Here is a 142,818-nt window from a genome sequence, read left to right on the forward strand (position 1 = left end):
ATCCCAGGACGCTTAAGGTGGACGCTTAACAGCTGAGCCACCCAGGCGCCCCTATAGGTTCTTTACATATTCTGGATACTATTTCCTCATCAAGATAGATCCTTTACAAATATTTCCTCACAATCTGTAGGTTGTCCTTTTCTTTTTTAGTAAGATTTTACTTATTTGAAAGGGAGAGGTCATTTGCTGAGCAAGAAGCACAACGTGGGGCTCAATCCCAGGACTCCAGGATCATGACCTGAGCCAAAGGCAGACTGAGCCACACTACCTTTTTTTTTTTTTTTTTTTCCAAGTAATCTCTATATACAACATGGGGCTTGAATTTACCACCCTTCGATCAAGAGTCATATGCTCTTCTGACTGAGCCAGCCAGGCACTCCTCCATACTTTGCTGCCTATGCTTCTGGTATCACATAAATCATTGGAAAATCAAAAGCATGAAGCTTTTCTCCTGTTTTCTTCTTAGAGTTTTATGGTTTTAGGTCTTACATTCTTTTGTAGTTAATTTCTATATTTGGTATCCAGTAAGAATCCAACTTCATTCTATTCCATGTGGATATCCAGTCTTCCCAGCACCATCTGTTGCAAAGACTAGGTTTCTTTTTTATAGAACCAAATTGACAACTGTGTCATTCATGAGCTGTGTTAACCAGGAAAACACAAAGGAAAATTTTGACAAGGCAGACAGATAATGGAAGTAATTTTGTGTTTCTTGAAAAAAGATCAAACAAATTTAAGAGAAACCAAAGGGATGTTAAGGAGACTAAAGGACAAATGTGACTATGCATGAATGCTCACTGGTGTTATCAACTAGGTAACTTGAGAGCCATTTCGTGGAAAGCCACACTACTGTGGTCTGGAAAGAGAATGAACAGAGCTACCTCTATCATAGATAAATCATGAGAACAAAGTTGGAGTGAAAAGAAATTTGCAGGATGATACATAGTATACAGTTTTGCTTAAAGTTTTCCAAGTCTGTAGATCACTAAATGCTTTGGGTACATAAATATGTATTGAGAGAATATCAACTTACATACAGAAATTATGAAACACTAGTTCATGACAGTGGTATCTCTGAGGGAGGGAATTGGTCTGAGGAAGGATATAAAGGGGTCTCTGTACCTATCTGTATGGTTTAATTTCTAAAAAATAAAACAGCTGAATGACAGGTACACATACAGTTCTTACCTGCATGTCTGAAGTTTACTTCCCAAATAAAAAATCTGCTAATGGAGAAACATGGAGAGACAGAGGGGCTAACTAAATTGGCCTACTGTTTTCTTTCCCCTTTAGAAATCAGAATGGTCATTCAGTAAATAACCAGTGCCAGTTTTGCAGATTCTTAGCAAAATGCTTCTAACAGACCTATATGTTTTGGGGTTATCACTTTTTTTTTTTTTTTAAAGATTTTATTTATTTATTTGATAGATCACAAGTAGGCAAGAGAGGCAGACAGAGAAAGGAGGAAGCAGGCTCCCTGCTGAGCAGAGAGCCAGATGTGGGACTTGATCCCAGGACCCTGGGATCACAGCCTGAGCTTAAGGCAGAGGCATTAGCCCACTGAGCCACCCAGGTGCCCCCACTTTTTTTTAACAGATGAGGTCAGAGATTACTTAAAATATCATTGTTAAATAGTCTCTTTAGGGGTGCCTGGGTGGCTCAGTTGGTTTAGCATCTGCCTATGGCTTAGGTCATGATCTTGGGCTCCTGGGATCAAGGCTCCCTGCTCAGCACCAAGTCTGCTTCTCCCTCTCCCTCTGACCCTCCCCTCCACTGGTCCTCTCTTTGCCTCTGCTCTCAAATAAATAAAATCTTTCAAAAAAAAAAAAAAAAAGTCTATTGAGTATTTGAATAGAGACTTAATCATTTTAAGAACCAGGAAAGTAATTCAAAAATTTTGCTCATCCCATACATTCCCTAATTTGAGAACCAAGATTTTTATCATTCTGTGACAGAGAAAGTTAGTTGTACATTCCTTTTTTAAAAAAACTTTTTAAGTATTTTGTCAGAGAAAGCGAGCGAGCGAGAGAGCATGCACAAGCAGGGGGAGCAGCAGGCAGAGAAGCAAGTTTCCTGTTGAGCAAGGAGCCTGACATGTAAGTTGACTCCAGGACCCTGGGATCATGACCTGTGCTGAAGGCAGATGCCTAACCAACCGAGCCACCCAGGAATCCCAGCCTTGAGAAGTTCTGTTCATCAACTGAACTGTTCTACCCTGGTAAAATGGAAGCAGGTGATCAATCTCAGCTAGATGTCAACTTGTGGTTCTCCAGGTAGTCTACCACTTCTTACTAATACAGCTTACCACAATGAAAAGACCCTACTTAGAGAGTAGCTGTCTTTGGAGGAAGTCATTTAATTTTTTTGGTCCTCAACTTTCACTCACATCTGTTAAAACACTATTCAAGGGCACCTGGCTGGCTCAGTCAGAACAGCGTATCACTGTTGACCTAGGGGTTTTGAGTTTGAGCCTCATGTTGGGTGAAGAGATTAAATAAACCTAAAAAAAACTCAATTCAGTAATAGAAATGGATAAACTACTTTGGTCTCCAATGCCTTCTACCATGTTAGTCTGATCCATTCCCATCTTAACATTCCTTCCAGGTGTATTAACACTTATTTGTTTTAGGATTCTTACCTCTATGTTTACTTTTAGCCTTCCCATTTTTTTTTTTCAAGGACTGTAGGCCAGAAAAGAGGCTGATGATTATTAAATACAGAAGACAATTTGCTAACAGTTAACATGTGGGAAAGAATATGGAAAGGAGAAACTTTACATGTAAGTTGTATTCTCTTAAGACAAGCAAGTTCTAACAGACGGCCTAGTATAGTATCTTTAAGAGATGAAAGACTGACATCTTAAGTGAGGAATCTGCGGCACTAAACCTTCTCAAATTCAAGCTGAGGCCTTAAGGTAAATTACATGTTTTCATTTCTAGAGACTTCTTTTTTTTTGGGGGGGAGGGGGCAGGTGGGTGGAAGGAGGGAAAAGAGACAAGCACCCACTGAGTTCATCCAACAAGAAGCCATAACTTTATTAATGATAGAAACAGTACAAATTTCAAACCAAGCTGCAGTTATTCTTTTGAAACACCAAAAAAAGGTCCTCGTTTTCAGATGGTTACATTGTTAATTCCTGTAAGAAAAGAGATCATTAGAAGTAGTTAAAGGCAAATTGGAATTCAGGTCCCTAAATATGAGGTAATTCAGAATAGGCTTTGGAATGAAGCTTCCTAAACTGGCTGATCTTAAGTACAGAAAATAAAGTCACCCCGAACTGGTCAGGGCTGAAGAAGTCAAGGAATAAAGGCTTTGACACTTACCATAATAGCATTTACAATATCATTACTGTTGTTCTTCAGGGCTCGGACTGCCTTTGCTCTTGACACATTTGCTTGTGACATGACCAATTCTATGTCCTTAACCTCTACACCGGTTTCATCAACCTAAGAGAAGGAAGAAAAACACAATAACCCAAAGGCCAAGAAAAATTATGGTAGTTCTTTGGAGACAGGAGTCTCTTAAATCTAGTTCTTAATATAACTCAGAAACTATTTAAGTCAACTGAGTTCGAGAGCCTAAAGCAATGTAGAATGCACTCATCAATACAAGATAATACTGGGTGCCTGGGTGGCTCAGTCGGTTAAGCATCTGCCTTTGGCTCAGGTCATGATCCTGGGGTCCTAGGATTGAACCCCAAGCAGCCCCAAGCTGCTTCTCCCTCTGCCTCTCTCTCATGGATAAATAACAAAATTTGTATTACAAATAATAATGTATTATATGTACTATTATAAATAAAATCTTAAACACAAAATACTATCTGGAGAGGATTAAAAGTATAAAAGATTTCCCTATATACCTCTTCCTCTTCACTCTCCTCTTGTACAGTTGGAGTCTGTGTGTTTTCTTGAATGTTTGAGACCGCTTCACCTTGAACTTTGAATTTCTCAGCAGCTGCCAGTTGTGCTTGCTGAGATAAATCCTCGATCTGCAGGGCAGAAAATACAGATTTATGTGACAAGATCAATCTGCAGTAAGTGGAATAAATCATTTATATCTCTTCCAAACTCTCACTCTAAAGCTACTTCAGGTTAACTTACTATATAGCTTTATATTATTTGCCCTAAGATTATGTTATCACTGTACAGAGAGAACTAGTTTAGGTCTAAAGCAATGATTCTCAACTGGGAGGTAATTTTGTCATCCAGGGACATCTACCAAATGTCTGGAGATTTTTTTGATTATCGCATCTGGGTAGGATGCTGCTAAACATCTCTAACACTCAGGAAAGCAGCTCCCACAACAAGGAATTAACTGACCTCAAATTACACACCAAAGAATTATCTAACTCTTGACTATCAATAGTGCTGAGGTTGAGAAACCCTGGTCTAGAGTGCGCCCAAGAAAACTTTACCTTGGCTTCCCCAAAAACTATGTAGGTATCTGAAGCTGGGCTCTTGTAGACATCTGGTTTTGTGATGACAAAGAGGATATTCTTAGATTTCCTGATAGTGACTCTTGTAACTCCTGTAACCTGTCGAAGACCCAGTTTGGACATAGCCTAAGGAATAGAAAAGAACATGAGGTTTTCAACTTCTCTAGAAGCAGCTTCACAGGGGAACTTAGGTGGCTCAGTCGGTTGAATGTCCAACTCTTGATTTCGGCTCTTATCTCAGGGTTGTGAGATTGAGCCCTACACATCAGGCTCTGCACTTAGCAGGGATTCTGCTTCTCCCTTTACCTCTTCCCCTGCTCCTGCACATATTCTCTCACCCCAATAAATAATATCTTAAAAAAAGAAGTAGCTTTAGGAAGTAAAGGACATAGTAATAACTATATCCAAAGTAAAGCCTTAACTGAGGGTTAAGGGAAGGGGGTAGGGAGATGGGGTAACTGGGTTGACATTAAGGAGGGTACATGATGTAATGAGCACTGGGTATTAGAGAAGACTGATGAATTGGGGCGCCTGGGTGGCTTAGTTGGTTGGACGTCTGCCTTTGGCTCAGGTTGCGATCCTAGGATAGGATCAGGCCCCATATCGGGCTCTCTGAGTCTGCTTTTCCCTCTCCCTCTGACCCTTCTCCCGGCTTGTGCGGTCTCAAATAGATTAAAAAAAAAAAAAAAAAAAAAAAAGACTGATGAATCACTGACCTCTACTTCTGACACCAGTAATACATTAAATGTTAATTAAATTTATTTTTTTTTAAAGATTTTATTTATTAAATGTTAATTAAATTTAAATGAAAAAAAGTAACAAAACAAATGAAAACAAAGCAAAGCCTTTTCCTAGGCTAACTTGATATTACAGAATTGGCTTCCAGGACTCCTGATTTTTTTTTTTTTGCCATAGTAATTTCTAATTTTTTTTTTTTTTTAAAGATTTTATTTATTTATTTGACAGAGAGAGATCACAAGCAGGCAGAGAGGCAGGCAGAGAGAGAGAGAAGGAAGCAGGCTCCTGGCTGAGCAGAGAGACTGATGCGGGCCTCGATCCCAGGACCCTGGGATCATGACCTGAGCTGAAGGCAGCGGCTTAACCCACTGAGCCACCCAGGCGCCCGAAAGGATTCTTTTTTTTTTTTTTAATTTATTTGATAGACAGGGATCACAAGCAGGCAGAGAGAGGAAGGGAAGCAGGCTCCTCACTGAGCACAGAGCCAGATGTGGGGCTTGATCCCAGGACCCTGGGATCATGACCTGAGCCAAAGGCAGAGGCTTTAAACCACTGAGCCACCCAGGCACCCCTTGCCATAGTAATTTCTATCACTATAAATATGATTCTACCATTACAGTTCCCCCTCTCTAAAGCTGCTTCATCAGAACCTTTAATCCTTGTTCATAACTTAAAAACTTACCTTCCGTGCCTTCTTTTCACTCCGGCTCTGTTTTGCTTTACTGACTGGTTCTTCGTCAATTTCAGCGGCTGCTGCCAGCTGAAGAAAAAAAAACAGCTATGAGTAAACTGGAATATAAGGCCCAGATACCACAATACCCATGAGGTTTTCCCTTTATGAAGGTTCACAGTTCCAAATACTCAAGTCAGCTTCTCTGATCAACGCTTGTTCTTCAATGCTTCTTTGACTCAAGTACTCTAACCAGCAAGTAGGAGAACACCCACCTGGGCTTGTTGTGTGGTTGCCTGTGTGGAATCCTGTTCCTCAAGCTCTGGTACTGATTCATCACTGTCAGATTCTGTTCCAGACCCTGAGATGAAAAATTTAACTTTTACTATTTTACAGTAGATTATAAGGAAAAGATACCTCACCACAGCCTATGTGGAATAGAGGTCACTGGCTTATGCTAGACCTCACGAAGTCAAATGTAAACCAACTGACTTGTATGAAGTCAGCTTGACAGCCTCCAACTCAGCCATAAACTAGTGTGTACACATCCATTAAAGACCCAGCCCCAGAAATAAGACGTAATTACTAGTTATAGCCAAACAGTTTATAAAGAGTAACTGTTTCCTTTCTCTTAAGGTCTTCACTTGGCACAGGCCAACACCAAGGACCTACGTAACTCCAAATTCTACCCGATAGCCCAACCATCTCCACAAGGTTATGGCAGACAAGGTTATCTCCAGATACATTTAAATGAAAAAAACAGTAAGATCACACTGTGGAGGCAGACCAAGGAGGACACTTTCCCCTCATCCTTACACTGAGTTGGGGAAGGCCAGAAGCAGTTGTGTACACACATATAGCCTTGTTTTCAAACCACTTACCCTAGCAATTTGGTTTCATCAATATAGCCTGAAGATTCTCAAAGACTGCCAACCTATAGTTCTAATAGTCACCTCTGTTAGAGCCTGTCCTGTGACCTCTCCCCTTTCTTCCAAATATAATTCACATATTTTAAGTTCACCTCAATCAAAAGGCCAAGCATCAATAAAGACTACTGAGAGAAAAAAGCAGACACCTGCACCATTCTCAGGCTAGGAAAAAGTCTTGAAAAGGGAGTCCCCTGGGCACTGGTCATTACTGAATCTAAATCATGAAAAGAAATTAAAATACTTCTGTATTTCCCAACATTTTAGCAAATCCCAGGCCCAGGGACAAGGTTAGTTATGTGGTAGAGATTAGAGCAAATTAAAAGGTCTAACAGGTCTTGGTTTTCAATGTCAGATTATTCAGGTAAAAAGATGGCAGATCCAGGGTTAGCTTGCACCATATTATACAAGATGATACAAAACAGACTATCTGAGGTGATGAAAACCAAGACTGATTCACATTCCTAGAGCTTTTGCATTTAAAACTATTGTTCTATGTTCTATGTCCAAACACAAGCAGATACACTGGAGAAAGCGGCGCATCCTAGGGTTAGTACGGTGGGTAGCCCCAGGAGGGGTGTGGGCGACACACCATGCACACAGCAAACCAAGGCAAATACCCTTGTTGTTCTTCAGAACAGGCTGCTTGGCAGAGGGGGTTGGGGCAGGGATCCCAGCAGGTTTGGGGGTGGGCATGTTGACGAGGACCGACTGGAAAGGCAGTCCCCCCGAGATTGGTTCCGGGGGAATCAGAGGCGGCAGCTCATCCTCATCAGCAGGGGCTGAGGGCTTACAGGGTGATTCCAGCACCAGCCCAGGTGAGGACGGCAGAAATTGCTGTTTAGGAAGCAGAGGGGGAACTGGGGAGGGAGCGAGAGGCAGAGAGACTGATGGGGTGGGTGCTGGAGGGATAGATGCTGATCCAGCTTTAGGAAGGACCTTCTCAGAGCAAACTGTTGCTAGAGGAGTAGATGTCACAGACCCAAGAGGAAGAGTCAAAGGGCTCTTTGGGGAATGGGGAGAATCTTTGCTTTTTAATGGAGAAACAGGGAGGGTTTTGGGAGCCTTTGAAGAGACTTTCTGAGCAGAGACTGTCAGGGGGGCTGGAGCCATTGTAGGAAGGGGTCCTTTAGTACCATTCTTAGCTGAAGGATCTGGGCACACAGGAGGTGAAGTAGCAGAACCCTTCTTGGCCAGTGGACCTTTCTCAGAGGGAGATGTGACAGCTGGTATACTTTCTGGAGCTGGGGCAACAAGTCCTGCTTTGAGAGCTGTGGAGCCTTTCTTTACTGGTAGGCCTTTAGAAGCCAGAGGGGCAATGGACCCCAGGGGACATGTGACTGAAACTGGAGAGGTAGGGGCCTCTCTGGGGGAGGGAGGACTCTCAGATGAGGGAGTGGGGGCGCCTTTGGATGGGGTAGCCTGGGCTCTCTTGGGGGATGGAGTTCCTCCTGGGATTCTTTTGGAGGATGAAGTTGCTGAGGTCCCTTTCGGGGCTGGAGCTGCCGGAGACTCTTTGGAGGAAGGAGTCACAGCCGGGGGAGTGGATGGCCCCTTGGGAGATGGGGTTCCTGGAGCCCCTTTGGGGGTTGGAGTTTCCAGAGACTCTTTGGGGGAAGGAGTCACAGCTGAGGGAGTAAGGGACCCTTTGAGAGATGGGGCACCTGGGGCTTTTTTTGAGGAAGGAGCAACAACGGGGGGAGCGGAAGTCTCTTTAGGGGATAGGGTTGCTGGGCCCCCTTTGGGGGAGGGAGGAGCCACAGGTGGGGCAGTGGGAGGCCCTTTGGGAGGTGGAGTAGCTGGGGCTCTTTTGGGGGCTGGAGTTGCTTGAGACTCTTTAGGGGAGGGAGGAGCTACAGTGAGGGTCCCTTTTGGAGGCTGGGTAGCTGGGGACTCTCTGGGGGAGGAAGGGGCCCTGGTTGGGGGAGTGGAAGTCTCTTTAGGGGATGGGGTTGCTTGGCCCCCTTTAGGAGATGGAGTTGCTGGAGCTCTTTTGGGGCCTGAAGCTGCCTGGGACTTTTTGGGAGAGGGAGGAGCCACAGCTGGGGGATTGGAGGCCCCTCTGGGAGGTGGGGTAGCTGGAACTCTTTTGGGGACTGAAATTGCTTCAGACTCTTTGGGGGAGGAAGGAGCCACAGCTGGGGGAGTGGAAGTCTCTTTAGGGGATGGGGTTGCTTGGCCCCCTTTGGGAGATGGAGTTGCTTGGGACTCTTTGAAAGAGGAAGGAGCTGTAACTTGGGGGGTGGAGGCCCCTCTGGGAGGTTGGGTAGCTAGGGAGTCTCTGGGGGAGGAGGGAGTCATACCTGGGGGAATGGAGGTCTCTTTAGCAGATGGGGTTGCTGGGCCCCCTTTGGGGGAGGGAGGAGCCATAGATGGGGCAGTGGGGGGCCCTTTGGGAGAGGAAGGAGTCACAGCTGGGGGAATGGTCTCTTTAGCAGATAGGGTAGCTGGGCCTCCTTTGGGGGAGGGAGGAGCCGCAGATAGGGCAGTGGGGGCCCCTTTGGGAGATGGAGTAGTTGGGGCTCTTTTGGGAGATTGGGTAGCTGGGCACACTTTGGGGGAGGAAGGAGCCACAGCTGGGGGAGTGCAGTTCTCTTTAGGAGATGGGGTTCCTGGGTCCCCCTTGGGAGATGGAGTAGTTGGGGCTCTTTTGGGAGATTGGGTAGGTGGGCACTCTTTGCGGGAGGAAGGAGCCACAGCTGGGGGAGTGGAGTTCTCTTTAGGGGATGGGGTTGTTGGGCCCCCTTTGGGGGATGGAGTAGTTGAGGCTCTTTTGGGAGACTGGGTAGCTGGGCACTCTATGGGAGTTGCCTGAGGCCCTTTGAGGGAGGAAGGAGCCACAGCTGGGGGAGTGGAGATCTCTTTAGGGGATGGGGTTGCTGGGCTCCCTTTGGGGGAAGGAGGAGCTACTGGTGGGGCAGTGGGGGCCCCTTTGGGAGCTGGAGTAGTTGGGGCTCTTTTGGGAGATTGGGTAGCTGGGCACTCTTTCTGGGAAGAAGGAGCCACAGCTGGGGGAGTGGAGGTCTCTTTAGGGGATGGGGTTGCTGGGCCCCCTTTGGGAGTGGGAGGAGCCACAGCTGGGGCAGTGGGGGTCCCTTTGGGGGCTGGAGTTGCTTGAGACTCCTTGGGAGCTTGGGAGGTGGGGGCCTCTCTGGGAGGTTGGGTAGGTGGGGACTTTTTGGGAGAGGAAGGAGTCTTAGCTGGGGGAGTGGAAGCCTCTTTAGGGGATGGGGTTGCTGTGTCCCCTTTGGGAGGTGGAGTCATTGGGGTTCTTTTGGGGGCTGGAGTTGCCTGAGACCCTTTGGGGGAGGGAGGAGTCACAGCTGGGGGAGTGGAGGTCTCTTTAGGGAATGGGGTTGCTTGGCCCCCTTTGGGGGAGGGAGGAGCCACAGGTGGGGCAGTGGGGGGCCCTTTGGGAGATGGAGCAGCTGGGGCTCTTTTGGGGGCTGGAGTTGCTTGGGACTCTTTGGGAGAGGGAGGGGCCACAGCTTGGGGGTTGGGGGTCCCTCTGGGGGAGGAAGGAGTCACTGCTGGAGTGGAGGACTCTTTAGGAGATGGAACTGCTGGGTCCCCTTTGGGGGATGAAGGAGCCACAGCTGAGGCAGTGGGGATCCCTTTGGGAGATGGAGTAGCTGGGGCTCTTTTGGGGGCTGGAGCTGCTTGTGACTTTTTGGAGGATGAAGTTCCTGGGGTTCCTTTGGGGGAGGAAGGAACTATAGCTGGGAGAGTGAAGGCCTCTTTGGGAGGTGGGGTATCTGGGGTCTCTTTGGGGGAAAGAGTGGGGGAATGCTTCTTGGCCAGTGACCCTTTAGGGACTTGAGAAGAAAGATTGGCCTCTGGAAGAAAGGACACTTCAACTGGAGAAATAGGGGAGGAGTGATTTCCAGCAGAAATATCAGGGATAGCAGGAACACTTTTTGAAAGAGGAGAAAGAGTTAAGGTAGTAGGAGGAGCTGAACCCTTCTTGGTTGGACGTCTTTTAGTCTGAGGAGACACACTAGTCCCTAAAGGAGATGGAGAGTCAGCTAAGTAAGTCCCTTTCGAAGATGCATTAACAGAAGCACAAGCACCAGAGTCCTTGGTTGGGTGCCCTTCAGGAGAGGAAGCCACAGGTGCCAATGCTGAGGTATGAGAAATACCGTGAACTTTCTTTGCACCTTGAGGATGTAGAGAGGGAAAGGACTCAGACTTGGGAATTCCTGGGGCTAGTGCTATGGCAGCTGGAAAAGCAGAAACATTCTGGGGGGATAAAGTCACAGCTGGAGCCACAGGGCAACTTTCAGAGACTGGAGGAACCACAGGTAAAGTAAGAGTGGAACTACCCTTCTTACCTGGATGGCTTTTATGAGATAAAGAGACATCTAGAAAAGGACTGGCTGTAGTGGAGGTAACTTTGGTAACTGCAGGAGCCACTTCTGCAGCAGCAACACGTTCCAGAGGAAATGTAGCTATGCTTGGGGTGGTGAGAGAACTTTTGAGAGGCAGACTACTGGGGTCTGTCTTGATTATAGAGGCTGGGGAGTTAACAACCAGAGGAGAGGGAGCAGTACTTGCTGACGTAACTACAGGGAGAGGCTCTACAAGGCTTACCTTTGCTAAGGAGGCTTCAGGAGAAAGAGCTATCTCCAGAGATGATGATATACTTTGGGGAGAGGGGGGATTTTTGGGAGTTGCCAGTACTAATGGTATTAGAGTCGAGTCTTTCTTGGTAGGGAGTCCTGCCTGTTCTGGTGACACAGGGACTCCAAGAGGAGAGGGAAGTTCAGTTTGGATATTTCCTTGTTTTGGTAACTTTACCAATGCTGATGTAGGGAGACCTTTGGGATTCTCAGAGACTGAGAGAGGAGGGGGGACTGGTATTCCCAAAGGGGTTACTTGAGGAGTAGAAAGCTCTTTGGGAGCCCCAGGAGCCATAACCGAGGCAGTGCGGGAAGCTGAGTCCTTACTACTTGGATCTGATGAAACTGGAGGAGACATGCAAGTAGCTACCTTAAGGGTAGTAGGTGTCGCAGAAATTGTGGAGGGGTTAGTCATAACGAATGGGATGGTTCCAACAGAAGAAACAGGAGCTTCTTTTAAGCTCAGACTCCCTGGAGGAGGAGGAATTTGGGTCACCAAAGGCTGACAAGGAGTGGCATTAGGAGAGCCTTTCAGAATGAGACCAGCTGTAGGAGATAACGGAGAAGAGGTGGCTACATTTGATGAGCCAGAAGGACTGAAGGAAGCTATGCCAGTGACAGCAGGGGGGTCTTTCTCAATATAAAGAGCCAGAGGGGAAGCTGGAGCCCCTGAAGTAGGGGCCACCTCATTTCTGGAAGAAAGTAGAGGAATTACAGATCTCTGAGAAGGGTAAGAGGCCCCAACGGGAGAATGAGCTGCAGAAATGGCATCCACTTTAGGATTTGACAGAACATTAGGACATGTTTGACCTAAGGGTTGAACAGGAGAATCAAGAGAACCCTGATGTAAAGGTGCTAGATGAGAGCCCAGAGAAGTGAGGAAAACTGGAGTGACACTGGGAGCCACAGATATAGACTGGGTTGAAAGAGGTAATGTAGCAGGTGAATTAAGGGGCCCCTTTATGCTGAGGCTTTCAGGGTTTTGTGGAGAAGTCAGAGCTGAGGAAACAGGGATGCCTTTGAACTGAGGGGGAGTGATGGCTGGGGGAGTGGTGGGTGGCATTTGAGGACATGTGGCTGCTCCAGACTGAATAGAGGCCAAGGGAGTTCCAAGATGGGAAGGAACAGCACTGACTATACCTGGAGGGATAGGGGTGCCTTTTAGATTAGGGCCTACTTGCATGGGAGTTTGAATAGAGGAGGTCTTTGGTTCTGAGGAAACAATGGGAGTTGACAGAGATGTTACTGACCCTGACTCAGCCCCAGCAATCAAAGGAGGTGAATTAAGAGGGTTAAGTGGATAAGCAGAGCTCTTTTGAACTGAGTGGGGAGCCAAGGCCACCAGAGCCAAGGGAGCTGAAGAGGAATGGGCATCTTTCACAGCTGGAGTTATCATGGGAGAGGCCAGAGCTAAGGCAGCTGGAGAGATGGGAGGCCCTATTAGGTTTGGTAGGAAAACTGGGGTGTCAGTGGGGGAAGGGGCAACTCCCAAAGGAAGGATTGTTCCAGAAGGTGATTGAGGAAAAGGAGCTTCAAAGGGGGTTGAGACAACACTAGAGGGAGGAAGGAATGGGGAAGCCTGGTTAGGGGTTGCCAGAGGGCATTGCTGGGGGGCCATGGAGCAAGGAGGGGGTAGGGTAGATTCAGGCTGCCTTAAGGCAGCAGTGACACTCAAGGCTGAAGACACAGGAAGCACAGCTGGAGGAGAAAAGCAAAAAAGGGGATAAAGAAGGAAAGGGAAGGAAAAAAACAAAGGTGAGTTATGCAGCCCAAGTTTGTACAACATGCCTCACAGGAACACGGAATTTTTAATCCGAGGATGAAAGTCACCGCACAGGATTAGACAAAGGTGACAGGCAACAGCAACCTTCCCCAAATATACTTCAGTGGTCGATTAAGAATACATCCCTCTCCCCATCTCCCACATTTCCCAAGTTCTACCCCCCCCACAAGCAAACTATTTTAAGGTGGAGATAATAGTCTAAGCAGCCTATTAGTCTCTAAATGGGGAGCACAGGCCTAGGAGTGGGTTGGGAACAGCATGCTTCCACCCTTTCCCAGATGTGCCCTCCCTTCCCTCCTTGAATGAACCCAAAGTCTTTCTTACAGGCCACAGAATACCAGTAGAATAGATGTTCTACTGTCAAGGATCACGAACTAACTGAAACAGATACTGAAAATTGGAACAAGGCAGGCAGTGAGTGGTGATAATGATGGGGAGCTGGAACTGAATGAAAAACAGAAACAAGGGGCGCCTGGGTGGCTCAGTGGGTTAGGCCGCTGCCTTCGGCTCAGGTCATGATCTCAGGGTCCTGGGATCGAGTCCCGCATCGGGCTGTCTGCTCAGTGGGGAGCCTGCTTCCCTCTCTCTCTGCCTGCCTCTCTGTCTACTGTGACCTCTCTCTGTCAAATAAATAAATAAAATCTTAAAAAACAAACAAACAAACAAAAAACAACCCTCCCCTCACCATTGCAACAAACCAAGTCTTTATATGCTCAGGCTTTCACTAGGTCAAGAAAAATCTGACTCTTAGAATAAAGTTTTAGGGGGCACTTGGGTGGCTCAGTGGGTTAAAGCCTCTGCCTTTAGCTCAGGTAATGATCCCAGGGTCCTGGGATCGAGCCCCACATTGGGCTCTCTGCTCAGCAGGGAGCCTGTTTCCCCGGCTCACTCTCTGCCTACTTGTGATCTCTGTTAAATAAATAAATAAAATCTTTAAAAAAAAAAGAATAAAGTTTTAGGAAGGTGGTGTTGACATACAATTCTGAGTGAAGTATTAAATAATAAGTCACTTTGCCTCCCTATGCCTCAGTTTACCTACTGACCCCAAACAAACTAAAAACCAACCACAAATGGGTTGTACTTCATAATGTCCACACACCTTCCTAGGTATTGTTAGCTCTTCAGACATCAATTTAAGATGAATTACACTGCTAGGGAGAGAGCTTAGTCACAAGGGTAGGGGCTGTATTATGAAACCGTAGACCAACTTGTTAAACCAGACTGTGGTTCTATTTTGGAAGTAGGGAATTGGAGTGGAGAATACACTGGCTTTCCACCCCTTAATCTGGATAAGTATGTCATTCTGCCAAAATAGACCAATGTTCAGCACTACAGTAAAGCTCAGTAAGATTTCCTGAATGATAAAGATTCACAATTTAGGGGCGCCTGGGTGGGTCAGTGGGTTAAAGCCTCTGCCTTTGGCTCAGGTGATGATTCCAGGGTTCTGGGATCGAGCCCTGCATTGGGCTCTCTGCTCAGCAGGGAGCCTGCTTCCCCATCTCTCTCTGCCTGCCTCTTGGCCTACTTGTGATCTCTTTCTGTCAAATAAATAAATAAAATCTTAAAAAAAAAAAATTCACAATTTATTCAACCACTAATTCTAGTTAGAGTATCCAACTCCAGAAAGGACAGGTGGCTCAAACAGGTTTTCCTGTTGAGTTGCTAGGTCAAAATCTCACGATTAAAGGGCAAATACCAGGGGCGCCTGGGTGGCTCAGTGGGTTAAAGCCTCTGCCTTCAGCTCAGGTCATGATCTCAGAGTCCTGGGATCGAGCCCCACATCCGGCTCTCTGCTCAGCGGGGAGCCTGCTTCCTCCTCTCTCTCTCTGTCTGCCTCTCTGCCTACTTGTGATCTCTGTCTGTCAAATAAATAAATAAAATCTTAAAAAAAAAAAAAAAAAAAAAAAAAGGGCAAATACCTCCAAACATATGAATCAGAATTTGAAACTCAGAATGTTTTCCTCTGACTGGACTTCCAAGATGGTTAGTTAAAGCCCAATTTACATGCTTTAGACACCATAACCAACTCCTTGGGCTTGTTTTCGCATTCGTTATAACAACTACCTAATTAAGAAAAAATTCAGCGTTTTACCACTGGTCCTCCCTTAATATTACTAAACCTACTGTGCAAGCTCTAACTATTCAGAAATAAGCTTAACAGCACTAAGGATGACTTCAGAAGCAAATGGCATGAGGCTTGAAACAAATTCATCTAAATTTCAGTCTCCACATTTGTAAAATCAAGTTGTTCAATAAGGTTTTGATTAGTATTGAATTATAGGATCTTTTAGAGATCAGTCCTTTATTTCCTCTTTCCATTAAGTCCCCTGTAACTCAAGGATTTCATATAGCTTGTTCACTAGCTTAGAGGCCCCTTCCTTTTTCTTTTCTAGCAGCTGTATTAATCCCCTCAGCTGCTAAAATCAGACAGGTGGGGGAGAGAGAATCTCAATGCTTTCAACTATAAACAACTCTATTTTAAGTCCAGAAGGGGAAAGGAATTGCTTAAATGACAGGTGGGGTTTAAAAAAAAAAAAAAGTTTGTAGTAAGAAAAAGTGAGGATGGAAATTACAGCCTGAAGATTCTCTTCATTTATTTAAGCACAACTGACACAGCAAGAACATCATTAAATATTTTTTCACTACACCCTCTCAAGTTTTCTAGAGAAGTATTTTAATGAGAATTTGAAACCTGCCCTTATACTATGTTTATGTCCATTAATTTCAAAGCTGAAGAGCAGTCAAAGGAAAACTTTGTTTCAATCTTCGGTTCGGGCAAGCTGTTGAGTCCAGCACACTATAAACATCTTAGTACCAACTGATAAAATAAGTGAACCAACCCAGCAGGGCCCTGCGGCCCAGTAGGACACATTTACCACCAGCACACATCTCATCCAGACATGTGACGAAGGCACAATGCCAAGCTCTGTCATCTAAAACCTTGATGCAACTTGCTGGCTGCATCTTCACAAAGCTCAGGTCTCCTTGGCCTGCAAGTGTGTCACCCAGTTCCAATAGGTAAGAATCACCAAGCCCCCTCCCTGCTCAGTTTTACTGTGAGTTGAGGGCTCTCCAGTATGACCTATGAGGTAGTTGCCATAACCTACAATGCAGGCCTGGGAGCTTTTTATGCTCTTGGATCTTAAATATACTCTTTATAGTCCATTCCTTAATGAAGTCCCTCCAGGACGGCAGTTAGTATCACGGATTCTCCTCCCTGGTAAAGCTACAGCCATCTTTAATGAGTTAACTCTGAAAAAACCAAGGGTATTCCATGTGCCATTTTACCCACCAAATGGTCTTAGGGTCAGTCTTAAAATTTTAATGAACAGTAAGGGGACTAGGGGAACCTACCTGTCTCAGCCTGGGGCTGTGGCAACTCCTGCTCTGTAGCAGGGACGGTTTCTGTGGCTTCACCAGGCATTTCTGAAGGGAATAAAAAGGAGGCCTGAATTGACTGGGATCCGTTCTGCTGCCCAACCCAGAGTCAAATATTCTTAAAAACTCTGCGAAGGGCTGTTAAGGAAAAAAAAAATAAAAAAAATAAAAAAAAAATTACGAGGCTGTTTCAGGGCAATCCTCCCCAAAGCAACTGGGAATAGGTAAGAAGTAAGACGTGACTCTCAGATCTCGCATCAAGCGAATCACCTTCTACCTCTCTTTACTCCGCAGAGAACGAACCTTCAGTGGCCAACGGGTTCCCTTTATTCTACACTCCAAATCCCACAGAGGCAACACTCAGCACTGCGTTCTCAACCCCAGGGAGAGGATCCCGGTTTGGCTCCCGACCGCGGGTGACTTCAGACGGTAGCCTGCACCACCTCCTACACTCACGCCGCCTGCGCTAGGACCACCAGGTCTCCCGTTTGCCGGACTTTCGGGAACCAGGAGGGGAAAGAGAGTGCCTAAAGTCTCAACACTCGCTTGTCACAATTAAGAACGGCGTGTGTGTGTGTGCGCGCGCGGGGGTGGGGGGTGTTCCAAGGCTGTGACCCCCTTAACCTCCTTTGGGTTCTCGTGAAGCCGTTCCCAACACCACACACACTCCGCTTCCGCCCCCCACACCGCAACGGCTCTATGTCGCCAGCCTTGTCCTCCAGGCGCGGCAGGCGGCCCTTCTGCCCTGCTTTTGCCAGGACATCAACCGCAGACCCCATTTTGTCCGGAGGCCCCAAGGCCACACTTCCCGGGGCCAAGTAGGAACCCAGCAGCCCCATAAAGCCTCCAACTCCCCTTAGCTCCTAGTCTCTGGGGCGGCTTAGTCCGCAAGAAAGGAGGATGGCTGCGGATAGAGAGTTGCGGCGAAGACAGGACTTACTGTGCGGGGGACGCGGAACCAAGATGGCGGCAGAAAGAGAGCGAGCGAGAGCGTGACCCACGCCTGTTGCAGAAGGAAGCCTGGCGGAGGGGGCGGGACCAGAATCCGATTCCGGGTCAGGAGCTGCCGACAGTCACTTCCTTTGAGTGACCCGTCCTACTGTTCCCGGCCGGGGGTGGTGACGAGGTCTAAATAAGGGTAAGAATTCGGAACAGGACGCGCTGGCTTGGCAGGAACCTCAACCTCGAGCCGTGCACTCCTTAGATAGCCGACCCCTTCCCGTCCCCTGAGTCAAGGCATTTTGATACCCGAAAGGAAAGTGTAGTGAGAGAAGCAACCTCTGCCCTCTGGTCAGTAAAGTAGGCACAGCGGTATTATGGTGACTATTTGATTTCCCTTTTTCAACTAATGCAGGGAAATAGGAGATACTAAATAATATTGAACGCCACAGATTGTAGTCACATATTTGTAAGATAGCAGTGACTGAGGTTAACCCTCAATTATTTTATTTTTGGAATACACAATTTAGATCGATGTTGAAACTATTAGATTACACTCCTCAGAGAAAAGCACATAGGCGTATATACAATTCTTTTTGTCTGCTGTTTTGGGCAAATAGATATCCTGAAACTCATCCATGCTAGTAGTCCCAGACTCCAAGTTAAGAACTCTTGCTTTACACTGTAATATTCCTGAGAGTAGTACGTAAATTCAGTGGTTTGTTAATGAAAAGGCCATGGGTCCTGATCCCCTTGCCCTCTCAGCCCTACAAAAAGACTCAACAAATACATTGCCTAAACCAGCAAAACTATTTGAACTAAAGGCTTTAGGACAATTGTGGCTGCCTTTTAAGGGAAGCAGTGACGTTATGCTCTAAAAACTATTTTGAAGTGAGGATTAGTGAATTAGGATTAAATGAAATAGTAGAGTTTACCAGGAATGAGAAATTCTGAAATTTTTTTCAGATAGGGGAGGCAATATTGTGGAATGATTAAGAACATGAACTCTGGGGGCGCCTGGGTGGCTCAGTGGGTTAAAGCCTCTTCCTTCAGCTCAGGTCAGGTTCACGGGGTCCTGGGATCGAGCCCCACATCGGCCTCTCTGCTCAGCAGGGAGCCTGCTTCCTCCTCTCCGTCTCTGCCTGCCTCTCTTCTACTTGCGATCTCTGTCTGTCAAATAAATAAATAAAATCTTAAAAAAAAAAAAAAAAGAACATGAACTCTGTAAGGGTGCCTGGCTTGCTCAGTTGGAAGTACATGCAACTCTTGATCTCACGTTCATGAGTTCAAGCCCTATGCTGGGTGTAGAGATCACTTAAATAAACTTAAAACACATACACACACACAGAACCTGGACTCTAGCTATACTTGTCTGAATCACAGCTTTGTCACCTCATAGTGACCTTGGGCAATTTAATTAACCAGTTTGTGCCTCAGTTTCCCCATCTAAAAATGGGGATATAGTAGCTACTTCATAGGATTGTTAGGAAGATTGGTAATATATGTACATTACTTGGAAAGTGCTTATATTATTTTTTCTAAGTAAATGTGTGATCTGGAAGATTTGTCAGCACAGTCCATTTATTTATTTATTTATTTATTTATTTATTTTTAAAGATTTTATTTTATTTATTTTTTGAGAGAGAGAGACAGTGAGAGAGAGCATGAGCGAGGAGAAGGTCAGAGAGCGAAGCAGACTCCCCATGGAGCTGGGAGCCTGATGCGGGACTCGATCCCGGGACTCCAGGATCACACCCTGAGCCGGAGGCAGTCGTCCAACCAACTGCGCCACCCAGGCGTCCCAGCACAGTCCATTTAACTTCAGAAAAAAAGAGCCAGCAATAGCCAATCATCTTCATAGACAAGTAAAGCTATTTTGACCATTTCACTTTCTTTTCCATCAAGCGCACTGACTCTTCTCTCTGTTGTTAATGACTAAGGAAGGATGTATTTTCTTTCTTTGGATTTTTTTTATAAATTGGGCAAGTTTGGAGATGGAAGTCAGTTCTGTGACCTTTGTTTCTACAATTCTCACAAATGGATGAGTTGCTAAAATCAGAGAATAGGGAAGTCAATGGTCTTTGAGCATGTTTCTGCTGTCTTCAAGAACAAAATATTTATTTTGGAAAAAAAAACAGACTTAATTTTTTTAAAATTAAGTTTTTATTTAAATTCCAGTTAGCGTACAGAGTAAAAACATTTATTTATTTATATTTTAAAAATATATTATTTATTTATTTGACAGATAAGACAAGCAGGGAGACAGGCAGGCGGTTGGGAGGGGGGGAAGCAAGTTCCCTGCTGAGCAGAGAGCCCAATGGGGGCTCGATCCCAGGACCCCGGGATCATGACCTGAGCCAAAGGCAGAGGCTTTAACCCACCGAGCCACCCGGGCGCCCCAATTTATTTATTTATTTAATTTTTAGTTTTTTATTTTTTAAAAGATTTTATTTATTTATTTGAGAGAGCATGAGAAGGGGAAGAGTCAACGAGAGAAGTAGACTCCCTGCTGAGCGGGGAGCCTGATGTGGGACTTGATCCTGGGACTCCAGGATCATGACCTGAGCCGAAGGCAGTCGCTTAACCAACTGAGCCACGTAGGCGTCCCCATTTATTTATTTTTTTAAAAATATTTTATTTATTTTACAGAGAGACAGCGAGAGAGGGAACATAAGCAGGCATAGTGGGAGAGGGAGAAGCAGGCTTTCCACTGAGCAAGGAGCCCGACTAGGGGCTCAATCCCAGAACCCTAGGATCATGACCAGATCTGAAGGCAGACACTCAATGACTGAGCCACCCGGTGCCCCAAAACATTTATACTTTTACATGAGTACAATATGTTACGCTTTATCCAAGAGCTTTAATATTAAAGCATTAAAATACTTTAATGGTAGGCATATTGGAAGCTTGAAACATCTCTTTTTGAAAGCATAATACCAGTCTTTATATTCTGGTTTTGGGTTCTTAAGGTAGACTGAGTCTTTAGTAATTTTGTATTCAGGAATTTTAACTGACCCACTATTTTCCAAACCTAAAAGCTGAACGATACACAGTAAATAGAGACTCAAATGAGCAATTTTGCACAATGGTCTTTAATATTTTTTCTTAAACAATTAGAAAAGAGAAGGAAATGCAAGGTATTGCCGTGTGTTGACTGCATTGTAAAGTGTTTTATATATATAAACCAAAAGATTAAAAAAAAAAAGAAAAGACTGTATGGCTAAAGGGAAAACAATGTTAAAAGAAACGCAAAGGAAAGAAAATAAAATCATAGAAAACACCAACCTGATAGCTTGACTTCTCAGTGTTTCTCAGAAGATGGACTCTATTCCAGAATGACTGTTTTGTTTAGACTGGTTGTAAAACCAGGCAAAAGAAATCTGACACTTTCAGAAAAAACAAAAACTAAAACCAACCTATGGAAGAAACAAAACCTTTAAAATTAAGTATCTGGATATGTAGAAAGGGAAGTGTTTTGACAAATAAAACAGGTTTTATGTTGGTGAAATTGGTTATTCTAAGCTGCTGCTTTATGGTGCAGACTAACCCAATTGTTCTCTGAGGAAAAAAGTCAGGAGCTACAAATGCAACACTTGTTAAAAAGTACTCTACTGGTGGGGTGCCTGGGTGGCTCAGTGGGTTAAGCCTCTTCCTTCAGCTCAGGTCATGATCTCAGGGTTCTGGGATCGAGTCCCTCATCGGGCTCTCTGCTCGGCAGGGACCCTGCTTCCTCATTTCTCTCTTTCTCTCTCTGCTTGCCTCTCTGCCTACTTGTGATCTCTCTTTGTCAAATAATTAAAAAAAAAAAAAAAGTACTCTACTGGGGCTCCTGGGTGGCTCAGTGGGTTAAAGCCTCTGCCTTCAGCTCAGGTCATGATCCCAGGGTCCTGGGATAGAGCCCTACATCGGGCTCTCTGCTCCACAGAGAGCCTGCTTCCCCCTCTCTGCCTGCCTCTCTGCCTACTTGTGATCTCTGTCAAATAAATAAAATCATAAAAAAAAAAAAAAAGTTAAAACACCATTAAAAAAAAAAAAAAGTACTCTACTATCCCCTATTGTAATCTAGTAACTCATATGTTTTGAATTGAAGTTTGGTATGTTTAGAGGCCCAGTTGAAAATGATTTTTAGGGGGCGCCTGGGTGGCTCAGTGGGTTAAGCCGCTGCCTTCGGCTCAGGTCATGATCTCAGGGTCCTGGGATCGAGTCCCCCATCGGGCTCTCTGCTCAGCAGGGAGCCTGCTTCCTCCTCTCTCTCTCTGCCTGCCTCTCTGCCTGCTTGTGATTTCTCTCTGTCAAATAAATAAATAAAATCTAAAAAAAAAAAAAAAAAAGAAAAAATGATTTTTAAAGGGCGCCTGGGTGGGTGGCTCAGTGGGTTAAGCCTCTGCCTTCGGCTCAGGTCATGCATGATCCCAGGGTCCTGGGATGGAGCACCGCATTGGGCTCTCTGCTAAGCAGGGAGCCTGTTTGCCCCTTTCTCTCTGCCTGGTTGTGATCTCTCTCTCTGTTAAATGAATAAATAAAATATTAAAAAAATATTTTTAAGGGGTGCTTGGGTGGCTCAGTGGGTTAAAGCCTCTGCCTTCAGCTCAGGTCATGATCCCAGGGTCTTGGGATTGAGCCCTGCATCAGGCTCTCTGCTCAGTGGGAAGCCTTTTTCCTTCCCCCTACCCCCTTATCCCCCCTGCCTCTTTGCCTACTTGTGAACTCTGTCAAAAAAAAAAAAAAAAAAAAAAAAAAACTTAAAAAAAAAAAAAAGATTTTTAAGAGACAGGCAGTGGGATGTGGCCTGACCAATAAAAATATCAGTAAGTAAAATTAGAAGTGTCAGAATACACACTCCAGGTATAAATGTCTAAGACTTAAGGACAAAGCTCTCACGTACCTACAATATTCAGTCCAGAAATAAGAAGGCTATATCCAGTGAGCTGAGATTAAAGTTTTGAGCATATTATGATTGCTCACTTGCCTCTACATATGGCAACTGGTAGAAGTATACCAAAATATATATGGCAACTGGTAAAAGGTGTATCAAAAAATTTAGAATTATCTTTGAATAATTAGTTTTTTTAATTTTTTCATTATTTTTAAAATTTTTTAAAGATTTTATTTATTTATTTGACAGAGAGAGAGAGAGAGAGATCACAAGTATGCAGAGAGGTAGGCAGAGAAAGAGGGGGAAGCAGGGTCCCTACTGGGCAGAGAGCCTGACGCGGGGCTTGATCCTAGGACCCTGAGATCATGACCTGAGCTGAAGGCAGAGGCTTAACCCACTGAGCCACCCAGGCGCCCCTATTAGTTTTTTTTTTTTTTAAGATTTTACTTATTTTTTTTTTTTTAAAGATTTTATTTATTTATTTGACGGAGAGAAATCACAAGTAGGCAGAGAGGCAGGCAGAGAGAGAGAGAGGGAAGCAGGCTCCCTGCTGAGCAGAGAGCCCAATGCGGGACTCGATCCCAGGACTCTGAGATCATGACCTGAGCCGAAGGCAGCGGCTTAACCCACTGAGCCACCCAGGCGCCCCTAGATTTTACTTATTTTTGACAGAGAGCTCCCACAAGTAGGGGAGCAGCAGGCAGAGAGCGAGAAACAGGCTCTCCACTGAGCAGCGAACCCAGGACCCTGGGATTATGACCTGAACTGATAGCAGCAGCTAAACTGACTGAGCCACCCAGGAGCCCATATAATATTAACTTTTACAAAATATATCTGCAATTCACTTATTCCTCCCATTATTGCTGCTTCCAGAAACCTGGACATTCTCCTTTGGTGGCCTCAGGAATCTTTTCAACATAATAATTTTTCAAGTAAAGGAAATTTTGGGGGCACCTGGGTAGCTCAGTCTGTTGAGCGTCAGCCTTTGGCTCAGGTCATGATCCCAGAGTCCTGGGATTGAGCCCCTCATGGGGCTCCCTGCTCAGCAAGGAGCCTGCTTCTCCCTCTCCCTCTGCCCACTGCTCTGGCTACTTGTGCTCTCTCTGTCAAGTAAAAAAAAGAAAGAAAAGGAAAGGAAAGGAAATTTTGCTTTCAGTATTAAGACACATTATGGTTCTGTAATATATATTAAATTGCTCTTGATGTATTTGGTTTTTAAAAGATTTTATTTTTATTTATTTATTTGAAAGAGAGAGAGAGAGAGAGAGCGCGCGCGCAAGCATGAGTTGGGGGGAGGGGCAGAGGGAGAGGGAGATGCAGACTCCCCACTGAGTAGGGAGCCTGACCTGGGACTTGATCTCAGGACCCTGGGATCATGACCCTAGCCGAATGTAGACACCCAGCCGACTAAGCGACCCAGGCGCCTGAAGTATTTGATTCTTGAAGCTAGAAGATATCTACATAGGTTTGAGGAGAGCTGTTATCTTCAGAAGTCTTTCTGTAAATCTGGAATAGAATAGATTGTTGTCAAAGGGATAGTAAAGGAAGACAAGACAAATCCCATTTATTTCACATTCTGATTTGCTTAATGCTTCTATTAAATTCACATCATGCATAAAGATTTGCTTTCACTTTTGCTGAAGCCCACATTATAGGGTGAGCTAGTACAGAACAAAAGTACAAAGGACTTAATATAGCCAGTTGGAATGGCAGGTTCATTGAGGCTTTCCAAGTTCAGAGTCATCATTGTTCATTCAATAAGCACATATTTGAGTGTCTACTATGAGTTCAGCATTATCTTGGGCACTACTGTTTAACCATCATGCGCATTATTAAAAAATAAAGTGGGAAGGAAGTTTGTATTTCTATAACACTACTACAGTTTTCTATGGTATTGATCGATCTCCTGAATAATATTCACTGCTGATTTCTTTCATTTTGGCTTACACATATGTTTGGGTCTCTTATTCAGAGACACTGCTGTCCTCTCAGTATCTCCCTTTAGTCCCAATATGCAACATGATTTTATCAGTTCTCTACTGCATTTGACACTTGATAATCTCCTTGAACATTTCCTTTCCCTGGCTTCTGTGACACTTTTAATTTCCTTTTTCATCTCTCCACTTCCAAATCATTACCAACTCTCAAGGATGGCTCTAGTATTTGCTCCTTTTGGAGATATCCAGTACCAGTGTCCTAATGGTAATAGGCCGACTGGCCTCTTGGTCTTTTTTGTCCCTAACCTCTCCCCAGACACATTGTTGCTAGTTTTATTTTGCTAGATAAAACCATAAATCATGGTACTCCATTCCTCAAAACCCTTTACTAGATTATTTGTCCCTACTGAATTAAGCCCAGATTCTCAAGACTGGACTTCAAAGGCCATCTATACCCTGAATTCAGTCTGCTTCTTCAGATTTCTATCCCATCAATTTCTGCTGCATCTTTTTAAAAATAATTTTTATATATTTTTTATTAACATATAATGTATTATTAGCCCTAGGGGTACAGATCTGTGAATCGCCAGGTTTACAACCTCACAGCACTCACCATAGCACATACCCTCCCCTATGTCCATAACCCTACCACCCTCTCCCTCCACCCTACCCCTGGGCAACCCTCAGTTTGTTTTGTGAGATTAAGAGTCTCTTATAGTTTGTCTCCCTCCTGATCCCATCTTGTTTCATTTATTCTTTTCCTATCCCCACACCCCTCATGTTGCATCTCCACTTCCTCATAACAGGGAGATCATATGATAGTTGTCTTTCTCCAATTGACTTATTTCGCTAAGCATAATACCCTCTAGTTCCATCCACGCTTGACACATCTTTTTCCAGATTAGCTGTATTACTTGACGGCCTCTGGAGTGACCTGATGCTTTCCTATCTAATGCCTTTGCCATTCCTTCAAGAATGAACAACCTATCCCCTTTTCCCATTCCTGTACCCTTATCAAATCTCTGCTTGTAGAAATCCTATGCATACCTCAAGGCATGGTATATTGGCGTTGGGAACTAGAATCTGTATAGCCCCTCATTGTAAAGAGTTCAAATACCACTCTTTTCATACGAAATCTTCTCAGGTTCTCTCAGTCAGATGAGATCTCTTTCTTTAGCATTTTATACTTCTTTGTTTTGTATCAGTAGTACTTCCTAAGGGCGGGGGGCATGGTGTGGAATTCATCTTTGTATAATTAATCTTTGTTTCCCTCATAGTACCTGATACACAGAAGGTGTCTAATGAGTATCTGCTGAATTGAATTAAGGGAGCTCAATTTTTAAAACACTAAGGATAGTAAGCTAAATCAATAACTTGTTTTAGGAGGGCAAAAGCTAGAGCTCTAAAATTTCTCATGTACTAGATGATTAAACTTCCTACACTAAGATCTAAATAGCTAAAAAGGAAAGGCATAGAGTCTTACCACTCTTCTTGAGAAGTTCTCCTTTTCGGGATTTATCCAGGTTTTCAAGAAATTGTTCAAAAACTTTTATATAAGGAGCTAGACTGGTCTTCTTATAATCTAAATTATGAAGGCCATGCATTGTAATTAGCATTTTGGAAGCAGAATAACATGAGAGTATAACTTTAAGTTTTTTTAAAAAAAATTCTCTAAACAACAATAAGAAAAAGAATTCTCTAGAACAGTGCTGTCCAGTATAATGAGAAATATATAGTTTAAATATTCTACTAGTGGGGCGCCTGTGTGGCTTAGTTGGTTAAGCATCTGCCCTCCACTCAGGTCATGATCCCAAAGTCCTGGGATGGAGCCCCACATTGGGCTCCCCACTGTGCAGGAAGCCTGCTTTTTCTTCTCCCTCTGCCTGCCACTCCCTCTGCTTGTGTGCTCTCTCTCTCTCTGTCAAATAAATATATAAAAATCTTAAAATAAATAAATACTCTAGTAGCTACATTAAAAAGGTAAGACTAATTTTAATATTTTATTTAATTCAGTGTATCTAAAATATTAATACATAATAAAAATTGAAATATTTTATTTTTTTCATACTGTTTGAAATCTAGCATTTTGTACTTAAAATACATCTCAATTTAGATGATACATTATCATGAGAAATACTTGATCTATATTTAGATTTGAATTATAGGCAGTGTAAAAGTAGGCTCACATATCCAAATTTCCTAAACATACTTAAATGTTTTCTAATAATCGAATCAAATATCAGTTTTAAAATTTATCTATTGGGGCGCCTGGGTGGCTCAGTGGGTTGAGCCTCTGCCTTTGGCTCGGGTCATGATCTCAGGGTCCTGGAATCGAGTCCTACATCAGACTCTCTGCTCAGCAGGGAGCCTGCTTCCCTTCTCTCTGCCTACTTGTGATCTCTCTCTCTGTCAAATAAATAAAAATCTTAAAAAAAAAAAAAAAACCCCAAACATTAAAAAATTATTTATTTAAAAATATTTTAAAAATTTAAAAAATATTTGTTTTAGAGAGACATCCCTTAAGATTTTATTTTTAAGTAATTGCCATACCCAACATGGGACTTGAGCTCACAACCCTGAGGTCAAGAGTTGCATGTTCTACCGACTAAGCCAGGCACCCCAATCAGTTTTAAAATTTAAATTAATTAAAATTAAATTTAAAAAGTCAGTTCCTTGTTTATACTAGCCACATTCCAAGTGCTTAACAGCCATATGTGGCTGCTGTATTAAGACAGTGCTGCCTGAAAATATCCAAACCACACGTACATATCTACTTCAGTAGTCAGGCTTTCTGGTATTAGACCAGCATAATCTATTGCTCTATGTTAAATCCCATACAATATTCTTTTTTTTTTTTTTTAAACAAACTGTGGTTTCATTAATAAATAGTTTTACCAACAGAGCAAACATTAAAAGTGTCAGGGGCATTCTACCTGGAGACAACTAGAAGTTTATAGTCATAGTGCCTTAAGTATAGGTATTTTTTGATTTATATAAAATTTAAAAAATGTACACAACAAAAAAAGTTTTTAATCTTTCCCCCCAAGATTTTATTTATTTATTTCAGAGAGAGAGAGAGAGAGAGGGAGAGGGAGAGCACAAGCAGGGGGAGAGGCAGAGGGAGGAACAGACTCCCCACTGAGCAGGGAGCCTGATCCCAGGACCCTGAGATCATGACTTGAATGACTGAGCCACCCCCACAACAAAATTTTGAATACAGAATCTTAATCATCTATTTAATTACACAATCTATAATACCCAATGGGGAGAAAATCTGAGAACAAGATGAGATCTGGATTTCAGTAGTATGCTGTATCTGGATGGAATAGTCCTCATAATAGTTCATTCAAAAGAGTAAAAAAATTTTTACTTTAAAAAAAAAATTTTTTTTTTTTAAAGATTTTATTTATTTATTTGACAGACAGAGATCACAAGCAGGCAGACAGGCAGGCAGAAGAGGGAGAGGAGGAAGCAGGCTCCCCGCAGAGCAGAGAGCCCGATGCAGGACTCGATCTCAGGACCCTGAGATCATGACCTGAGCCGAAGGCAGCGGCCCAACCCACCGAGCCACCCAGGGGTATCTGGGTGGCTTAGTCAGTTTAATGTCTGCTTTTGGCTCAGGTCATGATCCTGAGATCCTAGGATGGAGTGTGTTGGGCTCCCTGCTCAGTGGGAAGTCTGCTTCTCCTTCTCCCTCTGCCATTTCTCCCCTGTTTATGTTCTCTCTCTCTCTCAAATAAATAAATAAATAAATACAATCTTTAATAAACATTATCTGATATACTTGGGACTAAAAAAGGAATTTTGAGGGGCGCCTGGGTGGCTCAGTGGGTTAAAGCCTCTGCTTTCGGCTCAGGTCATGATCCCAAGGTCCTGGGATCGAGCCCCACATCAGGCTCTCTGCTCAGCAGGGAGCCTGCTTCCTCCTCTCTGCCTGCCTCTCTGCCTACTTGTGATCTCTGTCTGTCAAATAAATAAATAAAATCTTAAAAAAATAAAAAAATAAATAAAAAAGGAATTTTGATGAGGATATTCAGATGAATATCTGAACTGTGGCAATCATGAAAGTACCGTGTATTTTTTTTTTTTTTTTTAGATTTTATTTATTTATTTGACAGACAGAGATCACAAGTAGGTGGGAGAGGCAGGCAGAGAGAGGAGAAAGCAGGCTCCCTGCGGAGCAGAGAGCCTGATGTGGGGCTCGATCCCAGGACCCTGGGATCATGACCTGAGCCGAAGGCAGAGGCTTTAACCCACTGAGCCACCCAGGTGCCCCAGTACCGTGTATTTTGTCCTAAACTTTTATATATGAATTTTCTTCTTTTTTTTTTTTTTTAAAGATTTTATTTATTTACTTGACAGAGAGAGATCACAAGTAGGCAGAGAGGCAGGCAGACAGAGAGAGGAGGAAGCAGGCTCCCTGCTGAGCAGACAGCCTGATGCGGGACTCGATCCCAGGACCCTGAGATCAGGACCTGAGCTGAAGGCAGCGCCTTAACCCACTGAGCCACCCAGGCGCCCCTATATATGAATTTTCTTATAATAATATAAAATATACACCAAGGAAACAGTTTAGTTTGGGATCAGCCCCATAGTACTTAGAACCTTTAATTCAAGATTCTAAGCTCCTTGCTTGTAAGTCTTTTTTTTTTTTTTTTAAAGATTTTATTTATTTATTTGACAGACAGAGATCACAAGTAGACAGAGAGAGAGAGAGATAGGGGGGGAAGCAGGCTCCCCACTGAGCAGACAGCCCGATGCGTGGCTCGATCCCAGGACCCTGGAATCATGACCTGAGCCGAAGGCAGAGGCTTTAACCCACTGAGCCACCCAGGTGCCCCTCCTTGCTTGTAAGTCTATATGTTTATTTCACCATTGTGGAATATGTAACAGGCATTCAATAATCACTTAAATATTTACTAACTACCTATTATATATTAAGTACTCTGCTAAATTCTAAAAAAAGTATAAGCCAAACTCTTTGGTTTTAAGAAGTTTTTAAATGAACTGGTAAAACAAGTCCTATATGTAGTAATAGAAAACAATATATAATTAAAAGACCAAAGAGGCACATGGATAATTATAAGGCCAAAGGATCCACCTGTCAGTGTTGAGTGAGGTGGCTGTGAGGTGAGTCTTAGAAAAAAGATATAATTACGGGTGCCTGGGTGGCTCAGTAAGTTAAACATCTGACTCTTGGTTTCCACTCAGGTCATGACCTCAGGGTAGTGAGACTGAGCCCTGCACTGGGCACCATGCTCTGTGTGGTCTGCTTGAGATTCTCTGCCTTTCCCTCTTCTGCCCCTCTCCCTGCTCATGCTTGCACTCTCTCTCTCAAATAAGTAAATAAAATCTTTAAAAAAGAAAAAGAAAAAAGATATTAGTGGATAGAACATTCCAGGATTCGTTAAGAAGTGTGGGAACAGGGGTTCCTGGGTGGCTTAGTGGGTAAAGCCTCTGCCTTCGGCTCAGGTTGTGATCTCAGTGTCCTGGGATCAAGCCCCACATCGGGCTCTCTGCTCATCGGGGAGCCTGTTTCCCCACCCCCACTCTCTTTGCCTGCCTCTCTCCCTACTTGTGATCTCTGTCAAATAAATAAATAAATAAATAAATAAAGAAAGAAAGAAAGAAAGAAAGAAAGAAGAAAGGGGGGGAACATGGTACTAGTATGATAAAGGACAAAGGCTTAAAATTACAGAAACTAAAGCGATAGTAGGGAACTTACACATCACTCATTCCAACCCCCCACCATCTCTAAAGCACCCCTGACTGATGGTTATTAGGCTATTTATGAATACTTGAAATGACAGGTAGTTTAGTTTATTTTTGAATAGTTATATTAGAAAATTTCTCTTTAAAATCTTTGAACAGGGGCAACCGGGTGGTTCAGTTGTTTAAGTGACTGCCTTTGGCTCAGGTCCTGGGATAGAGCCCTGCTCAGTGGGGAGCCTGCTTCTCTCTCTCCAGCTCCCCCTGCTTGTGCTTTATCAAATAAATAAAATCTTTAAAAAATAAAAAAAAAATCCCTGAACAAAAGGAAAAGATGTTCATCAAGAGAAAATATTTTTTAAAAATTGTGAAGTAAGGTATACATGTTGTTAAAAAGAATAAAATAGTACTAACAGGTTGGAAAAAATAGCTTTCTGCCCTAATTCTGACCTCTCCATCCTCTTCAATGGCAACCACTTTTTATTTCTAGCACCTCCTTTTAACAGATGAACACTTCCAATGTTTAGAAATCCAAAGCCATTCTTCCTAGGACTGTGGCTTTTTTGGGGGGAGGAGAAGTAGGAAAGGGTCAGAAGACTAAGATTTTTCTTAATTCTCAGTGTGTTGAAATTTCAAAATGATGTGCCTTGGTGCCAGTCTGTTTTCCTATTATGCTGAGCCTTTTCAATAAAGGGCTCATTTCTCCAATGGCTTCCTATATAATTTTGATATATATATTTTTTACCTCTCTGTTTGTTGTTTTTCTGAAACTCCCATAGTTAGGTATTAGATCTCCTGAACAATTCATTCATTCATTCATTTATTTATTTATTTATTTATTTATTTGTCAGAGACAGAGAGAATGAGCACAGATGGGGGAATGGCAGGCAGAGGGAGAATCAGTTTCCTGGCTGAGCAAGGAGCCAATGTGGACTCGATCCCAGGTCCCTGGGATCATCACCTGAGCCAAAGGCAGACGCTTAACTGACTGAGCCACCCAGGCATCCCCTGAACCATTCTTCTAATTTTATCTTTTTCCTCCTTAAAATAAAAACAGGGCGCCTGGGTGGCTCAGTGGGTTAAAGCCTCTGCCTTCAGCTCAGGTCGTGTTCCCAGTGTCCTGGGATCAAGCCCCGCATTGGGCTCTCTGCTCGGCGGGGAACCTGCTTCCCGCTCTCTCTCTGCCTACTTGTGATCTCTGTCTGTCAAATAAATAAATAAAATCTTTAAAAAAAAATAAAAACAAAAAATTTATCTTTTTTTGTAGTACTTTCTGGAAAATCTTAACTTTTCTAGCCTTTCCACTGAATTTTGTATTCTAATGATTATGTTTCTAATTTCTAAGACCTCTTTCTTATTCTGAATGTTTCTTTTCATAGCATTCTGCTATTGCTTCATGGCTACACTATCTTCTCATATTCTCTGAGGATAATTTTTTAAAAAAAGGTCTTCAGGGTTCCTGGCTGGCTCGGTTAGTAGCACATGTGACTTTTCTTCTCTGGTATGTGAGTTTGAGTCCCAAGCTGGGCAGAGATTGCTTAAGAAAAAAAGAGGGAAAAAAAAAAGGGTTTTCTTTGTTCCTTGCATTATCTGTTTTTTCTGAGTTCCTTTTTCCAGTTTATTCTGATTTTTCATGTTGGAGATGTTCTTCAAATTATTTATTTATTTATTTTAGATTTTATTCATTTATTTGACAGAGGGGGGGATCACGAGTAGGCAGAGAGGCAGGCAGAGAGAGAGGGAGAAGCAGGCTCCCCGCTGAGCAGAGAGCCTGATGCAAGGCTTGATCCCAGGACTGTGAGATCATGACCTGAGCCAATGGCAGAGGCTTAACCCACTGAGCCACGCAGGTACCCCCAATACTTTATTTATTTATTTTTAAAAGATTTTATTTATTTATTTGACAGACAGAGATCACAAGTAGGCAGAGAGGCAGGCAGAGAGAAGGGGGACGCAGGCTCCCTGCTGAGCAGAGAGCCTGATGTGGGGCTCGATCCCAGAACCCTGGGATCATGTCCTGAGCCGAAGGCAGAGGCTTAACCCACTGAGCCACCCAGGTGCCCCCCAATACTTTATTATTTTTTTTTCCAATACTTTATTTTTAAAAAATATTTTATTTACTTATTTGTTTGTGAGAGATGGGGGGGGAGGGGCAGAGAGAGAGGGACAAGCAGACACCATGCTGAGCACAGAGCCAGATGGAGGGCTCGATCTCATGACTCTGAGATCATGACCTTCGCCAAAACCAAGAATCAGATGCCCAACTGACTGAGTGACCCAGAAGCCCCTCAAATACCTTAGGCAGAGAGCTTGTAATCACTATAATCATTAATAGTGGAATATACTATGGTTAGGTATTATGTTAGAGCTGGAACAGATGAAGTGATTTTGTTTGTTTTGTTTTTGTTTTATGGAGTGATATTTGAACTTAGGTTTTGAAAGAAGGTGGCAACATTTGACCGAGAAAGGTCAGTTAGATAGCACAGATCTGCACTGTGTTACAACAGTCACTAGCCACAGGTGGCTACTTAAAATTAAATGAAACTGAAAATCAGGTCTCTCACAATTCAAGTGGAATGTGCCGCATGTGGCTAGTGAGTACCACACTGGGCAGAGCCTTACATTTCTACCACACAAGAAGTTCTATTGGTTCTGTAGCTATAGAGTGTCTTTTGGGTGTTAGTATATGAAGATTTGGCTTCTATTAGCAGGAAGATTTATAAGTTTCCCAGCTTCATCAAATTCTTGAATATACAATTCAACCACAGTTTAGATACATATTTACCATAACATTCTCTGGATACATCAAGAACAAAGAACAAAAGCATGCATATATAGTAGTTGTTAAGTAAGTAGGCGTTGAATCTAAAATTGTGAGAGTCAAACAACTATCAACACAAAATGACAATTTAATCTTATAGTATAAATCCTAGCATTTATTTATTTATTTTTTTAAAAAGAGATTTATTTATTTATTTGATAGACAGAGATCACAGGTAGGCAGAAAGGTAGGCAGAGGGAGAGGAGGAAGCAGCCTCCCTCCTGAGCAGAGAGCCTGATGTGGGGCTCGATCCCAGGACCCCAGGACCATGACCTGAGCCAAAGGCAGAGGCTTTAACCGACTGAGCCACCCAGGCGCCCCATAAATCCTAGCATTTAGATGTTGCTTTAGTAAATATCTGTTGACTCAGATTGGATTCAACAGCACCATTTGGGGAACTGATGAAGAAAGGACAGAAGCATTGCTATGATATTATTTGTAACTGAGCTGGTTTCATGATAAACATTGATCCATTCTGGGCTGAATCCAAGGAGAATTAATTATTGGACTGACAGAGGATTTCTTGTAAGAAACTTATATTAAAGTGAGACTTCAACATATTAACATACCTCTGGTTCTACGTTTGGTATCAGATTCGGCTTCATTTCCTTCTTTTCCCTCATCATTAATGGAAATGGCATCCAATTCACGGCAGAGAGAGCTACAAATAATAGAATAAGAGAATTTTTTTTTTTAATTTTTTAACTCTATACTTGATGTCGGGCTCAAACTCATGACCCCAAAATCAAGAGTCACAGGCCCTACCAACTGAACCAGCCACGTGCTCCAGAATAAGAGAATTTTATTCTGTTTTTTAAAAGTTGTCTCTGTGCCCAGTGTGGAGCCCAATTCAGGGCATAAACTTATGGCCCACAGATCAAGACCTGAGCTGAGATAAAGAGTTGGACGCTTAACCAACTGAGTCACCCAAGCACCCCAGAATAAGAATTTTAAGATTTTATTTATTTGATAGAGGGAGAGATCACAAGTAGGCAGAGAAGCAGCAGAGAGAGAGGGGGAAGCAGGCTCCCTGCTGAGCAGAGAGCCCAATGGGGGGCTCGATCCCAGGACCCTGAGATCATGACCTGAGCTGAAGGCAGAGGCTTAACCCACTGAGCCACTCAGGCATCCCCAGAGTAAGAATTTTAAAGTTGGTTCTTGGTCAACATTACCCAATGTATGATAGCACAAGAATCCCCCAAAATTTTCCGTGAAAACACTGTGTGACCAACTGAATTTGGGATATTCTAAAAGTCACAATTGCATCTTGGGAGTTTTCCATGCATAAGAGCATAATAAAAACTGGGAAATCTTGCAGTAAAGAACATTTTATCTGTTAAAATCGTTATTTCTCAAACTTATTTGAACTTACAATTTTTTTTTATAAGAGAATAGCAGCTTGTGTTCTGTAGAACTCACTAGGAAATGTTGCTGTACAAAGGCATTGTCATATAGCCTCAGAGCAGCTGCCTCTCTGAAAGGGCTCTAATTCAACCTACTTCAAATTCAGAGTAAAAATCACAAACAAAAAATGAATGATCAATGATCTGGAACATACCTTATGGTTGGAACAGTAAATGGATCAAACTGTTCCACTTTCTGTAAATCAATAGGCACAGAAATACGACCTGTAAGAACCAAAAGTTATAAACTGATGATTGTAAAATACAATCCTGTTTGTTATTTTGGCCAAATTTTAATCTAAGGCTTAGAAAAAGGGTTAGACTTATCTTTTTTTTTTAAGATTTTATTTATTCATTTGACAGAGATCACAAGTAGGCAGAGAGGCAGGCAGAGAAAGTGAGAGGGAAGCAGTCTCCCTGCCGAGCAGAAAGCCCGATGTGGGACTCGATCTCAGGATCCTGAGTTCATGACCCGAGCCAAAGGCAGCGGCCTAACCCACTGAGCCACCCAGGCGCCCCTTATCTGTTAAAAACAATAGCTAGAAATTACTTCCACATTAGCTGTTTTTAATTTCTCCTAAAAACAACAACAAAAAAAATAGGTATGAAAGAATGTTGAGCTATAATCTAGTGATCTTATTTCCACTTTTATTTCTATCTCCTTCTTCCTACTATCCTTATACATAAGGACAGAATGATATCAAATTTAGTGAGTCCTGAAAAATGAAATAACATAGATATAATTCATTTCATTAACTTGGTTTATTTGCTGAGATTAGAACAGACACCTATATGTTGGGCATCCTTAGAAAGCATTTTGGAAATAAAATAGACAGCATTATACTTCCCCTTTCACAATATCCACACATGGGATACCTCATAAAATTCATTACATCTCAAAAATGAGATAATCAATCTAAAGGATGCCAGGTAAATAACAAGTAAAATAATCAAGAGAATTGTTGTTTGGAGTTGTTGTTTGAAGACAGAGTAAAAAGACTACAGCTACTTACGGGAAAAGAATATAATCAAATGTGTATACTTATGAACATAATTATTTACCCAAACTCTGAGTATTAGAATAAGGGGATACCCACTATAGCTTTAGAGTTAGGTTTAAAAAATAATAAGAAATATATAATGCACACTGCATCAAAAACTAATGATGTGGGGCAACTGGGTGGCTCAGTGGGTTAAGCCTCTGCCTTCAGCTCAGGTTATGATCTCAGGGTCCTGGGACTGAGCCCCGAATCGGGCTCTCTGCTCTGCAAGGAGATTGCTTCCCCCTCTCTCTTTGCCTGCCTCTCTGCCTACTTGTGACCTTTCTCTCTGTCAAATAAATAAATAAAATCTTAAAAAAAACCCCAAAAAGCAACCAATGATGTATTTTATGGTGATAAATAAATAAAATAAATAAATAAACCCAAAACTTTTCAGCCACTGGCTATCTGAACAGAATTTTAAAATAATAATCAAATCAAATTAAAAAAAATTAAAAATTAATTCAAAAACTTAAAAAAGAAATATATAATGAGCACTGGATATGATATGGAACTGATGAATCACTGAACTCTACCTCTGAAACTAATAAGACAAATTAAAAAAAGAAATACTAAGCTTATTATGAAAAAAAGCTAAAAACACATAGTTGATAGGTTTAGAAAGGGGCTATTCAAATATATGCACTAGAGAATCATCACAGATTATTAAAGGAAACTAGGCAACTTAGGAGAACTGAATGTGTGACAGATCCTTTTCTAAGTACTTTACATCTAATTATTATTATTTATTTATTTTTTTAAAGATTTATTCATTTGAGAGAGACAGAGACAGAGCGAGCACAAGCAGGGGATGAAGCAGAGGAAGAGGGAGAAGCAGACTCCCTGCTGAGCCTGGAGTCCGACTTGGGGCTTGATCCAGGATCTCGAGACCACGACCTGAGCCAAACACAGACACCCAAACATCTGAGCCACCAAGGCACCCCAGCACTTTACATTTTAGATCTTCACAATAACCCTGTGAGGTAAGTACTATATCATTTCCATTTACAGATGAGGAAACCAAGACACAGAGAATAATTAGCCTAACATCCCACAGTGAGTGGTAGAATTAGACGAAAAAGGACAACTACATACAACTGTGTATGTCTCCTGGTTGGATGAAGCAAAGTTTATGTCAATATAGCAACCATTATATTTATTTTAAAGTCAGTTTCAGTCCATCAAAACATATATCTAAGAGAAATGTGAAGGAGGAAAGCTAAAACTATGGAAAAAGAACTGAGGGAGGAGGCATAGTGGGAAAACCACAGAACTTTCAAGTTTTAAGAACTGAATTCTCTTCCTAGCTCTGACACAATTTGTTTTAAGACTGTGAACAAGGGCGCCTGGGTGGCTCAGTGGGTTAGGCCGCTGCCTTCGGCTCAGGTTATGATCTCAGGGTCCTGGGATCGAGTCCCGCATCGGGCTCTCTGCTCAGCAGGGAGCCTGCTTCCCTCTCTCTCTCTCTGCTTGCCTCTCTGTCTACTTGTGATTTCTCTCTGTCAAATAAATAAATAAAATCTTAAAAAAAAAAAAAAAAAAAAAGACTGTGAACAAGTCACTTCAATCTCTTGGACCACGGTTTTCTCATCTGTACAATGAGAGCTGTTGTCCTTGGATTTCTAAGTTCCTCTATAGTTCCAACGCTAAACCTCAGAAACCCAGAGGAAAATTATTTATGTAGTGGAAACTGATCTGGTAGCTACTAGTCGACAATTAAAAAATAACTCAGTTATCATACGTATTCATACCCAGTGACATGCTTACTCAAACAAAAAATAACTCATTTTTCTTCTAGTTTTGCTTTCTCTATATTGTACCTGTTTTAGGATGAACACTAAAGGGGCTCTTCAGCAAATGATTGATTCCTTTGCTAACATTGATGTCCAGCCGTGGGAAACAGTACTGGAGCATGATCTCCCATTCCAGGCAGGGTCCACATTTGTCATTTTTGGTACTATCCTAAAAGGAGATAAAACTCTAGCATGAGGATCAGTAGGAACTTTTGAGGATTTCTTTAAGAGGTTAAAAAATGGCTTTCAGTGATCTTTAAGTTACTAAGCAAAAAAATTAGAATTTAACTAAGAATGACATTATATTTATAATAGAGATTTCAATGGAATATACCTGCAAGCTGATGGCTTTCATCAAATATTCCCAACGCTGAAGTGAATTGTGATACTTCGGGAAGTTTTGCTGAAGTGTCTCATGAATTGGTGATGAGTCATTAAGGAACACAGTCATTTAGAGCCACTGACAAACAACTTATTTTCAGTATGTATTACTCACAAGGATACCAAAAGTTTACTAGAAAGTAATTATTGTTTTAAAAAATGCAAATATTAATTAAATACATTTCCTTAAAAAAGTCCCCTGTAAAAATATATACAGAAATGACAGAAAGAATGCCAAAATAACCATATAGGTTTTTTGTTTTTTTTTTAAAAGATTTCACTTATTTATTTGGGAGAGAGAGAAAGCACGAGAGTTGGGAGGGTGAGAGGGGGAAGCAGACTCCCCTGCTGAGCAGGGAGCCTGAGGTGGGACTCGATCCTGAAACTCCAAGATCATAACCTGAGCCAAAGGCAGTCCCTTAACCAACTGAACCATCCAGGCGTCCCTTCTATATAGTTTAATGTAAAACCTTTCCCTGGTCTGTATATATTTTGACAAAATGATTCAGCATTCTTTAAGTATCCATTAATTCTATGAGGATCAACTTCCAAAATAAGGACATTTATTTCCAAAATGGTCTCATTTCTTACTGTATTCCAGACTAGATATACTAAAATGCAGAAAAACAGGAGATGTTTTTGTATAAAAAGATTAAACTTATAAGAGTAAGTATATGACAATATGTAGGCAGAACACATTTATAATATAGATCAATACATCATATAGCTCACATAGAAATGGCCTTGGGAAAGGATATTTTCAGGAACAAGGGCTAAAATCTTATCCCAGCTTTCTTTATTTTCAAGAATATCTTGATCAACTAAGGCATATTCTTGGAAGTATTTTTTTATTATGTTTATAGATTTGCTGTAGGAACAACAATAGCACAGTCCTAATACTATTAGCAACACATACATGCCAAGAAGGGAGGCTAGTGCTTGCTTCTATTGATATTTTTTTTTTAGTGAGCATACATTAGTCTAATAAGAAGACAAACTGAATTAGCTAACAAACAAATTAGCTATGTAAAATGGGAATAATATGCCTTCACAGGGTTATGAGAATTAACTAAGACATTCTAAGGGGGAAGAACCTAGTATAGCACCTGGCTTAGAATAGCTATTCAAGAAATGTTTACTTCTTAAATTCCATAACTTACAGATGAATAGCATCATAAATATGTAACAAGGGTAGAAACAGGCCAGGACAACATAATAATACATCAGTAGTAGTGTGGGATAGAGTCTACAGTTTCTACTCCGAAGTACTTGCATTAATGTCTCAACAATTACATAGTGCTTAGCAATTTGCAAACAGACTTCACATCTATCGTTTCATTTAATCTTTGCCACAACTCTGAGATAGATGGAGCAGATGTCGTTTTCCCCATCTTATACTTACAATGAGATAGAGGCTCTAATATTTTATCAGGGTTTTAGAAAGCCACAGAATAGAAACTCTTACTCTTAATGCAATGCTCTTTACATCTAGAGAAGTAGTGAATTTAGTGGAAAGAGTCTGAGTTTTGAAATTAGGCAGACTATGACATGCTTCCTAAATTTAACAATTACTTTTGTGGTACCAAAGAAATTAGACTATCTAAGTTCTACTTCAACTATAAATGGAGATACCATCATGTCCCTCATGAAGTTACTATTAAGACCAATAAGAACATCTGTAAAGCACCTATCATGAATACTGTAGCATAAGACAGTCATTCAATTAACTCTAGCCTTATTATCAGTAAAATGGTACCCCAATAGAGAAATTGGTAACAATGTAATTCTAAAAGCACATGTATGTAAATCAGACACAGCTTAAACCACATGGAATCTTTTCCAACAGACCTGACAAAAGGGTGAATTTTTTCACTTAGATGGACTTTCTTTTTAACATCTTGACCACCCTGAAAAATAAACCATCAAAAAAGAACTTCATGTATAAGACATAAGTGAAATAATTAAAAATTTTTTTAATGTACTCTAAATATAGATTAAATTCCTGTCAAAATATAGAATTTAATTCTTCTAATTATGTCAGTATTAACCGACATAATTGAACCAGAAAAGTCATTTTCCTCTTGCTACAAGGAGGATACTTACAGCAAAATATGAAAGATCTTAAAAAATGTAGCTACTGTGATTATTTGATCTGCTAGTAAGGTCATCTACTCTGGAATACGGATGCTATAAAAGATAGTTTCATTTTTTTCACTAAACATTTCAGGCTTGGTAACATCTAACAAACAAAGAAATGTAAAGTATTACTCAGATCTTACCTTTACAAGACTCAAATACTCAACTATCCCAGAACGTACTGCAGAGGACAGTTTTCTAACCGATTCATCACAGACCCAACAATGAACACCTCTCCTTCCAGAATATACCCAGAGACGATGCTTAAATCCAAAGTCCTCTGAGGAGGGAAGAAATAGTATGTTTTAAAATCTATAAGTAAATTTATAAACTCTTGGTTCTTGCTTACTTCCTTGGCTTCATTTTTACCTCTTATCCACATGTACTCACCTTAACTATACTAAATTATGTGTAGTTTCCTGTCTCCCATGGTCTTGCCTTCATGTCTATACCTATCCTGTTCTCTCTGCCAAGAATTTCTTCATGCCCTTTTTTCCCTCTCAAGCTTTTTTTTTTTCCTTTCAAGATTTTATTTGTTTATTTGTCAGAGAGTGAGAGAGCACAACCAAGGAGAGCAGCAGGCAGAGGGAGAAGCAGAGTCCCAGCTAAGCAGGGAGCCTGATGTGGAACTCGATCCCAGGAACCTGGGATCATGACCTGAGCTAAAGGCCGATGTTTAACTGTCTGAGCCACCCAGGCGTCCCCCAGAAAGAGCTCTTTTTAGTATATGCATTGCTGAAGCGAGGACAACAGTTAGCTATTTTTTTAAATTTTTTGATACAGTGAGTGAGCGTGCATGCATTGGGACAAGGAGTGGCAGAAGGTGGCAGAAGGAGAGAGAATCCCAAGCAGGCTCCTTGCCCAGGAGCACGATGTGGGCCTGTATCCCAGGACTCTGGGGTCATGAGCTGAGCTAAAATCAGGAGTTAGAGGCTTAACCAAATGAGCTACCCAGGCATCCCAAGAGTTAGCTTTTCTTTTTTTTTTTTCAAGGTATTTATTTTATTTATTTACTTATTTTAGAGGAGAGAGAGAGAGAGCACAAGGCATGGGGAAAGTCAGAGACAGAGGGAGAAGCAAGCTCCCCACTGCACAGGGAGCCCGATGTGGGGCTCGATCCCAAGACCCCTGGGATAATGACCTGAACTGAAGGCAGATAATCAACTGACTGAGCCACCCAGGTGCCCCTCTTTTTAATATCATTGTCATCCTTATCATCACCTTTTCTGATCTAATTTCTTTCTATTCCAATATGTACTCCTTCTGTTCTCTATCTCCATGGTACCTCGTGTATATTACTAAACTAAATGTAATCCTCTTATTTGTCACTTTCTTAGACTATAACCTACTTGAGGCAATCATTATCTTTCATATTTCCCTCATCTAGGACAGCTTTTAGCACACAGAGGTGCTCTGGGTAGCACACAGACTGAAGTGGATAAAAACTCACTGGTTTGTTCAACAGCTTTATTAGTGTTTCAACTACAACTTTATTCTAATCTCCTTTTATTTTCCAGATATATGTTTCAAGGAAACATGTTAGAAATCTATGAGATTTGATTATAAAATGGTATACATAGACAAATATTCAGAGGAAAACAGATTCTTACATTTGACCCCACTCAGACACTGCCAATACTTGCCCTTTAGTGCTCGGTCGATTATGCGTATGGCCATCGTCATGAGGGTCCAGCACTTAGAACATATGTCTGCAGAACTGGAGTAGAGGCATCATTACTCACTGTCAGTGATATTATCCACCCTACCAGCAAGGCATGCAGTGCTTACCTACAACATCTCCTCACATCGTCATAGTCTGTCATATCAATGTCAAACACCAGTTCTTTTTCTTGAGCCTGGAAAGCTCCCAGCTTCACTGTATTGTGCTGATTGGGCTACAAGGAGAAAATATTAATCAGCTTCTGTAAGAGCTGTCGTGCTGCCAATTTTGCTATTTTCTAACCACACAAAGAAAGTGGCCAAAGAGAAAAAAACCAAAAAAATCATAATATAATGCCAACTCTACTCAGTTAAAGTTCACTAGTTTGGATTTTATACATCCAGAATGGATGACAATATAAAGTTCATCTACTTTAAAAGGTTTTGGTAAATACATATTATCATAGATATTTGTTTTTTACCAGTTCTACTGAGATATAATTGATATGTAACATTGAATAATAAATATTTGTTAACTGGGGCGCTCGGGTGGCTCAGTTCGTTAAGAGTCTGCCTTCGGTTCAGGTCATGATCCCAGTGTCCTAGGATTCAGCCCCACATTGGGCTTCCTGCTCTGCCTGTTTCCCCCTCTCTCACTACCCCTGCTTGTGTTCCCTCTCTCACTGTGTCTCTTTGTCAAATAAATAAAGAAAATCTTTTTAAAAATTTGTTAATCAACAGAAATCCCAGTAAGGCTTTTTTAGGTTTCTTATAAAGAAAAGTACATACAAATAATTAATGCCCTATTGCAAACTGTTTTAAAGACTTTTAATTATTACTGGACATATAAGTAACAAAAAGGTATTTAAAATTGTTCAATAATTCAAAATATCTCAATTTAGTTTGAACTGAGCCTTTGGCTCAAGCTGTAAGTAGCCTCTTTTTTTTTTTTTTTTTTTTTAAAGAAAGATTTTATTTATTTATTTGACAGAGAGAAATCACAAGTAGGCAGAGCAGCAGGCAGAGAGAGGAAGCAGGCTTCCTGCTGAGCAGAGAGCCCGATGCGGGGCTCGATCCCAGGACCCTGAGATCATGACCTGAGTGGAAGGCAGAGGCTTTAACCCACTGAGCCACCCACGCGCCCCAATACCACTAAAATTTTTATAAGGAAAACCAAAAGGGCTGAATTTTAAACTCTCTGTAAGGAAAGATAAGCAATCCAATTTACACCTCAGCATCTCCCAAACTCAGGCGATAATGGGTATCCCTAGAGTGAGAGAGAGAGTGTGTGTGGTAGTGGTGAAGCTAAGATTAAAAACAGGAGAATCAGTTAAAAATCTATTTATGAAGCAGTTAATTCCCCAGATTCTTCCATTTACTCTGCAGAGCTAGGTGACTGCACTTTCATTTCCCTGGCAAAGACACCTGAATTATTATCTGGAGAACCTCAAATAGTGGGTCTCTCTGGACTGGGATGGGGGGCAGGAACAATAGGCACAGTTGAAGAAAGTGTATTGTACTGATATATAGCGGATTAAGTGGACAAACATTTACATGTGGAAAGTTGAGACCCAGCCCTCTCCCCAACTTTTATACCCTATTACTGCCATCCTATGCAGGAAACCAGAAGATTCCTCACTGAAGAATCTGATCAGGAGTGTCAGGCACTATTATAGGCTTTAGGAATAGAAGATTTGTGATCAAAACAAAGATCCCTGTGCAAGTGAAGTTTCTATTCAAGCAAAGATCTAGAGAAACTGACATCAGAGCTTCCTCCCCCAAAAATGGCCTAGCCAGATCACCCTGTAATAAAGAAATCCCAGCCATGTATACACAACTTCCAATCAGCTTTTTTAGTGCTTTATTTTAAAATATAAACAACATGCAAGAAATTATCAGACTTACGAGGAAAGCCTCTAATATGAAAGAGGAGAAAAAAACAGGGAAAAAAAGGGAGAAAACAGATTGTATAGCAGAACACATAAACTATCACTGATACTCTCAAAAAGATAAGACATATCAATGAAAAAAGTACAGGATGCTCTAAAAAAAAATTCTTGTAAATTATAATAGCAGAAATGAAAACCTCTGAGGAAATTCCCCAGAAAGTAGAGCAAAATAAAAATAAGAGGGAAAAAAAATTAGTGGATCAGTCCAAGACACGTAACATCTGACTTTAGGATTTGTAGAGACCAGAGAAAAATTATAGATAGAAAAAATTATATTTAAGGAAAAAAGGGGTGCCTGGCTGGTTCAGTCAGTAGAGCATGAGATACTGGATCTCTGGGTTTTAAGTTCAAGCCCCATGTTGGGGATAGAGATTACTTAAAAATAAAATCTTTTTTTTTTTTAAACTTCAAAATAAAATCTTAAAAAATAAAAGGAAAATTTCCCAGAATTGAAGGACACGAGTTCATGATCACAAGAGCCCATCATGTATCTAGCACAATAGGTGCAAAAAAGATGGACACCAAGGCACATCACTGTGAAACTTTAGTACATTAGGGACAGAGGGGCTAGGTAGAAAATCTTAAGAGCTTTCAGTTCCAACACAGTGAAATAAGAAACAGAATGGCATTAGTCTTCTTAACAGCAACACTGGAAGCTAGCAGATAATGCAAAATTCTAAGGGAAACTGATTTACAAACAACCACTAGTTAAGTACAAAGGTAGAATGAAGTCATTTTCCAGATACAGAAAGTGTCCAATATTTTCTTTTCCATGCACCTTTTCTCAGGAAGCTCATAGAGGACATGCTCTACGTAAAGAAAAGTAAACCAAAAAGAGAACAAAGGATTCAGGGAACACAGGATCCAAAATAGGAGGTGAAAGGAAATCAGGGTGATTACAAGATTATATTTATCCATGAGGCTTAGAGAGAGCAATTAGTCTAGCTTGGAGGTCAGGAAGCTGCAAGTGAAATTTCTTCAGGATGAAACTGACCAGATAAATAAATAAAATCTTTTTTTTTTTTTTTGAGATTTTATTTACTTATTTGACAGAGAGAGATAGATCACAAGTTGGCAGAGCAGCAGGCATAGAGAGGGAGGGGGAAACAGGCTCTCTGCTGAGCAGAGAGCCCGATGTAGGGCTCCATCCCAGGACCCTGAGATCATGACCTAAGCCAAAGGCAGAGGCTTAACCAACTGAGCCACCGAGGCACCCTAATAAATAAAATCTAAAAAAAAAAAAAACCACCAAAAACCCCCATGGGCACCTGGGTGGTTCAGTCAGTTAAGTGTCTGACTTCTGATTGTGGCTTAGGTCATGATCTCAGGGTTACAGGATTGAGCCTGGCCTTGGGCTCCATGTCTGCAGAGTCTCCTTGAGATTCTTTCCCTCTGCCTCTTGCCCTGCTGGGCGCTTGCTCTCTCTCTAAAATAAATATATAAATCTTGGGGGAAAAAAAAAGAAAAAGAAATAGTTCCATAAAAAAGCTATCATCCCATGAATGTGTTTCTCCCCCCATGTATGTATTTTTTTTTTTTTTTTTTTTTATTAAAAAGAGAGCACAAGCCGATGAGATGGTCAGAGGGAGAGAGAGAAGCAGACTCCCTACCGAGCATGGAGCCTGACACCAGGCCTGATCTCAGGACCCTGGGACCATGACCCAAGCTGAAGAAAGAAGGCAGATGCTTAACTGACTAGCCACCCAGGTGACCCTCCCCATGTGTGTATTTTTAAGGAAAGAAAGGCAATTTTGGTATGTTCATTCATTCAACAAATACGATATACTCTCTTGGGCAGGCACTAATCTAGACATTTAGACTGTATCAGTGGCAATGGATAGGAGGAGTGGCAGGTTCCAGAAGGCCTCAAAATGAAGACTTGAGGTGAGGGAAGGAACCAAGGAGATATCTGGGGAAATGGGTTCTGGGCAGCGGAAACTGCTTGAGCAGGGGCAGTGTGGCACGAGTGGAATGAGTGAGGGGGAGAGAGGGGCTTTTACTTTGAGCAAAATAGGGAGCCACTAGAGAACAGTTTTGAGCAGAGGAATCACAGAATCTAACTTGTTTTAAAAGGATTGCTCTGGCAACTGTTTTGAGAATACACTCTAGAGTCTATAGGAGCAAACTGTTAGGAAGTTTTTACAGTAGTTCAGATGAAAGATGATAAGGATGGTAGTAGTACTGGTACCAGTGGCTGGATTTCAGATAATATTCTGGTAGAGCTGAAGAGATTTCCTAATGGAATAGATATATGAGTGTGAGAGAAATAAAGGAATCAAGCATATCTCGAAGGGGTCCTGGTCTGGCTCAGTCCATAGAGCACGTGACTCTAAATATTGGGGTCACATTGGATATAGAGATTACTTAAAAACAAATAGACAAAACACCTCCAATGCTGGAAGACAATGTAATTGTTTTAAAATACCTTCCTTTAAACCACACTGACTTCCTTGTTTACTCTTTTGGCCAGATACTCAATTTTTCTGTCCTAGTAAGAATACAACCAATTCACTTCCAAATGATTTCCAATCAGTAATGTGGAGTATGAAAGAACAACAAAATATTACAATCTACTTGCAAAAAAGTTAAAGTGGGACTCAACTAGAATCAATTATAAAAATTTAACCTCAAAACAATGAGAACACCAATCCATTCTTGGTTTAAAAAACAAAACTACAAATACATTAAAAAACCGATTTCTTACTCTGTGGGAATATACCGCGCCTATATCAATCTTGTATGGATTCATTTTCTGCATCTCCTTTTCCAGCTCACTCTGGTTGTTGAAGGATTGGTAGCGAATGTAAATATCATCTTTCAATGTGAATGAAAATTCACGGTGTTGAAAGTAATTCTTTATTACTGCAAAATAAATATACCATTTTAAAGTTAATTTGGCACTTGATTCAGCTCAGGGCATTAAAACATTAATCAATGATAAGATATTTTTAATGAGCCCTCTGTGCTCAACGCTGTGCTACATGTTTAAAAACAAACAAACAAACACAAAACTAGTTCCTACTCTGAAGGTGCATACCATCCTGCCTCTGATAGGAAAAAGTAAAAATGAGGAAAAAGATGCAGACATATTCTAAAGATGTAATGTCAGCTGTCTCTCCTCGGTGAGCATACTAAGTTCAGCTGCGAAGAGCTCAGTACCTCTCATCTTCCGGGAGATGCCCGGCTGTCCCCGATACAGAACACGCCTCTGCTCCTTCCGGCTACGACCCAGTAATGTCCTGGGCTCAGGCGCGCGGCAAGTAAATGAGGAGCTGAATGGGGAGTCCCACCACGTGATGGAAGGAGCAGCGGGTCTTTCCTCCTCTGTGTGCCTGCTTACCGTAACCTCTCTCGGCCCCTTTACATCTCTCAGCTGGTGGGAAGGGCTCGAGATAATACGCGAAGGCGCTGGCACAATGCCTGGCGCACAGGAGGTACTTCATATTGTCGTTCCGAGGAACGCTCCCAGTACCTCCTCACCCTCCCCACCGAACCACTACCCACTCCGCTCCCGGCTTCCATCACCTCCGCCATAGTTGAGCCAACGGTAGTACTGGGCGTAGGGAAAAAGCCTCCGGTAATAAAGCTTAAGCAGTTCGGGCAGCTCGGCAGGGTCAAACGTCTCCATGAAAGGCTCGACTCACTGTCGTAGTACCGCAAAAATTGGCGGGAATCACACAGCAGGATCCCCGGACATTGCGCAGGCGCGCTGTGGCCGCAACCGGACGTCTCGACGGGCCGCTGGGAATTGTAGTTCCCACTTAGAGGTTGAACTGGGCGCCGCTTGGTCTCGGCTTATCAGCGTTCTCACTAAGACCTCTGCTCTGGTGGGTAGAAGAAAGCCGCTCCTGTTTCAGGAAGGAAGGTGTCGTACAGAGAGGTGAGCCCTTGAGCGTGTTGACTTAGTAAGATGATGTAAAAAATGATGTTCCCCGTTAACTTTATGAATGTTTTGGAAACGCATTTAAACAATGCAAGCCATTAAAAAAAAAGATTTTATTTCAGAGAGATTGAGAGCGCGAGCACAAGCAGGCAGAGCTGTAGGCAGAGGGAAAGGGAGAGGGAGAAGCAGGTTCACCGCTGGGCAAGGAGCCTGATGCTGTGCTCTATCTTAGGACGCTGGGATCATGAACCAAGCCCGAGGCACTTAAAAGAGTGAGCCACCCAAGCGCCAGTGTCTTTTTAAGAGGGTCTGAAAATTAATTCTTCATAGAATTACTAGGTCCACTATGTGGAAATAAACGAAGACCAACCAAATAAGGTCAAAGGCTTTTTATTCAGAGCTTGCTATATAGCAAGGGGGTCAGCTGCAGACACTTGGGTTCTAGCAGAGAGTCAAAGGCAGGCAGAGGAATCGGGAAGCTTTATATACTGGGTGAACAGAAGGTTTCAGGTGTACCTAGATTCAAGGCTGTTTACATGGGAAAGCTGTAGCTGGGCTAACTGGCATAGGGGCATTCTGTGTGATTGGTTAGGAGCGCTAATTTGGCTTTCTCTGATTGGTCCTAAATTGGAAGTAACTACAAAATCTAGGGAAGCTGATATTTATTAATCAAGTCCTGGCCATTTGGGGTTATGGTCTGGCTTCCTGAAATATCACTAGAGACAATGATCTGACTTTTGCAAGTCTGACCTATAGCAGGCTGGCTTCCTGAGCTGTTTATTATGGATAAGGGTATTGGTTTCCTGCGTTGGCTTCTAAAGGTTGTAGGTTGGAGTTCTGTTTTATTTTTGTTTGTAAGTAAACTCTACACCCAACATTGGGCTGAACTCACAACCCTGAGTTGCATGCCCTGTGAGCTGAGTCTGCCAGAAGCCCTCAGAGTTCTGTTTTTATATATGGTCTGGCCACGGTTTGTATATTCAGTCTCTCAAATAGAACACCCAGGAATGCTAAAATCTGAATTATAGAAATCTTGCAGAATCACGGAGAGATTTATGAGTATAAAAGGAGGCTGTTTGCTGCTAATGTGCAGATCTGCCCATCACTCTAACCTGATAAAGATAAACCTCATTGCAAATGTGGACTGGGGTGGAGAGTCTATAATCACAAAGATATCATGTCACTCGAAAAACCATCATTTTCATGAATTTTATGTTTGCAGTAACAGTAAGAGAGCAGGGAGAGAACAGAGTCTCTAGGAAGTTATTATTAGCTTAATCTCAAAAATGGTTAGGGTCTCTCAGCTCCTCTGGGCAAACTGGTCAAAATTGGGCTCTGGGCAGATCATGCTTATTTGAATATTCCTTGAAATCTGGTTTCCTGCACAGATCTTAGTTGATTTTCACAATCCATAGGCATCTTGTGTTGGGTAGCATGAATTTCATAACTGAGAATGTCTTCACTCTAATAATGATAACAAGAGTGCCCTAGAGAGTGCTCTTTTGCAGAACCATATCCCTCTGGACTGTTTAATGGAGGTTTCTCAGTTTTCTCATTGCTGTGTTTAGGAACTGCCTTTTTTTTTTTTTTAAGATTTTATTTATTTCAGACAGAGAGAGAGAGTGAGAGAGAGCATGAGCGTGGGTGGGGAGGGGCAGAAGGAGAGGGAGAAGCAGACTTCCCGATGAGCAGGGAGTCCAACATGGGGCTTGATTCCAGGACTGTGGGATCATGACCTGAGCTGACGTCAGATGCTCAACTGACTGAGGCACCCAGATGCCCCAGAACTGACTTCTTTGGGATATTTGGGAATCCATTTTGAATTTCAGGACCACTAAGGAGGGCAACTCCTGAAGGAACGAAGATGAAAGGGGAGAAAGCAAAGGAAGTTATATTTTTTGAGTTCCTACTGTGTGCTCGATTTATTTAACATTAGTTTTCTCACCAGGAAAAAGGGAATAATAATAGCTAATGTTTATATAGCATTTGCTGTGCTGTCAAGTACCCTTTTGAGAATTTATTCTTCCACTTTCTACCTGTCAGAATGGCTAAAATAAAAACAAACAAACAAACCAAGAAATAACAGGTATTGGTGAGGATGTAGAGAAAAAAGAACCCTCATGGAGGGAAATGTAAATTGGTGCAGCTACTGTGGAAAATAGTATGGAGTTTCCTCAAAAAATTAAAAATAAAAATATCATATGATTCAGTAATTCCACTACTGGCTATTTACCCAAGGAAGATGAAAGCCCTGGGGTGCCTGGGTGACTCAGTTGGTTAGGTATCTGCCTTTGTCTTGGGTCATGATCTGAGGGTCTTGGGATCAAGCCCCACATTGGGCACCCTGCTCAGTGGGGTGTCTGCTTTTCTCTCTCCTTATGTGCTCTCTCCCTCTGCGTTCTCTCTCTCTCAAATAAATAAAATCTTTATAAAAATTTAAAAAAAAGAAAATGGAAGCACTAATTAAAAAAGATATGTGCACCCTTGTGTTTATTGTAGCATTATTTACAGTAGCAAAGATATGTAGACAACCCACATATCCACCAATTGATGAATGGGCAACGACATGATGTATAAATATATATATTTATATAAATATATATATGTATATATAAATAAAAACACACTATGGAATATTACTCAGCCATAACAGAGAATGAGATCTGGCCATTTCCAACAACATGAATGGACTTAGAGAGTATTATGCTAGGTGAAGTAAGTGAGACAGAGAAAAACAGATAGATATCTTACAATTTCACTCATATGTGGAATCTAAGAAACAAAGACAAACAAAAAACCCAGACTCTTAAATACAGAGAACAAAATGGTGGCTGTTGGAGGTGACATGAAATGTAAATGAAAAGTAAATGAAAATTAAAAAAAGTAGGGGCGCCTGGGTAGCTCAGTGGGTTAAAGCCTCTGCATCCAGCTCGGGTCATGATCTCAGGGTCCAGGGATCGAGCCCCGCATCGGGCTCTCTGCTCAGCAGGGAGCCTGCTCCCCTTCTCTCTCTGCCTGCCTCTCTGCCTACTTGTGATCTCTATCTGTCAAATAAATAAATAAATAAATCTTAAAAAAAAAAGTAAATGAAAAGTACAGCATAGGGAATATACTCAATAAGATTGTAATAACACTGGTGACAGATGGTGACAAGACTTACCATGGTAAACACTGAGTAATGTATAGAATTGTTAAAAAAAAAAGAATTTTGGGGGACACATGGGTGGCTCAGTCCATTGAGCATCCGACTGTTGATCTCAGCTCGGGTCTTGATCTCAGGGTTGTGAGTTCAGGCCCCATGTTGGGCTCTGTGGTAGGCGTGGAGCCTACTTAAAAAACATTTATCCCTTTAAGAACCCTATATGGTAGATACTAATATTATCCTATTTTATAGATTGGGAAATATGTGGAGAATTTAAATACTTTGTCCAAGGTCACACCAGCTAGTAAGTCTCTACAGTTAACCCCTAAGCTACATGCTGTGTCTCTCCAAGCGGTTGTCATGAGAATTAAATGAGGTAAAGTGAGAGGTCCCTAGCACAGTTCACAGGCCACAAGCACACTGTGGCAGTAAGCTATAGAATTCTGTACAAATGCTCTGGTATGGAGGCTGTTATCCTACGTGCCACTGGGAGGCAGTATTGCCATTCAGCTTTCATCCACCTGGGTGCAAAACCCCTTTGTCCCTCAAGCCTTATACTGTACGCCATCCTCTTTACATTTCCTATATACATCTACTGTCATCCTCTTTGGGTAATCCATCAGTCCTAGGTCTCCCCAAGTTTTTTGCAGACTTGGATACTTACCTCATGGACTTCCCTTCCAGTTCAACTCCTATTGTTATTCTGGATGTTTTTAGCATGTAAAAGGTGATCCATATGATAGATCCACAGATAGTTAATGAACATTTATGTTGGGCACTTAGCTAGGTTCTGGGGAGGAAAAAAAATAAAGACATGGTTTCTGTTTCTGAGAAAGTTATAACCTAGTTGGAGCAATGGACACAAATCAAAAAGTGAAATAAAAGTGTTATAGATGCATTTATAACCAGCTGTCTTTTGGCATCATCATTTTCCTTAAGACTTGGGTAATATTGGTACAGGAAGCACAGCCACAAAATAGTAAATGGCATGGCACGTTCCGGAAATTGCCAATAGTTCCATATGGACAGAGCTCGGACTTGAAGGGAAGGCCTGGGAGAGATGGGGCTAAGGGGCAAGCCATGGCCAGAGCATTGCATGCCAAGCTAAGGAGTGTGGAAATAAAAATTATTCATCTTCCATTTTATTCCACTTTGGTTAAAATTAAAATAAAATATTGATCATATCAGTATTTGATGAGATGTCTTGGGAGTAAATAATCTTGTTGAAACAAGTAAGTAGGAAATTTGAAATACTTCTCTGCTAGTTGTTTTCCTCTTTTTAAAAAAGATTTTTATTTATTTGTTTGACAGACAGAGATCACAAGCAGGCAGAGAGGCAGACAGAGAGAGAGGAAGGGAAGCAGGCTCCCTGCTGAGCAGGGGTGGGGGGCTTGATTCCAGGACCCTGGGATCATGACCTGAGCTGAAGGCAGAGGCTTTAACCCACTGAGCCACCCAGGCGCCCCGACCCTATGTATTTCTTTCGTAGTTCCCACCAATATGTAATGATGTATTTATTTGTGGGAATATATATTTAATGTCTATCTTTCCTGCTAAGACGAAGATTTAAAATATCATGTCTACTTTACTCACCTCTACTATGTCCAGTAACTTGATAGGACCTAGTGCATAGTTGGGACTCTGTTTATGGAAGATATGGGTGAAACCAGGTGGGAGATGTCGGGCAGGTACTTGGATCTGAGGAGCTGGATCTCAGGAATGATCTGGACTAAAGGCAGAGATTTGCAAGTCATTAGCACTCAGATCAGGGTGGAAGCTGGTGATGACTGAGGATATAGATAGTCAGAAGAGAAGAAAGACTAGGATAGAACTCTTAAAAGATATTGACTTTAAAAACTGGGGAGAGAAAGAGGAGCCAGCAAAGGACAGTGTAAATGAATAGGAGTATAAACAGAAGAAGAGCTGGGAAGGGTCATTTCATAAGTGCCAAGGGAGGAGAGTTGTGAAAGGATGCTGATACCAGTTCCAGTGTGGGTGGAGAGTGTTTCCCACACATCCGAACCAATTCTTCAAACACTAGCTGGGTGTCCTACAATTCAACTTGATTCTGACATTAGCTACCTGGAGACAGTCTCAGATTCCATAGGTTAAGGATTCAACCACACAAGACTGCCCCACTTCAGATGGTGATCGTAAGCCCAGCTTGTCACTTGTGCTTCTGACCAACTGGCTACAAACCAGAGGGTCCCACACATCGCTCCTTGGGTTGGATTACTTTTCTAGAACTGCTCACAGACCTCAGGAAGCCCATTTACTCAGTAGATTACCAATTTTTACAAAGGAAGTGAAACAACCACCAGATGAGGAGATAAGGCAAAGTGTGTGAGAAAGGTCTTGGAGCTTCCAAGCTCTCTCCAGATTCTCCCTGAATCTAATCTACATGTGTTCACCAACCTGGAAGCTCTCTGAACCTTGCCCTTTTGGGTTTTATGGTGGCTTTATTACATAGGCACAATAGAGTAAATCGTTGGCCATTGGTGATTAAACTATCTCTAGCCCCTCTCTCTCCCTGAGGTCTGGGGTGGGACTGAAAATTCCAGCTTCTGTTCCTGGTTGGTTTCCCTGGCAGCCAATGAAGTGCTTTCCAAAAATCACCTCATTAACATAAGCCCAGTTGTGGTAGAAAGATTCTCGTTAGGAATCTTGGTCTGAAGTGATTTCAGGGACTGAGGACAAAAGGCCAAACATTATAAGGAAAGATGCTCCTGTTGCTTTTTTTCTTTTCTTTTTTTTTTTTTTTTTAAAAGATTTTATTTATTTATTTTTCAGAGAGAGAGAGTGTACAAGCAGGGGGAGCAGCAGACAGAGGGAGAAGCAGGCTTCCTGCTGAGCAAGGAGCCTGATGCTGGACTCAATCCCAGGACCCTGGGATCATGACCTAAGCTGAAGGCAGACGCTTAACCAACTGAGCCACCCAGGCATCCTTTCCATTGCTCTTTATCCCTCAGGCAGTTCCAAGGGCTTTGGGAGCTGTGAGCCAGAAACATGGACAAAGACCAAACATACATGAAAAATAAATATTCGGTCATCTGAAAGACCAAATATATATTCACAATATTGCATGCTGATATATGCTACATTATGGATGAACCTTGAAAACGTTATGCTAAACAAAAGGAGTCAGTCTTAAAAGGCCTCATATTGTGGGATTCCCTGTATGTGAAATGTCCAGAAGAAGCAAATCCAGAGACATGGAAAGTAGATAAGAGGTTGCCTAAGGCTAGAGAAGGGAAGAGTGGTGACTGCTAAGGAGTATAGGATTTCTTTTGGGGTGAAGAAAGTGTTCTGAAACGAGATACCCTGTGAATATACTAAAATGCAGTGAACTGTATACTTTGAAAGGGTTAATTGTTTGGTGTGTGAACTGTGTCAGTAAAGGTGTCTGACTCCATGAAGGCTGAGATCCCAGGTTTGTGCAGCTGATCTCAGATTGGCAGTCTGGGTGGGCTCTGCTTAAATTAGCTGACCTCCTTACTCCATTCTCCAGCAGGGGTTTCATATTTTAGTATTCCAACTTAAATCAGAGAATGGGGGCCGAAGGTGTGGAAATTGCTCTGGTTGGCCAGGGAAGCTCTTTTCTTTCTGCTTTTTATTTTATTATAACAGGTCTGGTTCTTCAGCTGAGCAAGGATGACATGGGTGAAGATTGTGAACTTGGTCCAAGGGCGTGGAGTGCCTCCCCCTTACCACAAGAGGGAGATGTTGTGCAAGCAGGGCAGAAGGTGCTGTGCTGCACCCCCCAGCATCCCCCTCTCTGGCCCCGGCCCCCAGATTCATGAAGTCCTTTCTAGCTATAGGACTGGACTTTGCCTGAGCCGGTAGTGTGTGTGTGTTGGGTTGAGGACAGGGAGGAGATAAGGTCTGTATGGAGAGAGGTCTTGGTAATGAATTTTTTTATTTTCTCAAAAGATCTTTCAACTTTGATTCCTGAAAGAAATTTCATCACCATTGTTTCTTCTGATTTTTAAATCTGCACTCCTTTGGAGTTTGGGAAAGTATGGGAAACTTGGGAAAGTTTGGGAGTGATTTTATCCTTGCAAATAAGATCCCCTGGGTATGCCTATAAATTGAGATTCTTGACATTGGGGAAAATCAGCTCTCTGTAGTTCATGCTGATAGCTGTGGGGTAAGTTCGTGAAACTGTGGGTAAGCAAAAGGAGGCTTCTTTAATTAAGTCATGAGAATTGTTTTGCTGAAGCTTGGTAGTCTCATTTGGGTCTTGCCCTAAACTGACCCCCACCAATACCACCCCCTCCTGTGGCTGGCAAGCTCTTTGCAGTGGCAGTGGTGAAAAATTTTTTTTTCTTTTTATTTTTTACTCACTTGGCCACTAAACACAGTTTAATAGTCCCATTATTCCTTCCCACTTGTTAAATTTCTAATTCTGTGGTGAACAAAGAAGTAAAATTCCAAAGGCGGTTAAACAAGAAATGTTTGAAATCCGACATATAGTCAGTCCCAAACAGGTATTCCTCAGGTAACATTTTTCCTTTCTCTTTATGGAATCTTATATGCTGATAGGAGATAAAGTGTGATATAACCAAAAACTGTCCGCACAAGGCAGCAGTTGCTGGAGTATTTGCTTATTTTTCCCCACTTGGCAGAGGTGAAGTCAGTTGTTGGAATGAGGCTGAGATTAGAGAATCTGTTAAGTTTTATTCTTGGACAGATGCAGCATCTTCAAAAAGAGTTTGAGGTAACCTAAAGTAAAAGACACATAGACATTAAGGATAATAAAATGCAAATTGAGTGCTTGCTTTGGCAGCACATATACTAAAATTGGAATGATAGAGAAGATTAGCTTGGCCTCTGTGCAAGGATGGCATGCAAATTCATGAAGTGTTCCATATTTAAAAAAATAAATAAAATGCAAATGGAGTACAAAAAGAAAAAGAAAAAAGAAAATCAAAGTGATAGAAGAGCAAAGAAAAATGCTGTCTACAAAGCCTAAGAGAATTACTCTGATTGAACATTAAATTTGGCTTTGAATTTGTAAGATAATATGAAGAACTTTTTAAAAGTGTTTTTAAAAAACATTTTATTTATTTATTTGACAGAGTGATGCTGAGAGAGGGAACACAAGCAGGGGAGGTGGCAGAGGGAGAAGCAGGCTTCCTGCTGAGCAGGGAGCCAGATACAATGCTCCATTCCAGGACCCTGAGATCATGACCTGAGCCGAAGGCTGATGCAAACGACTGGGCCACCCAGGCCAAGAACTAGGTAATTTAAAAATAATCAGTAGCAGAGCGCCTGGGTGGCTCAGTCAGTTAAGCATCTGCTTTTGGTAGGTTATGATTTCAGAGTCCTGTGTTTGAGCCCCACGTCCAGCTCCCTGCTCACCGGGGAGCCTGCTTCTCCCTCTCTCTCTACTTTCCTGCTCCTGCTCTCTCACTTGCTCTATCTGAAATAAATAGATAAAATCTTAAAAAAAAAAAATCAGTAGCATACTATTTACTTAGATGAAGTCTCAAAAAAGAAAAAAAAAAAAAGAAAGATAAAATCTCTCCTGGTGCTGAATGAGTGACAGGATTTATTTATTTATTTAAAAAGATTTCCTTTATTCATTTGAGAGAGATGCAGAGAGAGAGCGTGAGCAGGGGGAGAGGCAGAGGAAGAGGGAGAAACAGACTCCCTGTTGAGCATGGAGCCTGATGTGGGGCTCGATCCCAGAACCCGGAGATCATGACCTGAGCTGAAGGCAGACATTTAACCATCTGAGCCACCCGGGAGCCCCATGACAGGATTTATTGTGTGGAGTCTTGCACAGTGTATGGATTCATATTGTTCTTCATAAGAATTTCATAAGCAAATGCAGAGTTTTTCAGACAATTTTTCTTCTTTTTTTTTTTTATCAAAGATCTATTTTTCTTTTTCTTTTTTTTCTTCTTCTTTTTCTAATTTGAGTCCAACACGTATAAATCATAAGTGGACAGTTCAGTGAATTTTCACAAAATTAATACTTACATTGCAATCACACAGGTCAAGAAATAGAACATTACCAGTACCACAGACAACCTTCTAATACCTCCCTGGGTCTTTGACCCCGCCTACCTCCCCAAGGGTAACCACCAATCTGATTTGTAGCAACATAGATCAGTTTTGCCTCTTTGTAACTTTGTGTAGGTGGAATCTACACAAAGTTCTTTTGTGTCACAATATTATGTTTGTGAGATTCATACATCCAGTTGTGCGTAGGTGTAGTTCATTTTTGTTACTGTATAGCGTTACATTGTGTGCACACATTTCAACTTCTTTATTTATTCAACTGTTGTGTATTTGGGCTGTTTTCAGCTTTTTGGTGCTGCTACAAACACATCTTATGATGCACATGTGCACATATTTTGTCGTTGTTATATATCTAAAAGTAGAATCAATTATTTTAAGGAAGGTGGGTTTTTATCTTTGGTAGATAAGGACAAACCATTTTTCAAATTGATTGACTCAATTAACTCTTTCAGTGTACATGCTAGATTGTTCCATATTCTTGCCAGCACTTGACATTGCCAACCATTTTTCAGTTAAAACATAATGGTGGGTGTCAGTGGCATCTGATTATGATGAATGATTATTGACTTGAGTACCACCTGTATGTCCAATATGGGAACAAAGAGTGTTGTGGTGGATCGGACCATGAATTGTCTGATATATATATATAAAATTTTATATATTCGAGAGAGAGAGCATGTGAGCATAGTAGGGAGGGGCAGAGGGAGAGAGGATTTTTTAAAAAAAAGATTATTTATTTATTTATTTATTTGAGAGAGAGAGAGAGAGCATGCATGAGAAGAGGGAGGGGCAGAGGTAGAGGGAGAAGGAGGTTTCTGTTGAGCAAGGAGCCTGATGTGGAGCTTGATCCCAGGACCCAGGATCATGACCTGAGCCAAAGGCAGATGCTTTTTTTTTTTTTTTAAAGTTTTTATTTATTTATTTGACAGAGAGAAATCACAAGTAGATGGAGAGGCAGGCAGAGAGAGAGGGAAGCAGGCTCCCCGCTGAGCAGAGAGCCCGATGCGGGACTCGATCCCAGGACCCTGAGATCATGACCTGAGCCGAAGGCAGCGGCTTAACCCACTGAGCCACCCAGGCGCCCCAAAGGCAGAAGCTTAGCTGACTGAGTCACCCAGGTCCTCCCCCTAGCCATGTGCTGATCATAGACTAGCTCTTAGGATCAGTGATGAGACTGATAGGAGTCTATAGACAAAGTCAGGTCTGAAGATTTGAAAAGAGGGAATAAAGGCTATTCCTTATTTTGCAGTGCACTATACTGCAGAGAGATGGGTCCTCTGCTTGAGACTGAAGGAAGTCAGGGTGAATTAGCATTGCCCAGTATGGTGACAAAGAGCTGGTAGAAGTGATGAAGGATGTTTGCCATGCATGGAGTTTGACTTCTGAATGCGCCAGGTAGTTTGAGTTCTCATGATGAAATTTCCTTCTGTTATAGCCTGCAGGAAGAGGTAGGGCTCATAGAGAAAGGCCTAGAATGGCACTGATAAAACGACCACCAAAATAATGCTAATAATATCTAATAATTTTATAGTGTTTTATGTATGTTAACTCATTTAACTTTCTTAACAAATCACCGAGGTGTTCTTTTCCCATTTAAAGATGAGCTCCCAGGGATGCCTGGGTGGCTCAGTTGGTTGAGCGGCTGCCTTTGGCTCAGGTCGTGATCCCGGCGTCCTGGGATCGAGTCCCACTTCGGGCTCCTTGCTTGGCGGGGGGCCTGCTTCTCCCTCTGCCTCTGCCTGCCACTCTGTCTGCCTATGCTTGCTCTCGCTTCTCTCTCTATGACAAATAAATAAATAAAATCTTAAAAAAAAAATAAAGATGAGCTCCCAGGTACAGAGAGGTTAATTCACTTACCCAAGGCCACACTACAAGTAAGTGATAAATAAAGTCTGAATTTGAACCCAGGTAATCTGGCCTCTGAATCCAGGCTCAGTAATTGATGCTATCCACTGAATTAGGGTTGGGAGCAGGGGAACTCATGCAGACAGATTCTTGGAAAGGAAGAAAAGGAAAAGTAGGCAGGAGTTAGCCGGGTATTCTCACTGGTATCAACTAATAGGCTCCCAAAAACGTGTTCTGACAAACGGAATACATTTGCACTGTTGATGAAGGGGAAAACCGTGGAAGCCTGAAACATCTCCAGGTTTGGATATTAGAGTCTTCAGCACACAGCAAGCACAATGGCTGAGTAGGGAAGCCCAGTTTAGCAGAGAGAGCCTAACATTGAGGATTGCCAGTCTTCCCTCCTTCTCACACCTATGTCAGGTGTTTATGATTGCTCTTCTGAGGGATAGATGATGAGTATCATAGCTAGTTTCTTTTGGGTTTCCTGGTTGTAGAGAAACCAATCAGGGACAGTAGTTCATATATTATGATACTAAATCATATTATATATGATTTATATTTCTAATACCCATGCCAGTGGCTAGGGACCCTGTATTTGCCCCAGATTCTGAGACAACCAGAGAGGTCAATTCCTGGGGCTCCAAAGGGGCCCTGGCACTGAGACCTGGGCTGGAGGGTGGGATCTGGAGACTGATAATGGGGAGGGAGGAACAAAGGAGGGACACCCTAGTGGGTGCTTAGGTGGAGATTAAACCATCTTCACTTCCTCTTGGAGCCCCTAGACGTATTCCACTTCCCTACACCCCGTTATACTTTTGTTTCCTATTCCCCTAGCTTCTCCTTTTCCCCTTGTACTTACATTGCCCCATCCACAAATATAAATAACCTTCCCTTGGAAAAGAGCTCACTCTAAATGGGGAAAGGAGGAAGGAAATCTCAGGCTGGGAAATGGCCAGATGACCTGTGTAGTTCATGGAGATAATCTCAGGACCAAGTCTCCAAAGGCAGAATGGGCCAATGACTGCACTGTTGGTAAAGAAAAGGCTCTGTAGGTGTTTCCTACAGTCATGTTTGGACTCAAGTATCTCCTGCCCAAGGAGGTAGCTCAGTGAAGATACTTCCTAAGCAGAACCCAGCCCGCAGTACCGCTTATCTCCCTGAAACTTCTCCCAGGCTTTCCCTTTTCTCCTTCCAGTCTCCTTCACGTTATACCCCACTCTTGCCAGCATTTATTATTTCTTGTCTTTTCTGGCTCCTATATGTACGTTGACTGTATATGTGGGTTTGTTTCTAGGCTCTTTTTTATTTTATTTTATTTTTATTTTTTTAAAAGATTATTTATTTATTTATTTGTCATAGAGAGAGAAGCGAGAGCAAGCACAGGCAGACAGAGAGGCAGGCAGAGGCAGAGGGAGAAGCAGGCTCCCTGCCAAGCAAGGAGCCTGATGCGGGACTTGATCCCAGGACCCTAAGATCATGACCTGAGCCGAAGGCAGCGGCTTAACACACTGAGCCACCCAGGTGCCCCTGTTTCTAGGCTCTTGATTCTGTTCCCTTGGGGTGTGTGTGTGTGTGTGTGTTTATGCCAGTAACATACCTCTTTAATTATTATAGCTGTGCAGTATAGTTTGAAATCAGGAAGTGTGATGCTTCCAGCTTTGTTGTTCTTTCTTGGTATTAAATTGACTATTTAGGGTCTCTTGTGCTTCCCTAAGAATGTTAGGGTTGTTTTTTCTACTTCATGAAAAATGCCATTGGAATTTTGATAGGATTGCATTTGAGCTGCAGGTGGCTCTGGGTAGTATGGACATTTAACAATATGAGTCCTTTTTTAAAAACATTTTTTGATTTAAGTAATCTCTGCACCCAATGTGGGGTTTGTACTCCTGACCCAGAGACCAAGAGTTGCATGCTCTTCCAACTGAGCCCTGATAATATTAATTCTTCTGATCCATAAACATGGGATATCTTTCCATTTATTTGTGTATTCTACTATTTTTTTCATTAAAGTCTTATAGCTTTCATTGTACAGATCTTTTACCTCTTTGGTTAAATTTATTCCTAAGTATTTTGTTGTCTTTGATGCTACTGTAAGTGGGTTTGCTTTCTTTATTTCTTTTTCAGGTAGTTCATTATTATTATATTGAAATGCAACTGATTTTTGTAGGTTGATTTTTTTATGCTGCAGTTTTACTGAATTTGTTTATTCCAAGGGTTTCTTGGTGGAATCTAGGATTTTCTTTCTTTTTTTTCCCCTTAGCTCCATACCCACCTCTAGAATTTTCTATATATGTTGAACCATCCTTGCATTTCAGGGATTTGAAACTGGAAATCATCCTAGGACCCCCCACCCCATCCAATCACTAGGTCCTAGGGCATCTGCCTCTTGTATATTTCTAATTGCTCCCTTCTTCCTCATACCCACTGCATGATCAACTCTTTTACCTCCTGCATGTCTTTGTTCAGATGTTTGTTTCTCAGTGAGGCCTACTCTGACAACTATATTTAATGCTGTAAACCATCCTCCCTCCAGCCCTCTTGATCCCCCCTATTCTGCTCTTTTTCTTTTTTCCAAAGTGCATATCCTCTTCTAATATATTTATTATATCTATTGTTTATTTTACTTTTTAAAAAGTTTTCTTGAAATATAATTCACATATATAATTCATACATTTAAAGTTTATAATTCAGTAACTCCTAATATATTCACAAGTTGTGGGGTCATCACCAAAATCAATTTTAGAATATTTTTATTACCCTAAAAAGACTTCTCTTACTCTTTAGCCATCACCTCCCATTTTCCCTCAACTCCTTGAACCCAACTCTAGGCAACTACTCACCTACTCTTTGTTTCTATAGATTTGCCTATTCCGGAAATTTCTATAAATTGAATCATACAGTGTGTGGTCTTTTGCAACAGACTATTTTTGTTGCAAAAAAATAGTGAGTGTATTTCACTGAGTGTAATGTTTTCAAGGTGCCAAAGGAACTGTACCATTTTACATTTTCACCAGCAGTGAATGAGGGGTGATCACTTAATGAAGTGGCTGACACTGCATTAATTAAACTAAATGTTTAATTAGTTTATGTTTAGTTTAATAAGCTAAATGTTTATTAAATGTATGGATGAGAAAATGTAGGGCACAATCTACATTGTTTAGCATGCCATCCAAGGACTTTCCTGATCAGGTCCTTAACCTATTTTCCCAGCATCATCTGTGGCTTCTCCATGGCCTTTAGCCTTACAGACCTCTCTGCCTTCTCCCATCCTATTCTGGCAGCCTGAGGTATACTTCTTGTCCTTCTGCTTAGTGTGCTGAGCTTTTGTTCACCTCGAATACTACTCTGCCCTTAAACCTTTGGCATAATAGGTGCTTTCTCTTGCTGTTCTCTCCACATTTTCTTTTTTAAATTAATTAATTAATTAATTAATTAGTTTGAGAGAGAGAGCGAGAACATGAGAAGCAGACTCCCTGCCAAGCAGGGAGCTGGATGTGGGACTCGATCCCAGGACTCAAGGATCATGACCTGAGCCAAAGGCAGTCCCTTAACCAACAGCCACACAGGCACCCTCTCCACATTTTCTTAATAATTTTATTTCTATTTCTATTTCCCCTCCTAGTTCTGTGAGCTTCTTAAGGACTGTCACTGTTCTATTCATTTTTTTTTTAAGATTTTATTTATTTATTTGACAGACAAGTAGGCAGAGAGGCAGGCAGAGACAGAGAGAGGAGGAAGCAGGCTCCCCGCCGAGCAGAGAGCCCAATCCACCAGCAGGTTTGAGAAAACAGTGAGTTTTCCAACTGGATTGTGTTAAAAAACAAAACTCAACTGAGTAAATTTGAGGATCTAATTGACTCTGTTAAATGATTCATGGATTGGGCAGTATCCCATCTTGCAAGGAGAAGGGAGCTGCACTAAGCTTGGAAAAAGAAAGGTTTTTAAAGGCACAAGGACGGTGTTAAAAAAAAAAGAAGAAGAAGAAATTTGTTAACAACGAATGCATTCTTTAGGCAAGGTTGCCTTCCTAAGGGAGATAGAGTCTATGGAGGATTATCTCCTAGTGTTGACCAGGAAATTCCATTTTGGCTGCTGAAAGGTTATATTCCTGGAGAAGTTGAAATTGTAGTTAGCTTAGGTATTAAATCATGGTTTACTGACATGGGGCCTTAACATAAGTGACTCCATTTGGGGCATGTGGTTTTCTTTTTAACATTCCCCCCTTCCGATCAGACCCTCAGTTTAAGTGAGAGATGTGATAAAAAAAAAAAAGTTGTTTTTTTTTTTGAGATGTCCTAAAAATTAAGGCATCAGCGCCACTCAGCTACTATTCTGTAGTTTTTGCAGCTGTTAACAAACAAAATTCAATAAATTTAAAGATCTAATTGGCTTTATTAAATGATTCATGAATCAGGCATCATCCCATCTAGAGGGGAGCTCAGAAGAGCCGTGAAAAATGGAAGGTTTTTATAGGAAGGAGGGTGGGACAGGAAAGTTATTAGCAAAGGAAAAGGATTATTCTAGGCAAGGTTGCTTTCGCTTAGGGGGAAAGCTGGGGGTCTTACCTTGAAGATCATCCTGTCTTCTTTGGAGGATGGAGAGGGCCCATATGGCCAACTAATAGGTGCCCATCAACAAATTCCTGATTAAGATTATATTTGTGGGCTATGTTGAAACTGTAGTTAAATTGGGTATTAAGCCCTGGTGTGCATTTAGCCTTAACTAAATGCACAGTTCTGGGTCTGTGGTTTCATAGCTTTTGTTGATCCTTTGTTTGGTATTCACTGGTCATGACTTTTTTTCCTTAATCTCTGAGATATCCACAGGTTACAATCTCAGGTTCACGATTTTTGAGTTAGTCATCCTCTTTGTGCTTTTTTTGATGTTCGAGTCTTAGGGAGGTCATTTGCTTGGTGGTTAGTGGCTGCGAATGTGCATGTAAAACTTTTGAGAGAATATGACATACTAGGAATAATGGAGGGCCTTGTACACCCAACTGAAGTTTTAGATTATTTTTAGTAGGTTCAATGCTTTTCAGGTAGTAACATCAGCAGAGCTGTGCTTTGGGAAAATTAAGCAGACAGCACCACGTAGATGAGAGGGGAAGGGATTGATCCCGTAGGGATAGTGAGAAGGCTTATATGATAGGCCAGGCAACAGGCACTGAGTGTTGAAGGCTTGATTGAACAATGAATGTGACCGTAGGAATGAAGAAGAGGGGACAGGTGCTCTGGACACAACGGAGCCTGACTCTACAGCCTCATTTCCTCAAAGAATGCATTGGGCCAGGAAGAGGAAGTGTCAGAGCGTTAAGACTAAAATGTAATACAAATAGAAATTGGGAATACTAGAGGAGAAGCACTTTTAGGAGATAAGATGATGAGTCTGCCATGGGTATACTGAGTGTCTAGCTAAACGTCTGGCTGGAGAGTAATTCAGGAAATTAAAAAACTATAGGACAAAGCCTCAGGAAATGGTCAGGTTGGGGATACAGATCTGGGCAGCTCTGTGGAGGTGAGAGTTGGAACCTTAAGAGGAGACAAGATGGCCAAGGAGAGAGTGAGGAACAGGCAGGGAAGGATTCTGGGACAGAACACTGGGGAATCTTTGTACTTAGGGTGTAGGAAGGAGAGGAGGAGCAGACTAGGTGGAAGTGTTGGGCCCCCCCAAAATTGGGTACCCCAATAATGGGTCTGTGATTAAAGGAGCGAGACTGATACAAAGTGAAAGTCAAGCAAAGCTTTATTTCGCGCCAAGCATCAGGAATCAAACCCGACGGTCAAACAGACTGGTCTGGGCGGCCCCTACAGAGAGGACAACCCCTCCCTGCTTTCCAGACTAACTTTTATAGAGCAAAGGCCATGTGGTTGGGCCTGGCCACTCACAGGTGGCCAATGAAATTGTAACACACAGAGAAAGCTGCACAGTCATGCTAGGCGACCAACTGAATTACGATTTACCCTAGTAGACATTTGAACCAGCCTATCACCTAGTTCAGAATTGGCGCCCAAAAGGTGCCCAAAGGGCAGGGCCCATACTCCTTGGTAGCTAGGAAACAGTATGTGCCCCCAAAGATTGAATACCTCCACCTGGCCTGACCTACCCTTGTACTGGTTTCCCGAAACTTGCTTTTAAGTAAGTTCCCCTGGGGGGTTGGGAGGGGAGCCATTTTAAGTTTTACAGCAAAATGGCAGTTCAACCAGGGTGGGGCCGCTCGGCTGAATAGGCCCTTACAGAAGGGAAGGGGTGCTGTGATGGAAGCAGGAGAACCAGGAGAGTGGAGTATCTCAGAAGTCAAGGGAGGAACGTGTTCCCAGAATTGGATGGTCAAAATGAAGCCGGTGATGGCTTCTGACTGTGAGAGCAGGGAGCTTAGGTGGAAAAAGTAGGCCAGAGCCGGACCATGGGAAGTCTTCTGGGGAGAGATAGTATGGCGTGGTGATTTGATCCTGTCTCTACTACTCACTATCTGTTTGACTTTGGGCATTTCATTTCATTTTTGCCTTAATTTGTGCCTCAGTGTCCTCATCTGAAAAGTAGGCATAATGCCTGCATGTACGTTGTGAGGTTGTATGTGTGTGTATGTTGTTTTGAACAGTGTCTGGTACAAGGAAAGTTCTAAATTACTGTTCACTATTATGATTATGTGCCAAGCTGAGGAATTTTGACTTTATCTGTGGGTGATGGGGTCATGGATAGGCTTCAGCAAGGGCATGGCATGGTCAGAAAGCAATCTCCTCCTTCATCCAAGATCCAGTTGGAATTTGAGAACAAGATACAATTACTAGAAAAAAGAAAGTGCTAGCTATTGTGGTGATATCTGAGAAGGAGGAGAGATAAAAAGCCTTAAGGATTGTCTCCTTGGTCCTTGGTGAGCCCTGAGTTTCCGGAGAGGGATGGGGATGGAGGTGGAGTATAAGGGGTTGGGAACACATGGGCAGGGAGACAATAAGGGACCTGTACATATGTTCTTTGAATATTTTGACCATATGGGGTAAGAGAGGTTGTCATTTGGAGGGTGGCAGGATAGCATGGTCTTAGGGAGGAGAAAAGACAAAAGAGCAGCCCAGAGTACAGACAATATAGAGACATTTAAAGCAAGGATGTCCTCAGTGGACATGGCAGCTCCTGAAATGAGAGACAAAATGTGGGTATGAATTAGACTGTGCAGGTTGTTGGTTTAGAAATGAGGATGACAAGGTAGTGTAAGGGCCTATTTAGCCAGAGTGGCCCCACCCCGGTTGAACTGCCATTTTGTTGTTTATGCAATAAAACTTAAATTGATCCTGCCGCTCCCCCCCAGAACTTACTTAAAAACAAGTCCCGGAAACCAGTCCCCGGTAACAAAGTCCAGGTACAAGGGTGGGTCAGGCCAGGTGGAGGTATTCAATCAGTGGGGGCACATACTGTCTCCTAGCAACCAAGGAATATGGGCCCCACCCTTTGGGCACCTTTTGGGTGCCAATTCTGACCAAGGTGATAGGCTGGTTCAAATGTCTACTAGGGTAAACTGTAATTCAGTTGGTCACCTAGCATGACTGTGCAGCTTTCTCTGTGTGTTACAATTTCATTGGCCACCTGTGAGTGGCCAGGCCCAACCACATGGCCTTTGCTCTATAAAAGTTAGTCTGTAAGGGAGAGAGGGGTCGCCCTCTCTTGTAAGGGGTGCGGCCCCGAACGTTTGGTTTGATTCTTTTTTTTTTTTTTGTTTTAAGATTTTATTTATTTGATGGAGAGAGATCACAAGTAGGCAGAGAGGCAAGCAGAGAGAGAGAGGAGGAAGCAGGCTCTGTGCCAAGCAGAGAGCCCGATGCGGGACTTGATCCCAGAACCCTGAGATCATGACCTGAGCTGAAGGCAGAGGCTTAACCCACTAAGCCACCCAGGCGCCCTTGGTTTGATTCTTGATGCTTGGCGCGAAATAAAGCTTTGCTTGACCTTCGCTTTGTATCAGTCTCACTCCTTTAATCACTGCCCCATTATTGGGGGACCCAACAGTAGAGCTTATCTGGATTTTGGCAGGGAGTCAAGAGGTCAGCTCATCTGTGGAAGGAGAGCCTGATGAACATGAGGCTGGGAAATTGAGAAGGTTGGAGATTTGGAAGGCAGCTATGCTCACCACTATACCACCAACGCAGGTTGGAGATTTGGGATGGGTCTTATTGGGAACACACAAGGGGAGGGTCAGATGGAGGCAAACAGAAGGTCTGCCTTGTGTCAGCAAAGTCCAGCGGAGATGGGGTATTATTGATTTGCTGTGGAAATCGCTGGTTTGTTTTCTAGCCTTTCTCTAGTGCCACTTGGCAGCTGGCAACGAGGGAATGTGGATAGTAAAGGCTTTGGGACACCAGTAAAACACCCCTCAAGTGGCTGGCCCCAGGACTTACACTGAATAAGGAGGCAAATGAAGCCATAAGAGGACCGTAATAATATGAGACTGAGCAAAGGGAGGGCACTGTAGGAGGAGGGAGACAGGGAGAGGTGAGGGAAGGAGGGGGAGAGATACGAAGGGGCTGTAGTCAGAGAGGGCAGTTTCAGCTTTCAAGATCTTTGTGGAAGAGCAGTTTCAAACGATGATGAAGACCAAGGATGGCGAGGGTCTGGCCTGAAGTAAAGAGTAGATCTTAATTTATGCATTACGGTTATGAAGGTGTTTTCTGAGTTCAACTTCAAAACTCCTTAAAGAAAATTAACCAGGTGGTGTCCTTTGGATGAGAAGGAAAGAGACAATACGGTGTGAGAAAGCTAAGTTCAGTTGATGGACAACTGAATCAAGAAATAGTAGTATAAACGTATAAATCTCCTGAGTCAAAGGCAGAAACATAAGTGATTGCATGGCTTTTGCAGACAAATGGTTATAAAAACAAGCAGGCCACTTGGGGTTTGATCTTTGAAGTACTCAAGGCATATTTAGGGAATTTGATTCATGTTCAGGTTTGGTGCCTGGAGAGTCTCTCTGGCCTGGCATGTTTCTTCTATGAGTGCAGTCCTCTCGCTGCTGGCTATGCGGTTGAAGAGTAAGACCCCGGAAGGCTGTGCGGCCTGAACTGCTCTCTGATGGGGGAAATGGATTTTCATCTTTGATTAACATCAGGAAGTGACTCTTAGTCAATAAACAGGCAGGAGGAAGCCCTGTTACTATAGCACACTGGAGAATGCAGAATGCAGGTGCACAGGAGAGCCAGAAGCATCTGGCTAGAGAATGGAAAGCTCTCAGGTTGTAGAGAGAAAGTTGGGAATGGGAGAGAAATCATGGGTAGGTGGAGGGAGAGGGGAAAAAAGGAAGTGGGGAGAGGGAGGGAATACTAAAGTTGGGAGGGGGCTAGGGATAGCGAAAGTCTCTAAGGAATTTTGGAAGCAGGGTTTCCAGGACCTTGAGGGGCAATAGCTATTGTTGGGAAAAGGTCATTTATTACTGTCTAGTGAAACCTTAGTTATGAGACCCTTTAGATGTTTGTCAGTGGATCATAGGCTTGGGGGATGATTGCCAACATGTATCTTGGGGAGCAGAGATAAGGGAAGTTTCTGAAAGAAAATTTTTTTTTTAAAGATTTTATTTATTTATTTATTTGAGAGAGAGAGAGGGAGAGAGAGCGTGAGAGGGGAGAAGGTCAGAGGGAGAAGCAGACTCCCTGTGGAGCTGGGAGCCCAATGCGGAACTCGATCCCGCGACTCCGGGACTCCAGGACCATGACCCAAGTCGAAGGCAGTCGCCCAACCCACTGAGCCACCCAGACGCCCCAGAATTTTTATATGTTTAAGTAGACTTACAGGGTCCTGTGGGTCGGGCTGAAATTGCCTTTTGGCCTTAATGAACTGTCAGCATCCAGGCAGCTGAGTTCCTAGAGGAATGTCACTCCGCCTGTCAATGGGCTGTTAAGTAGTAAGGAAATTTAATAATTTTTCTTCTGCCTTTGTTTCCCATGTCAACACTATCTACCGGAGATAGCATCAGATCCCACAGGTGAAAGGTTCAATCCTGCAAGACTGCCCCCCTCCCCCACCCCCAGCCCCTACTGCAGATGCCAGCCACAAGCCCAGCTTATCACCGGTACTTCTGACTGACAGGCTACACGTTGGAAGTCCCAAGATCACTGGAAGTTCCAATGATTCCCTTTTTGGGTTCTATTAATTTGCTAAAATTAATTTGCCCTCACAGAACTCACAGAAATGCTTAACTCTACAGAACAAACTGGAGGTCTCCAGGGGAGAGGGGTAGGTAGGTGGGCGGAAGGAATGAAGGGGGCTAAGAGCACATTTATCATGATGAGCACTGAGTAATATAGAATTGTCAAATCAGTATATTGTACACCTGAAACTGATGTACCACTGTATGTTAACTCTGCTGGAATTTTAAAAAAATCAACTCACAGAATGGGGCGCCTGGGTGGCTCAGTGGGTTAAGGCCTCTGCTTTTGGCTCAGGTCATGATCCCAGGGTCCTGGGATCGAGCCCCACATCGGGCTCTCTGCTCAGCACAGAGCCTCTCACCCCCTCTCTCTGCCTGTCTCTCTGCCTACTTGTGATCTCTCTCTGTCAAATAAATAAATAAAATCTTTTAAAAAAAAAATCAACTCACAGAAATATTTTTTGTGCTACATTTCTGGTTTATTATAAAAGGATATAACTCAGGAACAGCCAGATGGAAGAGATGCGCAGGGCAAGATGTGGGGAAGGGACACAGAGCTTGCAAGCTCCCTCTAAGCATGCGGCTCTCCCTAGTCTCCATGTGTTCACCAACCTGGAAGCTCTCTGGACCCCATTCTTTTGTGTTTTTGTGGAAGCTTTTTTAATGGAAGTTTTTATGGAAGCTAGGCATGATTGATTTAAATCATTGACCTTTAGTGATTGGATTCAATCTCCAGTCCCTGGGGCACCTGGGTGGCTCAGTGGGTTAAGCCGCTGCCTTCGGCTCAGGTCATGATCTCAGGGTCCTGGGATCCGAGTCCTGCATCGGGCTCTCTGCTCAGCAGGGAGCCTGCTTCCTCCTCTCTCTCTCTCTGCCTGCCTCTCTGCCTACTTGTGATCTCTCTCTGTCAAATAAATAAATAAAATCTTAAAAAAAAAAAAAATCTCCAGTCCCTCTCCCCCTCCCAGAGGTAGAGGGGTGGGTGGGACTCATTCCAACTCTCTGATCACATTGTTGGTTCCCTCATTCTTAGGCCCCTAGGTAGCCTCATTAACATAATAAGACAGCTTTGTTCTCCTCCCTTAGGAAATTCTAAGTGTTTTAAGCATTGTGCGGGGAAATGGACAAGACCACATATATATTTTTATTTATAAATCACAGCATCACAACCCTTCATTCTCTTGTAGCTACTGCCTTCTTTCCTCTCCTTCCCAGACTCTTTTAAAAGGAGTCTCTACTTGGCTCTACTTCTGCCCTCCAGTCCATTCATTCACCCACTGCTGGCTGGTTTTTACTAATTCCCTATGAGTCCTGTTTAAATCACCAGTAACCTGCCAGTATTCAGTGGAGCTCCGTGTTGAGAGCTGATCCTCATTAAGCCCCTCTTCCCTTAGCTTCCTTTTACTTTCTTTCTACTACTTCTCTGGCTCATTCGTCCTGTTACTCTTTTCTCCCTTTGTCTCCCCCACCCTCAGGATATTTTTGTTTCCTTTATCTATCTAACAGCATTTATCCAACCACACAGCCCCGGCTGTATACCTTCACTATGCCAGCTGCAGAGGAATCCATAGCCTGGGCTCGAAAGGGCTTCATAGTCTACAAGTCGGAGGAAGCAGTGTGACGTCATGATAAGTTCAAGTACAGGCTGCAGCTGGGATGTGGGGTGGGGGTGGGGGGGAGTGGTCCCTTTTGTTAGATCAGGGGTCGGGTTAAGAGGGGTCCAAAAGTCTTCTGCCTGGACCCCTCTCCCCCTGCTTTGCCCTGAGCTATACTTCATCTCTCAGTGCTCATCTATAAAATAATGCGGCGGTTGTGGAGGTGTATTGCTCAGATGTCTTTTCAAGAGAATCTGCTTTGAGGAGTCAAGTTGACTCACAGCCTCCAGCTATTGTTTTTGGATCTGTGATGGCCTATATACTGAGGCACGCTTCTCCTGGGCACCCCCAGCTAGTGACGGAGCATGGTGGCAGCAATGGAGCCCAGCCAGTTCTGCCCAGTGCAGGGTTCTACTGGACAGTCTCAGCTCAAAGGCCCCCCATTTGCCTGGCTGAGACTTTCTGAGGGTCCTATTCGTTAAGGAGCCTCCTCTCAACTCCTCCCTCCTCTTTCTCCTTTCAGAGGCTATCAGACCTGCACGACCACCTACGCCTGCACTCTCCCCTTTATCCTCTCGTGGTATTTTCCCTACCAAATCACTCACATGCCTGAATGTTTTGGCATTTGAACCTGACACAGGGATACGACAGGACCTGCCTTAGAGGGCTGTTGTGAGAATTCAGTGAGTTCGTATATGGGGACTGCTTAGAAAAGAGCCTGGTACACAGCAAGTGTTAGGCTATTGTTGTTGTTAGCTATTGTTAACGATTATTTTATTACCCTTTAGATCTCAACTTCTATTTACTCTCTCTCCAGAAACCTCAGATCTCCTAGAGTGCTCCTGCAGCATCTTGTCCTTAATTCTGTTCCATTGCTTTGTTTTCTTGTTGGCCTTCACCCTTAGATAGTAAATTCAATGAATAATGGAAACTTGTTGGGTTTACTGTTGTTTATCCATGCCTAACATTGTGTCTGACTCATAGTAGGTGTTGAATTGGTGTTTGTTGAATCAAAATGATCGTTGAGCTGAGTATTAATGGATGAGTGTTATTGGCCAAATGGTTGAGGACTGGGAAAGAAGGGATTGTTGAGAGAATTGTGTACTGGGCCATGAAAGGCCTGTACTGTGTGGGGTACTGGAAGCTGCTATGACTAAAGAGTGCATGCAAGAGGGATGTGGCAAAAAAAGAAGCCTAAGGAGTAAAGTCAAGGGCCAGAGCACCTTGATGGCCTGAATGCCAAGCCAAAGAGTGTGAATGGCATAGATTCACCTCATGCAGGTGTCATGTGCAGCCCTTATGATGTGGTGGGCTCATGCCCATCTGTGATGGTGTCTTACGTCCTTATGTATCATATGTTACTGCACCCAACACTATAGGTTGCCCCCAAATGGTGGCTGTTTCTCTAGAACTACATGAAGAAATGTAGGCCTCTCTGAACATTCATTTCAACAACGCATCTGTTTGATCTTTATTTACAAACTGCCTTGGCTGCAGTATCTCCCCCAGACAGTTGGGTCTCTTAACCCACGTCTTTGCCTTCCTCACAGCCCTGTTAAATATACCTTCCACTCGCGCTGTGGTACAGATCTCTCAAGCTACATCTGCCCATCCTACTCCTCAGTGTAATACCTCCAGATAACAGCACACTCTGGTTGCCTGTAAGATAATGTCCAGATTCCTTAGTGTGGCCCAGAAGGAATGCTCTGGTCTGGGCATCTGGGTCCTCTGTATGCTCTGTGGCACACCATGCTGAAGTGCTTGTAGGCATCAGGAAAGCATGCTGCCCACCACTTCCTTCAAATACACGCTGTGGCTGCCTGGAATGTTCTTCATCTGGGTCTGCTTCTTGAACTCTTAGCTATCTTACAGGAAGTAGTTGCCAAAACACTGCCCCCTGTGAAGCCATTTCTGACTTGTTAGGCCTCAAGTCCCACTCGTTTGCAGCCTCGTCAGACTGTTTGTTGTTATGACACCAGCCACACTGCATGGCACTCGTCCTGTTACCTCCGATGCCCTCTCTGGACTATGGCTCCCGGAGTATTGGTGACTGTGGAGTCCCCAGCCCCAGGAGCAGTGTCTGGCACATAGCATATCCTCAGTAGATAACTGGTTAAAGAGAAAAGGACAGAAGGGAATGAAAGCTGGTCTCTTTCTTTTGAAGCAGAAGGGAGTCCCCTCACCATGTGGCTGTGCCTGGCAGCCCTCGTGGGCCTCTACTTCCTCCTGCGCTGGTACCGGGAGAGGCAGGTGGTGAGCCACCTCCGAGAGAAGTACGTCTTCATCACGGGCTGTGACTCGGGCTTCGGGAACCTGCTGGCCCGGCAGCTGGACCTGCGAGGCTTGAGGGTGCTGGCCGCGTGTCTGACGGAGCAGGGGGCCCAGCAGCTGAGAGGCCAGACGTCAGACAGGCTGGAGACGGTGATCCTGGACGTCACCAAGACAGAGAGCATCTTGGCAGCCGCCCAGTGGGTGAAGGAGCGAGTGGGGGACAGAGGTAAGGAGAAGTAGTTTCTCATTTCATTTACTTGGGCATGAAGTTGTTAAAAGTTTTCTCTCTACATGTAATACCCCAAAGTAGGGCCTAAAAGGCTTTCTCATTTGAAGGATAGTCGTGATCTTCAGTGGTGTTTCATTTCCTTAACAATGTTTACCTTGAAAAATGAGCCAAATAGATCTGAAGCTATTATCTCACCTTGCCAGTGGGTATTTATAACCATAGCTCTTTATGTTTATGTTTAAAGAATTTTCAAGTATTCTTAAGAAACTGATCTTCTCCCCTTGGCTACCGTTTAAAATAGAGTCATTCCTGGGCACCTGGGTGGCTCAGTTGGTTAAGCGTCTGTCTTTAACTCAGGTCCTGATCCCAGGGTCCTGGAATTGAGTCCTACATGGAGGGGCAGGGGAAGGAGGGTCCCTGCTCAGCGGGGAGTCTGCTTCTCCCTCTCCCCCTGCCACTCTCCCTGCTTTTGTGCCCTCTCTCTCTGACAAATAAATAAATAAATGAAATCTTTAAAAAAATTAAGTTATATTTAGCATACATATTTTATATGATATGTCTTATACTTCTGGTATCTAATGTCTTTGTGAGTCTTTTTTTGCTTCTTTTGATTCTGTTGGTTCTTGCATTTGGTGTTTTGTTTCCTTCTGTATTTTGATTTATGACTATGAACTACAATTTTTCTTAGTAACTCTGGTGATTCCCTGACGCCTGATATAAAGATTTTTCCAGAGAGGATCCATGTTTGCTTCTATCATGTGCCAGGGGTGCTCAGAAGCCTTGACCACCTTGAACTTAATTCTTGGCTTGACATTTTTGGACCATCCAGATAGTGGGAATTGGGCTGCAAACTCTAAGGAGAAATGGCTTGTAATAATGATTCCTCAGGGTTGGTAGGGATGATTCTTGCTCCCTCCCCACAACGGCAAAGTTCAAGGTGGACAGTTTTACTCTCAGTCCTTTGGAAGGACTTTCTATCTCACCCTTACATGGATAGCATAGCCATTAAAGATCCCAGTTTAATGAAGAAAGTATTTTTTATGAGAATACCTACCTTAGGTGGGTCCTGGACTTCATATCTTATTGTATATTTTTTTGAGGCTATAAATATTGAAATTCAAGTTCACACTGGTTGGCAAATTCCCTCAAATCAAAAGCCAGCACCAATGTTCTCTTTATTGTCTCTGGATTCCTGCCTTTTCTTAGTTTTTGCCCTGACCTTCCTCTACTTTCTTGTTAACTGATGGATTTAAGAACATCAAAAAAAATAGGGGCACCTGGGTGGCTCGTTAAGTGTCACCTTCGGCTCAGGTCATGATCCCAGGGTCCTGGGATTGAGCCGTGCATTGGGTTCCCTGTTCGGCAGGAAGCCTGCTTCTCCCTCTCCCTCTCCCTCTGCTGCTCCCCTGCTTGTGTTCCCTCTCTCTGTCAAATAAATAAATAAGTAAATAATCTTAAAAAAAAAGGAACATTAAAAAATATATTTTGTCTAACATTTTTAGTTGCTGTCAGCTGGAAGACGAATTAAGGTAAATAGTCTGTCGGTTTTGTCTGAAACTGAACTTCTGCTTTGACTTTGTTTTAGGACTCTGGGGCATGGTCAACAATGCAGGCATCTTCCACCCACACTGCTACATCGAGTGGCTGAAGATGGAAACCTATATGGATGTCTTCAAAGTGAACCTCATTGGTTTGATTGAGTTGACCTTGAGCATGCTTCCCTTGGTGAGGAGAGCACGTGGGAGGATTGTTAATGTCTCCAGCATTCTGGGACGAATTGCTTCCTTTGGAGGAATCTACTGTAGCTCCAAGTATGGAGTAGAAGCCTTTTCAGATATTCTGAGGTAGTGCTCTTAAGTTAAAACAAAAGCAACAAATATGTCATAGGCACTGTGCTAATTGCTTTTGCCTACATTATTTTATTTCATTACTCCAAAAAGCTTGATTTATAGATATTATTACTAGTTTGTTTTATGTAGGAAACTGAGGCTCCGATTTAAGTCTCTTTCCCATGTTCTCCTGCCGCAACTCAGATTTGTCAGAACTGTGTTTTGATTGTAGGTCTTTGTTTCCTTCCACCACATCACACTTTAATTCTCAAGATTTAGCCTGATAAAATTTCATTTCTCAGGGCACCTGGGTAACTCACACAGTTAAGCGTCTTATCCCAGGGTCCTGGGATCAAGCCCCACATTGGCCTCACTGCTCAGCGGGGAGTCTGCTTCTCTCTCTGCCTGCTGCTCCCCCTGTTTGTACTCTCTGTGTCCAGTAAATACATAAAATCTTTTAAAAAAATTTCATTTCTGAAGAGAAGATGACTGTCTTCTTTCCTCCTTACAGTGAGCCTGTCCTTGTCTCTCTATGGTGACTCTCTTTGTCTCTGGGTACTCATCTGCTTTACTCTGTATCTCTTTTCTTTATCTAAGCACTTCTTTTTGTAGACCTTCCGTTCCTTCGCCCGCCATGGCCCATTATGGCCCTGGGCCTACCTCCTGGTTTTTTTTCCAGGCACTGTTTCAGGCTTGTGTCGCTCTGTCAGCTGCTTCCTTTTTATATTTCCCTTTACCTTTTCATTCCTAAGAGGGAGGACTCTGTTAGCTTTGTTTATTTTCTGTGTGTGCCAGGTGACCTATTCTGTGACATTTTCGTGTGCTTTATTACGTGCCGGGCACTGTTGTGAGTACTTCACATCCAACAAGTCATTTAATTTTCATAGCAACCCAATGAGGAAGGTCTTATTTTTATCTTTAGTGTGTGTGTGAGGAAACAGGGGCAGAGATTAGTAGGTCGCTATGGTCATAACACAGGTAGTAATAGACAGAGCCACTCTCCAAGGCTAAGCAGGGCTCTCTCCTCCCAGCAGGTACCCTCCCTGGTCCAGTTAGCTGGGGACAACAAAATATTGCCACACAGACTCTCTGTTAAGCAGGAACTGACTTTAGGGCAGTTTCATTCTTGGAAATGAGCTGTGAGTATTTTAGGCACCATGTATTAGCTTCCTATGGCTGCTGTAATTCTTTTTTTAAAAATTTTTAAAAGATTTTATTTATTTATTTGACACAGAGAGATCACAAGTAGGCAGAGAGGCAGGCAGAGAGAGAGGAAGGGAAGCAGGCTCCCCACTGAGCAGAGAGCCTGGCGTGGGGCTTGGGGCTCGATCCCACGATCCTGGGATCATGACCGGAGCTGAAGGCAGAGGCTTTAACCCACTGAGCTACCCAGGCGCCCCTCTTTTTTTTTTTTTTTTTTTTTAATTTTATTTTTTTAAGTAATTTCCACACCCAACGTGGGGCTTAAACTCACAGCCCCAAGATCAAGAGTCACATGCTCGGGGCACCTGGGTGGCTCAGTTTGTTAAGCAACTGTCTTCGGCTCAGGTCATGATCCCAGGTTCCTGGGATTGAGTCCCACATCTGCAGGGGAGCCTGATTCTTCCTCTCCCTCTGCTTGCTGCTCCCCCTGATTGTGCTCTCCCTCTCTGTCACATAAATAAAATCTTAAAAAAAAAAAAAAAAGTCACATGCTCTGCCGACTGAGCCAGCCAGGTGTCCTGTGGCTGCTATAATTTGGAGTGTCTGAAAACAACACATATTTATTCCTTCACAGTTCTGGAGGCCGAAGTCTGAAATCAGTGTTACTGGGCCCAAATCAAGTTGTTGACAGGGCCAGGTTCCTTCTGAAGGCTCTAGGGGAGAATCTGTTCCATGCCTCTTCCAGCATCTATGGGCTGTCAGTATTCCTTGCTTGTTGCTACATCACTCCAGTCTCTGCCTCCAAGGTCACATTGCCTTCTGTTCCTCTGTGGGCCTTCAACTCTGCCTCTGTGTCTCTTTTATAAAGATAGTTGTGATTGCGGGCACCTGGTGGCTCAGTCGGTTAAGCATCTGCCTTTGGCTCAGGTCGTGATTGCAGGGTCCTGGGATCAGAATCCACATCAGTCTCCCTGCTCAGCAGGGAGTTTGCTTCTCCCTTTCCTCCTTGCTTATGCTCTCTCTTGCTATCTCTCTCTCTCTCTCTCTCTCTCGAATAAATAAATAAAATATTTTTTAAAAAGGTAGTTGTGATTGCACACCCAGATTATCTAGCATAATCTCCCTGTCTCAAGATCCTTAATTTAATCACAACTGCAGGGTACCACATGGGTTCCAGGGATTAGGACCCCGTATCTTTGGGGGTCATTATTTAGCTTATCACGTGCCATGACCGGTAGGTATCTCTTATAATACGCATATTGTATTATATGCCTAGGAAGGGAATAGGGAAATAATTCAAGTCATGCGAGTTGTCACCATGGGACAGGCGCCTTGCTTGGCTTCCAGCCTAACTTACCTTCTGTCTGCCTCCACGGGGCTGCTGCCTGTATTTCACTGGTGTCTCAGACCCCTTGACTCATTCTCAGACCAAGAGCAAAGAATGGCCTTCCAATGTTCAAATCATGAATTCTTTTAGAAAATTCCAGTGTGCTCTAACAGGGAAAGGAAGTTCTGGCCCACACATGAGCTGGACTTTAAGAGGGAATGCAGATCTCACGGTGTGATGGGAATCACAGTGAGGAAGCCGCAAGGGGAAGTGAAATTCTAGGGCAGAAGCACCGTGGACTTACACAGCCCTCTCTCTTTTCCAGCACACACAGCCATCAGGACAGTTTTTCTCTGAGGCTCTACCATGGAAAGTTTTAGATTTTGCTTTGATAAGGGAGGCTTTTCCTTTAGAAAAGTAGTTTTTAACCTCTAGGTTGTCTCAGAGCCTGGATGGCTTATTCACACAGATTGTCAGGTCTCACGCCCAGAGTTCCTGACTTAATAAATCTGGACTAGAGCCCAGTAATTTGTATTTCTAACAGGCTCCCAGATGCTGATGTTGCCATTTATCTGGGGACCACACTTTGAGAACCATTCAGAGCTTTAGGGGGTCATGATGCTATGTGTTTTACCTTCTTATGGACCAATTATATCAAACATTTCTCCTTGAAATCAGCTTGGGCTTCACCTTTTTCAGTGAGGCCACTTCAACCTCCAGATTAGGGAACACCCCTCATCACTGTCCCCAGATACCTAGACTATACTTCTCCCATGGTACGCAATGCCATCTTTTTTCACTTGGTGAAGACAGTACTTAGCACAGTGCCTGGTTCATACCCAGCCCCCGGTAAGGATTCTGGAACTCTTTGTTGAACTAACCTGAATATTCTGGAACGACCAATGACTTGTAATTTTCATGCCCACCTCAGATTCCATTAATGGTCTTTTGTAGTCTTTGAATATATGGTAATTCTTCACAGGTCCATGCTTCTGCAGGTCCAGTTCCCACTATCTGGTATTCTGTTCTTCCCCTTTCATCACTCAGAAATTTCCTCTTTATCCTTCAAGGCTCAAGTGAAACAGTCTCTCCTCATTGAAGTCTTCCTTGACTCCCTCAGAAACTCTCTGCCTCCTCCTATTTATGTAGCCCCTTGAATATCTCTATTCTACTTATGTAGTCCCTTGAATATCTCTCCTTTATAATTCTTTTTTTAAAGGTTATTTGTTTATTGATTTGACAGAGAGAGAGAGAGAAGAGAGCACAAGCAGGGGTAGCAGCAGAGAGAGAGAGAGAAGCAGGCTCCCTGCTCCACTGGGATCACGACCTGAGCTGAAGGCAGATGCTCGACCCTCTGAGTCACCCAGGCGCCCCTGTCATTCTTTTGAGTTGTGTTAACAATGATTTGCTTACTTGTCAGACTCACTCATTGTAAGCTTTTTTTTTTTTTTTAAGATTTTTAAAAAATTTATTTATTTGACAGACAGATCACAAGTAGGCAGAGAGGCAGGCAGAGAGGGAAAGGGGAGGAAGCAGGCTCCCTGCTGAGCAGGAAGCCCAATAAGAGGCTTGATCCCAGGATCCTGGGATCATAACCTGAGCCGAAGGCAGAGGCTTTAACCCACTGAGCCACCCAGGTGCCCCCTCATTGTGAGCTTCTGAGGCAAGCAACTGAGTCTTAATTTTCTGAGATTGTGCATGTAAGATGCTTTAGTACAGTAGCTGCCATAAAAATGCTAACTTTCTTTGTTCTTCCTTGTGTCCTTCATGGATCCCCTGTCTATAACAGGGTAGGGACTTCATGACTCTGTGAAAAAAGAGGATGTAGAATTGAATGATTCTGGTAGTTTGTATAATCATGTCCCCATTGTTGGACCTAGGAAATTAAAAACATTTTTTTCCTTTTCCTCTATGTTTCTTTATCCTTCAAAATATTCAGTAGAGATGTTTTTTAAAAACTTGTTTTGTTTTGTTTTCCTCCATGAGGGCACTGAAATCATGTCTTTCAATCAAAAGAGTTAACTCCTGGGGCGCCTGGGTGGCTCAGTGGTTTAAGCCTCTGCCTTAGCTCAGGTCATGATCTTGGGGTCCTGGGATCGAGCTCCACATTGGGATCTCTGCTTAACGGGGAGCCTGCTTCTCCCTCTCTCTCTGCCTGCCTCTCTGCCTACTTGTGATCTCTCTCTGTGTGTCAAAGAAATAAATAAAATCTTAAAAAAAAAAGAGAGTTAACTCCAGGGTTTGTATTTTCAGGCGTGAGCTTCAACATTTTGGGGTGAAAATTAGCATAGTTGAGCCTGGCTACTTCAGAACCGGAATGACAGAGTTGCAGCGGTGCCTGGAGAAACTCAAGCAAGCCTGGGAAGAAGTCCCTGAACATGTTAAAGAAGCCTATGGACAGAAGTTTTTTGATGCCCGTGAGCTTTTCTTTGCCTAAAATAATGGCTAACCTTGCCTGAGAAGGGGAAAAGAGGGTTGGTGAAGAATGGTGAAGATGGGCAGGTCCTCTGAGAACAAAACTCCTTAAACAAAACTCCTCCTTTGCAGGATAGGAGGTGTTGGGTAAGGTCCCATGGCCCTCATGGTTGGCTTGGTGATGGCTTTCATGGCTGAGGAAGAGGTTGTATGGACAGCCTAGGGCCAATGCTCGTTCTGCCCTGTTATGTATGGGCTGGGCCATCTATGTACTAGGGAGGCAGGCTAGAGGCCTGGAACCTCTGGGTCTTGAGGGGTGTGCGCTTCTGTAGTCTGGCGGGACTGGTGTGGGAGGCCTGCACAAGTGAAGTACAGCCTTCAGTATTGTCTGCCCCTTTAGTAACAAAGGGCCCAGGCACAAACTCCATGCCTTATTGTTGGGGGAGGGAGGGTGTGTAGGTAGAGAGGACTAGGTGAAGGCCAGCTTTGCAAGGCTTTATTGGCCGAGGCCAGAGACTGGACCCCGCGTGCAGCCTTCAGGAGCCTCCTGGGAGTGAGATGGTTCAATGTCTGTAAGAATGGCATTCTTATGACTAAAAGAGGAGGCAGTTTGGGGGTAGAGGTAAAGCAGCCTTCTTCATAGGAGTAAGTCATTCATCTTGGTGGGGGGTTCCATCTTCCTGGGGGAAGCGATGGTTTTTCTTCACACAAAGGAGTCAGCAGCTTGCCAAGGCCAAAGGGAGCAGCTCGCCTTTCACAAAGGGACCCTGTGATGGGTGGGTCCCAGCAGCCCAGGCACTGGCTTTGAGTGATACTGTAGTCCAGAGAAAAGAAGGCAGACAGAGGTGCAGACAGAAGACTCCCGACCTCCAACACTGTCATTCTGTCATTCACAGACATTCTGGGTGCATCAGGCCTAAGAGGGTCACGATTAGCAGAGCGGGGGGAAAATTGAACCAAGAAAAAAGCTGGCACAAAACAGTGCCTGAGCCTCTCAGAACTCATAGCAAGCTAGGGAAATATCGTTCCCAACATGGCAGAGGGCCAGCTGTAGTTATAAACTCTTCCCTGTCTAAGGTTTTAAACTGTATTAGGGAATTTTTTTTCCCATCTGGATACATAGAGTTTGACAATAGAAATTAAGAGGAAAATAGAATTTATTGCAGTGACTATACATAAAAGTACATACAGATGTAAAAGGATATATATATATATATATATATATATATATGTAATGATATATATCATGTCATATATATATGTCGGTCATGATTTAAAAGTAGTTAAGGGATGCCTGGGTGGCTCATTGGTTAAGTGTCTGCCTTCAGCTCAGGTCATGATCCTAGGGTCCTGGGATTGAGTCCCGGAGTTGGCTTGCTGCTCCTACTGCTTGTGGTCACACTCTGTCATGCTCTCTCTCTGACAAATAAATAAAATCTTTAAAAAAAAGAATATAAAAGGAATTGGAATTGTTCTAAGAGTTATTATCAATATAAAGTTGTTAATAAGGTATTTTTTATTCTTTTCCTTATTGGTCCTTTAAAATTGGTGTATATTTTATACTTATAGCATATCTTAACTTGGATGCTAAATTTTCCTAGGAAATACTTCATCTGTAGATTAAGAAAATTTAGAGTCGCTGGAGCATTATTTATAAGAATATAAATTACCTTATTAACAATTTCACAATGATAATAAATACTGAAATGGTAGTATTTTGGATATGGAGGATTAAATAACTATATTTTTTTAAGATTTTATTTATTTATTTGGCAGACAGAGATTACAAGTAGGCAGAGAGTCAGGCAGAGAGAGAGGAGGAAGCAGTTCCCCGCTGAGCAGAGAACCCGATGATGCGGGGCTCTATCCCAGGATCCTGAGGCCATGACCTGAGCCAAAGGCAGAGGCTTTAACCCAATGAGCCACCCAGGCGCCCCAAATAACTATATTATTAAAATTAATTAATTTCATGTGTTTCCTTTTATTTTTTTTTTGAGGATTTTATTTAATTATTTGACAGACGGAGTCCATAAGTAAGCAGAGAGGCAGGCAGAGAGAGAGGGGGGAGCAGGTTGGCCGAGGAGCAGAGAGCCAGATGCGGAGCTCCAGGACCCTGGGATCATGACCTGAGCCGAAGGCAGAGGCTTTAACCCACTGAGCCACCCAGGCGCTCCTCATGTTTCCTTTTTAAAATTTTTTTAACTTTTAAATTTTTCAAAATTTATTTTTTGAAAAGATTTTTATTTATTAATTTATTGGACAGAAAAAGAAACAGCGAGAGAGGAATACAAGGGGGGGAGTGGGAGAGGGAGAAGCAAGCTTCCTGCTGAGCAGGAAGCCTGATTTGAGTCTCGATCCCAGGTCCCTAGGATTATGACCCAAACTGAAGGCAGCTGCCCAACCATCTGAACCACCCAGGTGCCCCCTGTTTTCTTTTTTTTTTTAAGTGGCAACTAGAAAATTTAAGATTACATATGTGGGTCTCATTATTATTTCTATTGGATAACACTGTAGATTATTCTGATCCATGGACGACTCCAAAAATACGAAAATGTTTTCCAGAAATAGATTTGAGTTTTAAAACGAAAATTAATTAAAATTTAAAAATTCAGTTTTTAGTCATACTAGTTAGGTCTTCAATAGCTACATTTGGCTAATGGCTGTCACTGGGAAGCATAGATCTACAGCCTAATCCTTGTAGAAATCAAATGTCATTAGATTTCTGTGGCTGTATAGCAGGGTCTTAACCTTAAAATATAAGGAATAAAGATTTTATTTATTTATTTGACAGACAGAGATCACAAGTAGTCAGAGAGGCAGGCAGAGAGAGAGGAGGAAGCAGGCTCCCTGCTGAGCAGAGAGCCCAATGCAGGGCTCGATCCCAGGGCCCTGCTGGGATCATGACCTGAGCCGAAGGCAGAGGCTTTAACCCATTGAGCCATCTAGGCACCCCTAAAATACAAGGAATAAGATTGGCGCACCTGGGTGGCTCAGTTGGTGAAGTGTCTGCCTTTGGCTCAGGGCATGATCTCAGGGTCTTGGGATCGAGCCCTTGTGTCAGACTCCCTGCTCAGTGGGGAGCCTGATTCTCCACCATCTCTCTCTGCCCCTTTTCCCCGCTCATGCTCTCTTTCTCTCTCAAATAAATAAATAAGATCTTTTTTAAAAAAATGCAAGGAATAAGATGGCTGACCACCATTTCTCTGTTTGTATACAGATTACAATGGCGTCAAACAAGAGCTGTTGAAATGTAGCACAAACCTGAACCTGGTCACTGACTGCATGGAACATGCTTTGACGTCTGTGTATCCCCGCACTCGATACTCAGCTGGTTGGGATTCTCAGTTTTTTTTCATTCCTCTCTCCTATTTACCTACATCACTGTCAGACTACATACTGACTAAGTCTTGGCCCAAACCAGCCCAGGCCGTCTAAAGAAAACTGGTTTGATTGCTCTCGAAATGAAGAAGACGAAAGTCCGAAATTGATAATTAGTGTCTCAGTAATCCTTATTAGGAACTAACATGTTGGGGCACCTGGGTGGCTCAGTGGGTTAAGCCGCTGCCTTCGACTCAGGTCATGATCCCAGGGTTCTGGGATCGAGTCCCGCATCGGGCTCTCTGCTCAGCAGGGAGCCTGCTTCCTCCTCTCTCTCTCTCTGCCTGCCTCTCTGTCTACTTGTAATCTCTGTCTGTTAAATAAACAAAATCTTTAAGAAAAAAAAAAAAAAAAAAGGAACTAACATGTTTATAGTCCAGATATCCAAAGCTTATTCCTTGGGGAATTTTTACTATTCTAAGAATTTTTTGATGAGAATATTTCCAAAATACATCATTCTTCTTTGCCTGTTAACAGAGTAAACAGAAAATAATTCAACTTGTTTTGATATTTCTTTATGTTAATGAATAGTTCTGGGCTATGATAACACTGTTGCTTGAGGACTATTTAGAAATATATGGGTTCTTTATCCTTATTTTACTATGGTACTTTTTTTCCTACTCTGGTACTTTTAATAAATATTTCATTTTGCTTTCTTCTCTGTTTGCCAGCTATTTTTGATGATGTTTGTTCCTTGTTTAAAAATAAAAGATTTTTAATTTTGTAAATGAAAATAATACACACACACAGTTAAATGTTCCATTAATACTCAAAAGCTTAAAAATAAAAAACAGCAGTTCCCCACGCTTCATTGCTGCTCCTCAGAGGTAAATGCTTTCTACCTATTTCTTCTGGTATCAACCTTTATATTTCTAAGTAATATACTGTTATTTCTGGATTTATTAAGTTTAGACGTTCTCAATTGATTTCCCACTAAGAAAAATCCTGTTGATTTTCCTATTAGTTTATTTATACCACTTTCCTGACCATTTCCTGTATCCCAATATTTTAAATAAAATTTTATCTTATTTTCAGTAATTAATAGTGTTTGCATTGTTAAGTATGTGAATATTGCTTACTGTTCAGTCAAATATTTTTCCTTTATAATACCATCTTTTTGTTTTTCTTAGAGTTAATTATTGCCTTGCTTTTTTACTTGCAGTATTTTAAATTTACTTTAATTTTTTTTGGTTCTTGCCGATGTCAGAACACTATCAGTAGTATTTTTAGATAGTTAAACAGATTATCATTCCATTTCAACTGATCCAATAAAGGATCACACTTTGATTTTGTTGTTATGTCCCTGTTCTCTGATTTAACCTATAATATTTTCTTCACTTCAAAAAAGAATCTTTTATAATACGGACATTTTTGAAAAGTATTAGTTATTTTGTAAAGCATGTCCTCATGATCAGATCTGGGTTATGCATTTTGGCAGAAATGCCACAGAAGTAATATGGAGTCCCTCTCAATGCATCATATCAGTGGGCATAGATGTCAGTTTATCTCATTATTGGTGATGTTTTTAAGTTTGAACCCTTGGTTAAAATAGAGTCTGCTGGGCGCCTGGGTGGCTCAGTGGGTTAAGCCGCTGCCTTCGGCTCAGGTCATGATCTCAGGGTCCTGGGATCGAGTCCCGCATCGGGCTCTCTGCTCAGCAGGGAGCCTGCTTCCCTCTCTCTCTGCCTGCCTCTCCATCTACTTGTGATTTCTCTGTCAAATAAATAAATAAAATCTTTATAAATAAATAAATAAATAAATAAATAAAATAGAGTCTGCCAAGGGGCACCTGGGTGGCTCAGTTGATTGTCTGCCTTCAGCTTAGGTCGTGCTCCTAGCATCCTGAGATCGAGCTCCACATTGGGCTCTCAGCTCAGCGGGACATCTACTTCTCCCTCTCCTCTGGCTTGTGCTGTCTCTCTCTTTCTCAAATAAATAAAAATCTTTTTAAAAAAAATGGAGTCTCGGGGCGCCTGGGTGGCTCAGTGGGTTAAGCCGCTGCCTTCGGCTCAGGTCATGATCTCAGGGTCCTGGGATCGAGTCCCGCGTCGGGCTCTCTGCTTGGCAGGGAGCCTGTTTCCCTCTCTCTCTCTGCCTGCCTCTCCATCTACTTGTGATTTCTCTCTGTCAAATAAATAAATAAAATCTTTAAAAAAAAATGGAATCTCTCCACTGTAAAGTTAATTTTTTTCTTTTGTAACTAATAAATAATTCGTGAGGATATTTTGAGATTATATAAATGTCCTGTTCCTCATCAAACTTTTACCTACTAATTTTAGAATTATTAATGATTCTTTTAAAAATCAGTTATTACTATGATGATTATGAATGATTTTTAACTCCCTCATTCCATCTACATTTACAAGTTGAAATTTCCATCTCCTTTATTTTTTTTATTTATTATAAGAATGGACTCATGGGGTCACCTGGGTGGCACAGTCAGTTGAGCCTCTGCCTTTGGTTCAAGTAATGATCCTAGAGACCTGGGATTGAGCCCCACGTCGGGCTCCCTGCTTAGTGGGGAGTCTGCTTCTCCCTCTGCCTCTCCCCCAGCTTGTGCTCTCTCTCCCTTGCTCACTCTCCCCGCAAATAAATTAATGAAATCTTTAAAAAAAAAGTAATGGACTCATGGATTCTTAGTTTAATTAGTTATAAGCCATTTCTGTCATTATGTATTTTGTATTTTTAGAATTCTTATATCTGTACAACTTTATTTTTTTTTTTAAGATTATTTATTTGAGAGAGTGTGAGAGGGGGAAAGAGGGAGAGGGAGAGTGAATCTCAAGCAGACCCCATGCTGAGCGTGGAGCTGATGTGGGGCTGAATCTCACAAGGCTAAGATTATGACCCAAGATTCAATCAAGAGTCAGTTGCTTAACCAACTGCTTTTGGCTGTGCTTTACCATTAACTCCAAGCGCCTGTGCATTCGTGTGCCCTTCTAGGACAAATTGGCACCAGCCACAGTGTGGCAAGACTCTCCCCCAGAGGATCAGCATGGGTCCGTGCCTCGCTGGCTTTCTAAAATTTGGAGTTTTGAAACCCAGCTAGTGGACCTCAGATAAAACATAGGAGTACTGCCCTGTTGGGTGAGCAGATGGCTTGGACAAAGACAGGGTGAAGGCAAGGATCTAAGGGGATCGTGTGTCTGGGACACATGAAGGGTTATTGTTCACTCTTCTGTGAGGGCTTCCTAAACAGTGGTGGTGTGAACTTTGCCTGCCCCCGCCCCTCGCCCCCTATCAGCACAGTGCCCACAGTGGAGGCTTGAGCCGATTATACCAAGCCCTGGCCCCCTGCTAGGGCAAGTGTGCCTGAGAGTCAGAGTAGCAGTGGGCCCTCCCCCAGAAGACCAGCACAAACCCCCCACATGCACCAAGTCTACTGACCACAGAGTGCTGCAAAGCTTCAGCTCTGGGACCAAAGCTGACCAAGCAGACCGAAGCACACCCAGTTAGAACCTGCCACACACTGGACAAGTTCCCAATATTCTCCAACTCAGGCAAGGAGAAACACACACACACACTCCTTCCTCCAATTCTTCCACCCTCCACCCCTGCCTGTGATAACCATGTATCTAAACTCTTTTCTATGAGTTTGGTCTCACATATAAGTGAGATCATACAGTATTTGTCTTTTTCTGACATGCCTTCGAGGTCTATCCATGTTGTCACAAATGGTAGAATTTCCTCATTTTTTTATTGCTGCTAATATTCCATTATATATACACACCACAACTTTATCCATTCATCCATCCACAGACACTTAGGTTGTTTCTCTGTCTTGAGCAATATCAGTAATGTTGCTATGAACATGGGAGTCCAGATATCTTTCAGAGTTAGTGTTTTTATTTCCTCTGGATATATTACCAAAAGTGGAATTGCTGGGTCATATCGTGACTTTATCTTATTTTTTAATTTTTGTGGAACTTTCAAGCTCTATTTTGTAGTGACGGTATCAGTTTACATTCTCACCAGCAGGGCACAAAGATTCCCTTTTCTCCACATCCGTACTAGCATTTGTTATCTCTTGTCTTTTTGATGATGACCATTTGAATGGATGTGAGGTGATACCTCACTGTGTGTGTGTGTGTGTGTGTTTTAAGATTTTATTTATCTATTTGACAGACGGAGATCACAAGTAGGCAGAGAGGCAGGCAGAGAGAGAGGAAGGGAAGCAGGCTCCCTGCGAGCAGAAAGCCCTATGCGATGTGGGACTTGATCCCAGGACCCTGGGATCATGACCTGAGCCGAAGGCAAAGGCTTTAACCCACTGAGCCACCCAGGCGCCCCTCAAGTTAATTTTTGTGGGTGGTGTTAGATAAAGGTCCAGTTTTATTTTTTACATATGAATAATCAATTTTCCCAGCACTATTTATTGAAGAGACTATCTTTTTTCCAATAAGTATTCTTGGCTCTCTTGTTAAATATAAGCTGATTGTATATGCTTGGGTTTATCTCTGGGCTCTTGATTCTTTTCCATTGGTCTAGCTGACTGTTTTTATGTCTACCATAATGTTTTAATCACTATAACTTTATAGTGTAGCTTGAAATCAGGAAGTATGGTGCCTCCTGCTTTGTTTTCTTGGGATTTCTTTGGCTATTAGGGGTCTTTTGTAGTTCCATATATATCACAAGTTTTATTGTTAAATGGAAAGAACTTGAAGTTTATAAGCAAGAGAAACAATGATGGGGTTCTTGGCTGGTTCAGCTGGTACAACATGTGACTTGATCTCAAGGTTGTGAGTCTGAGTCTCACATTGGGTATAGAGATTACTTTAAAAAAAGAAAAGGAAAAGAAACAATAATAGAAAGTAGACAGGCGAAGAAGGAGAGAGAAAAAAAAGAGACAAACCAAAAAACAGACTCTTCTTAACTACGGAGAACAAACAGTTACCAGAGGGGAGGTGGGGGTGGGGATGGGTGAAACAGGTGAAGGGGATTAAGAGTGCCTTGATGAGCACTGAGTAACATTGTTGATGTTGAACATCATCATTCAATTCAAGATTGTTGAATCACTGTCTTATATACCTGAAACTAACTTGACACTGTATGATAACTATAATGGAATTAAAAATTAAAAAAAAAGAAGGCCTAAATATAAATGAAGAGATATACTATGTTTACAGGTGGGTCAGAAGACTCAATATTAATTCTCAGGGGTCAGAAGACTCAATTGTTAATTCTCTAAAAAAGTGAAGAAAAGAAAAAAGAAAAATGGACAGAGGAAATGAAAAGCTGAATGACTAATAAATATATAAAATATATTCATTTTCACTAGTAATCAGAGAAATGAAAAGTAAAACCACAGAGAGATATAGTTCCACATCCATAATACTGCCAAAAATGAAAGTCAGCCAATATTAGGAGAGAAGATTCTACACTTCTATGCAAGATTAATTTATAGAGCCATTTTGGTGAACAATTTGGGAAATACCTGATAACGTTGAAGTGCATTTGCCCTATGAATCAACAATTTCACTTCTAGATACAAATCATAAATATCATACATTTACACAAGAAGACCTGTACAAAAATCTTGAGTATTCTATTGTTTGAATCATGATAAATTGGAAATAACTTATCTGTCAATTTACAGGATAATGGATAAATTGTAGTATGTTCATACAATGGTTGGTTGATCTACCTGTCATCCAACTATCTCTCTCTCTAACCATCCATCCATCCATGTGATAGTTAACATGAATCTTCATGAGGATTAAGCTATATATATCAATGTGGGTAAAATTTAAAAACATAATGAGTGATAAAAATAAGTTGCAGAAGATCTGAACAGTAATATATCTTTTGTTTAAAGTGTTAAAACTTGCAGAAAGTCCTATATCTTGCTTATGGATATAAATATATATAGTAGAAGAACTAGTATGTTTATGAGAATAATAAACACCAAATTCCTAGTGGAGTTACCTTTGGATTGAGGAAGGGTATGTTGGAGATGTCAATTGAACTAATGTTATATTTCTTAAGCTACATGTTAGATATATAGGCATAGGTGTTAATATTCTTTTTTTAAATATGTATTTATTTATTTAAGATTGAGGGAGCATGGGGTTGGGAAGGGCAGAGGGAGAGGGGAAGGAAAATCCCAAGCAGAGTCCCTACTGAGCATGGAGCCCGATGCAGGGCTGGGTCCCAGGTCCCTGAGATCATGACCTGAGCTGCTCAACTGACTAAGCCACCCAGGCATCCCTAATTAATACTCTTTTTACTATTTTGTAGGGCACAAATATTTAATAACAAAAATGAAATTTAAAGAAGTCATAGTCTGTATAATCTCAAACTATAGGAACTACATCTTTACCCATTACCATACCTCGTGTATAATAAACAGTCAAAAAGCACATCTTGAATGTAAAAAACAAACCACATTTTTTCAACAGGGAGTAATAATTTGAATCTACTTTTCTAGGTTCTCCTTTTAGTAGATACCATTGGAAATTTTATCGTGCCCAAATATGGTTTTAAAAAATATGTTTAAGTAGATCATTAACAGAAACTCCTATTTATCTTCTTGATTGGTTTAGTAAAGCATTACAAAATAGTCCTTGCTGAGGAAACCAATCAATAAATGTGACAGTAAAATTTTAACCTCTAGGACCTTGCATCTAGTAGTCATTAAATAAATATTTGTTGAATGAAGCAAATACAGGAAGTATAAGATTATGTGAAGTGTAAAGGCTGTTTTTCTGATGCTTTGAGGGGAAACTTTTTTTGAGAAGTTAGTAGTTGTGGGAACAAAAATCCATTTAATTGCTGACTGGAACTCGAAAGAGTGAGCACTCTCTCTGCAGGTTTAGGAGTTTTCCCATGGCTACACTATTTTGCACAACTGACATTCATTTAGGTGCACTGGGCAGGATAAACAAAACATTGATCTTTCTGTTAATGAAAGGCTTAAGCAAAACCTCTAAGTCATTAACTTCTTATCTACATAGAAAGTTGTGTCTAAGAACATTATCAATTAAAAAAGAGAGTAGCATGTATATTATGAAAGCTCTGTTATAATAAATTTACACATAAAAATAAATTTATACATGTATATATACATACATGCAAGCATGTAGTTTGTGTGGGAGAGAGAGAGAGAGAGAGAAATAATTCCAATTGTTGGTTTGTCTCAGAGGCAGGATGGGGGTTGGAACTAAACTTTCTGCATTGCACACTTTTGTAATATTTGAGTTTTCTATAATTTATGTTGTGTTTATGATGGGGATATTTTATATTTCTATTTCTGGCAGGCCAGAAAACCAGTCTATTTTTTAAAAAGATTTTATTTATTTATTTGACAGAGAGACATCATAAATAGGCAGAGAGAGGGGGAAGCATGCTCCCAGCTGAGCAGAGAGCCTGATTCGGGACTCCATCTCAGGACCCTGAGATCATGACCTGAGCTGAAGGTAGAGGCTAAACTACTGAGCCACCCAGGTGCCTCGAAAACCAGTCTATTAATCAGTATGGTGAGGTTCTGGTTCTTAGGGAGTAGGACAAAACACTGGGGTGCTTTTTACTCGGGGTTGATGATAGGGTGGGAGTTGGGGAGAGCATTACTCAAAACGTCTGCAATAATTTAAGGGCCAAGATGATGCTCTTACCACCTGTATAGCTTCTCATTCCAAGAGGACAAAGTAGAAAGGTCTAGATGTTTTCATACTTTCACTTCCAGTTAAAGAAAGCCAAGCCCTGGAATGGTTTTCAGGGTTTTTCTTGATCTTGACTGTTCACCCCTGAGCCTGGCAGTTAACTACCACTCTCCAAATGGAGGCAGCCTGTCGTAAGGAAGTCTCAAGTCCCCGTTTAGGGCACTTTCACCTGTTGCTCGTGGGAATGTACATTGCTTCAAGCCTGTTGGGGGCAAGTTTGATTACACATCATTAGAATTTGTAATGTTTTAAATACTCTTTTTTTTTAATTTTAATTTTTTTTAAAAGATTTTATTTATTTATTTATTTGACAGAGAGAAGTCACAAGTAGATGGAGAGGGAGGCAGAGAGAGAGAGAGGGAAGCAGGCTCCCTGCCAAGCAGAGAGCCCGACGCGGGACTCGATCCCAGGACCCTGAGATCATGACCCGAGCCGAAGGCAGCGGCTTAACCCACTGAGCCACCCAGGCGCCCCTGTTTTAAATACTCTTATGTTCAGCAATTTAACTAAGACTTTAGTCTGTGGATATAAAGTATGGGCCAAGCAACGACTTAGCTACAAGGAATGCTTGTGGCTGCATTTTAAAAATATAATAAAGAACAAATGAGAAATAATTTTAATTTCCAAAAATGCTGAAAAGCTATAAGAAAAATGAAGCAACTATATCATAGACTATTTAATATAGATATTCCCAATATATTTAATAATATTAAATATTTCACAGGCTTAAGAATATTTAATTTATATTTATATAGTATAAAGTAAATATATTAATATTATTAAATAAAATGATCAAAATTTATATTTAGGGGTGCCTGGGTGACTCAGTAGTTAAGCGTCTGCCTTCAGCTCAGGTCATGATCCCAGAGTCCTGGGATCAAGCTGTGCATCGGGCTCCCTGCTCCTCAGAAGTCCTGTTCTCCCTCTCCCACTTACCCTGCTTGTGTTCCCTCTCTTGTTTTCTCTGTCAAAAAAAATAAATAAATAAAATCTTTTAAGAAAAACAAAAAAACCCTGGGTGCCTGGGTGGCTCAGTTGGTTAAGTGACTGCCTTCGGCTCAGGTCACCATTCTGGGGTGCAGGGATCAAGTCCCGCATTGGGCTCCCTGCTCAACAGGTAGCCTGCTTTTTCCCTTCTCCTCCCCACTCCTGCCCTCTCTCACTATCTCTGTCTCTGTCTCTCTCTCTCTCTCCAGTAAATAAATTAAAAAACAAAAAACCCTTTATATTTAGTATAATAATTTCATAAATATATTCTTCATAAGTAAAAAAATACTACAAAACAGTCTGAATATTGTGGTCTACTTTTTATTTTATTTTAAAAAAATATTTTATTTATTTATTTGACAGAGATCACAAGTAGGCAGAGAGGCAGGCAGAGAGAGAAAGCGGGAAGCAGGCTCCCCACTGAGTAAAGAGCCCAATGTGGGGCTTGTTCCCAGGACCCTGAGACCGTGACCTGAGCCGAAAGCAGAGGCTTTAACTCACTGAGCCAGGCACCCTTACTTTTGATTTTAAAAAAGGATACTCATGGGGCGCCTGGGTGGCTCAGTGGGTTAAAGCCTCTGCTCAGGTCATGATCCCGGGGTCCTGGGATTGAGCCCCACATTGGACTCTCTGCTCAGCGGGGAGCCTGCTTCCTGCTCTCTCTCTGCTGCCTCTCTATCTGCTTGTGATTTCTGTATAAAAAATAAAATCTTAAAAAAAAAAGATACTCATGTGGAATATCTGGGTGGCTCAGTTGATTGAGTATCCAACTTCTGATTTCTGCTGAGGTCATGATCTCAGGTTCAAGGGATCAAGCCCTTTATCAGGCTCCATGATCAGCTGGGAGTCTGCCTGAGATTTTTTTCTCCATCTCCCTCTGCCCCTCCCCCATCACTCTCTCCCTAAAAGTAAAAAATAAATAAAAAGGGATACACAAGAGCACACATACACTCACACAGATAAAGAAAAGTCTACAAAATGGAAGAACACCACAGATCTGGTTCTCTCCTTACACCTACATTAAATAAGGGTTTGGAGTTGTATTATGGTTTTAAATAATATCCCAAATCCTGTCCCTTAGTGCATGCTATCTCTCCCATCTGGAATGACCTGCCCAAGTGGCCTCTCCCTCTTGAAAATTCCTGTGGCACTTCATCAACACTGTTACTATTCCTGAGCTGCTTACTGTTTTCTAGCCACCACCTTCTCTCTCACAGTGGATTATAACATTCTGGAGAGGGACCAGGTACCTGGTACACAGGGCACGTGGCCCTGGGTCTAGCCACATACAAATACAGTAAATATTTGTGGAATGGGCTGGAGATAAACAATTTTCAGGCACCAATACATCAGTTGAACAAATCTTAACATGGCACAGCATATTAAATCTTTGTCTTTGACTTTCAAGATAAGCTGTTTGTTTTAAACTCCTGTCAAGGAAGGACAGGGACAAGGGCAGAATGGTGTGTGTGCACATCTTCAGTGGAAAACTCCATGGGATGTTTTCAAGGTTTTGAACATAGAAAAATGTTAAGGATATAATGTCGATGGGAAAAAGAAAACACATGTGAAATGGTATATAGTTCCAAATATAGGGTGGCCAAATAATTTATTGTTGAAATCGGGACATTTTTGGGAATGAAAGTTGGTGCTGAAATACTTAAAATTATATGATTTTTTATTGATTTGAAACCCTTTTGGGAGCTTCCCAGGTGAAATCTAAAACTGGCCCCGTGCTCAGAGCGCAGGGAGGGGAGAGACTGGAGAAAGAGGCAGGCCACTTCAGGGGGGTGGGTGGCAGTTTTAATAAGCAAAAGGAACTTCCATATGAGGCTTGTCTTAGGCGGCAGTAAGATGAATGCACCTGCTCACTGCATCTTAAGAGTTTATAAAGAGGCCCACGCTAGGTTCAGTCACGTATACCGTGCATGTGTTGTCAACACCACATCGCTATCTCAAGGCTGTGTCCTCGGAGCAGACCCTGGGAGCGGGAAAGTCAAGGGGAACCCACATTCCAAGCACAGGGGAGGGGGCGAGGATCCTGTGATCACTGGGGCCCACCTCACGGGTCAACTGGTGGTCACGTCTTTTCAATGACATATAATTCACATACCATAAAAATCACTCATTTGAAGTGTACAATTTAGTGGTGCTTAGTATGTTTATAGAGGTGTGCAACCAGTGTCTGATTTCAGAACATTTTCATCTCCCTCAAAGGAAATCCTGTACCCAAAGTATTTATTTCTTTGTTTCCTTTAATTTTAACATTTTTTACTGTGAAATATAATGTACATACAAAGAAATACATACATATACGCATATATATATAATTTTTAAGTGTATGTATAATTTAATAAATAACTATAAACTGAATACCCCTGGAACTCTCACTTTGGTCAACATTCGGAGCACTGCTACCCAATGCATACTATCCTCATTTGACCATCTAGAGGGACACAATACCCAGACTTTTGTCAAAATAATTTCCTTGGTTTTCTTTTTAGTTTTTAGTCGAACTACTCCCAATTTTCTTTCCTTTCTAAAAATTAAGATATAATTGACACGTATTAGATGTTTCAGGTGTACCACATAATGATCTGATATTTGTATGTATTGTGAAATAATCACCACAGTAAATCCAGTTAACATTCCTCTCCATATGTGATTACAAAATTTTTGTCTTGTGATGAGAACTTTTAAAATCTATCTTAGCAACATCCAAATATGCGATACCGTATTATTGTACCGTCTTAACTATAGTCACCCTGCTGTACGTTACATCTCCAGGATTTACTCATTTTATAACTGGAAGTTTGCACCGTTTGCCTCCCTTCATCCACTTCTCTGTGCACCCCCGCCGGGACACCCACCACACCGGGCAACCACCAGTTCGTTCTCTGTATCTATAAGCTTGATTTTTGTTTTTGTTTTTAAGATTCCACGTGCAGGTGAGATCTTATAGAACTATTTTTGATTGTATTCCTAAAAAATAGAGTCTTGTTTCACCTATTTTAATTCTCCCACATCTTGCTTCTCTTACCCAGCATTATGCTTACACAATTTGCCTGTAGTGTTGTACCTGGAAGTAGTTTCTTCATTTTTATTCCTGTGTGTTCCAACTCATGAGGATTTTCTAGCAACCATTTGGTTATTGATTTGTGGAACAACTATCTTTTGATGAGAGAACTGTCAGCAGAGGACTTTGATATTTGTTGAGACTTGCTTCATGGCATACTATATATGGTCAAGTTTTACACAAAGCATGCATTTATTTTTCTTCTTTTTAAAATTATTTTTAAAAATTTTAATTCCAGCATAGTTAGCATACAGACTTATATTAGTTTCAGGTATACAATACAGTGATTCAGTTCTATATATTACTCAGTGCTCATCGTGATACATCTACTCCTTAATCCCCTTCACCTATTTCACCCACCCCCCACCTACCTCCCCTCTGAGAACCATTATTCTCTGCAGTCAAGAGTCTGCTTTTTGGTTTGCCTTTATTCCTCCTTTGTTTTACTTCTTAAATTCCATGTATGAGTGAAAACATATGGTATTTGTCTCTCTCTATTTCATTCAGCATTATACTCTCTAGTTCCATCTGTGTTGTTACAAAAGGCAAGATTTCATTGTTCCTTTAATGGCTGAATAATAATCCATCTTACAGTATACCATATCTTCTTTATCCATTCATCTACTGATGGACTTCTGGGCTGCTTCCATAATTTGGCTGTTGTAAGTAAAGTTGCAATAAACATAGGGTGAATATATCTTTTTGAAATAGTGTTTTTGTATCCTTTGGGTAAAATACTCCATAATGGAATTATTAGAACAAAGTATTTACTTTTTTTTTTTAAGATTTTATTTATTTATTTGACAGAGAGAGAGAGAGAGAGACAGCGAGAGAGGGAATACAAGCAGTGGGAGTGGGTGAGGGAGAAGCAGGCTTCCCGCCAAGCAGGGAGCCTGATGTGGGGCTTGAGCCTAGGACCCTGGGATCACGACCCGAGCTGAAGATAGACGCTCAACCGACTGAGACACCCAGGTGCCTCTAAGGTCTTTACTTTTTAAATTAGTTTTAATTTTTAAAAATTTTTAAAATTTCTTTTCAGTGTTCCAGAATTCATTGTTTATGCACCACACCCAGTGCTCCATGGGTATTTACTTTTAACATCAGTTTTGGCACAATAAATTTCAGTAGTTTAATTCAGTTACTCTGTATATAAATCAAAATATTTGTAAAAGTTGACAGATAGAACTTTTACATTAGTTGGTAGCAGATCACAGCTTGTTGGGAAGCAATCATTAATGATATATGTCCCACAACCAAGACCAAGTGCATTTCTCCACCACAGATTTTTAATTTAGTGAAAACATTGTTCTCATTATGACACTGGACTCTCTCTACTTTTGTACTTGTAATTATTACTGTCAAAAAAAAATTTATCTTTAATGTTGGATTTTTATTTTTTTTTAAGATTTTTAAAATTTATTTGACAGACAGAGATCACAAGTAGGCAGAGAGGCAGGCAGAGAGAGAGGAGGAAGCAGGCTCCCTGCTGAGCAGAGAGCCTGATGTGGGGCTCCATCCCAGGACTCTGGAATCATGACCTGAGCTGAAGGCAGAGGCTTTAACCCACTGAGCCACCCAGGCACCCCTAAATTTTTTTTTTTTAAAGAAGAAATCATCTTTTTTTTTTTTTAAAGATTTTATTTACTTATTTGACAGATAGAGATCACAAGTAGGCAGAGAGGCAGGCAGAGAGAGAGGAGGAAGAAGGCTCCCCACTGAGCAGGGAGCCCGATGTGGGGCTCGATCCCAGGACCCTGGGATCATAACCTGAGCCAAAGGCAGAGGCTTTAACCCACTGAGCCACCCAGGCGCCCCATAATGTATTTTTAAGCTGAATTTACAGTTCCTTTTACAATGTTGCATGTTTTCATCTTTGACAGAATTAACTTCAAAAACTTTACTTTCATTTTAATAATTGTATAAAAAAACAAAGCATTATTGTAATTAATTCATTTTCTACTTGAACCACATGATAATACTGACATGAAATGGCATTATTAGCCATTAGTGAAATTCTTCTGTTAATGAGTTGACACATCAACAACTGTGGTTTCATTTTTCGCATGTGGATAAGAAAACTTGGAATCAAAACTGTCATTTGTTCAAAATGCAGAGTGACTCTTCACACAGTGAGATGGGAATGTGTCATCTGCAGTTGCAGGTGTTAAGTCTTTGTCTTTGAGTACAGTCCTCATAAAATAATGGCACATGATGTGGAGCTCAAACTCGCAATGCTCAGATCAAGAGCTGCACGCGCCACCAGCTGAGCCAGCCAGATGCCCCAATAAGGCTAACTTTTCAGGAAGATAGAGATGTTTCTTCAACCTTCCTGGGTTGGTGGTCAGTGGTATTCTTAAGGCCTCTAGGTGTCAACAAATATTTGCAAGTTTCATTAACTTTTTATTTTTTTAAAAAGTTTTATTTATTGGGGTGCCTGGGTGGCTCAGTGGGTTAAAGCCTCTGCCTTCAGCTCAGGTCATGATCCCAGGGTCCTGGGATCGAGCCCCGCATCGGGCTCTCTGCTCGGCAGGGAGCCTGCTTTCCCCTCTCTCTCTGCCTGCCTCTCTGCTACTTGTAATCTCTGTCTGTCAAATAAATAAATAAATAAAAATCGTAAAAAAAAAAAAAGTTTTATTTATTTGTTTATTTGTTTATTTGACAGCGATCACAAGCAGGCAGAGAGGGAGGCAGAGAGAGAGAAGCATCAGACAAGCAGATGTCCAAGCACACTTGGTGTGTTGTTTTATCATTGAACACCCTGTGAAGATTTGAGAAAAGAGAGCTGTCTTCATTCTGGGTTTTTGGTAGATTTAACTATCTGAGAAAGCAAGAATTCTCTTCAGTGCTACTAGACAAACATGGCAGAAGGTATGAATACAAAGTGAACTCTTCTAAATCCATTTGTGTTTATGTTAATAATAAATAAATAATAAAAATAATAAAAAAGGAAAAACCTGGATAAATGTTAAACCATCTATGATATTGTGGCCATAGGCATGAGCGAGGACTGCCCCAGTCTAACCAAGTTGTATAGTCACCTTACAAGGGTCCTAGTAAGGGTTCTTCTGATGTAAGTAACAGAAACTATCTTTGGTTAACCCAAACGAAAAGATGGTCTATGGGAAGAATTTTTTGGGGTAGGGTGTAGAGCTCAAGGCTAAAGAGCCAGGCTTGGAGAGTCTCAGTAGCAAGAACTCATTGATGGGTTTGTCAGAGTGCCACTCTGAAATAAATGTGTCTTGATCATGCTCTGTGTTTGTACTCCCTTGTACTCCTCCAAGTCAAGAAAGAGAAAGAGACAGAGAGAGAGAGAGAGAGAGAGAGATTTCGGCTGGTCTAACCTGTGGTACTATGCCCACCTCTTGGTTAGAGGAGGGCAAGGTACTGGCATACACACACCCATGTAGCCTGCAGCCCTGAGAGGTGATTCCCCGAGGAGAAATCAAGATGCAATATTTACTTATTTATTGTTATTATTTAAAGATTTTATTTTTTTAAGTAATCTGCACCCAATGTGGGGCTTGAACTCATGATCCTGAGATCAAGACTTGTGTGCTCTACTGACTGAGCCTGCTAGGTGCCCCTCAAGGTGTTATATTTAAAGAGGAAGAATTAGAGCTGGGTAGTCAAAAACCAAATGCCCACCATATCCACCACATTTTTTCCATCTGACTTATGGTCTTCTCCATCACAGTTCTGCCATCAGTCTAGGTGTCTTCAGTGCCCATGATGATGATATGATATCCTAGTTTCACACTTTTTCTTTCTTTCTTTTTTTAAAATTTATTTTTTTAAAAAGATTTTTATTTATTTATTTGAGAGACAGAGATCACAAGTAGGCAGAGAGGCAGGCAGAGAGAGAGAGAGAGAGATGGGGAAGCAGACTCCCTGCTGAGCAGAGAGCCCGATGCAGGGCTTGATCCCAGGACCCTGAGATCATGACCTGAGCCGAAGGCAGCAGCTTAACCCACTGAGCCACCCAGGTGCCCCTCTTTTTTTTTTTTTTTGAGAGGGAGAGAGAGAGGTAGGGAGGGAAGAGAGAAAGGAAGGGGCAGAGAGAGAGAGAGAGAGAATCCCAAGCAGGCCCCATGCTCAGTGCAGAGGCTGATACAGGGCTCGATCTCAGAACCGTGAGTTCTTGACCTGAGCCGAAACCAAGTGTCAGCCACTTAACTGATGGAGCCACCCAAGAACCCCTGAAGTTTCTTGATCTCCCCAGCTTCCATGACTGTTTCTGTTTCAGGCAGTCACAGGTCATTAACTCAGACTGGACTTTTAACATTCCTTCTCTGAAGCCTTGTTTCTTTCTTTCTTTTACATGATATTTCTAGGTCTCTCAATTTTGTCCTCCTAAATCCCTGTTCTTTGGCCTCATGTATTCTGTAAGTCCACTGACCCTTTCCTTCACTTCCTCCAATCTATCAACTGGCTGTTGCCTTCACTTTCTTCCTAGGAGAGGACAGACACATAACCCATTGTAGCAGTCAGTCTTGCCACTGTAATATTGAGCTTGCGGTCTTACACTGAGCTAGCTTACTGCAGCATCGCCTATATCCCTAACCAGTTGTCTCCCATTTCCCCAGGGATTCATTTAAACATTCACCATTATTCTCAATGCTCCAACCCCACAATCTACTAGTTATCTTGAAAATTGAAAGCACCAAATGAGGAAACCCTCCATTCCCTGTGTTTCCCACTGACCAACATAATGTCCTTCCCTGTAGTTTTATGGAATAGTCCCTCCTTTTGTAAGGCTAATTCTTTCCCCTGTTCTGAATCCAATCCCTTCCTGTATCTTACCCTCACAGTTATGCCTTCCCTAGCCTGTGTCCTCAACCTCTTCTGTCCATAGGCTCTTTCCTCAAACCTAGAGACATCTGCTACCTTTTTTTTTTTTAAAGATTTTATTTATTTATTTGACAGAGAGAGAGAGAGAGAGATCACAAGTAGGCAGAGAGGCAGGCAGAGAGAGAGGGGGAAGCAGGCTCCCTGCTGAACAGAGAGCCCGATGTGGGGCTTGATCCCAGGACCCTGAGATCATGACCTGAGCTGAAAGCAGAGGCTCAACCCACAGAGCCACCCAGGCGCCCTGACATCTGCCATCTTGAAAAGACTTCCTCTCATTCTAGCATCTCTAGATGCTAGAAGGCAGAGACTTAAACCCACTGAGCTGCCCAGGCGCCCCCACTCTCCACTTCTTTACCTTCCTGCCCTGTTCAATCTAGCACAACCTAGCTCTTTTCTTTGCCGGCTCCTGTTATCCTCCATATAAAAAAGTTAATGGATGCTAGTCAGCTCTGACATCGACTGACCTCACTGTAGTATTTGCCTTTTGACCAATCCCTCTTTCTTGAGATTTCTCCTTAACACCACACCTTCCTACATCTCCTCGGAGGAGGGCTCCAACCCTGTGTGTCCCCAGGCTCCCCCACCTCACACCAGCCCTCTTCTCTACACTGAACCAACTCTGTAAACTTCCTCATTGAGTTGGAAACTGAACTTCTATTTCTATGCAGTTTAGTTTTATAAGGAAGAGCAATGCAACTTGTCATAGCAGTCAAGTTCCTCGGTTCTGCTGGTCCGAGGACACATTTTACTTCTCACGTATTGTAGTCACTTCTCACTAGCCAAAGAACCTGGAATGAGGACATACCAAGAATAACAAAGTTTTCCTAAACTTTAATAACCTGACTTTTAAATGCTGTTTCTAGCTGCCTTGATCATGCTGAAAGCCCAAGTTATAAGAGTTTAAAAGGCACAGGGAAAGTCGGGATGCGGGAAGTACAGGCTGTAATCATTTTGAAAGCAGAAGTTGCAGAAGCAGAGCTGGAAGCACCCTCACCCGTCATTATGCAGAGTCTGGGTGTGCATTTGTAATAGCACCTTGTTTATTTCTTGCGTTGGGTCTCAAGGGGGTTGCGGGGGATGTCAGAAGACATTGTTCCTTGAACACAATAGTCACTTAATAAATATTCATTGAATGAGAAAGCAGAGACAGACACTTCAGAACTTTACAAATACGAAGAGTTGTTCATGGAGCTATGCTGCAGGTTTTTGGTGTGGGTGGAAGTGGTAAGAAGACGGTGGTTTTATATGGAACACCTAGGGCACAGAGGCAAATGAATAGAAAATAGTGCCATGAAAAACTTCTAATGTGATTATGTTAAAAAGTTGCCCAGAGCTGAGGTCTCTTTAGTTGAGACCCAAGGAAATCTGATGCCCCTAAACTTTCTTTTTTTTTTTTAAATTCTTTTTGCTTTTATTTATTTATTTATTTAAAATTTTATTTATTTATTTGACAGACAGAGATCACAAGTAGGCAGAGAGGCAGGCAGAGAGAGAGGAAGAGAAGCAGGCCTCCTGCTGAGCAAAGAGCCTGATGCGGGGCTCCATCCCAGGACCCTGGGATCATGACCTGAGCCGAAAGCAGAGGCTTTAACCCACGGAACCACCCAGGTGCCCCTTGTTTTATTTTTCAAACTGGCATCCATGTAATACACATGTACTCCTTTGAACCAGGCAGTGAGGTCACAGAGGCAAGGAGAATCAGTCTTTACCACACACTTTCACATTGCACAGGATTGAAGCTTGTTAAAGATGAATGAAAATGCAGGGCGCCTGGGAGGCTCAGTCAGTTAAATGTCTGCTTAGGCTCTGGTCGTGACCCCGGGATGCTGGGATGGAGCTCTGTGTCTGGCTCCCTGCTTAGTGGGGAGCCTGCATTTCCTTCTCCTTTTGCCACTCTTCCTGCTTGTGCCTTCTCTCTCTCTGTCAAGTAAATAAATAAAATCTTAAAAAAAAAATGAAGGGACACCTGGGTGGCTCAGTTGGTTGGACGACTGCCTTCGGCTCGGGTCATGATCCCGGAGTCCTGGGATCGAGTCCCGCATCGGACTCCCAGCTCCACGGGGAGTCTGCTTCTCCCTCTGACCTTCTCCTCGCTCATGTTCTCTCTCACTGTCTCTCTCTCAAATAAATAAATAAAATCTTTAAAAAAAAATGAAAAAATATATAAAGCCTCTAGTGTTTAACATATAGGATACACTCAAGGAGTTGTTTTGGTTGATGAACCTGGTGCGGTGGTCTCTTGTGCTCTAGCTCAGGTAGCCATGTCTGTTTTTGCTCCCACATCAACCCAAAAGCAGAACTCAATCTCTCCAATTTCCCCCAAAATATCCATTTACAAAAGAGTAGTGATGGGCAGCCTAGGTTTTATTGAAGATTTTGTTGAGAGAAACTAGAAGGTATTCATATGCCTCAAAGAAAGCACCTTAACATCCATAAGGATGTCAAATTGGACAATGTGAGTCAAAGTGTACCAGCAGCCTTAGGCAGGGGTGTGTGTGGGCAGGACTATCCTTAAAGAGAGCATTTGTGCTGGGGAACCCTGGTGGGAGATCAGGTTGATGGAAAAGTTGGGACATATCAGAAGCAGGAACTGCTTGAAGATTACATGAGATTGTGTGTGTGTGTGTGTGTGTGTGTGTGCATGAATGTAGAGAGATCCAAGTACATTGGCAAGTAGTAGGTAGTCAGTGAATGTTAGTTTCACTCTCTCATATTTATATTCTACTAGCTTTTTTTAAAGATTCATTGAGTTATAATTGACATAAAATTATAAGATATTTAAAGTGTATGTCCTGGCGATTTGATCTATCTCCCTAGCTTTTTATTTTTATTTTTTAAAATATTTTATTTGTGTAGTTGGCCACTTAACTGACTGAGCCACCCAGGCATCCCTACCATATACTGTGGGATTTTTTTTTGAAAGATTTTATTTATTTTTTTGACAGAGAGAGATCACAAGTAGGTGGGCGGGGGGGAACAGGCTCTCTACTGAGCAGACAGCCTGATGTGGGACTCGATCCCAGGACCCTGAGATCATGACCTGAGCCAAAGGCAGAGGCTTAACCCACTGAGCCACCCAGGAACCCCTACCATAACTTTTTGATGAAAGGGTGTTTATTTTTACCAATGTCATGATTCTCATTTTACACATATGAATTCTGGACTTTTGTAAATTATTTAATATATATACATGAGAACCAATTTCTTTGCTTCTATTTCTTTAAAGAGAAAATAATTTGAGGTTAGGCTGAAATGTTAACTATCTGATGAAACTCAGTAAATCCATCCAGGAAACTATCTAGTACAATTTATGTAACACAGAACACTGACACATTTTTGCAAACATGACGTATTGACAGATGTATTGAAGTAGATGGTTTTGGCGCCATTAGTCATGGGAGTCACATTGCTCTGGGCAGAGATATCACAAGGCATCATTTGAATTAAAGAGATTCCTTTAATGTCAGATATTTATCTTGGGTGGATGGGTTAATGTTCAGAATTAATGTTTTCACAAAATGTCAGATTAACGTATTTAAGAAACAAAGAAGGAATGGATTTGAGAAAGAAATATTCCAAAATTTCAATATGATTAAGCACAGGGTAACCACAGGTTATATATTAAATTTATTCACTAATTTTTCCAATTTGTCTCAGGATGAAGAGTTCGAGCTTGGGCTCTTTCTCTCTACCTCTCCCTACTTGGTGATGCCAAACTCATCTTGGATGTTCAGTTGTTTCTGCCTGGGTTTCTCAAGTGCAAGTCCTTTCTGTCTTTGATGCGTGTGGTTTTGAATTCAGGTGGTAATTGACCTATTTGTTCTGTTAAATCTTACATTCTGTTTGAAGCACTGGGGCCTAAACTAAAATGGTTGGAGGAAGAAAATCTCCCCTGGGGAAGTGACTGTTTAGCCCAGAACCACCTATGTATACAATCTATTGACTCATCTGCTCCAAGGTACAGGTTGTTCAGGGATCGCCTTGGGTCTGCTTTCATCTGCCTTCCAGCTGGAGCTTACACATCTTTCAGGGCCAACCAGTTCTACCATCCATGACCTTCAAAGGAGCCTGGTCCCAGCTCCTATCAATATTCAGAAACTGAATAACATGGCTTTTCATTAAATGCAAATAAGAATGAGTCAAAGAAGTTTGTGCTGATTAACCCTTGAGATGACTGGGAATTGATAAGTTCATGATAGAAAAATGACTACTTGGGATGGGCTTTTAAGAGGATTGTGATTATGATTCTTTGATAGAATTAAAACTTGATGGTGTTAAAAAGAAAACCATAGTCCCCAAATGGTGTCACGTTAAGGCCCCATGTCACAAAATGAAGACTTAATCCCAAATCTAACTGCAATTTCAACCACCCCACCCCCACCTGAATGTAACCTTTTAGCAGCCAAACTGAATTTTCCAGGAGATACTAGGAGGTAATTTCCTAGCCCGCCCCTTTGATTTCCCTTAGGAGGGTGACATGCCTAGAGCAGTGCTTCCTTGGTAATATATTCCTTTTTTACATCTCTTCTCTGTTTTTAAAAATCCTCCATTTGTTACAGTTCCATGGAGCTCCCCTGTATTTGCTAGATGAGATGCTGTCTGATTCATGACACATTTAGTAAAACCAATTAGATCTTCAAATTTACTCAGATGAATTTTGTTTTTTAACAATGGAAGATTGGAAAACAATTTGCCTAACCTGGATAATCATAGATAAAGTCATAACCTTTTTTTATCTGGTTGTTTAAATGAGATGGGGGAGGCTAGGAGGATAAGCATGAACTGGGAGAACATGGAGATCTGTATTTGGAACATGGGAAAATGTACTTGGACATTAAAAGCAATAATATTAATCATCACTATTTTAACTACATCTAAGTAGTTGTACTTAACTTAGTAGTTAACTACAATCTAAGTAAGTTGACCACTTTGTAGGGAAATTGAATTTTGTCTAGACTATTGGATAATGTCTGGAAAAATAATTTCTCCACATGAAGACCTTGGATCATCAACTTCCATTTATGCTTTTGATCAAATGCTATTTGGCTAATACATTGCAGGAGTGCTTTAAGATATTTGCCTTTAATTATACTATTAGTCATAAAGTTGGTTTATTACTAAGTAAACAAATAAAGAAGCTTTCCTGAAAATCTGAGAGAGAAATGTTGAGGAAGGAGTTCATGCCATCTGTAGATAACTGGTTGTACAATTTCATCTTTTTTTTTTTTGAGATTTTATTTATTTGACAGACAGAGATCACAAGTAGGCAGAGAGGCAGGCAGAGAAAGAGGAGGAAGCAGGCTTGATCCCAGGACCCTGGGATCATGACCTGAGCCGAAGGCAGAGGCTTAACCCACTGAGCCACCCAGGCGCCCCTACAATTTCATCTTCTTATGCAGAGGGAAGCATGTGTTTGCGATGGACATAAGCAGCTACCAACATGACCCCACTATCAGTGACTAAGCCCTCAAACCCATTATTTCCATAGCAAAATGTATTATCAAAAAGTTAGGAGTGCAAAAAAGGTTTTAATTATGATATAACTGTTCTTTTCTTTTGTTGTCTGTGCTTTTGGTGTCATATACAAGAAATCATGCCAAATCCAATGTCAGGAAGCTTTCCCCCTGTCTTTTCTTCTAAGAGTTTTATGGTTATGTCTCTAAGCCTTTGATTCATTTTGAGTTAACTTTTGTGTATGGTATAAGGTAAAGGTCGACCTTCATTCTTTTGCATGTGGATATTTAGTTTTCTAAGCCTCATTTGTTGAAAAGATTGTCCTTTCTCCTTTGAATGGTTTTGGTAACCTTCATCAGAAATCACTTTACCATGAGATGCCGGGATGGCTCATTCAGTTCAGCATTAACTCTTGATTTCAGCTTAGGTTATCATCTCAGGGTTGTGGGACAGAGCCCTGCATCAGTCTCTATGCTCACCGGGGAGTCTGCTCCTCTCCCTCTCTCTCTTCCTCTGCCTCTACCCTTCCCCCAGCTTATATGCACATGCACACACACACACACTCTCTCTCTCTCAATAAATAAAAAAAATGTTTTAAAAAATCATTTGACGGGACGCCTGGGTGGCTCAGTTGGTTGAGCAGCTGCCTTCGGCTCAGGTTATGATCCCAGCGTCCTGGGATTGAGTCCCACATCGGGCTCCTTGCTCGGCAGGGAGCCTGCTTCTCCCTCTGCCTCTGCCTGCCATTCTCTCTACCTGTGCTCACTCTCTCTCCCTCTCTCTCTCTGACAAAAAAAAAAAAAATCATTTGACCATATATGCAGTGTTTTATTTCTGGACCTTCTATTCCATTCCATTGGTCTATATGTCTATCTATATGCCGATACCACACTATTTTAACTACCTTAGCTTTGTAACAAGGTTTGAAATCAGGAAGTGTGAGAACTCCAATTTGTTCTTTGTTAAGATCGTTTTGGCTATTCAGGGTCCATTGAAATTCCAACTGAATTTGGGATAGATTTTTTTTTAAATTTCTGTGAAAAAACATCACTGGGGTTTTAATAGGGATTGCACTGATACTGTAGATCTCTTTGGGTAGAATTAACACCTTCCAATCCATGAACACTAGATGTCCTTCCTTTTATTTATGTTGCCTTTCGTTTCTTTCAGTACCATTTTGTAGTTTCTAGTGTACAAGTGTTTTGCTTCTCTGCTTAAGTTTGTTTCTAAGTATTTTAGTCTTTTTTATTAAAAAAGGTTTTATTTATTTATTTTAAAATTTATTATCTATCTATCTATTTATTTGGGTGGGGGGAGAGGGACAAAGGAAGAGGGAGAGAGAAACCCAACCAGACTCTGTGCTCCTCGTGGAACTTGATGCCAGGCTCCATCTCCCGACCCTGAGATCATGACTTGAACTAGAACCAAGAGTCGGATGAGTAACCAACGGCACCACCCAGGTTTACTTATTTATCTAATAAATTAAAAACCTGTTTATTTATTAGAGAAAGAGCACAAGAAGGGGGAAGGACAGGGAGAGAGACAAGCAGACTCCCAGCTGAGTGTGGTGCTAGATGCAGGGCTCAATCCCAGCACCCTGAGAACATGACCTGAGCCAAAATCAAGAGTCAGCCACTTAACTGACTAAACCATCCAGGTACCTTAATAAAGTATCTTTTCTCTTTTTTCTTTCTCTCTTCCTTCCTTCCTTTCGTTCTTTCTTTCTCTCTCTTTCTTTCTGACAGAGAGAGAGAGGGAACACAAGCAAGGGGAGTGGGAGAGGGAGAAGCAGGCTTCCAGCTGAGCAGGGAGCCGGACGTGGGGCTCGATCCCCGGACTCTGGGATCATGACCTGAGCTGAAGGCAGACGCTTAATGACTGAGCCACCCAGGCACCCTTATTTTATTCTTTCTGATACTATTGTAAATGGAACTGCTTCCTTAATTTCCTTCTTGGGTTGTTTATTGTTAGTGTATAGAAACACAACACTTCGGTGTTGGGCTTGTATCCTGAAACTTTTCTGAATTTGTTCATTAGTGCTAATGGTGTGTGTGTGTGTGTGTGTGTAGATTAGAGATTAGATTTTAGAAATGAACTTGCTCACACTGTGTAAGCTGTTATATAAAGAAAGTGTTAGAAGAGATGTGTTAACACGTGCGTATGAAAGCACAATGCTAAGAAACAAAACAAAAATGTATTCCCTGTAGTAGGGAGAAAGGAAATTTATCTCTGTTGCAGGTGTGATGGCTGCATGGTGGCTGCCCAGAAGGGGTGTGAGGAGAGGCAGCAGTGTGGAGGGTTATAAGCACAGGTTCTACATGGATTGTTTGGATCCTATTCCTGACTACGCCACTGACTTGCTACGTGATCTTGACATTTCTTACCTCAGTTTTCTCATCTACAAAAGGGGAATAATTACACCGCCTACCTTAGTGGGTTGTTGTGAAAATGTACCGAGTTATTCTTATAAAGTGGTTAGAATGGGCCTGACACATAGCCCAAGTGTATTGGGTGTTGAGATACAGGGAAAAGAGATCCATCAAAGCATGAAGGAGAGGCAGCAAGTGAGCCTGGAAACAATACTCAATAAATATTGTTTGAACAAACACATTTGCCACCCCATCTTGGGGAATTGAAGAGGGAATCCATAGTCTTCGGAGAACTTTTCTCTGAGCTTTCCTTTGCCTCTGGAGACGACTGGATCCAGCAGCCCTGGAGTATCCTATAGATAGTCCGGGTTTGAGAGACCTGATCTGGTGTTGTCTAGTTCTAGGATAGCTGCACGAATCTGAAAAGGACTGCCCTCTCTTCTAAATTTTGTGAGGCAAGAGAGTGTGAACCAAGGAAAACCTAGGAATATCCATGAAAAATGCTGCCTTGTCCTCCCACAGATGCTCAAGGCAAAGTGCTTTGGGAAGAATAGGAAAAGAGAAACCCCAGGCAGCTGGGGAAGAAGTCAACTAGAAGGCCTGAGGTGGAAATGAGTTTCCTTGTCAGATCTGAAGGTACTTGAGGCAGAGAGAGGATTAGTGCTGCCTCTTACTAGCCCAGTCTCACACCTCTCTCATGGACCCCCCTCCCTGAGACAGCCACAATGAACACCACGTGGTTTCCTAGATTCATGAGCTCGCTCCTTCTTTCCTTCCTTCCTTCCTTTTTTATTTAAGATTTTATTTATTTGTTTGCCAGAGAGAGAAAGAGAGAGAGAGAGAGAACCTAAGCAGAGCAGCAAGCAGGGCAGGCAGAGAGAGAAATAGGCTTCCTTCCCACTGAGCAAGGAGCCTGATGTGGGACTCAATCCCAGGACCCTGGGATCATGCCCAGAGCGGAAGGCAGACGCTTAAACAACTGAGCCATGCAGGCATCGCGAGCTCTTTCTTTTCTTTTCTTTTTACAAAGATTTTATTTATTTATTTGAGAAAGGGCAAGAGAATGTAAAAGGTGGGGGGGCTTGGTGAGGAGGGGAATGAGCAGAGGGAGGACAGACAGACTCCAGGCTGAGTGTGGAGCCCAATGCAGGGCTCGATCTCATGACCCAGAGATCACAACCTGAGCTAAAATCAAGAGTCGGAGTGAGCCACCAGGCACCCTGTCATGAGCTCTTTTAAACCTTCTTTCCATGTCTTTGCACAGGCAGTTCCCTCTGCCCAGAATACCTTTCACCCCCTTGCCTGCTTCTCAGTTTAGAGCTCAACTTCCCTGTGAGTCCTTTGCCCTATTGCCCCAAGGGATATTAAGTGTCTTTCTCATTGTTTCTCCAAGGAGCTGATATGTGTATGTATGTTTCTTCAACAAATAATTGTACACCTCTATTCTGGGCCTTGGGCCAGTGTCTAGAAAATTTATGAACACACTCTTAAGGAGATGATTTCATGACTCATAAGCCAGAGGTCACATGGCTTGTTTACCTTCTGAGCCGCTGATTCTCTGAGCTCAGGGCCCAGCTGGATTCAGAGAGCGTGGGCTTGTTGCACAATTATTAATCATTGACCCGCTTGTCTCTTCTGTGAGCCATGAACTCCTCAAGTACATAGGACTCACTCTCCAAATGACCCTGGAATACCTGGTGTTATGGACCAGCACGGAGCCCAGTGCAACAACAGTGGAAAGGTGTCTGATGTCGGAAGTTCTTGTTCCATAGAAACTTTCTCCTAAGATGGTCATGAGATGTGTGTGTATGTCAGAAACTAAGGTTCAGACTGATGCGGGAATGACAGAGCCCAAGTCACTGCACGGTGTGGAAGGGAGTGGGAAGAGTGAGTGTGTAAACAACGCGTGTGGAAATACTGTCCCCACCTCCATTGTAGTGATATCCACATAACATGGGTATTAGAGAATTTTGGCAGGAGAATTTTGCCTCAGTAATTGTGCTTCTAGACAATCCTGACTGACAGAACTTCAGACTGGATGGTTTCTTTTATAGGAAAACACATGAACCCTTTTTATAGGCAGAACTTAAGGTGAGAGAAACAACTGTGTTTGTGTGCTGACTTGGCTGGCGTGGGTTGGAGAGGATGAAGTGGGTGTCATGGTGAGAGGACCTGGGAAGGACTGGCTGACAGGCACATAGAGAGATGGTCTCTGGTGATGGGTGAGACTGCATATATGCTGGAAGACACTGAGAGTCTGAGGTCCTGGGAGTGCTGGAAGTTCTCTTAAAATGCTTCAACTCACTCAGTGAAGTAGGAAACAAGATCACTTCCTCAAAACAAGCTGAGGAAGACATGGAGTTTGAAGAGGACAAGGTATGAAGTACTTGCCTAGGAGTGTGGGAGAGAGTGGGCTATGGAAGGATAATATGCTAGTGGGGCAGCGGTCAGGGCCCAGTGGAAGTTTGTCAGCTTAAATACGCATCAGCTTAACTGTTCCTCAGCCACGTTCAGTGTGTGGAGCAGGTAGAGTTGGATTCGACCAGAGCTGTGGTTTGGCCGAGTGAGGACACTTTTCCCGAAGATAGGCAGTGAGTTGAGGATAAACAAAGGAGTCATTAAAATGATTTTCCAAGTGGAGGTGCCATTATTTCCTTTCTGCTGTAAGCTCACATGGCTGGTGTTGAAATGGGCAAGTTCATGACAGCCAGGAAGGTGGTGCTGGTCCTGGCCGGATGCCACTCCTGGTACAAACCGGTCACTGTGAAGAGCACTGACCATGGCACCTCAGACCGTCCCTACAGCCATGTTCTGGTGGCTGGGATTGACTGCTCCCTCCACCACCATACAAAGTGACAGCGGCCATGGGCAAGAAGAAAATCCCCAAGAAGTCAAAGATCAAGTCTTTCATGAAAGTTTACAACTACAGTCATCTCATGCCCACAAGGCATTCTGTGGATATCCTCTTGGACAAAACTGTCCTCAAAAACGATGTCTTCAGAGATTCTGCTCTTAAACACAAGGCTTGAAGAGAGGCGGAGGTCAAGTTCAAGGAGAGGTGCAGGATCGGCAAGAACAAATGGTTCTTCCCAAAGCTGCGGTTTTAGATCTGTTTTGTTTCAGTCATTAAAAAAATTAAAAAAAAAAAAAAAAGAAGATTGTCCATGGAACTTAAGCTGGATGAAGATCAAAGTGAATACATTGCGGTATGGAGCCAGTGAGGAGGTGGTAGACCCAATCTAAGTGTTATCCTGGTGGGATCTAAGGATATTTACTTACTGGATGGAGTGAGCTGGAAAGATAGGAGTAGGATTCATGGACGGGAGATTGCAGGGACTTCTCTAGGCCAGGAGGAAATGGTTCCAGGGCACCTGTGTTCACTGCCTAGCATGTGGCAGATCCTGTGGGAATCTTGCTGAGCTCAGTAAATTGTGGGACATCACCCCTATCAGAGGCACACGACTGGCGTGCCCCAGCCCTCATCCTCCCCAAAGCCATCCCAATTTCGAGTATATTGGTTCTGGACCCAGACAGAGAAAAACCACGAGTTGAAACTTTAATTACTGTAATGCTGGCAGATGATTTGCTTTTAAAGTCATTGTTGGGGGCAACGTTCCTGGGGAGTATGCGCCTTGGATCTTCACTTTTCTCTCTAAGAGGTGATGGTCATGTGTGTTACCTATATTCATGGACTTCCTAGCTGTGTAATCTGTACCCCCTCCTATTTTTTAAATCCCAAACAAACAAGCTGGATTATAAGCAAATGAGGGTTATGTTGTTGGTGAGATAAGTCAGCCTCCTCCTGTAGCTTTGTAATTAAACCTTTTGTAAATTGTGATACCACAACTGTTTTTTATTAACCAATGTCTTGAGACTCCAGCTATGGGGGGCGGCACAGGCCGAGATTTGAGAGGTGCCTCTTGGAGCGTATCTGCATGGACAGATGTCACTGGTTCCTGGTCCCCACCCTGACACCCGGACACAGGGTGGGGGTGGTATGAGGTGACACTGCAGCTGGGCAGTGGGTCTGGGAAATGCTTTGCCATTTCCACAAAGATGGGAGAGAAAAGCAGAAGAGAGAGAAAGAAGAGGAAGGAGTGGATGAAGCAGAAAGGAACAAGCAGAAGAGGGGAAGAGAAGGCAAAGAAGGAGGAAGAGGAAATGAAGAAGGACACAAAAGGGGATCCGTCAGATCCTAACCCTCCCGTCCATGCCACCAGCCAACGGTATCTGATCTCCTCAAGACCAACAAGTAGGGGATGTTCAGGGAGGAAGAACTTCCTCTGCCCCATGGTCTTTCCAGCTGGACTTGGGACCAGATTGACATGAGACAGATTAACAGGAGCAAATCAAATTTAAGGTGCGGACCTATGGGGAATCCACACAGACATGACACTCTGAAGGTAGTGGGGCAACAGGAAGCTCGCGTGAACTCAGGACAAAGCTGAGGACCTGAGGACCCAAAGACGAGAAAAGTCCTTAGTGAGAAGGTAGAAGGAGATGTTTGGAAAAAACGAGATTGTTCTCTCATGCTGCTGAGTTCCTTTGGTAAACGGGGGTTTCTGTTAGTACTTCCCTTCCTGATGCAGACTCTCCCTTCCACCATGAATTTAGGCAGTTACATGGGAGGCAGAGAGACTTTCCTGCCTCTGCTGGGTTTTTGTTACTTTTAACTCGAAATAATCTTTATGCTGGAGTGGCCTCCCTGGGGTGTCTTACCTTGTACCCCTCTATGGTCATCTGGTCACTCGTGCTCAGGCTGAGGAGGTTCTTAGCCTGCTTTGATTTTAAAATTAACTACCATACTTGCTTTGCTTTTAAAATTCATGACCCTTCCCTATTTTCATTTTTTTTTAATTTTTAATTTTTTTTCCTATTTTCATTTTTTAAGAGTTAAAAATTCATAAGGCAAGAGGGTAACCTCTTCGGTCTACACTCTCCCTATCCTCCTACCTGTTCCTGAATTTTCTTTCCAAATGGGAAAGGACAAGGGGTCTTGTCTTGGTGCCAGCACCAAGCTGGATAGGAGGGTATTTGCTGATTCTTCTGTGTCCAGCACTGCCAAGGGTTCCTGAGAAAGACCAAAAGATTGCTTATGTGTATTAAGTGCACACACATATTTATGGCAACATTCCTTCTCTCAAAAAGATTTCAACTTGCTTGAAATAACAGGCATATTAAACAAGTACAAACATGTTAATTGCTAGACAGTGACTATGAAAGGGTCTTGAACAGGGTTGTAGGTCCGAGCCACCCGAGAGGCAGCCGAGGAGAAGGCGGCGTTTATAGGACAGGCTGTCAACAGCTTTGAAAAGACTTTGCTGCCAAGTCTCAAAGGAAGATCTTTTACTTGCCTCAAACAGATACAACCCCCAAGTTGACATGTTCACTTCCTCCGTCAGGCTTGGGGCACGGGTCTTCTGGGGATGAAAGGATTGTAGGGTCAGGCAGAGAATATTAATACCCTGTTTTCTTTTCAAGATCCTGAGTGGAAGGGATATGCATGGAAGGAAAATGCAAGACAGCTACAGAGTGAATTGCAAAGAAGGCAAAAGTTTAACCAAGTCCTTGTGTCACATATCACCTGCTTGCCCACATCTGCCATGTCCTGTTCTGGTCCTTGAGAAAGCAAATACTAACTTGAGCCGAGAAAGTAAATTTTTACCAAAATTCTGGCCCACTCTTTCTCCAGAGAAACCGTGAAGTGTTTTAACAACCCCTTTGTTTGCGTGACTATTGTGTTTTCACTTACTGAGAAACCTCGTTCTCAAAAAGCATCACTCATCCAAAACTTTGCTGTTTAAAATTGTGTCAGTAAGAATGGATATCCCTTTCTTGCCTCTGAGTCACTCTGACACAGAAGCAGCTTCAATATACAACTCAGATACAGAGCTTTAGATAACGGGTGCTAGACACAACATTTCACAGCTGTCTTAACTGTACACTTGACCCTTGAAATACATGGGTTTGAACTTCATGGTCTACTTACATACAGATTTTTTTTTTAATTTGATAAATACAATATGGTACTGTAAATGTATTTTCTCTTATGATTTTCTTTTCTTTTTTTTTGCAATATATAGACTCTATTCAAATATGCGCTATTCTTGAAATTAGGGCAGAGCACATCTGGAAAACATACCTGCCATTGAAATCAGATCCTTGAATTTGCATACCAGAACCCAGGATTTGAGATGGATGCCTGATTTGAACTGACCAGATGTCTGGAGGTGGGAAGTTCTGCTTGTTCCACGACACTACCTGTAATGTGATTATTTTCCAAGGAAACTCAAACCAGACCTTCAGCTTGGCTGCTGGAACTTGATGTACCAAATGGCCTCGTGAGTGGATGTAGCAGGGACCTCTCTGTACCTAAGGCTAAATATTCTGTTTGAAATTATGATATCTTCATTTGTAGGAGAAGGTTCTTCTCTCAAGCTGGGACGAGGCATTATTGTGAACCTCAGAGAAAAGAAGGTGGTCCCCTTAGCTAATGCAATATTATGTATGGTCCAGGTGTCCAGTTATGGAGTGAATAAGTCATGGGAATAAAAAACAGAGCAGAGGGAATATAGTCAATGATATTGTACTTGGGTTGTGTAGTGACAGATGGTAGCCGATGGTGGCTATATTTGTGATGCACATAGCAAAGTAGGGAGGGGATAAATCACTGTATTGTACACCTGAAACTAATATAACATTGTGTGTCAACTATACCTCCAAAATTTAAAAAATATATATTATGTCTGCTGGTCAGGATAAGGATATGATATAAGGATATTACATTTATAAATATTTATGAACCCATCATAGGATCACTGCAGGCTCTAGGTATGAATCGGTTTCTAAGCCTTTTTACTCTGTTGGCCGAATTCACTTTCTTGTGGTTATAGGATTAAGATCTTCAGTTTCTGGCTGGCTATCTTTCAGGAACCAGTCTTTGCTCCTAGAGCCTGTCTGTGTACATCCTTATGATTTGGAGAAAGTCCTGGAAGCCTCTCCAGTAATTAATGGTACGTGCCTCATGTCTCAGAACCATCGACAGCACTTCAAATGTCTTTCACCATGGAAGTCTTCCTGACTTCTCTTCTACCATTTCCTGCACTTTCCTTATGATTTTCTTTTCTTTCTTTCTTTTTTAAAATGATTTAATTTATTTATTTGATACAAAGAGACAACAAGAGAGGGAACACCAGCAGAGGGGAGCGGAGATCATGACCTGAGCTGAAGGCAGATGCCTGATGACTGAGTCACCCAGGCAGCCCTCCTTATGATTTTTTCTTTCTTTCTTTCTTTTTAAAAAAGGTTTTATTTATTTATTTGACAGAGAGATCATGAGTAGGCAGAGAGGCAGGCAGAGAGGGGGACGCAGGCTCCCCGCTGAGCAGAGAGCCCAACAGAGGGCTTGATCCCAGGACCCTGAGATCATGACCTGAGTCGAAGGCAGAGGCTTACCCACTGAGCCACTTGGGTGCCCCTTCTTATGATTTTCTTAGTAACATTTTCTTTTCTCTAGCTTATTTTATTGTAGGAATACAGTATATAATACATATAACATACAAAATATGTGTCAATCAACTGCTTATGTTATCAGTAATGTATCTAGGTGACAGTAGACTATTTATAGTTACGTTTTTAAGGTATCAAAACTTACATGCAAATTTTTGACTATGCAGGGGGTCAGCACCCCTAAGCCCCTATGTTGTTCAAAGGTCAACTATACTTTCTTTCTTTTTTTTTTTTTTAAAGATTTTATTTATTTACTTGATAGAGAGAGACACAGTGAGAGAAGGAACACAAGGAGTGGGAGAGGGAGAAGCAGGCTTTCCGTGGAACAGGGAGCCTAATGTAGGGCTCGATCCCAGGACCCTGGGAGTATGACCTGAGCCGAAGGCAGACGCTCAGCAACTGAGCCACCCAGGTGCCCCTCAACTATACTTTCTGAAGTAAGAGACCCTGGGTCCACCTTGCGGTTCAGGCCCGAGGTAGACCGCTTTTCACATAGCCCTACTTTGCTTGGAGCCTATCAACACATTGCTTCACTCCTAAATCCTGTACGAACTCTTCCTTTGTTTGGTGAAATGACCCATGGGTCTTCTGGTGTGCAGTCTCCCTTGTGGCATTAGGTCAAAAGACCTGACTGTGTTGGACTACAAGTTGGTTCGGATCTCAGGCTGATTGGGCTAGGACACCTTTTAATTAAAAAAAATTTTTTTAAAGAGTTTATTTTTAAGTAATCTCTACACCCAAGGCTGGGCTCTAAGTCACCACCTTAAGATCAAGAGCCACACACTCTACCCTGCGAGCCAGCCAGACACCCCTAGGACATCTTTTAGCTTCAAGGCTCTCTCCGTGGTTTTCTGTCCTTCTCACCTCAGAGCATTTGTCTAAGGTGCCAGCGGGTTCTCAGGTCTATGCTAGGTTGGTGCAAGGAGGAAGGAGTCATGGGAATGTGTAAAATTGCAGGTAGAGCTCCTGACTGCAACTGGTCCTGCTGGTGTATTCTCTTCCCCTCAGAGGGCATCACATGATCAGCCTTGGCATTTCTTCCAGGAAGCAGCAACACCTGTCTCTCTCCTAAGCTGATCCTTGATTAGGTTCACAAGGCATCTACTAGTTCTGTAGGCTGCCTCAAAAATTCTCCTCATAACTCATGAGTAGGACACAATAGGCAGAAAACACGAAACATGCCTTCATGATCAAAATATAGGTGTGACTTGATGCACTAAGACTTCTCCAAAGATATTGTTTGAAAATTAAACTTCTTAAGAATTACCTTGGACTCTCAGGGTGCCTGGGTGCTCAGTAGGTTAAGTGTCTGTGTTCGGCTCAGGTCATGATCCCAGGGTTCTGGGGTCCAGCCCCACATCAGGCTCCCTGCTCAGTGGAGAGCCTGCTTTTACCTCTCCCACTACCCCTGCTTGTGTTCCCTCCCTCCCTCTCTCTGTCTGTCAAATAAATAAATAAAATATTTTAAAAATTTACCTTGGATTCAGTGGGAATGAGTTACACAAGATCAGCCTTCGGGAGAACATGAAATAAAACGATTTGCTGACTTAGCTTAAATTTGAGATGTCTCCCCGACATTCCACATAGTGAAATGTGGAGGAGGCCATTGGAAAATCGAGTCTGGGCCAAGCAGACAGGTACGGGCTGACATAGAAGGACAGCTACACAGGAGCTGGAGAACTGAGCCCCCAGGACACCCGGCATCAAGGATCTGGGACAAGTGCAGGAAACTAGCAAAGAAACTGAGAGGAAGCATTGAGACAAGAGGAATGAAGTTGCAAGAGAGTGGTAGTGTCCAGGAAGCCAGGGGAAGAAGGTGTATCCAGAAGGAGACAGAGATAGCACTCAAATGCTTCTGTGTAAAGTCGCATGAGGATAGGAAGTGAACCCTAGCCGTCCGGGAGGAGGTCACTGGACACGTCCATGGAAGCAGTTTGGGAAGAGTGGTGGGTGCGGGTGCCTGATGGACATTCTCTCATCCAACAGGGGAAGAGGGATTGGAGACAGTGAGTACGGACAGATCCCTAGAGGAATTTGGGGGCCACTAGGAAAGATGTGGTGGTGGTGGTGAAGGGACAGCAGGAGGGTGAAATAAGTGGCAGACAGCGAGAGAGCCGTGGCTTAGGAGGGGAGGAGGAGGGGGAATTGCTGGAGGGTTCGCTGAGAGGGCTCGAGGGGCTGTGGTCTACTGCAGGCTGCAGGGTCAGGTCTCAGGGGGAGGAGGGCAGGCTTGGCGGCTGCAGGCCCTGTTCGCTGCGAGGGTGTGGGAGGACTCTGTGGAAATGCTTCTCCAGTGCTTCAGTGTTTCTCAGCCAAGTTGCTCATCAGCTCAGAGCCAGGACAGGAGAGGGCAAGTTGGAGGATGGAGGAGAGAGGAGGGGTTTGGAAAGGTTGTCTGGGAATGGGGAGAATGAATGGAGAATGGCCATGGCCAAGAGCATGAAGCCCACTGGAGATCCGTGGTCATGGATTTCTCCTGATACCAGTCAGCTTCTGAGCTCCATTCTCTCCATCCATCCTCAAGGGCAGGCCCCTGGCTTGTGGTTTGGCCAAGTGAGTACCACTAAGGGAGAGACGGGGGGTGGGAGCGGTGGGGCAGTGGGAATGAGTCACAGGCATGGCCAATGGGGGGCATCATAGTAATAGATCGGGGAGTGTAGGTGGGGATTGAAGAGGGACTAGCAAGAGCTGGGGCTTAGTGAAAAGGGGCTTTGGGCAGTGGCACTGGAGTCCTGGTGGGCTCAAGGATACTGGGGATGCCAGGGAGGGGTGGAATGAGCTGGAAGGAACAGGGGTAGGGCTGCAGGGATGGAAAGCTTGCACCTTATGGGCCTCAGGCTTCTGGGAAGCTAGTGCCCCAGCCCTGTTGCCTGGGCTTTGCTTTGGAAACTCTGCAGAGCTCCTTTACTGACAGGAATGAGGAATTGTTTATCTGGAAAACTGTTCAGCCTTGGGGGCAATATCCAAAAGAATGTCATCCTGCTTCCAATATTAATTTTCACCCTCTCCCACCTGGTAGGTGATAGTACCATCAACGTGCAGTCCTGGCGGTCTTAATGGGGACTCTCCCCTCCCTTTCTACTTGAAAACTCCACTGCAGGAGCGCCTGGCTGGCTCAGTGGGTTAAGGATCGGACTCTTGGTTTCTGCTCAGGTTATGAGCTCATGGTTCATGAGATCGAGCCCCACATGGAGCTCAGCCTGCTTGAGATTTTCTCTCTCCCTCTCCCTCTGCTCCTCTGCCCATTCACATACCCTCTCTCTATACATATCTAAAATAAATAAATAAATAAAACTTAAAACTACTGGAATGTGAAGGACCTACACAGAGTGACATCCTAGGAAACCTCAACTCCCTTCTGAAGTATTTTTTTTTCAATGTATTTTTTGAGGGACAGCCTGGATAGCCTTTGCCACCCAAATATTACTTGTTAAGTAATAGATTGCTGCATCTCCCCATGACTTTTTTTTTAAAGATTTTATTTATTTATTTGACAGAGAGAGATCACAGTTAGGCAGAAAGGCAGGCCGAGAGGGAGAAAGGAAGAAGCAGGCTAGCTGCTGAGCAGAGAGCCTGATGTGGGGCTTGATCCCAGGACCCTGAGATCATGACCGGAGCCGAAGGCAGAGGCTCTAACCCACTGAGCCACCCAGGCGCCCCTCCCCGTGACTTTTGACACATCTTGGTGCCTTCACAAGCCCCCGACTGAGGATTGCTGGTGTAGGGCAATGTGCAGAGTGAACTGGCCCTGAAGACAGGGTCCTGTCCCTGGACAGTGATGCAGGGAAAAAGTCTCCAGGAAAACAGATCGTCATTTACACACTGGAACAAAGGGGAAGGGTCTTAATTTCCACACACATTGCTCACCTCACAGTGCTGGGTCCTCTGGTCCCCAGCGTTGTGACCCAAAACTACTGAATTGTCATCGCTGCTCTGTGAGAGGGGAGGTCAGGACACTACTCCTCAGCACTGGTGTTACCTTTCCTTTTGTAACAATGGTGCCCTTTATCCTCACTCCTTAGAGCTGTGTGTGTGTGAGAGTGTGTGTTTGTGCCCTTGCCTGGCTGGCTGCCACACAGAGGCGCTCCCCAATAAGAGAACCTTATCTCCAGAGGAAGAGGGTGAGGGACGGTGCTGGGGTTGTGTTGGTGGACAGGACCCAGGGAATGCAGGCTGCATCTCCGTGCGATGTCACTGGCCCCTCAGGAGAGCGTGTGTGGAAATAATCGTGTGTAAGTGTCTCTGAAACATCGATCCTTCTCTCAAGAGATTTAAAACTGCTTGTGCTAGAAGCTGTAATGGGACAGGGGAATGATGCCCTGGTGATTATTCCAACCAAGTTAAGTACCCCAAGAGTGAGAGAAGTCTGTGTCACTAGCTTTCTGGCAAAGTATTCGACCTCCTTCTGACAACCACCCTAGGGTAAACAAATCAGATGTTATTTCTGAGGAGGAATCGGAGCCATAAGGAAGTTAACTCAATTATCTAAAATCAGGACCCTGAACTCCCGCGTTTCTGTAAAACCAACCAATAGGGGGCGCCTGAGTGGCTCCGTCAGTTGAGGGTCTGCCTCAAGTCTTGATCCCCCGACCTTTGCTCTCTGCTCAAAGGGGAGTCTGCTTCCCCGCCCCCCACCCCATGCTCTCTTTCCCATGGCTCTGGCTCTGGCTCTCTCTCTCTTAAAAAAATGAATAAATAAATAAAATCTTAAACACACACACATAACCAACAGTTGTCTTGCTTCATTCCACACTTCTCCTAGTGGGCAAAACCCATTCACTGCCCAGTTCCTTCTTCCTGTCCAGTGGATGGCCAAAGCCAGCAATCCGAGAAGAGCCACTGGGCTCCGGGTGCCTTCCTATGACCTTTTCCTTGAGGACTTTGCATTACCAAAGGAGATATGCTCTATCAACTGATAAGCCCAGATACCGTGGACCTGGGACCATAGGAAAGGCGAGAGTAAGTTTGCCCTTGGAGAGCTCACATTGAATAGACAGAAACTAACTGCTAAAAGCAAGCAAAGAATAAGAGGCTGGGACCCAATTCTAGCTTTACTTTCTCTAGATGATTAATATTTATTTCTCACAGATAATAGGACTTCATAAGTGGAATTAATGGAGCTCTCTAGTCCTTCTGTTTCTTTTCTCTTTTTTAATTATTTAAATTACCATTTAGTATAATTTTCTGTTGGTATACAGCTCCATGGATTTTAACACATGTGCAGATCAGGATACAAAACAAATCACTACAGTCAGGAAATAGAGCAGTTCCATCACACTCAAAACTCCCTTTAGAGTCACACCTTCACCCACCCACACCAGGGGCAAGCACTGATTTGTTTTCCATCACTGTGGTTTTGTGTCCATCCCACAGGCTAGACTCATGCAACCCCATCCCAAGGTTTCCAAAGTAGCATCCCGTCACAGTCTCTGTTGAAAAGCACAATATCAGGTGCCTGGGTGGCTCAGTTGGTTAAGTGACTGCCTTTAGGTTCAGGACATGATCCCAGGATTGAGTGATTTCGTGATCCCAGGGTCGAGTCCTGCATTGGGCTCCCAGCTCCACAGGGAGTCTGCTTCTCCCTCTGACCTTTTCTCCTCTCATTCTCTCTCTCACTCTCTCAAATAAATAAAGAAAATCTTTAAAAAAAAAAAAAAGGCACAAGATCGCATCTAAATTTTGGCAGCTCCAAAATCTCAAATCTCATGACATTTTATCTCATGGAATCAGGTATGGGTGAGATGACTGGTCACAATTATTCTCTGTCTGTGGACTTGGGTAGTTAAAGAAGTTATCTGTTCCCAATGCATAGTGAATGATGGTACAGGCATAAGGTAAAGTTACAGAAATTCTGACTCCCAAGAGAGAGAAAGTGGAAGGTTAAAAGGGGGCCACCAGGGGGCGCCAGGGTGGCTCAGTGGGTTAAGCCTCTGCCTTCAGCTCAGGTCAGGATCCCAGGGTCCTAGAATAGAGCCCTATATCGGGCTCCTGCATTGGGCTCCTGCATCGGGCTCTCTCCTTGGCGGGAAGCCTGCTTCCTCCTCTCTCTCTCTCTGCCTGCTTCTCTGCCTACTTTGATCTCTGTCTGTCAAACAAATAAATAAATAAATAATCTTTAAAAAGGGGGTGGGGCACCAGGACAAAGTCGTTTTGAAATGCAGACAGGCAAACTCCCTTAGGTTTCAAGGCCCGTGAATAATCCTCTGAGCTCTTCACACTCTGTGGTCTTGGTACCACGCTCTGGACCCTGCAGCCCACCCTATGAGTCATCTCTTGTTTTTTTCATAAAAGTTAGCATGCATTTGTACCTGAGTGGTTTCTTTTTTTAAGGATTTTATTTATTTATTTGAGAGAGAGCAAGAGAGCACACAAGCAGGGTAAAGGGCAGAGAGCGAAGCAGACTCCTGGCTGGGCAGGGAGCTGGATGCAGGACTCTATCCCATGATCCCTGGGATCGTGACCTGAGCCAAAGGCAGATGCTCCATTGACTGGGCCACCCACGCGCCCCCGTAGTCTTACAGTTTTGATTTAATAAGGCAATCCTCCCCCTTTCCTTCTTGCCAAATCTGGGCTTTAATTTCATGTATTTTTATTTTTTTAAAAACTTTTTTCTTTTTTTTTATGTGGTGGGAGGGGAGAAGCAGAGGGAGAGGGACAAGAAGACTCCAGGCTGAGCATGGAGCTGGACACAGAGCTCGATCCCATGACCATGACCTGAGCTGGAATCAAGAGTTGGATATTCAACAGACTGAGCTATCAGGGCCCTCAAATTTGTTCCTTTAAATCAGTAGTTCTTCACTGGGTTTTATATACAACTGATCTCTACCTCTGAAACTAATAACACACAATATGTTAATTAATTAAAGTTAAATAAAATGAATAAATAGTCTCACCCATCAATCACTCAAGATATCAATCAATCAGTAGTTCTTAAGGAGGTAATTTTGTCCACCAAAGGATTTTTGGCATCGTCCGGGGCATTTTGGGTTGTCACAAAGGAGAGGGGATGGCTCCTGATATTTGGTCGGTAGAGGCCACCGGTGCTGTAAAAATCCTATAACGTACAGGACAGCCTCCTACAACAAAGAATTATCTGGCCCCAAATGTCAGTTGTGGCAAGGCTGAGAAAGCCTTATAGATTAACTTTCTTACCAATTTGTCAAGATCCGAAATAAATTTGAATTGTGAGTGGGATTGCATTATCTTTGTGTGTTCACTTTTGCAGGATGATAACTGCATGTCTTCCCATCCAGGGATGTTCAGTTCTGCAGTAACTCAATACATGCTCCTTAAAAATTGCTGTACTATGCAGAAATCCGTGGTGTAATCCACAGGGCTATTGGGAAATGGGTTTAGGGACAACACTGAAAATCTTTTTTAGAACACACTTCTTAAAAAGAGGAATCTAATGAAAACACTAACACAGTTTAACACATGTGGAATGGTTAAGAATACATAAACACTCCAATCAATAGGGCACCTCACCTTGAGAAAGATCTGAAGTTTGCTGTAGAAGAATCGGGGCTTGTGAGGTATGGTAAGTGATAGAAGGAGGATTATCTGAAATATGATGGACAGTTCTAACACCAGATATGGAACAGTGTGGCTCATGCCCCTCGGAGGGTTATGATTGGGCACGGAGGTTAAACAATATGGTTAAGCCATCTTTCCTAGACTTAAATCCTGAGACATGATTTTCTGACCTTGGCATATAGGTTCTTTGAGGCGTGCATTTCTAATAAATAGCTGTTTCATAGGAATTGAACTTCTGATCCAATGTATAAACTTGGTCTTCCGTTAGCTTCTGCATCACTGCCGGAAATCCTTTTGTGGCTTTCTCCTCTGCATTTTTTTTTTTTTTAAATGGCTGCCTTAAGCTTCAGTGAAGCTTGATTTTATTTTATTTATTTTATTTTTAAAGATTTTATTTATTTTTCAGAAAAGAGATCACAAGTAGGCAGAGCCCTAGGCGGGGGTTGGGGGGAAGCAGGCTCCCCGCCGAGCAGAGAGCCCAATTCGGGGCTCAATCCCAGGACCCTGAGATCATGATCTGAACTGAAGGCAGAGGCCCAAGCCACTGAGCCACCCAGGCGCCCCTCTCCTCTGCATTTTTGGTTTTGTCTGGCAGTTGGATGCAAGTCGTCTGGTGTCTGTACCCACTAAACCAGCCACACAGAGGAGCCATTTCGGCAGTTCTTAATAGATAATGCTTTCTCTTTGATTTTTGGAAAGGTGTTCACGACTGCTGTTTTTGTGCCTGTGGGCATTGGTATTCCTACATGGCTGGGCTCAGATGGACGCAGCTTCAGTGCTCACTTGCTGTTTCTGGCACAGGGCGTTGTGTATTAGCAAATGAGAAATTTGGATTTTGTTCTAATTATCCTACAACATATTAATCTCATTGGAATAAATTAACATTTTCAGAACAAGTGTTAATAGCAGAACTAGTTGTATTTTTTTTTAAGTGAAAAGTTGAAATTGTTTTATTTTAAAATGAAGTGTATCTTGAAATGCCTGGGTTGTTCAGCTGGTTAAACATCTGCCTTTGGCTCAGGTCATTTCCCAGGGTCCTGGGATCGAGTCCCACATCAGGCTCTTTGGGGAGTCTGCTTCTCCCTCTGTCTGCTACTCCCCTGCTTGTTCTCTCTCTCTCTCTCACTCTCTGTCTGACAAATAAATAAAATAAAATCTTAAAATTAAAATGAAAGTATATCTTATATTATAAAGTATGTATGAGATTTTCTATGTGCATTACCAAAAATACAAAATATGACGAAAATAAAAAAAATATGACGAAAATAATCTGCAATCCTATTAGCAAAAGGTAATTATGATTTTTTTATTTTTAAAAAATGTTGGGATGTATTTTATTTATTTACCTTTTTTTTTAAATTTTAAGTAATTTACACTCACCAAGGGGCTTGACTCACAACCCCGAGATTGAGCATTGCATGCTCTACTGACTGAGCCAGCCAGGTGCCCTGAGATAATTATAATTTAAATTTTGATATATTCTTTCCAGATTTCCTTATAATGCTTATGTTTATGAGTTGAACTCATACTGAATACACAGTTCTATAACCTGCTGTTTTTCTATTAACAGAAGCAATTTCCTATTTTAATACCTATTTTTCATGCCATGAATTTAATAGCTGTGTAATAATCTACTAATAATTTTTTGTTTTTTGTTTTTATTTAGAGAGAGAGAGCACATGCTTATACAGTTGGTGGGAAGGTGGGCAGAGGGAGAGGAAGAGAGAGAATCTTAAACAGGCTCCATGCCCCACAAGATTCCAGTGCAGGTACAGATTTTACAACCCTGAGATCATGACCTGAGCCAAAATCAAGAGTCCAATGCGCAATGGACTGAGCCACTCAGGTGCCCCTACATAAATACATTTTTTAAAGTACTGTAGACCATTTAGGTAATACATAATGGTTTAATGAACACTTTCTGCAATTGTGTATTTTGTCCATTTGTATACTTTCAAAGTTTGAAAATGCTAATACAAATGGTAAAACATGAAAGATCTTGATGGGTGTTCTCAAAATATTTTTTTAAAAGGATTGTACTAATTTACACTGCCCGTTGAGTTTAATTATACCAGTCTATCTCTGATTCACTGGCAGTTAATTAAAGACCTTAACCTGAATGGGCCCTTACTTTTCTCCTGGCCCTTCCCTGACCAGTTGAAGCCCATACCCAAAGGCTGTATCATTCTGAAAATCCTCCAGCAAAAATCTTTCACATCCTGGAATCATTTTCCAATTCCAATTTAATCCAGTAGCCCTCTTCTCTCCTATAATCCTGACTGCCGAGCTCTGACAGAGGACTATTGTATGTGGGGGTCAATGTCACTAGAAGTTCACGGTTGGGACCTCAGCTGTACAATACTACTCCATATCCCTAGTTAGGCTCCTATCACATTCCCAAACACATGTCTCACGTGTTCACTCTCCTGCCTTCTTCTCAACTCCCACCATTTCTCTTCTTTTTCAGGAGACAATTTTGTCTTCTAATTCTCTGAGGAATCAGAGCCATTTGTCCGGATCTCTCAGTTTCCCTCTCCGTATCCCACCGACTTGTTAGCAGCTCCTCACACTTACTGGCTTTCCAAGGAAAAAGGGAACAGGCTCTCTCATCTATTCCTGGACACAGAGCCCAACTTTTCAGGCTCCTCAATGACCCTGACTGATCAGTTTTCTCCTCTCTCATTGATACTTCTTCCATCTTCCAATCTGCTATTTCAAATCACCTCCTACATCCCCTCTCATTCCTTATTCCCACTCTCCACCCCAAGGTCTTTCTTATACAGATTGTTTTGTACTTTTTCCACTAATTTCTTCCCTTCCTCCTACCAGGCAGGCCTCTGTCCTTCTTTGCCCAGTTTGCAGGATTATACTGTTGTGATAATAGGTTGACTTGCTATTTCTGTAAAACAATTTGGCAGTAAGTAACAAGGCTAAAGCATGGCCCCTTGGCCACTCTTTTGTCAGACAAACACCATTACTGTCAAAACTTTGCTCTTTATTTATATACACATTCACAAATACATACACTCTGAATATGTTGATTTTTTTAACATCAAGTGTATCATGTGGTTCATATTCTGCAGCATGACACTTTTATTCAAAAATATAACTTTATCATTCTACCTATATTAATACATGTAGATCCACTGTGTCTTTTTTAACTTCTGCATAGTTTGTCATTAAATTAACTTGCAATTTTTTTAGGTCAATGGAACTTGTTTCCTATTTTCCATTATTATAAACAATACTAGAGTGAACATCCTTCTATAAGCCTCATTGTGTATATGTGCAAATGATTCTCTAGTACATACCTAGAAATGAAAAATAATTTAATTTTTAAAAAGGGGTGTCTGATTGGCTCAGTTGGTAGAACATGCAACTCTTGATCTCCAGGTTATGAGTTCAAGCCCCATGTTGGGCATAGCGATTACTTAAAAAAGTACACACCTAAAAATGGAATTTCTGGTCACACCCCCCCACCCCACCCCGTGTATTTATTATTGATTAATTTTTAAATTTTAATTTTAAAAACTTCACAGAAAATACATGCACATGGTTTAAAAAAAAGAAGAAGAATTCAATAAAAGAAATGTACAATGATAAGTAAGTTTTCCCCTCAGAACCGTCTGCTAGTTCTCTTCCCTAGAAACAGTCAGTGTTACTAATTTCTTTGATAATGTAAATATTGTTTTGTGATACATTCTGTTATGTACCTTGTTTTTTTTTAAAATATCTCAAATATACAGAAAACCTCCAAACACTGTATAAAAAACTATTTTTCCCCTGAGTTATTTGTGAGTAAATTGCTAACATGATGCCTCATCATCCTGGAATACTTTAGTTGTATTTTGTACCAAGAATATCATTCTACATAAGCCATCAGGATCAGGAAATTAACATTGTTACATTACCATCATGTAATCTTAGATTCCCATCTGAAACAGTTCCTCGGTCTTTCCTTGATTTCCATGACCTGAACACTTTTGAAGATTCCAAACCATTTCTGCTGTAGAACGCACCTCAGTTTGGAAATGTTATGTGTAAGGTTTTACAGGCGAGATAAGCATGACACCAGGCGAGGTAGGCACAAGGCAAGATTTATTAAAGGCGCTCTCCAGCCAAGTTTCAGGGCTCAGGAGAAGGGGAGCCAGGAAAGTCGCGCTGGGAGGAGGTGGGCACCCTTGGGCGAGGTTCTATCACTCCGGAGAGGAGAGTCGGAGAGGAGAGTCGGGGAAGTCGCACCAGGAGGGGGTCAAGTGGTTCTTTTATCTGGGTTAAGACAGGGAATAGGTTCACAGCCATGTAAGGTATGGTATTTGGGGATTGGAGGGTTGGGGGAGTCCTGATGTTCTGGTTTCTTGCATAGGTATCGGGTTATTTGTGGAGATGTGACCTGGGCATACATCCTTATGGCGGGAGAGTCAAGGGTTAGGAAGGGGTGGGGGCTGGAAGATTGCAGCCCGGCGGTCATTTCTATCGTTTCTCCTGCGTTCCCGGAGCCGCTGACCCAACATTCCAACCTTTCTGGTATAATAGGGGCAGCGATTCAGATGTGGCTACTTCCTGCTGGTGAAGTGGCGTTATTATAGGGTCCTTCGGATGTGGGTAGGCAGGTATAGGGATGCAGGAGTTGGTTGACAGTGACCCTGGAAACCTCATGGATGTGATCCTGAATGAAGTGAAGAACACAAGGGGCGATTAGTAATGACAGGCAAAGGAGAATGAGAGGACTTAGGATCAGGAGGAGCCGGGTTGTTAAGGGGGAGAGCCACCATAGAGAGGGGGTTGTTTCAGGGCGGTGCTGGCCATGGAGGGAGTCATGGATTTTTGCCAGGGCATTGATATTGGTTTCGACTATACTGGATTTGTTGATATAATAGCAGCATTCTTCATTGAGGAATACATAGGTTTCTCCCTTGTCTGCGGTGAGCAGGTCCAGGGCTCGTTGGTTCTGTAGGGCTACCTGGACCACTGAGGTAATCTGTCATTGTAGGGATGTCAAGGACTTGGCTGAGGACTCCACGGCTATTCGGAGCTGTTTGGATAAATCTCGGGTAGCGTCTGTGGAGTGAGCAAGGGCCCTGGTGCCCAGCCAGGTGGCCACTAGGGAAGACGCCAATGAGACCCCAATAACCAGAGGAAGAAACGCAGCCCTTTTCTGTCACGTGAAGGGGGTGGAGAGAACGGCCATTTCCACTAGGGCTGGCACCATCCGGGCTGGTAATCTGTGGTGACCAGCTGACTAGACCGTGTGGTGTCCCCATGGGTCCAAGTTTCCACTAGGAAGAAGTGCCACCTGAACCCGGGTGTGATGGACGAGTGGCTAGGGAGGGTTAGGAGGAAGGGGAGAGTGAGGAGAAGAAGTGCGGGAAATCCACAACCGTGTAGTCCCCAGGGTTTGGGAAGTCCAGCCATCCTGTGGTGGGGCTGGTTTTAGATTGGAGATGTGTACCCACGGGTGGTATCCTAGGAGTTTTGCCACTGTGGGAGTTGTGAGAATAAAAGTATGGGGGCTGGTCCACCTGGGCTGTAAGGACTTTGGGTGAAGTTCTTGTAGGAGAACTTGTAGGTCCCTGGGATTTAGGGCCTGGGGGGAGTGGGGATGGTTGCATATGCACAAGCCCTTAGGAGGGCTCGTAAGAGGTTCAGATAGGGCAGATAAGATAGGAGGGGTGGAGGAGAGGTAGGCAGGTTGTGATTGAGTAGGAAGGGCCTGCAGTACAGGCGGAGTTCAAAGGGGCTGAGTCCCGACGGGCCAAGAGGAGAGGTGCTAAAGTGGGTGAGTGTTAGTCGGAGAAGGGTTGGCCAAGAGAGGCAGGTTTCAAGAGTGAGTTTGGTGAGTTGTCCTTGAGGAGGCTGTTGGCCCTCTTGACCTTACCCGAGAATTGGGGGTGATAGGGGATATGGAGTTTCCAGGTGATGTTGAGGCTCTTGGAGGTCTGTTGTGTGATGCTGGAGCTGAAGGCTGGTCTGTTGTCTGATTGTAGAGTTTGAGGGAGTCCAAATCTCAGGATGATGTGCCCAGTGGGAACCATGGTGACCATGTCTGCTGCTTCCCTAGCGGTGGGAAATGCTTTGATCCACCTTTGATCTGTGAAGGTGTCCACAAGAGTTAGCAGGTATCTGAAGGTTTTGTGTGGAGGCATGTGAGTGAAGTCAAGTTGCCAGTTCTTGCCTGGCTGATGCTGGAGGAGCTGGTGGGTGGGTCACCGTCTGCAGAGGCTGCCCTGGGCCTTGACCGCAGAACAGATTTTGCAGGCCTGGTGTACCTTCTTAATGGTTTTTTTTTGGAGGCGGGGGTGGTGAAAGAGAGGTTGGAGAAATTGGTACAGGGCCTTTAGACCAATGTGGAGGGACTGGTGAATGTCAGTAATGAGGGCTTGGGTTAGGCTGTTCGGGAGGGCAATAGAGTCGCCTTGTTGTTTCCCAAAGAGATGAGGTCCTTGGAGGCCTGATGGGCATGGCAGTGAACAATAGCCACCTCGTTAAGGTAACTGAGAGCCTTGAGGAGTTTGGCAGTGAGAGGCCCATTGACCATAGGGGTTCCCTTAGTCATGAGAAATCCCCTTTCTCACCAGAGGACAGAGTGAGTGTGGGTAATAAGGAAAGCATATTTGGAGTCAGTATAAATAGTGACCCGTTGGCCCTTAGATAAGTGAAGGGCCCTGGTGAAAGCCACGAGTTTTGCCTTTTGAGAAGTAGTCCCAGTGGGAAGGAGGACCGCTTTTATGACAGCATCCAGGGTGATCACTGCATAGGCCGCGTGTTGCCGTTCATCTGGCGCTATGAGGGAGCTCCCATCCACCAACAGAGTGTGTTCGGGGTCAGGCAGCAGCCGGTCTGAAAGTCCTGGATGGGAGGGAGAGAGTTCTTCCAGGAGTTGAAAGTCGGAGTGGGAAGGAGTGGGGGTAGACGAAGGTGTCAGCAAGAGAGTGGCAGGATTTAGGCGAGGGAAGACAGAGAGTGTGACCTGAGGGTTTTCTGTGAACAGCAGGTGGTAGAGTTGGAGACGGAAGGAGTGAGTTGTGCCAAGGATTTGTGGCTGGCTAAGTCCATCAGTTGGTGGGGGGAGAAGACCGTGAGGGGCTGTCCTAAGGTAAGTTTGAGGGCCTGCTTTGTAAGAGAAGTGGCTGCTGCTAGGGCCCAGAGGCAGGGCTGCCATCCCTGGGTGGTGACATCTAGTTGCTTGGAGAGTTAATGGGGATAAGGAGACCCTGCTGCCGGAGGCGGTCGATGATGAGCTTAAGTCTTCGCCAGTGGATTGCTACTATAGGTCTGGAAATGTCCCATACCTGTGGGTCCACGGAGGGGAGACAGTCTGGGATAGAGGACCAGTCACCGGGGAATAGAGGGAGGACGAGGTGAGCAGAAGTTGAGGGAGAGGGAGAGAGACAAATGGTGGCCTGAAGTTTGTGGAGGATGTCCCTGCCTTGTAGGGGAACAGGGCAGGAAGGGATGATGAGGAAGGAATGTGAGAAGGGGAACCCATCCAGGCTGCACATACGGGGTGGGGTGGCCTTTGGAGTGGAGGAAGTACCATCAATTCCCATAACTGCAACTGGTGAGGGATGAGTAGGATCCGAGTAGGAAGGCAGGATGGAATAGGTAGCCCCCGTGTCCAACAGAAAGGAAATAGAGTTACCCGCTCCCTGGAGTATGACCCTGGGCTTGGCATGGGTGAGAGGGGTGTCTGAGTCTGGGCTCCGTCAGTCATCCTCCAATCCGAGAAGTTGGAAGGCAGGACTTACATCTCAGGGTCTCCCTCACGTGGAGGCACCAGGAATCCCCTGAGGCTGGGGCAGTCTGATTTCCAGTGGCCCATCATGTGGCATTGAAGGCACGGCCTAGTAGGCGCTTTTGGATTGGGGCATTGATGGACCCAGTGTCCCTCAGTGTCCCTTCTGTTGGAGTCTGGCGTGGTGCTTAAGTTCTGCTGCCTCCTCTAGGGAGTTAAAGACTTTAAATGCCATTTTCACCAGATCAGAAATGGGAGTTTGAGGGTCCTCCTCTGATTTTTAAATTTTTTTCCAAATTGGCAGCTGATTGAGAAATGAAGTGCGTAGCTAAAACAGTCACCCCTGCCGGAGAGGCCGGGTCTAGGTGAGTGTATTGAGTCAGCGCCTCAGTAAGTCGGTTAAGCAACATGGCCCAGTTTTCACTGGGTTCCTGAATGATTTCCCTTCATAAACCTTCTACAACTTTAAAGCATAGGGACAGGACCTGTGGGTAGGAGGAGATGCTGCCCTGATATCTTGAGGAGTGGCTGATTATATACATAGGAGTTGGGTAGGTGAGGACTAAGGGGATGTTAAGAAGGGCTGTCACAGTGAAGAAGACTGTCAGGATATTGGAGGCCTGGTTATTATGAAGCCAAGGCTATCTTTCCCTCTTACTAACATGAAGACAACTGGGAGTTTCCTGGTGGAATGTCACATTCCTCCTCTCACATTCTCTCCTTGTCAGTGAGTTTTAGGTTTAGAAGAAATTTAACTTTATTTCCATTTCGTTTCCCTCAGCCTCCTTCAGTTTTATGGAGGGGAGGGCGATGTTAGGGCTTGAGGAACTGAGGTACTTGTCTCTGGAAGTTGACCTATTAATAAGATAGGTTTTTGTTATAAATCAGTAGGACCTTTGTAAACCGAGGGAGACTCCTGTGTTGCAGGATTGTGATTTCTGCAAGTTAACCATTTGTTTTTTGTTTAGGGCAGCCAGGGGTGCCTGAGGAATGCCACACATGTTACCGAGATGGGGGGGGAAAGAGGGGGTGTAAGGTGCCAGCTTTTGCTTTGTTTTCAGCCAGCCTTTTGCTCCCTCATCAATTTGACCCTCAGTAAACTTTGAAGTTTCACAATTGCTGGTAACTTTGTCAGGAGTTGGGACAGGAGTGGGGAGGGGAAGGGGTAGACGAGGGCGCCGGTTCAGAAAGCCTGAACATGAGGGACCTTGGCCCATCTGCCTTGGTGTCTGCCAAGCTTACTTGGGTCCATGAAATTCTAATAATTAAACGTGCCTTCTGGAAGCCATTCGGACTGATTGTCTAATCGGTATTGTGGCCAAGCGACACTACCTAACGTTGCTTTTGCAGGTCCTGGTCCAGTTCCAGGGTTTTAAGATTGGCCAAAAGGCCTCAGACACCCCAGGGATGTTTTAGGTTTGAATTTGGATTGGGAGGTCCCCATGATTCATTGCCGGGCAACCTGAGGGCTGGAGGAAGGCGAACCCTCATCCACCACTGGGTTGCGGAAAAACTGTGTCGACTGCCATAGAGGTTAGGACGTCTCCCAGCCTCTTGGAGTCACAGAGGTCAACTGGTGACTGGAGGGGTCCACCCTGACGAGGCTGCGGTTAGGCAGGGCTTTCCGGAGGGAGGCGCAAAATTGGGGGAAACTCACCACGGCTTCAGAAGTGGCGTTCGGAAAGGCAGGTCCAGGTCCAGATAGGGAGAGGAGAGAGCCTCCCCACCAAGGTGGGGGGCTCAATCTCCTCCCGGGTTTCGGCACCAAATGTAAGGTTTTACAGGCGAGATAAACACGACACCAGGAGAGGTAGGCACAAGGCAAGAGGGCGATGTTAGGGCTTGAGGAACTGAGTTACTTGTCTCTGGAAGTTGACCTATTAATAAGTTTCCTCCTTTTCCATATTTCCTACTCCCTTTTCAGGGAGAACTCTTGTTTTCGTTTCCCTTAGTAGACTTACTTATTTGAGCAAACTCCTTCTATATAACATGTTTCTCTGTGTCCCCTCTTACGTGTGTATCCCCTTCACATCCCTCTTTGGGCTCCAGTACCTCACACCAGGCAGCCTACCTTCATGGATTCCCTCTCTAACCAGTTTAGATCCTGACATTCCTTTCTGGCCGCTGTGGATCCTGCTCTATGCCACCATCTCCACCCAATGTGCAGGCTTAACCTTCTTTTAGGATGGAATGATTCAGGAATGGGCTGGTACAGAAGAGGGAAAATGAACCTTGCTTTTGAAAATGGTTATTTTACTACTAATTGAAAAGTCACAACTACATTTACATTCTTATTTCTTTAAATGGAACATTGCAGGAAAAAACCAAAGGCTTTTTCTGCTAACTCTGTCTCCAGAAGTAACCCACTATTATTAGTTTGATGGGTATCCTTCTAAATAAAAAAAAGGGGGGGCACCTGGGTGGCTTACTCGTTAAGCATCTGCCTTCGGCTCAGGTCATGATCCTTGGGTCCTGGGATAGAGCACCACCCTGGGCTCCCTGCTCAGCAGGAAGCCTGCTTCTCCCATTCCCACTCCTCCAACTTCTGTTCCCTCTCTAGCTGTGTCTTTCTGTGTCAGATAAATAGGTAAAATCTTTTTTAAAAAAACTAAAAAGAAAATAATTTCACATTCATACATATGTTCCCCAAGGGAAAAAAATACATGTTAATTTTTAAGATTTTACTCTCTCCATTTTAAGAAAAGCCAGAAACCTTGAACAAGGCTTACCAGGAACATTAGTCAGGACTCTTTATTTGCCAGTGACAGAAATCCAACTCAAAGAACATAGGCAAAAAGAAAATGTATTGGCAGATTTCATTGGGAAATTCAGGGTATAAGGACACCGGGCAGACAGCAAAGACACAGACCAGTAATCATGTGTATCTAGGCCAGCAGTCAGTACAACTCCACCCAGAGCTGTGGGAGTGGAAGAGCTGTGGCAGCAAGACATCCACACACTGACAACATGCAATCACATGGAGGGAGGATGTGATAAACATTTATTGAGAAAAGATTTTGCAAATTCTCGTTAGTATCCCACAGAACGAGTTTTTGGTTTGCTGAGTAAGGCTACCTCATTGTGCAATTCTAAGTGACACATTGAAAGGTTGGATTCCCAGTTCTGTCCAGGAACATTCCAGTGTAGATAATGGAGAAATCACAGATGAAACCCTAAAGATTTTGGCACGTAGTATTCTGTTCAAAGACAGAACATTTATGAGGTAACACCCGAATTTCCTAAATTATACCAACATGATAGATCTTAGACCTTCTAATTGTTGTTAGTGTCTTTCTAAGTTGAGAATCTTGTTGCCAGCAAATAACTGGATCACTTAAAAATATCCCTAGCTCTTCCTTTAAAAAGAATTATTTTTAACTTTTCCTTTTTGTACATGAGAGTTAATCCATTTGCATTAAATGCTGTGTTTGAGAGACATTTTTCCTGCCCTTCATTTTTTCGGTGGTTTGCTCTCTCCATTATGTAATTTCTATAGTGGACTTTAAACTCATTTTTCCTTTAATACAATTATAAAACAGGCCCTGTCAAACATTTAAAAATAATCATCGTAATTTTTTTCTGTAACTGATTTTTGCCTAAGCAACCTTTGAACTTACTTCTGGAGATGAAAAAGCACAGAGGTATCTTTTCAAGCCAGTCTCCTCACCAACCAGGAGCTTCTCCTGCCCATTACAGCCTCATAGTATGTCTGGGCTGCTCACAGAGGCTCAGCTCTGGGTGTAACCTTTCCACCAAGTTCTTTGGCATTGAACACTTATCCCTCTCCTGCTGGTATTGCAGTGTCTTATTTTTGCTTTTTATTTTTTTATTTTAAAGATTTTATTTATTTATTTGACAGAGAGAGATCACAAGTAGGCAGAGAGAGAGGGAAGCAGGCTTCCTGCTGAACAGAGAGCCCGACACAGGGCTTGATCCCAGGACCCTCAGACCATGACCGGAGCTGAAGGTAGAGGCCTAACCCACTGAGCCACCCAGGCGCCCCCTGTTTTTGCTTTTGTTTCTTTTGGTATCATAGCCAAGAAATTGTGGCCAAGACGAATGTCGAGAAGCTTTTAAGTTTTCAGGTCTTACATTTAAGTCTTTAATGCATTTCAAGTTAATTTCTTTGACTGGCATAAGACAGGAGTCCAATTTCATTCTTTTGCATGTGAATATCTAGTTTTCCCAAGGCCACTTACGGAAGAGACTATCCTCTCCCCATTGAGTGTTCTTGACTCCCCTGTCAAATATTTGACTGTTCACGCATGAAATTATTCCTGGACTCTCAGTTCTGTTCCATTGGTCTATGAGTCCGTTTTTATGCCAGTAGCATACTGTTTTGATGACTATACCTTTATAGCAGTGGTTCTTATTTTCTTGCCCCACAATATACTTGAGGGATAGCCAACATTCCTGTGAATAACAGTGGCTCCCACGATCCAAGGGAACTATGTATTTCAGGACGCTATTACTAATTATGCTAAGACAACACGCACGAACCAGTATTGTTTCAGGGACACTGGGACATGTGAGCACCCTAATTATAGCAGTGATTTTTCAGCTGGGGGGAGGGCTTAATCTCCTAAAAGAGTGTGTGAGGATGTCTGAAAAGCCAGCGGTGTAAGTATGTTAGGACCTGAGTAGAAAAAATAGAAACCACCATAGTTATTCTAAGAGAGAGAATTTAGCATATGGGATCGTTAACCAGTGATTGAGAGACGGAAAAGATGAAAGGGAACACTGCAATTTTCCTGGACGGAAACTGCAGCAAGCCACTGCCTCTCACAGGGCTGGGAGGGAAAAGTCGTTGGGATAATGTGGAGTTTTTGCTCCAAGGAGAGACGCGCGGGGAGCTGGAAGCCAGACCCTGGTGGACGGGGCACTGGCTGGCTGGTGCTGGTGTGGTCGCGGCTCTGAGGAGGTCTACAGCGGCACAGAGTCCCGGACCTCTCAGGAGAAGGTGTCAGCTGGCTGGCGGTGGTTTTCTCTGAGGACATCATCGGGCCCATCTGGGGGGGTGTAGGAAAGAGCTACAAACTGCAGTCACCGTTGCTGCTGAAGTCAAGTATTGATGTCACAGGAAGGACGGTTGCTAGGTTGGTGCTGACATCATCAGCTGATGGGCGTTTCTCCTGGACAGGTTCCAGAGGAGGGAATACTTTCTTTTTTTTTTTTTAAGATTTTATTTTTATTTATTTGACAGAGAGAGAGATCACAAGCAGGCGGAGAGTCAGGCAGAGAGAGAGAGAGAGAAGCAGGCTCCCGCCAAGCAAAGAGCCCGATGCGGGGCTCAATCCCAGGACACTGAGATCATGACCTGAGCCGAAGGCAGCGGCCTAATCCACTGAGCCACCCAGGCGCCCCGAGGGAATACTTTCTGAGGACTGGGTCTCTAACTGGGAAAACGGATGTTTTTTTAACAGGTGCCGTAATCACCGTGAGCTAGCACAGTTTACCGAAGCTCTTTTTTAGCTAATGACTGTTCCAGAAAGCAAACAGGAAGGAAGAAATCCCTCACCCCTCCAGCCTTCTGGCTGCCCTATAGAGCCTCTGTGAGAAGATCTTAACAGGGCGAGCTGGCAGAAGAGAAATCTGGTTTGCAGAGTTCCAGGCACAGCGATATAAACCGACACAGAAGGGTGGAAGCTTAGAGAACGTAGCTCATAACCAGCGCGTTCCGCCCCCTCAGCTGCTCAGCCCCTCTCAATTCTTCGTGTATATTGAGCTTCTATAAAAGAACAAAATAACTTTATGCTTTGGAGGACAAGCAGAAACTTCCTTTGTACAAATGAAGACATTCTCGCTTTCTCGCCTTAACACATGGTCCTAGTGCTGACTGCCTCCATCGCTGGGTGATGGGTACTGGATCCTTCCCTGGAAGAAAGCGCCCCTTCACCCCTATGCTCTGCCTTGTTAAAGCGAGGACTCAACTTATTTTCCATTTTCCAAGGGAGAAAAGGATTCCATTTAGAACAGGTTTGACTCTGCAGACGACCTTTGGTATGCTTTGGGTGCTAGCTCACGGTGATTACGTGTAATGCTCTGTTGAACAAATGTCCATTTTCCCAGTTAGAGACCCTGTCTGCAAAAGGCATTCCCTCCTTCTCTGGAACTTGTCCGGTGGAAATGCCCATCAGCTGATGATCTGACCCCCCGCAGCTCTTTAAAGTAGCTACCACCGAGTTCACAGGAACCAAGGGAAACCCCTTCTGGTCTTTGTTCTGTGCCCCTCTCCCCCATCTCCGCATACCTGGTCCAGCATGTCTCCAATGTCCCTTGCCCATGGGCTGCCACTGCTGTCCTTTGCCTCATCTACCCGGCTGCACCCTGGCGTCGGGTTTCTGACCAACACTCCCCAGAAGCACCAACCTCGGCATGCTTCTGCCTTCACATGGCTCTCTTTCTGTTCATGGACTCTCTGCTGACTCAAGGAAAAGCCCCTCTTGCAGAGCTCAGCCCGGACTCTTCCAGCGGGTGCGGCAGGACTGGGCACTGACCATGTCCGTATGTAACTGCACAGTGAGACTTCCGGCCACACACTCTCCCTGCTTGCCTTTTCCAAACCGATTCTATGCAAGTTCTTTACTCTCGACTGCACTCGCGGTGGCCAGTGATCCAGCTCAGCCAGCTGACTCATGAGTTCTAATCCACATGGCATTAACTTGTCTTGCAAACCTGACAGTCTCCCTTATCCCAGAGAACTGGCTGATCTTACTAGTTTTTAGCTCATTGGGGCCAGCTTTGCTCATCTAAGGTCGATGCACTCATTTTGTAGCTATTATCCTTTATTCCTAAGTGGTATGGAGCTAATAGCTGCATTCTTCCAGCTCAGGGAGATTTCCTGGAGCGTACTTCCTTCCCCTCCTTGCCCTGAATGACCAGATTTCAGTCTATGAGCTCCTCTTCTGAGGTTTGACCTCCTGGATCTGGATGGAACCTGGATTTGAGAGAATACACAAATTTATTTTCATGGCAGTAGGTGCTTCCTTCTAATTCTTAGAAGTCAAAGTGTTGGCAAAGACAAGGGTGGACTGACGATTCTAATCTTTGGCAATTTCACTTATTTATCCATCTCTTATAATAAGAACCAGTCCTTTTAAAAAAATTTTGATTCTCAATAAGATGGATAAGACATATATGCCTTTACACTTTTTCCGCTAGTGTAAACTCTGTCCATGTTTGGCATTCTTTTTGATTAACCTAGACAGTCTTTACCCTGATAATAGGCATAATTATGGTCAGAGCTCGAAGTCTCTGGACCTATTTTAGATCATCATTCAGTTTTTGTGACTAACCATTATTTCCGTTAGGTCATATCCCTAAAGATGTATGAATTTAAGTCAAAAGATCCTGGGCAGGGGCGCCTGGGTGGCTCAGTGGGTTAAGCCTCTGCCTTCCACTCAGGGCATGATCTTGGGGTTCTGGGATTGAGTTCTGTATCAGGCTCTCTGCTCGGCAGGGAGCCTGCTTCCTTCTCTCTCTCTGCTTGCCTCTCTGCCTACTTGTGATCTCTCTCTGTCAAATAAATAAAATCTTAAAAAAAAAAAAAAAGATCCTGGGCAATTGATTTTCAAACATCATCTAAAACTGTTGAATGGGGGCGCCTGGGTGGCTCAGTCATTAAGCCTATGGCTTTGGCTCAGAGCATGATCCCAGGGTCCTGGGATTGAGCCCCCCATCAGGCTCCCTGCTCAGCGGGAAGCCTGCTTCTCCCTCTCCCACTCCCCTTGCTTGTGTTCTCTCACTGTGGGTCTCTCTGTCAAATAAATAAAATCCTTAAAAAAAAAGTAAAAAAAAAAACACCCTGTTGAATGGAATGATAAGGGCTATTGTAATGGTCCACTACTTCTCAACTTTTCATTTGGCTATGAATTAACTGGTCATCTTGTTAAAATGTGGATTTTGATTTAGGAAGTCTGTTGCAGAATCTGGGATTTTGTATTTTAAAATAAATTCCCAGGTAATGACAATGATGCTGGTCTACATAACATATTTTGAATAGCAAGGTTCTAGACTGTGATAAGCAGCCTCTCCCTGCTTTTCAGCATATTGAGGGTAGATGTCATGAACACCTTCAAAAGCGGTTTGCCAGAAGTTGTTTGTGTACATGTTGTGACTTTTATAATCGGATAATAAGAAAAACAATACATATTGGCAGCTCTAACACACACATTTGTATCTATTCTCCTCTGAAAATCCCCTAAAATAACAGTAAGATACCTTTTATTTTTTATTTTTTTAAAAGATTTTATTTATTTATTTGACAGAGATCACAAGTTGGCAAAGAGGCAGGCAGAGAGAGAGGAAGGGAAGCAGGGTCCCTGCTGAGCAGAGAGCTCCATGTAGGGCTCGATCCCAGGACCCTATGATCATGACCCCAGCCGAAGGCAGATACTTTAACCCACTGAGCTACCCAGGTACCCCAGTAAGATACCTTTTAAAATAAAAACTATAAACCCATAAGGAAGAAGAGAAGACTCATAGCAATGAAATTTTAGGAGAAAGCAAGTGGCAAGTGGCAAATTACTTAGCAGAACTGAAAATACTGAACACGTCCGTCACCAATGGGCATCTCAATTTAATTGAGGAACTCCCATAGGGCTGAAGAATTAGGGCCCTAGACATCTCTGGAAGTGGGGATTGGCCAAGGCCTGAGAAAAGAGGGATTGCTTGAAAACTTATTTAAGAAACTGACCACCAGACCTCCTCCCAGATGAGTACAGCAACTGTCCCTCTCACACCAGGGAAGAGGGGGTAAAAACAATGACTATTTAGATAAGAGTGGGGGGCACGGATATTGTTCTGAAAATGGGATGAAGTGAAAATGTACATAGTCAGTCTGAAACCCTGAGCTCAGTCTTCTTTCTGTATTTGGCAAGCAGAATGGAGGCAGCCGGACATATGCTGTGATTGGGGGGAAATATCAAAGAAGAAAATATCAAAGAAGAAAACAAAGAGCACTCGAATCTCACCTCCCAAAGATAACTGCTGTTAAGAGCTCAGCTGTGGGATGGGATGCATGGGTGGCTCAGTCGGTTAAGTGGCTGCCTTCGGCTCAGGTCATGATCCCAGGATCATGGGATCGAGTCCCGTATCAGGCTCCTTTCACAGCGGGGAGCCTGCTTCTCTCTCTCTGCCTCTACCTGCCACTCTGCCTGTGTGCTCTCTCTCCCTCTCTCTGACAAATAAATAAATAAAATCTTAAAAAAAAAAAGAAGAAGAGTTCAGCTGTGGGGCGCCTGGGTGGCTCAGTGGGTTAAAGCCTCTGCTTCAGCTCAGGTCATGATTTCAGAGTCCTGGATTGAGCCCCGCATTGGGCTCTCTGCTCAGTGGGAAGCCTGCTTCCCCCACCCCTGCCTCTTATGATTTCTGTCTGTCAAATAAATAAAATCTTAAAAAAAAAATTCAGCTTTAAGATTCAGTGTGTTTCTTCCCAGTTGAGTGTTTGACCTAGCACATTTCTTTTTACCCTGAGGGTTTAATGGAGTGGAGCAAGCACAAGCTGAGCACCTACTATGTGTAAGATGCTAAGAACATACAGACAAAGACACAGACTGTTTGTTTCAATTCCGTTATGGGTTAGAGTTACTCCAAAAGAGCCAAAAGCAACATGGGGTTTTAATTGCCTAGGGAAGTCCTTCTTCTTCCTTTCTTATTAACAAATCAATACCACACTTGTTTTTTTAAAGATTTTATTTGTTTATTTGATAGAGAGAGACTCAGTGAGAGAGGGAACACAAGCCGGGGGAGTGAGAGAGAGAAGCAGGCTTCACACTGAGCAGGAAGCCTGATGTGGGACTCAGTTCCAGGATCCTGGGATCATGACCTGAGCCAAAGGCAGACACTTAATGACGGAGCCACCCAGGCATCCCCCAACACCACCCTTATTAAACTTAATCTTTGTAGCTCCAGAAGTTCCAGAAAGAGGAGAAACTTTGCCAAGGCTGGTAATATACATTAAAAATGAAATACACTACGGGCTACCCAGGAGTTTACCAAATTTAATTCTTATTCTACGTTTGCTACCAGAAAAAAAAAATGTCAAGTGCAGTCAATATTTATAATTTGGCCAATGTAACTAAGAGTGACCTACACCACGGTGTAATTTCAGCTGAGAAGTGGGGCAGAGCAGTAGCCTAATGGTCCCCATGTTTTCTTTCTCCCATCTTTCTTTTTAAAAAAATTATTTTTTAAAAGATTTTATTTATTTATTTAACACACAGAGAGAACACAAGTAGGCAGAGAGGTAGGCAGAGAGAGAGGGGGAAGCACACTCCTTGCTGAGCAGAAAGCCAGATGCGGGGCTCGATCCCAGGACCCTGAGATCATGACCTGAGCAGAAGGCAGAGGCTTTAACCCACTGAGCCACCCAGGTGCCCCTCTCCAAGCTTTCTAATCCGAAGAAGAAAATCAGTTTTTGTGCACTTTAAACCCAATCTGGGCAAGGAATCCATCACTTTTCTTATGCCCATCTGATGAGGGGAAAAATTTAACTGGCCAAGCAGGTGAGCGAATGTTTGGCCCGCACCGTTGGTTGTTGCTGGGCTCCAGCCTAAGTAGGTCACTTGCTTGGCAGTCAAAGTCCTGTCTGAAGGGGGACATGGGCAGCATCCCTCAACATCCCACAGCATTCCACGGCAGTGTAGCACAGGTCTCCAGAGCCTGACTGCTGGGGTTCCTCATCTGTAGAATGGGCATGTTAATAACAGCGAAGGTTGTCAGAGAAGATTAAATGAGTTCGTATTTGTAACCCACATAGACCAGTAGTCTGCACCTGATAGGAGCTATGTAAGCATTTCCTGATTATTTGAAATAAACCCTGTCTGAATGGACTAAAAAAAAAGTTGACGCCCTTTACTACTCAAAAAGATTATAGACATGAGAATCAGGTGACCCTTTTTCCATTCTTTAGTCTGGCTTCTTCCCAAGTGGCCGGTAGGTTTTCTTTCCTATCTACGTCATGAGAAGTAAGGCATTCCTCAATTAGCTTCAGATGGTAGTAGTGTATCTTAGCCAATGTCAGACACAGTTTTAAGCATTTTGTGTACATTATCTCATTTGACCTTCCCAGTCAATAAAACCAAATCACAGAAAAGCTAAGTTCTGTGCCTAAGTTCACATAATTGGTTAGTGGTAGAGCCAGCATTCAGTCCTAGAAAAGCTGGCTCCCGGGACCGTGAGCTTCACCGTGACAATGGGCTGCCGCTCAGAGAGCATGTTCTGCTGGGAAGAACATGCAATTTTAAACGCTCCTGATCTTCCCTTTTGCCTCTGCTATTGGTAGAAACCAGTCATTCCCCAAGCCTCAACAAGGCTCCCTAGTTCCTGATGTGATGGTGCTCCCACGGGCCGCACAATCACCCAGCTTCTAACCTCTCTGAATTTTTCTTTCCACTTCTATCAAAACTAATTTATATTTGCTACATTCATAGTCAAAGTAGAGGTAAAGATAAGTCAGCAGGTCAACCGGGCTCTTGCCTCAGAGGGAACCCCATTACAGTAGCCCCTCTTATCCATGGCTTCAGTTACTGTGGTTTCCTTCTTTCTTTCTTTTTTTAAAGATTTTATTTATTTATTCGAGAGAAAGAGAATGAATGAGAGAAAGAGAGAAAGAGCTCACGCAAGGAAAGAGGCAGAGGAAGAAAGAGAAGCAGACTCCTCTGCTGAGCAGAAAACCCGACGCAGGGCTGGATCCCAGGACAGCAGGACCATGACCTGAGCCAAAGGCAGACACTTAACCGACTGAGCCACACAGGCGCCTATCACTTTCTGTGGATTCAGTTACCCTGGTCAACCTCTGTCTGAAAGCAGGTGGTCTTCCTTCTGAGCATCCTCAGGTCAGGGTAGCCTAGCACTACGTCCCAGTGCCTACGTCATTCCCCTTACTTCACATCACATAGGCACTTTATCATCTCATGTCATCACAGGAAGGGTGAGTACAGCACAGTAAGTTTCTTTGAAGAGAGGGACCACATTGATATAGCTTTTACTACAGCATATTGATATAATTGTTCTATTTTATTATGGTATTATTGCTAATCTCTTACTGTGCCTAATTCATAAGTTAAACTTTATCACAGGTACGTATGTATAGGAAAAAACAGTAGATGTAGAGTTTGACACCATCCAGTTTCAGGCATCCACTAGGGGACTTGCAAGACAGGGACTGTCATGGGCCATTATGGTAAAGTAATGCTCAGCCAGTTCTGTATTTCAGCACTGCAAGTCCTTATATCCAGTTCTAACCATTATCCCAGAAGATCAACTCTGGGAAGAGGCTGATGTACAAACCAAGAGCCCAAATTACAGGGGAAGCTACTCCTGAGTGTAAAACCTATCTAGAGCATTTTCATAGGATACTAACTATGAGGTCTTGTGAGACAAAAGGGAAGACTAACTGGGTGAGATGGAGAACATCTGGCATAGACCAAGGTATTGTGTGGTGAGGACACATTGCCAGCCAAGAAATGAGATGCTTTTAAAGAATATTTCCAATAAGTTAGTGCCATGAGTGAACTGCCTTCTATCCACTCTAGAAGTATGGTGTCCTGGGGCTTGGCAGTGGTCCTCAGGTCCAGAATAGCTGCTCTCCTGCACAGGGCCGCAGACCATCTGGCCGGGCTTTCCTCTCTGGCTCCTGTGAGGCTCCACCCACCATCCCTCTCTCAGAGTCCTACATATTCACACTTGTGGCAGTGTGCCAAGTGGAATGCGTGTCACGTGCACACAGCACAGTCCAGGCTTTTCTGGTGACCTATCTTGCCCCACAGAAACTCAGGAGGTTCTCATGACTCCTCAGCATGACATTAGCAAACCATCTCTTGGGTAGGGTTGCATCTGAAATGACTCATCTCACATCCAGAGTGACACTATTTCTAACTTTCTGAGAAATCGCCCCACTTAGAGCTAATAGCTTCCTGATGCAGCAACTGGGGATTCAACCTTTGTAAATCGAGCGATAATATGTGATTGTGGTGATTTGCCCAAGGGAGAGGAAAAGAAGGAGAAAGGACACTGGTTGAGTTAAACCTGTGTAGTTGCCCATGATTGTTTAGTCCACTAACTTTAAAGCTTTTTACTTGCCTTGTTTTATCTGCCTTGCAACACTTATTTGTTGTTCTCTTGTTACAAGAATGACTTTGGAATTGTTACCCTTGAGTAAGGCAGAGGTCAAGTTAACAGAATCCAAACAGATGTCATTTGAATATCTGTAAGAACTGTAGCACTACGTATAGGGAAAA

General features: G+C 43.0%; 4 protein-coding genes, 1 non-coding gene and 1 pseudogene across 9 annotated transcripts; 3 read left to right on the plus strand and 3 right to left on the minus strand.

Moving 5' to 3' along the window:
• Positions 1 to 3,010: 3,010 nt before the first annotated feature.
• LOC122892253 (nascent polypeptide-associated complex subunit alpha) lies at positions 3,011 to 17,594 on the minus strand. Of its 3 annotated transcripts, XM_044228533.1 has the most exons (8): positions 17,490 to 17,570; positions 16,526 to 16,597; positions 6,119 to 6,204; positions 5,856 to 5,933; positions 4,415 to 4,561; positions 3,860 to 3,988; positions 3,324 to 3,446; positions 3,011 to 3,136 (listed from the first exon to the last, which is right to left on the minus strand). In XM_044228533.1, the coding sequence occupies exons 2-8, from the start codon at positions 16,593 to 16,595 to the stop codon at positions 3,122 to 3,124; spliced, it is 648 nt and encodes a 215-aa protein (XP_044084468.1). In that variant the 5' UTR covers positions 16,596 to 16,597; positions 17,490 to 17,570; the 3' UTR covers positions 3,011 to 3,121. The 3 variants fall into 3 exon arrangements, with proteins under 3 accessions (XP_044084468.1, XP_044084469.1, XP_044084467.1); XM_044228534.1 differs by lacking the exon at positions 3,011 to 3,136 and having other exon boundaries at positions 3,282 to 3,446; positions 17,490 to 17,594; XM_044228532.1 differs by lacking the exon at positions 3,011 to 3,136 and having other exon boundaries at positions 3,282 to 3,446; positions 16,526 to 16,687; positions 17,490 to 17,576.
• On the minus strand, positions 6,211 to 13,665 carry LOC122892250 (nascent polypeptide-associated complex subunit alpha, muscle-specific form-like). Its single transcript, XM_044228526.1, has one exon. It carries the CDS (start codon positions 13,172 to 13,174, stop codon positions 7,226 to 7,228), a length of 5,949 nt encoding a protein of 1,982 aa, XP_044084461.1. The 5' UTR covers positions 13,175 to 13,665; the 3' UTR covers positions 6,211 to 7,225.
• A 6,083-nt stretch (positions 17,595 to 23,677) lies between the features above and the next one.
• Positions 23,678 to 46,875, minus strand: PRIM1 (DNA primase subunit 1). Its single transcript, XM_044228528.1, has 13 exons — positions 46,718 to 46,875; positions 45,897 to 46,054; positions 41,373 to 41,479; positions 41,228 to 41,301; positions 39,728 to 39,864; positions 39,297 to 39,355; positions 38,207 to 38,316; positions 37,402 to 37,490; positions 37,095 to 37,236; positions 34,390 to 34,459; positions 33,401 to 33,492; positions 25,785 to 25,883; positions 23,678 to 23,870 (listed from the first exon to the last, which is right to left on the minus strand). Exons 1-13 carry the CDS (start codon positions 46,818 to 46,820, stop codon positions 23,851 to 23,853), a joined length of 1,260 nt encoding a protein of 419 aa, XP_044084463.1. The 5' UTR covers positions 46,821 to 46,875; the 3' UTR covers positions 23,678 to 23,850.
• HSD17B6 (hydroxysteroid 17-beta dehydrogenase 6) lies at positions 36,217 to 82,624 on the plus strand. 3 transcript variants are annotated; one of them, XM_044228531.1, is made up of 5 exons: positions 36,217 to 36,257; positions 71,981 to 72,313; positions 73,902 to 74,160; positions 78,869 to 79,032; positions 82,248 to 82,624. In XM_044228531.1, exons 2-5 carry the CDS (start codon positions 72,001 to 72,003, stop codon positions 82,463 to 82,465), a joined length of 954 nt encoding a protein of 317 aa, XP_044084466.1. In that variant the 5' UTR covers positions 36,217 to 36,257; positions 71,981 to 72,000; the 3' UTR covers positions 82,466 to 82,624. The 3 variants fall into 3 exon arrangements, with proteins under 3 accessions (XP_044084466.1, XP_044084464.1, XP_044084465.1); XM_044228529.1 differs by lacking the exon at positions 36,217 to 36,257 and adding an exon at positions 46,972 to 47,072; XM_044228530.1 differs by lacking the exon at positions 36,217 to 36,257 and adding an exon at positions 46,972 to 47,072 and having other exon boundaries at positions 71,984 to 72,313.
• LOC122892791 lies at positions 54,988 to 55,092 on the plus strand. The gene has a single exon (XR_006381478.1). It is a non-coding gene; the product is annotated as a U6 spliceosomal RNA (small nuclear RNA).
• A 26,864-nt stretch (positions 82,625 to 109,488) lies between the features above and the next one.
• On the plus strand, positions 109,489 to 109,907 carry LOC122891669 (annotated as a pseudogene).
• Positions 109,908 to 142,818: the final 32,911 nt, after the last annotated feature.

The sequence above is a fragment of the Neovison vison genome, chromosome 12 (assembly GCF_020171115.1).
Source record: "Neovison vison isolate M4711 chromosome 12, ASM_NN_V1, whole genome shotgun sequence".
NCBI classification, from domain to species: domain Eukaryota; kingdom Metazoa; phylum Chordata; class Mammalia; order Carnivora; family Mustelidae; genus Neogale; species Neogale vison.

Bases quoted from the DNA above. Each gene is read 5' to 3' on its own strand.
- LOC122892250 (XM_044228526.1), bottom strand. From the start codon at position 13,174: ATGTTGTACAAACTTGGGCTGCATAACTCACCTTTGTTTTTTTCCTTC.
- LOC122892253 (XM_044228534.1), bottom strand. From the start codon at position 16,595: ATGCCTGGTGAAGCCACAGAAACCGTCCCTGCTACAGAGCAGGAGTTG. The intron at 3,989-4,414 runs GTAAAGTTTTCT...TCTGCCCTGCAG, and splicing joins TAGTTTTTGGGGAAGCCAAG to ATCGAGGATTTATCTCAGCA. The intron at 3,447-3,859 runs GTATATAGGGAA...TCCTTCTCTTAG, and splicing joins AGGAGAGTGAAGAGGAAGAG to GTTGATGAAACCGGTGTAGA.
- PRIM1 (XM_044228528.1), bottom strand. From the start codon at position 46,820: ATGGAGACGTTTGACCCTGCCGAGCTGCCCGAACTGCTTAAGCTTTAT. The intron at 38,317-39,296 runs GTCTGTTGGAAA...TTGTTCCTACAG, and splicing joins AAAATTCACCCTTTTGTCAG to CAAATCTATAAACATAATAA. The intron at 34,460-37,094 runs GTACAATATAGA...TGGTTCTTACAG, and splicing joins TAGTGTTCATCCTAAAACAG to GTCGTATTTCTGTGCCTATT.
- HSD17B6 (XM_044228531.1), top strand. From the start codon at position 72,001: ATGTGGCTGTGCCTGGCAGCCCTCGTGGGCCTCTACTTCCTCCTGCGC. The intron at 72,314-73,901 runs GTAAGGAGAAGT...ACTTTGTTTTAG, and splicing joins GGAGCGAGTGGGGGACAGAG to GACTCTGGGGCATGGTCAAC. The intron at 74,161-78,868 runs GTAGTGCTCTTA...TTGTATTTTCAG, and splicing joins GCCTTTTCAGATATTCTGAG to GCGTGAGCTTCAACATTTTG.